The 144,179-nt window shown below is 38.3% G+C and overlaps 11 protein-coding genes across 13 annotated transcripts; 4 read left to right on the top strand and 7 right to left on the bottom strand.

Annotated features, from left to right (window-relative positions):
- Window positions 1–17,583: 17,583 nt before the first annotated feature.
- LOC138897752 (uncharacterized) lies at window positions 17,584–18,300 on the top strand. Its single transcript, XM_070183763.1, has 2 exons — window positions 17,584–17,658; window positions 17,731–18,300. The coding sequence occupies exons 1-2, from the start codon at window positions 17,584–17,586 to the stop codon at window positions 18,298–18,300; spliced, it is 645 nt and encodes a 214-aa protein (XP_070039864.1).
- A 42,867-nt stretch (window positions 18,301–61,167) lies between these two features.
- Window positions 61,168–61,767, bottom strand: LOC138897751 (uncharacterized). The gene is made up of 2 exons (XM_070183762.1): window positions 61,443–61,767; window positions 61,168–61,385 (listed from the first exon to the last, which is right to left on the bottom strand). The coding sequence occupies exons 1-2, from the start codon at window positions 61,765–61,767 to the stop codon at window positions 61,168–61,170; spliced, it is 543 nt and encodes a 180-aa protein (XP_070039863.1).
- Window positions 61,768–61,941: 174 nt separating this feature from the next.
- On the bottom strand, window positions 61,942–62,463 carry LOC138897750 (uncharacterized). The gene has a single exon (XM_070183761.1). The coding sequence runs from the start codon at window positions 62,461–62,463 to the stop codon at window positions 61,942–61,944; it is 522 nt and encodes a 173-aa protein (XP_070039862.1).
- Window positions 62,464–63,639: 1,176 nt separating this feature from the next.
- On the bottom strand, window positions 63,640–65,392 carry LOC138897749 (uncharacterized). The gene is made up of 2 exons (XM_070183760.1): window positions 64,651–65,392; window positions 63,640–64,256 (listed from the first exon to the last, which is right to left on the bottom strand). The coding sequence occupies exons 1-2, from the start codon at window positions 65,390–65,392 to the stop codon at window positions 63,640–63,642; spliced, it is 1,359 nt and encodes a 452-aa protein (XP_070039861.1).
- A 129-nt stretch (window positions 65,393–65,521) lies between these two features.
- Window positions 65,522–67,301, bottom strand: LOC138897748 (uncharacterized). Its single transcript, XM_070183759.1, has 3 exons — window positions 66,881–67,301; window positions 66,099–66,439; window positions 65,522–65,971 (listed from the first exon to the last, which is right to left on the bottom strand). The coding sequence occupies exons 1-3, from the start codon at window positions 67,299–67,301 to the stop codon at window positions 65,522–65,524; spliced, it is 1,212 nt and encodes a 403-aa protein (XP_070039860.1).
- A 9,542-nt stretch (window positions 67,302–76,843) lies between these two features.
- Window positions 76,844–77,689, bottom strand: LOC138897747 (uncharacterized). Its single transcript, XM_070183758.1, has 2 exons — window positions 77,354–77,689; window positions 76,844–77,221 (listed from the first exon to the last, which is right to left on the bottom strand). The coding sequence occupies exons 1-2, from the start codon at window positions 77,687–77,689 to the stop codon at window positions 76,844–76,846; spliced, it is 714 nt and encodes a 237-aa protein (XP_070039859.1).
- A 51-nt stretch (window positions 77,690–77,740) lies between these two features.
- Window positions 77,741–78,688, bottom strand: LOC138897746 (uncharacterized). The gene has a single exon (XM_070183757.1). The coding sequence runs from the start codon at window positions 78,686–78,688 to the stop codon at window positions 77,741–77,743; it is 948 nt and encodes a 315-aa protein (XP_070039858.1).
- Window positions 78,689–104,483: 25,795 nt separating this feature from the next.
- Window positions 104,484–110,535, top strand: LOC104108883 (uncharacterized). The gene is made up of 6 exons (XM_009618027.4): window positions 104,484–104,715; window positions 104,803–104,857; window positions 107,277–107,327; window positions 109,699–109,790; window positions 109,874–109,951; window positions 110,190–110,535. Exons 1-6 carry the CDS (start codon window positions 104,660–104,662, stop codon window positions 110,338–110,340), a joined length of 483 nt encoding a protein of 160 aa, XP_009616322.1. The 5' UTR covers window positions 104,484–104,659; the 3' UTR covers window positions 110,341–110,535.
- Window positions 110,536–112,644: 2,109 nt separating this feature from the next.
- On the top strand, window positions 112,645–114,472 carry LOC138897745 (uncharacterized). Its single transcript, XM_070183756.1, has 3 exons — window positions 112,645–112,660; window positions 112,801–113,384; window positions 113,732–114,472. The coding sequence occupies exons 1-3, from the start codon at window positions 112,645–112,647 to the stop codon at window positions 114,470–114,472; spliced, it is 1,341 nt and encodes a 446-aa protein (XP_070039857.1).
- A 12,921-nt stretch (window positions 114,473–127,393) lies between these two features.
- Window positions 127,394–133,564, top strand: LOC104108885 (probable E3 ubiquitin-protein ligase RZFP34). 3 transcript variants are annotated; one of them, XM_009618033.4, is made up of 12 exons: window positions 127,394–127,555; window positions 130,349–130,570; window positions 130,762–130,849; window positions 131,224–131,283; window positions 131,468–131,500; window positions 131,729–131,806; window positions 131,965–132,008; window positions 132,295–132,335; window positions 132,439–132,521; window positions 132,631–132,722; window positions 132,806–132,917; window positions 133,004–133,564. In XM_009618033.4, exons 2-12 carry the CDS (start codon window positions 130,383–130,385, stop codon window positions 133,115–133,117), a joined length of 933 nt encoding a protein of 310 aa, XP_009616328.1. In that variant the 5' UTR covers window positions 127,394–127,555; window positions 130,349–130,382; the 3' UTR covers window positions 133,118–133,564. The 3 variants fall into 3 exon arrangements, with proteins under 3 accessions (XP_009616328.1, XP_009616326.1, XP_009616327.1); XM_009618031.4 differs by having other exon boundaries at window positions 127,395–127,555; window positions 129,303–130,570; XM_009618032.4 differs by having other exon boundaries at window positions 127,395–129,859; window positions 129,978–130,570.
- A 1,714-nt stretch (window positions 133,565–135,278) lies between these two features.
- LOC104108884 (FCS-Like Zinc finger 10-like) lies at window positions 135,279–137,713 on the bottom strand. Its single transcript, XM_018775138.3, has 3 exons — window positions 137,581–137,713; window positions 135,909–136,968; window positions 135,279–135,824 (listed from the first exon to the last, which is right to left on the bottom strand). The coding sequence occupies exons 2-3, from the start codon at window positions 136,928–136,930 to the stop codon at window positions 135,674–135,676; spliced, it is 1,173 nt and encodes a 390-aa protein (XP_018630654.2). The 5' UTR covers window positions 136,931–136,968; window positions 137,581–137,713; the 3' UTR covers window positions 135,279–135,673.
- Window positions 137,714–144,179: the final 6,466 nt, after the last annotated feature.

The raw sequence follows: 144,179 nt of genomic DNA, 5'->3' as shown, positions 1-144,179 counted from the left end.
CTTCCAAGTTAATCATTTTCCGCAAGGTTTTATAATTGACATGACCCAAACGTACATGCCATAAATTATTTGACTCAAGTAAGTAAGAAGAAACTGAAATATTTTCCTACAAATATTTCATTCTTACTAATGACAATCTTGTTGGACACAAAAACGCACTTAAAACAGTGCTTAACAAGAAGTCTAGTAGAAATTAAATTCTTTCTCATTTCGGGAACATGAAGGACATTGTTCAAAGTCATGACCTTGCCAGAAGTCATTTTCAGAAATATCTTCCCATATCCTTCAACTTTTGCTGTTGAAGCATTTCCCATATAAACTGTCTCTCCGGGTCCAGCAGGAGCATAAGTAGCAAAAGCTTCTCTAACTGCACAAACATGGCGAGTGGCTCCTGAATCAAACCACCACAGTTTAGGATTTCCCACCAAGTTACATTCAGAAAGCATGGCACACAAGTTATCAACATCATCATGGTTTACTACCATGTTTGCTTGACCCATTTTCTTGTCTTTCTTCGGAGCACGACATTCCGTAGATTTGTGTCCGATTTTTTCACAGTTGTAGCAGTTTCCACTTAATTGCTTCTTGCTTGGGTTGTATTTCGGACCAGAAGCCTTCTTCCTCTTTTTGTTAGCTTCAACAATATTTGCTCCCATTATTGTTGAATTTTCACGGCCTCTCCTTTCAGCAGCTTTATTGTCCTCTTCGATTCTCAACCGAACAATGAGATCTTCAAAGGACATTTCCTTTCGTTTGTGTTTCAAATAATTTTTGAAGTCCTTCCACAACGGAGGCAATTTCTCAATCATTGCTGCTACTTGAAATGCTTCGTTGATGACAAGACCTTCAGCAAGTAGATCATGAATAATCACTGGCAATTCCTGGACTTGGGTAATAACAGATTTGCTATCTACCATTTTGTAGTCCAAAAATTTTGCGGCAACGAATCTCTTCATCCCGGCATCTTCAGTTTTATATTTCTTTTCAAGTGCATTCCACAATTCTTTTGACGTCTCCACGCTACTGTATACATTATACAGATTATCATCCAGTCCGCTAAGAATATAATTCTTGCATAAAAAATCAGAATGCTTATACGCTTCAATCACGAGAAAGCGTTCATTCTCTGGAGTTTTATTTGGCAGATCAGGAACATCTTTCTTGCTGAACTTCTGTAGACATAACGTAGTTAGATAGAAGAACATCTTCTGCTGCCAGCGCTTGAAATCAATCCCGGAAAATTTTCCGGGTTTTTCTGCCGGTGCCAACGCCGATGTTCGGCTTGTCGATGCGTTGGCAGTCACCATCTGAACAGCTTAGTTTTCGCTTTCAGTCATCATTTTTTCTGTAAAAGAATGACACAAACAAACGTTTAGTAAACGTTTTCAAACTGGAGTAAAATCACGTAGATTTTAATCTCCAACAAAACGCCACGAAGGCTTTACTCTCCAAAACAGGAGTACACAAAACCACAAAGGTTTTAGATTGCAGAATAATAAGAATAACACAAATACAGAAATAAATATTAAATTCCTTAGGATTGTTATTCCCGCCAATATTGCTGTATTTGTAATTAATAATTCTGCAAAATATAAGTTAACGTCATGAAACAGTAATTAATTCGAGCCCACTGAATTCACAGTGTTTCCTTAAGGAATTTAATCCCCTCCTAGTACCCAAGGTAATGGATTATTTCCTCCCAGGATAGAACAAATCACACACTGGTGTAGCGGTACTTCAAACCCCAGTGTTTCAGCAAACACAAAGTTCGGTAGCAAATCACACTTACAATTGCTTTGTTTGAAGTTAAAACAATGTAGAACGAAGGAGTAGAAACTCAGAAAATCGTATGAAAATGCTGAGAGGAAGCAGTGCAATGTATAGCCAAAGTTGAAGAAGACCAAACGTCCACCCTCCACGGTGGAGCAAGCATTAGCTTGTTTGTGGAGCAAGCACATTCATGGTGGGAAGAGCATCTGCCAAATGGTCAAATTAATATTTACTATTAACAAATAAATTTGGTCCAAAAAATTAATATGAGAACGAAGGAGTTAAAACAATGCAGAACGAAGGAGTAAAAACTCAGAAAATCGTATGGAAATGCTGAGAGAAAGTAGTGTAATGTATAGCCAAAGTTGAAGAAGACCAAACGTCCACCCTCCATGGTGGAGCAAGCATTAGCTTGTTTGGCATCTGCCGAATGTTTGTGGAGCAAGCACATTCATGGTGACGACGGCGCGAGGCTTGCTTTCTTCTTAACTCTATAAGAGCTACAAGAAGAGCAATTATATATATACCCACCAAAAATCTTTTCCTCTTCCAATATGGGACAATGTCTCATTGTCAAGAGGGGAAAACTTAAAATTTTACTCAAAATTTCATTTTCCCTCCATTTCCCATTCACCCTCTTTTTATGACTATTTCATCTTAAAAATTAAAACCTCAACAATTTTCACGCTTCAGACTTTCTGCTTACTTTCTGTGATCCTATATTCCAACAACAAGGCCATTATTTTTTACTGAAGATGAAAAATAAAAGTCTATTTCTACTCCCACACCAATTTTCAGTTAACAGAAGCCTCGCACAGCGGCACAGGGAAAACATTATATACAATAGTTTTCTGCAGGATAGTCTATACTATATATTTTATGAGAACTGAAGGTTACCAAAATAAAAAACCAAAAAGAACATTAAATTTTTGCCGACAAAGGTTTTTCCCCATACGTTACTTACAAGACAATAGTCACAGTCAATATTTGGCAGGTGGAAAATTCCATTTCCCATATCTAATACTGTATGTCCGAAAGTGATAATTATCTTGACTTGGAACTTGGGAATGCTTATATTAGTCTCATAAGTAGTTTAATTTATTATTTTGTGTTGTTCGAGTCAATTTGCTAGCACCTAAATTATTTTATCGAGTATTATTTGTTATCTCATCATCAAAAATATCATATAACTCTACTCATGTTTGACCAAAAATATAGATCTTTGTTCAACTAATTAGATTTATGCAAATAAGGACTAATCTTGGTTAATAATAATATCCTAAAGATGAAATTCTCGATATTATGATAAATAGCACGTAGATCTATTTCGAATATTACGATGGTGCACTATAATGATAATATTCAAGGACCCAAACAAAAGTAATGTAGCATTAAGTAGTGATAAATAACAATAAATGATATTTATGTAAATAAAACGAATGAGTCACCCGAGAAAGAATGAAATCAGTGGATGTTCTTTCTGACAATGATGAACGATGGATAAGCCTTTGAATATTCGAGTTATTCTCGTCGAATCCAGTGGAAAAATGTGGACAAGAATCTTAGTGAAAATATTATTTTTGTATGCCTGTAATAAGATCAAATTCTCTCTATAAAGTCAAAGTGTATTTTACAAGTGAATATCTCATGTTCCCTATCATTGTGTATATTTCTATTTATAGGGAACATAATCCTAGAAACCCTAATAGTACATGTGAAGAGAATATTCACTAAAATATTCTCTTTAATGTCCTATCTTGAAACTAGACGTTATAACTCTGTCAAGGGTATTAGACCTCGACCTCGATCCTTGATAACTCCTCGACCTCAGTCCTTGTTGACTCTTCGACCACAGCCTTCATTGTTCCTTAAACCACTTCGACACGTGGCGGCCTGGGAATGTTTCGCTAATGCCATTCTAACTTAAGTATTTTAGAGATAGATTTTGACTCATACAGTTAGTTCCTCCGCTTATTGAGGCCGACTTCGCGGGCGGGTTCGATAAGCGGATCATGTTGTTGGTGGTCGAGCTAATCAAGCGGACTACATGGGTCGTGGTTGTTGCGGCGAGCAGGCGACGTGGCCCTCTGTGGACCGCACATTTTAAATGCTTCGAATTTCCTAGGTGAATTGTTGGAGTTATGTTGTCCTCGGGTTAGGATGGCGTCATGATATCATGCGTCATTATGATGCATATTCCCGATGTGTCACTTCGTTTTGCGTACGACCTTTGATTAGACCTTCTGCTTCGGTTTCGGTGCCAATCATGATGAACCGTTTTCGGTTTTGGTGCCATGACTTTTATAAATAAAGATCCTTGAACATAATTTTGGAGTTTAAACCCTCTAACGCTTCGAAACACCATACCTTTTTCTTGCTCTCTTCTTCTCCGAATTTCTTTTCTCTGTTTCATTGACTTATATTGTTCTTCATTCCCTTTCGTTTGTCAGTCTCCTCCACTACGTTGAATCATGTCTAACGTATCTTCTAATGTTAGTGAGGGGAGTCGTGTTGCTCCCTTGGCAGTGGTGTTCCTCTCCCATGGGGAGAGCGTTTCCGCCATTGTTGAGTATGAAACCTTCCCGTCAGTGAAGAAAATAATCTTGCATAATCCCAAATCCAGGTCCGACCTTATTAAAGTACTGGACGTCGCGTCTGGTGTCTTTAAATCAATGGTGACGCCTAAGGAATTGGCGGAACTTAAGGCCAAATTCGGCCTTCCAAACCATGTTGAGCTGATCTCGGCTGAGGGGTCCCAATACAGGTCCATTGTCCAGGGTACTGCGCTCTTTATGCCTACCCTTTCCACATCGGCTATTCTCTCCTCCTTCTCCCGCTAGTGGAGGAATTTTGTCGTCATTACGATGTTTGCCCGGCTCAGCTTGCATTGTACGTCTACAAGGTGATTAAGATGCTGACCAAATTCGTCGAGCTGCCACTATGACACTTGATACATCTATTCGCCCCTGGCTTTTATAGGGGGACAATGCTGAACCTTAGCCACCGAGGAGGCAAATGTTTGGTAGTAAAGATGGACGACAAAGCCAATCGTCAGTTCTGGCTTAACTTCTTCTACGTCAGGACCGAGGACGTCATGGCCAACGTCAACGACTTTCCTGAAGCTTGGACCTACACTCGCGAGTGCCCTATTTCTTTCTGCATTCGTTTTTGGTTTCGAATTTTGATGTTTTTACTTTTCTCTTTTGCAGCCAACGGCCAACCTCCTACTCTGGTCGCTCAAATTTCTGATTGGGTTGAACGACTCCTCCCTCACATCGTAGGGATCCGTGATTGGCCAAGTTTTTTCAAGAAATTCAAGCCTGCTCTCCCTTTGACTGGTAGTTTCTTTTCTTTGATCGTGACTGATCCATTTCCTATTATGTATGGATTCGTTTCGTTAACTTGATATTGTCTTTTTCTCAGACAAGGGATCTTCTCGTAGGAGCCGGGCACCAGTGCCCTCTTTCCGAAGGACGGATGTTGCATCTTCAGCTTCTGCTCCTGTTGTAGCTACTACGTCTTCCGTATTGGTCTCAATCTCAGCTACTGTAGTTTGAGAGCCCGTTTTCGTTCCATCTGCAACATCTTCTCCCCAACTCTTATCACTAGTTTATGAGGACGACATCTCTCAGGATGACGGTGGTCTAATACCTCATAAGAGAAGAGTCGTGGATATGGGGGAAGAGGCCGGCAGCCATTGATGTGGGAGATTGTGGCTTTGTCCTTCGAGAAACAGTCATAGTGAAAATTTGAGAGAGCCCTGAGGCCCCTCACTTCGAGGTAACGAGCATGCGTCCTATGGGGGATTCAATCGAGGGTGTGGTGCATAATGACGACCCTGCACTTCCGAGGCGTGAGGAGGCCTCATCTTCCTGGGTCGCGGCAGGCGTCGCTTCTTTGACTGATGATAGAGAGAAGGCCGTCGCGGAGGAGGACGTTGGATCTAACTCCGACATGGATATGGACGAGTTGAGGATGATCGATGAGGGACTCACTCAACTCGAAGTGAGGCTGGAAGGGGTTCAAGGACTATTGCAATCCTGATGGATCGTAACTTACTTATAAACACCGAGGAAATAGTCCCTTCTCTTGGTCCTCTTTGTTTTGAAATTGAAGGTATGACCCTCGAGACGATTGATGCCAACACTTTGTCTAAAAACATTGCTGGTCTTACACTCCGAGTAAGTGAAACTGACGTCCGTTCTTTTCTTTATGTTTTGCTTTCTTTCGTAAGCTCTAATTTCTTTTCTTCATTTTGAAGACGGTTATTCTAGTGAACTGAACTCTTCATTACGATCAAGAAAATGACTTGTCGACGGCAAGGCTTAAAGAAGAGTGGCTTGATGAAAGGATTGGGGAGTTGGAGAAAGAGACCTCTGACCTTTATGATTGGGTGGATGCTCTGGAGGCCGAGAAGGCCAAACTACTTGAACGACCTTCTTCATCTGCGACTTCTGGCTTCCCTAACATTCCTTGTGAGTTGTATGAAAAGTGGATTAATGCCGAGGCCCAATTGGATGTGCTTCGTGAGTTGCATGTAGCGGGCTCCGTTCCTGCTGCAGACTTCGAGGATGCTCGTGTCAAGGCTCGCGAGGCTCGGATTGGTTGTGGCTATGATCCAACTACTCCTCGTCCTGGTGATGAAGATGAGGGCGGTGATGATGCTATAGATCGCCTCGGGGATGAGGCTTGGTAAGAGTCCATATACCCTCTGGGTGAGGATAGAGAAGGCATTGAGGGTCAGACCGATGAGGGTGTCGTGTGTCGTGATGGTAGTGATCAGCGTTAGTTCTTTTTTGCTTTTTTTGAAGTTTTTTGTGTATTTTTGCTGGCATCTTTACGATCCTTTGTAAGAAACCTTTATTTCTAATATCAGAGTTAGCTTTTACTTTTATTTGCACCTTTCTTATTTGTTGTGGTTTGTTTTTGTACTTTGTGTGTTTTTTCCTTCATGTTTTTGTCGTTGTCCTTGTATATATCAAAGTTTATCGGAATGAGGCTGAGGATTAATAGGCGTTATTCAAACTTGGTTGAATCTTTACTACTTTAAATCGCGGTCGAGGGACGATAGGTGTTGTTCGAGCGGGGTCGAACATAACATTTTATTAAATCGTGGCCGAGGGCCGATAGGTGTTGTTCGAGCGTAGTCGAACATAACCTTTTATTAACATTTTAGAAGTTGAAGTATTTGAGGTGGCTGATGTACCAATTGTTTGGTAATTTCTTTCCTCCCATTATTTCTAATTAGAATGAACCCTTGTTTGCTTTGGCTGTGATATTGTATGTCCCGTCCTAGTTTGTTCCTAGGTTGCCTTCCCATGGGGTTTTTCTCGTTTGTGTGTTGGCTTTGAGCACGTAGTCTCAGACTTTAAGAGACCAAACCTTTGCTTTCTTGATGTAATAGCGTTCTTCTTGCTATTTTTGGACGACCATTCTTATGTACGCCATATCTCTTTGTTCAATGATTTCGTCGAGTTTCTACCTTCTACTCTCATCATTATTGTACCGCTTTCGTGGGAGTACCTTAAGCTGGGTTCTCTGACTTCAACCGGTATTACTATCTCGGTCCCATAGACCAAAGAGTAAGTCATCTCTTCTGTGCTCGTTTTCGAAGTTGTTCGGTACGCCCATAATACTTCTGGTAGTATTTCCGGCCACAGTCCCTTGGCGTCTTCGAGCTTTTTCTTCATGATATTTAGTTTGGACTTGTTGGAGGACTCTTCTTATCTGTTACCAGCTGGGTAATATGGGGTTGAAAGTATCCTCTTGAATTCGGCGGTTTTCTTTCCCGTGAACTAGGGTCCGTTGTCACATCTAATCTCCTTGGGTAGGCCGAATCGGCAAATGATGTTCCTCCATATAAAGGTAACCTCTTGTTCCCGTATTTGGGCAAACACTCCTTCTTTCACCCATTTAGAGAAATAGTCAGTTAAAACCAAAAGGAATCTTATATTACCTCACCCTGCTGGTAGGAGGGCCATGATGTCCATTCCCCATTTGATGAACGACCATGGGGAGGTGACGGAGTAGAGGTTTCGCCTTCTTGGTGAATCATTGGGGCGTACTTTTGGCATTGTTCGCATTTCCTCACGAAGTCTGAGGCATCTTTTTTCATGGTGGGCCAATAGTATCCCGGTCGTATGAGGCATCTGACGAGTGCTCGATTGCAAGAGTGAGCACTGCAATGGACTTCTTCAAGGACGTGCTGGGTCTAGTTTGGGCCCAAGCATTTTGCCAAAAGGTCGTCATAAGTCCTCTTATACAGGTCATTATGGAGGAGACTGTATTTGGCTGCTTGCGTTCTTAGTTTCTTGGCTTTTTTTTGTCGTTTGGGAGTGTGCCGTCTTGTAAATAGGCAATAATATGATTACGCCAATCCCAAGTTAAGATTATAGTTCTTACCTCAATTTGGTCTAGTGATGAGTTAAGGAGGTGGACTACACTTTTATCCCCAGTCGTGATGCTTTTGGTAGTTGCGGCCAGTTTGGCGAGGCCTTTTGCTTTGGCATTCTGCGTACGTGGGATCTGGTCGAGCTGGAATTCGTCGAACTTAAGCAGTATCTTGCAAATCACGGTCTGATAATTTTTTAACCTTTGTTCCTTGATTTGGAAAGTCTATATGACTTAGTTGACTACAAGCTGGGAATCACAGTGGATTTTCAACCATTTTGCCCCATACTTGAGTGCTAGCCGCAACCCTGCAATTATGGCTTCATACTCGGCCTCGTTGCTAGTCATATTCGGGCACCTTATGGACTGGCAAATTACTTCGCCTGTAGGGACCTTGAATACGAGTCCCAGTCCGGATCCTGACGTGTTGGATTCATCATCGGTGTATAGGACCCATAGGTCTTGTGTTTGGAGGGAAGCTTGGACAACTTCCTTTTCGACTTCAGGCATTATCTTTGCACTGAAGTCTGCAACGAAGTTGGCGAGCACCTATGACTTTATCGACATTCGCAGTTGGTATGTGATATCGTGCTTGCTTAGCTCAATGGCCAACTTGTCCAGCCTCCCCGATAGCTTGAGTTTATGCAAAATGCTCCTCAAGGGAAAAGTTGTAACGACCAAGATAGGGTGGCACTGGAAATAGTGTCTAAGATTTAGTGAAGCTATGGCCAATGTCAGAGCCAGTTTTTTGAGGTGCGGGTGCCTCGTCTCGGAGTCAACGAGTGTTTTGCTAATGTAATAGATGGAACTTTTTCACAACTGGTGGCGTTTCTTCTTCTACGGACGTGGAGGCCCCTTTTCCATTGGGTTTTGTTATGCTACAATTGGGGGTGGCGATCTCTCGCGCCTAGGGGAGGTTGTGGGTGTCACGTCCTCTCCTACTGTTTCACAGCTCTCGTTGATAGCATTCATGAGGTTGCTAGGGAAATTGCCTGCTACTTTTGTCCTTTCTCCTTAGTTACCTGTCATGTAGGTTTTTGTACGTACAAAGAGAGAAGAAGATCTTGGGGTTTATGAGGTTAGTAACTTGCCTTAGCTGTAGATATAAAGGAAACTAAAAAATTAACTAAGAAATCCCCACAGACGACGCTAAATTATTTGATCAAAAATATAGATCTTGGTTCAACTAATTAGATTTATGTAAATAAAGGTTAATCTTGGTTAATAAAAATATACTAAAGATGAAATTTTCGGTATTATGATAAATAGCACGTAGATCTATTCCGAAGATTACGATGGTGCACAATAATGACAATATTCAAAGACCCAAACAGAAGTAATGTAGTATTAAGTAGTGATGAATAGCAATAAATGGCATTTATGTAAATAAAAAAAATGAGTCACCCGAGAAAGGATGAAATTAGTGGATGTTCTTTCTGACAATGATGAACGATGGATAAGCCTTCGAATATTCGAGTTATTCTCGAATCTAGTGAAAACATGTGGACAAGAATCTTAGTGAAAAAGTTATTTTTGTATGTATGTAATAAGACCAGATTCTCTTTATAAAGTCAAAGTGTATTATACAAGTGAATATCTCATGTCCCCTATCATTATGTCTCTTTTTATTTATAGGGAACATGTTGTTAGAAACCCTAATAGTACATGTGCGGAGAATATCCACTGGAATATTCTCTTTAATGTCCTATCTTGAAACTAGTTGTTATAACTCTGTCAAGAGTATTCGACCTCGGCCTCAATCCTTGATGTCTCCTCAACCTCAGTCATTGCTGACTCTTTGAACACGGCCTTCATTGTTCCTTAAACCACTTCGACATGTGGCGGGCTGAGAATGTTTCGCTAATGTCATCCTGGCTTAAGTATTTTAGAGATTGATTTTGACGCATACATCTACTGATCAAAACTTAGATAAAATGAAGTCATCTAGTATTTTGATGCCCTTGTTGAAATTTAAACTTAAAATCTTATGATTCTCCTTCTGCTACATGACCGTTAGGCCATTAGCCAAGGTGCAAATCCACGAACTACGCAAGCACCCATATGTAATTTGTATTTGTAGTCATGGTTTATGGAAAAGGTATTTTAAAGTTATTTAACAAATTATGTAAAACTAAAATTCAAATAAAAGAATAAATATGTTTTTAAAGAATTAGAGTAATAGACAGTTTGGCCAAGCTTCTTTTTGGCCAAAAGTGTTTTTCGTTTGGCCAATATATTTTTTCAAAGTTAAGGTGTTTGGCAAAACCTTTTGAGTGAAAAAATATTTTTGAATAGAAGTAGAAGCAATTTTTTATTATAAAAAAAAAAACAGCTTCTTTCCAAAAATATTTTTGAGAAAAAAATATATTTAGAAGCACTTTTTAAAAGTTTGGTCAAACACTAATTGTTGCTCAAACGTAATTTTTAAATTACAGTAAAATACATCGCCAGACCCTTAAAATTGTCCACACTTTTTAATTAGACATTCAATCTTAAGTGCATTCCATTTGAACACTCTAACTACATCTCAAATATGTCATTTAGACACAAAAAACTGACAAGGTAAGTGTTTCTAACATTTTTCAAGCGCGAGAAATGGCTTAAAAAACTAAACTCCTCACTTTCCAAAAGCTATCTACTCTCCCTAAACCCCCTCCCCCTCCCCCTAAACCCCCACCCACCCCGACCAATCTGTGTCTTCGAAAAACACAAAGCTCAGGCGATGAACATTGATGAAATTCTTCCAGAATGTTTAAATCTTATCAGTCTCTATACAAATGCATTCTCCCTCTCTCCCTCTCTCACTCTTTCTTCAAAGAATGCGAACTCTTTTGAGCTAGTTTTGATCAAAATCTAACTGATTTTAAAGCAAATTTTATGGAAGCTACTCATGATTTTAGGATTTTGCTTTGATTTTCGAATTATCATTAATGTATCTTCTCAAAAAAATTATTTTTATTTTTAATTTAGAACTGGGTTTTCACCAATGTAAATGGGAACGATTCCCGTAACTTGCCTTCAGATTTTGTAGTTGGGTTCAATTGCCTCTGCAAATTTGAGACGTCAAGGAGGGACCACTAACAAAGAAGGTAATACTATGGATAGAAATCGCAACCCGACACAAATCAGGGGCAGAAATTATGGCGGTCCAACGGGACGGGACAAAATTAACGGGATGAAACGGGACGGGACGACATTTAGCCGGGACGGGACAGGACAAACGGGATGAAACGGTAGGCCCATCCCGTCCCGCTAACAAACGGGATGGGACGGGACGGGACATGTTCGCGGGCCTTAAGTGCTGTTTTAAAAAAATAAATTATTTAAGCATTGAGTTTGGCAACGGATATTCTTTTGACAATGACTAAGCTTTTAAAGTTTACAACATCTAGTTTTTTGACTTATTTAATAAACTTAAAAATTAAACGGAAATTAGAAGACTAAGTAAAGAATTATATAATATTAAAACAAAAGACTTGTAATGAAATATTCTAGTAATTATAAATTTATAATAGAGTTATAATTTATTTAATATAATTTCAAGCTATTAAGTAATTAAGTAAGAGTGTAAGACAATTCATAAAAAAAAATCAACGCTTAGAGCCTTTTATTTTATTAATAGAACTTTCAAATCTTACATACAAATATAATTCTTTTGAAAAGCACCTAATCTACTAGGAAGGGTTCTGTCTGAACTAGACCTCTTAGTAGCCAATTACAAATTATCATACTAATATTTGTAAGCTCTTATATGGCATGCACCAAACGATATTATAACATGAAAAATATGGCAAGCACATCTAACATGAAAAATTGCCGGATTAATTGGACAAAGCCTAGTTCTTAAGCTAGTTGCTGCAGTTGTGTTAGCAGAAACATTATCTTTGTAAAGTTTCATGATCTAGTTGTTCTCCGAAATTAATATTATAACATGCGGAGGTTGGAAAAATAAAGTTTCATCAACATGAGTCATTTCATCTATATGTTTTCTAATTATAGGAGAAGGGCTAGGATTAGGATTACTACTACTTTCACCTTTCCTACTTTTTTTACTAGTTTTTTTAAATACGTCAAATACATTTTTAAGTGCCATAATTTAAATATGAAATTAAATTTAAAAAGTTAACACAAAAATTAAAAACACAAATGAAATACAAAAATAGAACACGTAAATTAAACATAAAAATTAAGCACTAAAATAATGCGCAAAAAATATATATTAAAATTAGGAGATGGAACGAGTGCACCGTGATTAAATATTGAAACTTGAAGAAATTACCCAAAATATTGCTCCAAATACTTGACGAATTAATTTGAAGCTTGAAAGTTGCTCCAAAAATTTGCCTAAATACTTGAAACTTATCATTTAATTGCGAGAAAATTGAGAGAATAATATAGATAGAATATAAGAAATTTGAGAGAGAATGATTTATTTTTGTGGGAAAAAAATGAAGAAGGATATGAGTATTTATAGTAGAAAATAGGGTCAAAGTGTAATTTAATAAACTTAGGGATTATATTAAAAGTTTGGAGATATTTTAGGGAGTGGGGGCCAAATATGACCATTTTTGGCCGTTAAGAACGGCTATTTTTACAATTATAGCCGTTGCCCAACGGTTATAATTCAAAAAAAAAAAAAAGGGACGCGGGACGGGACGAAATGGGACGGGATAAACGGGACGAAATGACCATCCCGTCCCATCCCGTATCCTGTTTAACATGGGCCCATCCCGTTTAAAATTAAGTGGGACGGGACGGGACGCGGGTTGGACAGCCTTAGCAGAAATGGTGAAGGAAACAGTAAAAGTCTGATACATCTTGATGAGGGTGCTGATTCGACTGATACACAGCCAGTAGGGAAAAACTGTTCTTGAGGTTAAACATAATGGATCAAAAGGAAATAAAATTATGAGTTCGATTGGAAAAGCGGATGATGAAGCAACAAAACTTATTGGAGCAAACTGTTTTGAGCCTATGGTTTCAATAAAGTAAGGAGAACGAGAAAAGAAATATGATGAAGAGACGAAAGAATTGAACTTGCAGGTACCATTCGATGAAAACATGTTCGACGATTCAATAGGGGGGAAGAGAGGCGAGGAGTTTGTTCTTGTTATCACATATGGGCTTTGGTGATATTATTGATGAAGAAACAATTGAAAATTACAATAAAAGGATGGAACAAAGTTTGAAATTAGCAAATTCCCCTTCAAATAAAGATGCACATCTCAAAGACAGTAAAGTGCAAGGCAGAGAAAATATACCTCCAGGTATTCTGCTAAGTTCTCCTAAAATTCATTTACAAGCTAAACAAGAATCTTTGACTTTTGATATGGTGGAAAAATCTGCTCATACAGGTGTTAAAATTGGAGAAAAAAAATAAAAAGCAATGGAAACGTTTGGCTAGGAATATGGAAATCTCTGATGGTATTAAAGAAAAAGATGGATTGGATTTATATGATAACAACCTAATTGGGGTTACAGTACTGGAGGAGATATGGGGGATAAAAGAAGATGAACTACTGTTTGGCTAATGTTATAAAAGCAAAAAAAAGAAAAACAAATGGTGTAGCAGGAGGCCAGCCCTAAGTGGCTTCCCTCCTCAATGAAGACACTGATGTGGAATTGTCGAGGCCTGGGGGATCCTTGACAGTTCCCTTTTTGAAGGAGACAATACTTCTTCACTCCACGAGCATGATATTCTTGAGTAAAACGAAGAACAAGGAAAGAATTTTATTGCGAGTTCAAAGACAACTGAATATGGAGCATGCTATTATAGTGGATCCCATAGGATTATCTAGAGGAATATGCTTGTTGTTTATCCAAAAAACGGATATAGTTGAATTTGTACGTAGTTCTAAGGGTATATAATATAACTTGACACAAATCGTAGAGTAAATAAAAATATCGAATATTGACTGTAAGGATGAAAAATAAGAAAAGTTGAAAAGAGCATGATTTATGAATTATGCAAGATGAATCAATCTTATGAAGCTATAAAAGGATAATTCTTCAATATGGGAGTGTATGATATCTGAGTTACAATGTATGGTAAAACTTGCCCCTTTACATAAATATAGCCATCTTTTATAGTGGGAATCTTACTTTAGATATATTTAAAAATACATAGTGGAAAACCCATGATAAATCAATTTTTTCCTAATTCTCATTCAGATTCTCTCCCTTAGTGCGGCTATAACGGCTCTTGTCTATGAGCCCGATCTTGATCGGACTCAGTATTGGTCGGTTTCCAGTTTTAGAGCTCGATGCGAGCTTGAACTTAATGCCGACTCAAGGTCCGGTAGTGACTTGGGCTCGGTATTGGTTGGCCTCTAGCCTTTAAATTCGATTCCATTATATCCCATCATAATTCGATTCGGACCCGAGCTCGATAATGACTTCGAGCTCGGTATTTGACCCGTCCCTGAAACTTAAAGCTCGTTTGTGCCTTCTTCGAATCCCATTCTTCGGATCTCATTTCGATATTATGAAGACTTCCTTCGGTCCGTTATGTTCCCATCTCGATTAGACGTACGAAGGACGAAATCAGTTTCGACCGTATACAGATAGTCTCCTCATTTTTCGGAAAGGATGTGGCGAGAAACGATATGATTTCCCAACGGTTCGATCAGATATAAGCTGACGTTTACATCGGGCTCGATCATGACGCATATGATAGTTGTCCCGTCGATTTAGTTTTCCAAGGCATTTAATGTATGTCAGACAATGGTCGGCCACTACTAATACTGAACCGACGCTTCTTACTCTATAAATAGCCCCTTTATTTACCATTTACCATTTTTGCGTCTCCAATCTCCAAATTTTATAAAATTCTTTCTTGCATCTTCTGAGTTTATCTGTAAATCGCTGATTTTTCACTACAAAAATCTCTCTTCAAAAACACCAAATCTTTGTTACCTCCTTCTATTTTCGATCTTTGAATCTAAAAATGGTAAAAATATCAAAAATCATTCCTCAGAAAGAAAAAAATTCTTCTTCATAGCCTGCCGCAGACAAAATACCGGTGGAGCCACGGCCTTAGGAGTGCGTTCCTGGAGTGTGTGTTCTTACCTCTGATTTTAAGGTCGACAAAGGCTCGTCGGTTCCCGGCCGATGTGAGCCAGTATCGAGGTATATGTATTCGATAACCGGGAGCACCTCGAACAGCTAAAGAAAGATTGCAGTGAGAACAAAGAAATAGCAATCCTGTCTTCTGAAGAAGATATCACCACTTACGTGAAAGGGTTTTTAAGTGTGTATACTTACCATTTCACGTTAGGTCCCCTCGACCCTGTTATTATTGATTTCTGCCGTCAATACCAAATAACTTTAGGCCAGATCCATCCTTCTTTTTGGCGGATCGTTACTTTGATCCGTTACTTCGTGAATAAAATCGAGGGGATGCCTTTCACCCTCGACCATCTCATTCGATTGTACTGCCCTCGCCTCTTTCGAGGCAGATTAATAAAACTTCACTGCCGGGATACCAAGGTTCTTTTCTCGAGCATAGATGAGGACAGGGATCGAGGGTGGATGGGCAGGTTCGTTCGAGTGAAGACTTCGGACCTAATTCCGACTGAAAAGATGCCATTTTTCGGGGAGTGGAACATGAAGCGTAAGTGTAATTCTGTTGTTATCTCCTACTATTTTGCCCCTTTATTTCTTTTCTCACTGGCATCCCCTTTCTGTGATGCAGTGGTTCATTGGATGCCCGGTGCAGTTCCCAACCTCAAGAACTGGGTACGGGATCTAGCTTCGACCTCCACATATATGGAGCGCTTATGGTGTGATTTGTCAAAGGGCCGATGGGAGGCCAAAAATTATGGTAATCCTCTTTCTCATATCTTTGGCAGTTCGAACGATGCTTTCTATATACTTAAATCAACTTTTCCGTATGTAGGTTTGGGCAAAGATGCAGTTTTGAGTCCCCCGCCCGTCGAGGAAGAGGCTTCGATCTCTGTTCCAAAATCGGTGAAGGAAAATAAGAGAAAATGAGCCTCTACTTCCGAAGATCCAAAACCGAAGATGAGGATAGCTGGTAAGCCGAGGAAGAATACCATCCCTTTAACCATGGAATCAGTTCTGCGTCTAAGGGATGAAGACGAGGAAGAAGAAGAAAACGACGGGTTCGTGCTGGTGCCCCGAATGAAGAAAACCATTGATGCCCCAAAGGCAGATGCATTGATGGTGATCTATAAAGGTCCGCCTCGGACTAAGAAGATATTAGAGGACGGTTCGGGCAGAGTCCCCAAATCGTTAGAGATCGAGGATGCTTCCCACCAAAGTCAACAAACGGTGGGTATATCAGAAGGGGCCGGTCCTGAAGCTCTCCGAACTGATGAAAGCGCCCCACGTGAGTCTCTTGGGGCAATAGTAATCGTAGACTCTCCCACTCTTCCTGCCTTTTCCGAAGGGGCGATTCGGGAAGCCCAAGCTTTGGGGGCCCTCAAAATAAACCGATCTCATGAAGGGGAGGACCCCTTCTGTGATTAGTTTACTGGCGTCGAGGATGTTGCTGGCCCTAGTGATGTGCCAGGTCTTTTCTGTGAAGTGCAACAAGCTCTAAATCAGGTAAGCTCTAACTCCCTTCATTGATACCACTTTCATGTTTGCTATTATTTTCTAACATCTTTTCTTCTTTCTTCGTAGGCCACAGCGGCTCATTGAGAATCATGTTCTCGGTATCGAGCCGAACTGCGTCGATACGAGGCTGACCTTCAACGGGTTACAGAGGAGAGCAACACCCTTAAACTCCTTTTAGGGCAAATGGGAGAGGAAATCAAGGACCTCCGAGCAGAGTTGGCCAAGGCTCACCAAGATCAGACCGATCTGACCGAGCAGGTAATGATATTATTAAAAGCCTATGGGCTCGATAGTGGAACGGTGGCTAATATTTCGGTCTCATAGCTGCAGCAAAAGCTTGAGATGATTGGGAAGCTCCGTGAGGAGGTCGATGTTATAAAGGCGGAGTCCTTGAAGTGGAAAGAAGGTATGGACCGCTTTGCTGCAGAGAAAGAGGCTGCACGAGCCCAATTATCATCGGCCGAAGGTCAACTTCAAGGTCTGAAGGAGAAAATCTCGGTTCAAGCACGAAAAATAGAGGAGCTCAAGGCTCGGTTGGCCTCTGAACTTGCCAAGGCCGAAAAAGCAAAAGCCGATGCAGATGCATTCGTGGCCGTCTATCGGGCTGATGCTGAAGCTGCTCAGGTACAAGCAAGAGAGGCAGTCGAGACCGCCAACACTCGAGCACATTGATACCACTTTCATGTTTGCTATTATTTTCTAACATCTTTTCTTCTTTCTTCGTAGGCCACAGCGGCTCATTGAGAATCATGTTCTCGGTATCGAGCCGAACTGCGTCGATACGAGGCTGACCTTCAACGGGTTACAGAGGAGAGCAACACCCTTAAACTCCTTTTAGGGCAAATGGGAGAGGAAATCAAGGACCTCCGAGCAGAGTTGGCCAAGGCTCACCAAGATCAGACCGATCTGACCGAGCAGGTAATGATATTATTAAAAGCCTATGGGCTCGATAGTGGAACGGTGGCTAATATTTCGGTCTCATAGCTGCAGCAAAAGCTTGAGATGATTGGGAAGCTCCGTGAGGAGGTCGATGTTATAAAGGCGGAGTCCTTGAAGTGGAAAGAAGGTATGGACCGCTTTGCTGCAGAGAAAGAGGCTGCACGAGCCCAATTATCATCGGCCGAAGGTCAACTTCAAGGTCTGAAGGAGAAAATCTCGGTTCAAGCACGAAAAATAGAGGAGCTCAAGGCTCGGTTGGCCTCTGAACTTGCCAAGGCCGAAAAAGCAAAAGCCGATGCAGATGCATTCGTGGCCGTCTATCGGGCTGATGCTGAAGCTGCTCAGGTACAAGCAAGAGAGGCAGTCGAGACCGCCAACACTCGAGCACATTGGGTTGCTGAATTTGCTAAGTGCCGATCTCGGAGGGAGACCCTCGAGGAGATCCGTGCTCGAAGTTTCAATCTCACCGAGGAGATAAAAAGGGCTAAAGAGCTCGAAGTCGATGTTGAAGCCTTGGATTCCGATGATGATGATGGCGATGATGGGAGCAAGAGTGGGTCCGAGAGAGGGGAGGAGCCCGATGGAAAAGAGACTGCCCCTGTAGATAACCAAGAAACTTAGCCCTTAGTTTTCATTTTGGTTTTTTGTGTAGGGTCCTGTTCGGACATTGTAAACACTCTTGTATATATATAAAAATCTTTTCTTTTCCCAACTTTCCTCTATTTTATTCTCTGCCTTGTGAAGATTTTGTTTCATTCATGCCTTATGAAGATTTTCATAAAGCTTTAGGCAATTTGATCATATTTGGATCTTGTAGCCTTTATAACCGAGTGAGTGCTTGCTCAAACGCAAAGTAATGTAGCCCGCAGGCTTTATTAGTCGAGTGAGTGATTCGAATTCGAAGTAATATATCCCATAGGCTTAATGGTCGAGTGAGTATTTGCTCGAACTCGAAATAAGATTAGCCCGTAGGCTTAGTAGCCGAGTGAGTGCTTACTTGAACTCGAAGTAATGTAGCCGGTAGGTTTAGTAGTCGAGTGAGTGCTTGCTCGAACTCGAAGTAATGTAGCCCATAGGCTTAATGGTCGAGTGAGTATTTGATCGAACTCGAAATAAGAGTAGCCCGTAGGCTTAGTAGTCGAGTGAGTGCTTGCTCTAACTCTAAGTAATGTAGCCCGAAGGCTTAATGGTCAAGTGAGTATTTGCTCGAACTCGAAATAAGAGTAGCCCGTAGGCTTAGTAGTCGAGTGAATTCTTGCTCGAACTCGAACTAATGTAGCCCGTAGGCTTAATGGTCGAGTGAGTATTTGCTCGAACTCGAAATAAGAGTAGCCCATAGGCTTAGTAATCGAGTGAGTGCTTGCTCGAACTCGAAGTAATGTAGCCCGTAGGCTTAATGGTTGAGTAAGTATTTGTTTGAACTCGAAATAAGAGTAGCCCGTAGGCTTAGTAGTCGAGTGAGCGATTGCTCGAACTTGAAGTAATGTAGCCCGTAGGCTTAATAAAATAGAGGAACAGAGGAAAGATTTTGAGACGTGAAGTATCGGCAAAGAATAAATTCCTTTTTATATCATTATACATGTGTTTATGTTTTGTACCAGGGATCGAGCAGACTACACGAGCATGGTTCGTTTTGATCATTTGGCTCTTATAATTTTTCATATCGAAACCCTGTTGTTATGACGTAACTTCCTTGCATCGAGCTTACTTGATATATTCGAGGGTAATGCCCCTCAGTATTCGAGGTTGATTATAAAGAAACCTCGGATACTGTTGAATTATTCTAAGTTAGCACGATCAATGGTTGCCTCATTAAAAACCTTGCCGAAAAAATCATTTGGGATAAAACTGGTCTAAGGGAAAAAGAGTGCAACGCGTACTTTCAGGCCTAAAGTTTTGTGTTGAATAATCCATCCTTGTTGACGATTGAACTTCTGCAGGGGTTAGTTTTGAAATATAAATGAACATGGGAGGGTCGTACCTTAGCAGTAATATCGTTTTAGGTGTGACACATTCCAATTGCTTGATAGCTGTTTGTCATTTATGATACCGAGTTTGTAGGATACTTTACCGATGTTTTCAAGTATTAGATATGGTCCTTCCCAGTTCGGACCCAGTTTTCCTTCGTTTGGATTTCGGGTGTTGAGGGTGACTTTCCTTAGCACTAAGTCCCCGATTATAAAATGGAGAAGATTGGTTCTTCGATTATAGTATCTTTAGATCCGCTGCTTTTGGGCAGCCAATTGGACGAGAGCGGCTTCTCGTTTTTCATCCAATAATTCGAGGCTAGTATTCATAGCCTTATCATTTGACTCTTCTGTTGTATATCGAAACCTGGCAATGGGTTCCCCGACTTCGACTGGAATCAAGGCTTCAGAGCCATATACTAAGAAGAATGGGGTTGCCCCCTTACTGGATTTTGATGTTGTTCGATATGCCCAAAGAACTTCTGGTAAGATTTCTCTCCATTTTCCCTTAGCGTCGTTCAACCTTTTCTTTAGGTTTTGAATGATAGTCTTGTTCGTCGATTTGTCCTGTCCATTCCCACTAGGGTGATACGGTGTTGATAATATCCTTTTTATTTTGTGGTTTTCGAGGAATTTTGTTACTTTGCTGCCGACAAATTATTTCCCATTATCACACACTATTTCGGCGGGTATCCCGAATCGACATACGATATGATCCTAGATGAAGTCTATAACCTCTTTCTCTCTTACTTTCTCGAATGCATGTGCTTCAACCCATTTAGAGAAATAGTCAGTCATAAATAAAATGAACTTAGCTTTACCTGGGGCCGATGGCAGAGGGTCGACGATATCCATTCCTCATTTCATGAATGGCCATGGGGATAGGACTGAGTGAAGTTGCTCTCTGGGATGATGGATCATCGGTACAAACCTTTGACATTTGTCACATTTTCGAATAAACTCCTTTGCATCTTTGTCCATATCGATCCAATAATATCCTGCTCTGATTATTTTTCGGACTAATGAATCGATACCGGAATAATTTCCACAAGTACCCCCGTGAATCTCACGTAGGATATAGTCGGTGTCTCCTGGTCCTAAGCATACTGCCAATGGTCCATCGAATGTCCTTTGGTATAATGTTCCATCTGCAGTCAATGTGAACCGAGCAGCTTTGGTTCGTAGGGCCCTCAAATTTTTAGGGTTCGATGGGAGCTTTCTGTTCTTCAGGTATTCAATATACTTATTCCTCCAATCCCAAGTTAAGCTTGTAGAGTTTATCTCGGCATGACCTTTCTCGATCACGGATCTCGAGAGTAGAAAGACAGTCCCCGAGCTGATCTCATCTTCCTCGACCGATGACCCCAAATTTGCAAGTGCATTGGCCTCACTGTTTCGTTCTCGAGGTACATGCTGTAAAGTCCATTCTTTGAAATGGTGCAAAGTTACCTGTAGTTTGTCCAAATACCTTTGCATTCTATCCTCTCGAACTTCGAAGGTTTTGTTTACTTGATTTACCACCAGCAAAGAGTCACACTTGGCTTCGATGACTTCTGCTCCCAAGCTTCTAGCTAGCTCGAGACCTGCAATCATGGCCTCATACTCGGCCTCGTTGTTAGTCAACCCAGCAGTTTTGATAGATTGCCTAATAGTGTTACCCGTGGGCAGCTTTAAAACGATGCCTAGCCCAGACCCCTTCACGTTTGAAGCCTTGTCCGTGAAAAGGGTCCATACCCCCGATGATGTACCTGATTTCAAAAAGAGTTCTTTTTTAACTTCGGGTATGAGGGTTGGCATGAAATCGGCCACGAAGTCTCCTAAAATTTGAGACTTAATGGTCGCCCGGGGTTGATATTCAATGTCGTATCCACTGAGTTCGACGGCCTATTTGGCCAATCGGCCTGATAGTTCAGGCTTATGTAAAATATTACGAAGTAGGTAAGTGGTTAATACGCATATGGAGTGACATTGAAAGTATGGTGTTAACTTTCTAGAGGCGCTTATTAGTGTTAGTGCCAATTTCTCTAAGTGTGAATATCTAGTCTTTGCTTCCCCTAAGGTTCGACTTACATAATAAACAGGAAATTATGTACCTTGCTCTTCTCGAACTAGGACACCACTTACCGCTATTTCTGATAACACCAAGTACAAGTAAAGTTTCTCATCTGCCTTTGGAGTGTGAAGCATCGGTGGGCTCGATAGGTATTTCTTCAATTCCTCTAATGCCTATTGGCATTCCGGGGTCCATGCGAAATCGTTCTTCTTTTTTAGTAGAGAGAAAAATCGGTGGTTTCGATCTGACGACCTCGAAATAAATCGGCCTAAGGCAGCTATCCTTCCTGTTAGAAACTGCACGGCTTTTATAATGTCTACGATGGTGATGTCTTTGATGGCCTTGATTTTGTCAGAGTTGATCTCGATCCCCCGATTTGATACTATGAAGCCAAGGAACTTGCCCGAACCGACCCCGAAAGCACATTTCTCGGGGTTGAGCTTCATGTCGTATTTCCTTAAGATTTCGAATGTTTCCTGCAAATGAGCTAAATGGTCCTCTGGGCGTGGGGACTTAACTAGCATGTCATCAATATAAACTTCCATCGATTTACCTATTTGCTCTTCAAACATTTTATTTACTAGGCGTTGGTAAGTAGCTCCTGCATTTTTTAGCCCGAAGGCCATTACATTATAACAATATGTTCCATACTTGGTGATAAATGAAGTTTTTTCTCGGTCCTCGGGGTTTATTTAGATTTGATTATACCCAGAATAGGCATCGAAAAAAGTAAGGATCTCATAGTCGAACATGGCATCGATCAAGTGAACGATGTTAGGCAGCGAAAAAGAATCTTTGGGGCATGCCTTGTTTAGATCTTTATAATCTACACACATTTTAAGTTTGTTCCCTTTTTAGGGACTACAACTACATTGGCTAACCATTCGGGGTATTTCAACTCCCGAATGGACCCTATTTTGAGAAGTTTAGTTACCTCATTCTTTATGAATGATGTGCTTTATCTCGGACTGGGTCTCCTCTTTTTCTTCACCGGTTTGAACCCGGGGTCCAGGCTCAGCCGATGTGTCGTTATCTCCGGTGGGATCCCTGTCATGTCTAAATGGGACCAAGCAAAACAATCTATGTTATCAATAAGGAATTGAATAAGCCTCTTCCTGAGTTCGGGGTTTAATCCCGTTCTCGGTATACCTTTTTCTCGGGCCGGTATTCGATCAATATAACCTGTTCCAGCTCTTCGACTGTTGATTTGGTGGTGTCGGAATCTTCAGGAGCAATAAAAGTTCGAGGGGTCAGAAAGTCCTCCTCTTCTTCTTCTATCTCCTGCTTTCCCGATTCGGTCGAGGCTGATGGCTGTGATTGCTATTTGACTTCCTCTTTTCCTTTGATGCTTGACTTCTCCGAGGTTGATAGTGTCGATATCGGTGTCACCTCGTCGACCGCAAACATTTCCTTTGCAGCGTGTTGTTCCCCGTATATTGTTTTTACACCGTCCGACATCGAAAATTTCATCACTTGGTGGAGGGTCGAAGGGACTGCCCTCATATTATGGATCCACGGTCTTCCGAGCAGGGCATTGTATCTCATGTCACCCTAAATTACATGGAATTTGGTATCTTGAATCATTCCAGCCCTGTAGAATAATTCCCCCTTTAGTTGTTTCACTGGACATATTGAAGTCGTTTAAAACCCGAGCTGCGAGTACGATTTGATTCTGTAGGCCGATCTATTCCACGACCCTCGATTAGCTGATATTTGCCGAACTACCTATATCCACTAAAACATGCTTAACTTGAATTTTACTTAATAAGATAGAAATTACCAGAGCGTCATTGTGGGGCTGAGAAATGCCTTCTGTTTCTTCGTTGTTGAATGACAAAGTGCCTTCGGGCACATAGTCTCGGGTTCGTTTTTCCTTAGAGGTTGATACCTTAGTGTGTTTGAGCATGAGTCCCTGTGGAACATCGACCCCACCGAAGATCATATGAATGACATATTGGGGTTCCTCCTGTTCACGTTTCCTGTTGGCGTCTCTTTCTCTGAAATGATTCTTGGCTCGATCGTTGAGGAACTCTCAAAGGTGGCCCTCGTTGAATAGATGGGCTACTCCCTCCCTTAATTGTCTGCAATCCTCGGTCTTATGACCATGCGTGCCATGATACTTGCACATCAAATTTGGGTTTCTTTGGAAAGGATCGGTCTGTATGGGTGTATGGGTCTGGGCCACCTAGTATTGTTGATCCTTCCGATTGCCGATACAATGCCCGATGCGTTGATGCTAAAGTTATATTCCGATAACTGAGGTGCCTATGTGGGATCGGCATACTTGTCGAAACTACTTTTGCTCATAAGTCCCCGAGAACTCTATCCTTGATTGCTTCTTCGATTGTTCCGGGTGGAATTGCTTCCTGAACCATTGTTCCTTCGATCTGTTGTATATGGTTAATATCGGTCTTTGTTCGACCTTCGTTCCCTATCGATGTCTCTATGGTTCTTAACTACCGACCTATTTGGATGTACTGAACCGTAGGGGGCTCTTAGTTGATCGTCCTCGACCCTGATCTTTGACTGATATCAATTGTGCACATTTGCCCAGGTCATGGCCGAATACTCGATCAAACTTTGTTTCAACTGACGTGATGATATCAAAATTCGCTCGTTCAACCCATGGGTGAAAGCTTGAACGGCCCAATCATATGTGACCGGTGGCAATTCCATGCGTTCTATTTGAAATCGGGACACGAACTCCCTCAGCATTTCATTATCCCTTTGTCTTACTTTAAAAAGGTCTGATTTCCTCGTTATACCTTTATGGCCCATGTTGTGCCTTTACGAAAGAATATGCTAACATGGCGAATGAGTCAATGGAATTTGGTGGCAAGTTGTGATACCAAATCATTGCTCCCTTCGAAGGGGTCTCTCCGAATTTTTTCAACAGCACAGATTCGATTTCGTCATCTTCTAAATCATTACCCTTTATGGCACACGTGTAAGAGGTGACGTGTTCGTTAGGTTTGGTCGTCCCATTATATTTAGGAATCTCAGGCATGCAAAATTTTTGGGGATCGGTTTTGGAGCTGCACTCGGGGGAAAAGGCTTTTGCACGAATTTTGTGGAATCTAACCCTTTCAACACTGGTGGTGCCCCCGGGATCTGATCGACCCTTGAGTTACATGTTTCCATTTTTTTATCGTTTGCTTTGATCCGTTTTGTGAGTTCTTCGAGTATCTTAGAAAAAAGGGATTAGTTCCTGATTCTTGCTCATTTGACCTTACTATAGCTGGCTCAGCTATGTGGGTGATTTCTCGGGGTGGACTGGACTCCGGTCTGCTTGGTACCTGGGTTTGACTCGGCAATTGAGCTATCGCTACCTGTTGAGCTTGCAACATTTCGAAAATCATACGCAAGCTGATTCCGTTTTCCTCAACGTTATGGGTATGTCGAGTTGTAGATCGAGTACCACCATGAATGCTATTTTCAGGTTTAGAACGTAGGTTTGCCTCAATGGCCACATGCGAATTAACATCTAATGGTACTTCGACTCGAGCTCCAACGGCGTCGACAAGTGGCATTCCGGCCCTAGGCATCAAGTTGTTGTTCTCACCTTGAAGGCCAGCTTCGTTGTTGTTCTCACCTTGAAGGCCAGCTTCGTTGTCGATAGGTAAGGCCATTTAATTGAGAACTCGTTATTGCTAATCCGAAATCAAAGATATTTCCGAAAATAAGCGTAAAATGGTGTGTTTTTTGCAGATTCGTATCGTATAATCACTATTATCCTTAGCCCCACGGTGGGCGCCAAACTGTTTACCCGAAAAGCGGATAGAGTTGAATTTGTACGTAGTTCTAAGGGTATGTGGTATAACTTGACACAAATCGTAGAGTAAATAAGAATATCGAATATTGACTGTAAGGATGAAAAATAATCAAAGTTGAAAAGAGGATGATTTATGGATTATGCTTATGAATCAATGTTATGAAGCTAAAAAGGATAATTCTTCAATATGAGAGTGTATGATATCTGAGTTACAATGTATGGTAAAACTTGCCCCTTTACAGAAATATAGCCATCTTTTATAGTGGGGAATCCTACTTTAGATATAATTAAAAATACATAGTGGGGAACCCATGATAAATAAGTTTTTTCCTAATTCTCGCCGAGATTCTCTTCCTTAGTGCGGCTGTAACGGCTCTTGTTTATGAGCTCGATCTTGATCGGACTCAGTATTAGTCGGTTTTCAGTTTTAGAGCTCGATGCTGGCTTGAGCTTAATGCCGACTCGGGGTCCAGTAGTGACTTGGGCTCGGTATTGGTTGGCCTCTGGCCTTTAAGCTCGATTCCATTATATCCCATCATAGTTTGATTCAGACCCGAGCTCGATAATGACTTCGAGCTCGGTATTTGACTTGTCCCTGAAACTTGAAGCTCGTTTGTACCTTCTTCGAATCCCATCTCGATATTATGAAGACTTTCTTCGGTCCGTTATGTTCTCATCTCGATCAGACGTACGAAGGCCGAAATTAGTTTCGACCGTATACACTTGTTTTGGAACAACAATGTTCAGGTATGTCAATCTAACTCATCTTCATATTATATTGAAACTTATGTACATGATACTTTATCGGATTATAAATATATTAGTGTGTATTTATATATTTAAGTATTGATAAAGCTATTCGTAAAAGTCAAATGCAAGAACTTATCAGTAAATCTAATAATTGGGGGTTCATTGTGGATAATGGCTGGATATTTTAATGATATTATTGATAATTCTGAAAAGTTGGGAGGTAGGATTTGAGAAACAAATTTTAGAGATTTTAAAGATTTTTTATGGAATGTTGGAGTTGTAGATTTAGGTCTTAATGGAAATCCATGGATTTCGTGGTGCTTTAGAGAAAATGATGATATTATTCAAGAACGACTTGATATAGTTAAAGCTTCCTCGGGATGGAGACTAGAATTTAATCTAGCATATGTTACTCACTTGGAAACGGAGGCTTTTGATCATAATGATTTATTAATGAACATGAAGCCTAGCACTATTAAAAGAAAAAAAAAAGATTTTACTTTGACAAGAGATAGAACAAGAAGGAAGTTGTGAACAATATTATAAAGAAGTCTTGAAATAGTTACTCAGGGGGTTTTAAACAATCAAAAGTTAGTTTTAAAATTAAGAAGTGTAGAGTATCATTGTTAGCTTGGCTAAAAGGGGGAAAGGAAAATTCGAAGAAGCGAATTCAAGGTATTAAAGATAGAATAACTGAACTAAAAAATGATACTGTTAATTTCAATCTTAATAAGCTGAAACTACTACGTAAGGAATTAGGACAAGCCTACAGAGATGAAGAAGCATATTGGAAACAAAAGTCTAGAGCTTTATGGCTTCACGAAGGAGATAAAAATACATTTTTTTTCATATGAAAACCATTCAAAGACGAAAATGTAATAGTATTAAAGGGTTCCAATTAGAAGATGGACATTGGGTCTCTGATCAAGTTGATATTGTAAAGGAAGTAAGAAGATATTATAAGCTATTATTTACTACTTCTAGACCAACAAACTTTGACTCCATCTTGAATTTAATTCCTCCGTTGATTGACAATTCTATAAATGATAGACTGATTAAAGATGTTACTTATAATAAGATTCGAAGAGTTTTATTTGATATGCATCCTCTAAAAGCACCAGGGGTGGATGGTATGACTCCTTTTTTCTTTCAAAAATATTGAAATATTCTTTCTGTTGACGTATGTGCAGCTATTAAAAGTTTTTTCCAGTCAGATTGTCTTCTCCCTTCATGGAATCAAACTCTAATAACTTTGATCCCTAAAGTGAAAAATCCAAGTGGTATTTAGTCAATTTAAACCTATAAGCTTGTGTTCAACTGTCTATAAAATTATTTCTAAGATTATTGTTGCTAGATTGAAAGAATATTTACCTAAGATAGTTTCTCCTAATCATTCTGCTTTTATTGGAAAAAGACAAATTCTGGACAATGTTGTTTTATCTCGTGAGTTTATAAATCTTTTAAACAATAAAAGAAAAGGTAATAAAAAATACCTGGCTTTGAAATTGAATATGGCTAAAACTTATGATCGAGTTGAATGGACTTATATCCAACAATTACTTCTGAAAATGGATTTTTATAAGACATTCACCACTTGAATTATGCTATGTATTACTATACCTACATACAGGTTTAACATAAATGGGCGAATAGATGGTGAAATGATACATATTAAGGGGTTAAGGTAAGGTGATCTTTTGTCACCATATTTGTTCTTAATATGTGCCCAAGGTCTTTCTAGACTATTAAATCAAGCGGAATGTCAAGGGGATATTCAAGGTCTAAGTTTAGTTAGAGGGAAACCTATTGTAAATCATCTTTTCTCTGAGGATCATTCTTTTTTCTTTTGTTCTGCTAATATCCAAAATGCTACTAATATCTCTAAAAATTTTAAAAGTTTATGAAGAATATTCTGGACAGACGGTGAACTTTGATAAATCGGCGATAAGTTTTAGTAAAAATACTCTTGAAATTGATAAATATGGTATTATTGCAGAGCTAGGTCAGTTACAAAGAAATAATTTAGGTTTTTATCTGGGTTTACCTGTAGTAGTTGGAAGATCTAAGAAGAAAATGTTGGAATGTCACGACCCAATTTTTCCTCCGTTGGGTATCGTGATGGTACCTAAGCCTTAGGGACTAGGTAAGCCTAACATTTACTGAATAACAACAATAATTAAATAACATCTAATAATTTTTTTTTTTGAAGTAGAAATCTCTATAAAATTTATAATTTCCAAAATCGATAGTACAAGTCATAAACCCTACAGAGTTTTGCTACAATTTACTAAATACAACTGTTTGAAAAAAAGTAAATAGTGTGAATACAATCAGAAGGTGACTCCGAAGCATGCGAACGCAGCAGCGGATTTACCTTGAGTCTCCACAGCAACAGTCCACACAGCTAGCTAATGATGAACTGACTTCGAAATACCTAGATCTGCACAAAAATATATAGAAGTATAGTATAAGTACACCACGGCAGTACCCAGCAAGTATCAAGACTAACCTCGGTGGAGTAGTGACGAGGAACAGTCAAGACACCTACTGGACTAAATAACCTGAACAAAGTATAAGTATAGAAACAACAGAGTATAATATCTACATAAAGACTATGCGATATGACTAACAATACAGTAATTGCAATAGGAAAGGACAACAACAAGTATCAGCGGAATACCATAATAATGACACAGAAGGGTGAACGTAAACACCACCTAAATCTGAAATCATAGATACAGCAAGGACAATTAATAACTCAGCAACAACGACCGCTTTCACATCAGATTTTAGGCAACAAACTCCAGGAGGTAACGAACCTCGGACAAATCACAACTCACGGGTTCCAATACTTGAACCCTAACACTTGGCATCTTGTGCCCTCATTACTCTTCATAACCGCACTGACGACTCACGTGCCAAATAGAGTCGTTCTCACATAGATGGCAAGTAAACACGGGTATTCATCTATACTCAACAATATCAAGAAAACTTCTTAACCGGTAAGAGTGCTCAACTACGTGTATACTTGTGCAAGTGTCCTAACATAGTTCATGCCAGCTAGTAAGTACAGGAAAAGAAATGGACATCACGTAGAATGTTTTCACATAACTTTCCACAAGATAAAGCTCACACAGGTAAGTGTACCACTACACAACTATCAATAACAAGAATTTCCCCAGGCCATCACAAGTCATCACAAATCAATTTCTGACACAGCCCACCTTGTCTCGCCATGTGTGCAATAGTAAAATAAATTTCTGCCTTGTCTCGCTACACGTGCATAATAATATTCCCACCTTATCTCGCCATATGCGCAACCCACATATATATATCCCGCCTTGTCATGCTGCATGTGCAAATATCAATAGTAATAATAACACGGCAGAAAATCTCGTGTAACCCCATAACAAATAAATGTCAACAAAGGGCACTCCCGAGATACCGTCTCGTAGTCCCAAAAGTAAATGCTCGACAGGGGATCTCCTGAGGTACTGCCTTATAGTCCCAAAGTAAATATACAAGACAGGGGGATCTCCCGAGGTTCCTCCTCGTAGTCCCAAAATAAATATGCAAGAACAACAAGTACAACAGCAACAATAACACTAATAAGAGGGTACGACAAATAAATCAACTCAGAAATTCCATAACTCAAAGGAATAGAGGAATTAATTCACAAGGAGTGGACACAATAGAGAATGCTAGTCATAATAAGAACAACTCAACAAGAAAGAGAATATTATGTAACTACGGTCCACAATGTACAATTCGACAACGAGAGAGCTAACACAAGGCGAATAATTCCAAATAAGGATAAGTCAACTAAAATATAGGATATCTAACTTCTTTTAAGGTTGGCAATTAAGAAAGAGATACAACAAATTCAATTAGGGATAAGCAGCAGAAAGATAATCATAGCCTCAATTAAGGATGAACAATTACAAAAGAGATAATTATAACTTCAAATAAAGATAGGCAGTTAGGGGAAAGAAAACATGGAAATAGAAGAGATATCAATTTCAGTTAAGGCAGAGATGACTCAAATAAGCATCACGGGCGGATCATAAAGCAATTAATTCTAATTAAAGCAGGTAGAGGTGAAACTAGTAATTAAGAGACGTATTCATAACATAACAACTGCATAACTATTGAATACAAGGACCTAAGAACCCTAGAAGGCCAATTTTCTACAAATAAGTCTGAGCACGTACTCGTCACCTCACGCACACGGACTACAATTAGCATAGAAGACTCAAATCCTAAGGGGTAATTCCCCCACACGAAGTTAGGCAAGATACTTACATCGAACCATGCTCAATCAATCAGTAAGAATGCCCTTTCCTCGATTATCTGACTCTGAATGACCCAAATCTAGCCAAACATAATTACATATCATGAATAAAATTACGAGAAACTAATTTAAATAATAAATCTACGACTTTAGCGAAGAATCGAAAATTCGGCCTAAAAAGTCGACCCGGGCCCACGTCTCGGAATCGGGTAAAAGTCACAAAATACGAACACCCAATCAACCACGAGTTCACTCGTACCAAAATTATCCAAATCCGATATCAAAACCCGAATCAAAACCCAAAAATCTTAGTTGAAGAACTTTTTCCCATTTTCCCAAAATTTCAATCCACATCCGAAATTAAATGATGAAATCAACCATAGATTAGTGAAAAATAACCATAAAGGAGTTAAGAATCGTTACCTAAAAGCTTTCTCTGAAAATCCCTCAAATAATCGCCCAATCTGAGCTCTCAAAGACCTAAAAATGAAAATGGGATAAAACCTTCGAACTTGGCCTTTTCTGCCCAGCGATTTCGCTTCTGCGGGCCTCCAGTCGCACCTGCGATGCCGCACCTGCGGAAATTGCATCGCAGGTGAAATGACTTAAGTCCTCTGGTCCGCTTCTGCGAGCACAAGGCCGCACCTGCGAGTGCGCGCCTGCGGATTCTTGTCTGCTTCTGCGGAATCCTCACTCGGCTCGCCTTCCGCTTCTGCGATCCCTTCTCCGCAGGAGCGGCTCTGCTTCTGTGCCCCTTTTGTCACGCCTGCGACCACTGGTTACCCAGACCATGGCCGCATCTATGAGCTCCCTTCCTCACGTGCGAGTCTGCTCCTGCGGCCACCGCACTGCAGGTGCAATTACACCAAAAGCTTGAGAGCTTCAGCAACTACACAAGTCCAAATCTCAATCCGTTAAGCATTCGAAACACACCCGAGCCCCCCGGGACCTCAACCAAAGCTATCAACTAGTCCTAAATCACCATACGGACTTAGTCGAGCCCTCAAATCACATCAAACAAAGCTAAAAATATGAATCACCCTCCAATTTAAACTTAATGAACTTGAAACTTCAAATTTTTACAACCGATGCCGAAACCTATCAAATCAACCCGGAATGACGTCAAATTTTGCAGGCAAGTCCCAAATAACATAACTGGGATGTTCCAACTCTCGGAATCACATTCCGACCCCGATATCAAAAGGTCCACTTCCGGTCAAAATCTCCGAAAATTCGACTTTCGCCATTTCAAGCCTAAATCAGCTACATACCTCAAATTCACCGTCCGGACACGCTCTTAAGTCCAAAATCACCCAACGGAGCTAACGGAACCACTAAAACTCTATTCCGGAGTTGTCTTCACACAGTTCCAACTACGATCAAAATTCTAAGACTTAATCTTTCGTTTTAGGAACTAAGTGTCCCAAATCACGCAAAATCATCCGGCATCTGAATTCAACCAGCACGCAAGTCAATACACATAATACAAAGTTGCTCATGGCCTTAAGCCGCCGAACGGGACTTAAATTCTAAAAATGGCTGACCGAATCGTTACATGAAATTTATTAAAGATAGAGTGAAGACAAAAATTCAGGGTTAGAAAAATAATTTTTTAAGTCCAACAGGAAAAAATGTGATGCTTAAATCTGCCTTATCCGCGCATCTGGCTAATGCTTTATCTTGCTTTCAATTTCTGGATAACATATTGTCACGACCCAAAATTCCACCTTAGGAATTGTGATGGCACCTAGTCCCTTGGACTAGGTAAGCCTAACACATACTGAGAATTAATGAATTTTAACCAACTTAACTGCAAAACATTAATTAATAACTGAAATAACATAGTCGAAGCAACATCAGTCATACAATCTCAAAATTGGTAGTACAAGTTATAAGTTTTTTTAAGAGTAACTAGGAATATCAAGTACATCACTGTCCCGAAATAATAACAAACATTGAAAATGAAAGATAACAGAAGGTGACTCCGGGGCCTGCAAACGTCAAGCAGGAAAACCTTGAAGTCTCCAGTTGTGCAGACACAACTCTCCAAATCAACACGATCAGAAGTACCTAGATCTGTACAAAAATATACAGAAGCGTAGCATGAGTATGCCATAGTGGTACCTAGTAAGTATCAAGACTAACCTTGGTGGAATAGTGATAAAGTAAGCTGAGACACCCACTAGACATAAAACATGTGCAAGATATTAACATAAATCTAACAATGAAAAAAAAATCAATGTGAAGCTAACATCGTAGAAATTATTAATATAAAATCAATAAAGGAATAATAGAAACACAATTGGCAACAAGAAGTAAACGGGTAGTGAAGCAGCAACAAATTAAGAACATAGATGAAATATTGTAACGACACAGATGGTCGTTTTGAGTGTTATAGCCTCGTTCTCTAATTTATTGCCTATTTTGTGTTTGTTTGTTGTTATGTAACTTGCCGGGGTGATTGGTTTGGTTACAAGGATGTTTCGAATTGAATTGGGATACTTAGTCCCAAGGTTGGAAGCCTAAGTTGAAAGAGTTGACCGTATATTGACTTATGTATAAATGGCTCTCGAATGGAGCTTTGATGGTTTCGATGGATCCATAGGGAAATTTTGGACTTATAAGTGTGTCTGGATATTGATTTGGAGGTCTGTAGGTGATTTGTCTTGAAATGGAGAAAGTTGGAAAATTAGAAGTTTGGAGAGTTGAGAAGTTTGACGACCGAGAGTTGATTTTATGGTTACCGGGTTAAGATTTTGGTTCCGGAAGTTGAAATAGGTTCGTTGTGTCATTTATGACTTGTGTGAAAAATTTGAGGTTAATCGGGGTAGGTTTGGTATGTTTCGGTATTAGTTTTGGAAGTTAGAAGTTCATAAGTTCATTAGGCTTGAATCGATGCTCGATTCGTGGTTTTAGTGTTGTTTGATGTAATTTGACGCTTTGAGCGAGTTCGTATGATATTTTAGGACTTGTTGGTATTTTTGGTTGAGGTCCAGGGGGCCTCGGGTGTGATTCAGATCATGTTCGGCACATTTTGGAACTTCGAAGAACTGCTGATTTTTGTTGCTGGTTTCCTTATACGCGATCGCGAGTAGGATATCGCAATCGCGAAGAGTTATTTGGCACCGGTGGAAGATTTTTCTATGCGATCACGAGAAGAGGTCTGCGATCATGGAGCTTTGGAATTTAATGAATCACGAACGCATATGTTGGGTAGCGTCCGCAAAGAAGAAAGGAGGAGGTTGGGAGTCCACGCGATTTGTTCTTCGCAATCGCATGAATGGTTCCGCGATCGCGTAGCTTGAGGAGACTGTGAATCACATTCACGCTTGGGATTCCGCATTCGCGGAGAGTTAATTTGACAGCATGTGAATTTGTGCTTCGCGATCGCAAAGCATTTCACGTGATCGCGAAGAAGAGCACCTGGGCAGAATATAAGTTTTCAAAATCGAGGGTTAGAGTAAAATTTTATATTTGGACTTTGGGAGCTCAGATTGAGGCGATTCTTGGTGAGATTTTCGAGGAATTTATTAAGGTAAGTGATTTTAACTCTGATTTGGTTAATATACATGAATATATCATTGTTTTTGCCATTTAATTAATGTTTTGGGTTAGAAACAATGGGGGAAATTGTAGAAACTTTATAGGCTTTAATTTGAGGATTTGAAGGTCAAGTTGTGATCGGAATTGAGTAATTTTGGTATGGTTGAGCTCGTAGTTGAATGGGTGTTTGAATTTTATTAATTTTGTCGGATTCTGATATGTGGGCCCGGGGTTGACCTTTTGAGTTGACTTTTTGACTTTTGTTCAAGAACTTAACCTTTTCATATAGAATTGATTCTTATAGATTGTGTTGATTGTATCGAGTTGTTTGTGGCTAGATTTGAGACGTTTGGAGGCCGAATCACGAGGCAAGGGCTTGTTGGAGTAGAGATTTACATGGTTTGAGGTAACACCTCTAAACTTGATTCTGAGGGTATGTACCCCCTGAAATACGTGTTATGTGATTGGTATTGAGGTGGCGCCCATGCTAGATGACAGGCATGTGTGACTTGGTCAATTCCATAAAACTGTGTAGTCACTGAATCTTGCTATTACTCATGTCTACTCTATGTTAGAGAATTTGAGTTGTGAATTATGTTAGAAATCATGTTAAAAATCATGTTTAGGCTATTTGCTGGTACTACTAGGACCCACATCGGTCGTTCTTTTGCTGTTGAGTTATTTACTTAAATTGCAGTTATGTACTCAATCACATTCATCATTGCATATCACATCTCAGTATTTGTTACCATTTATTGTCACATCATGTATCATTGTTTTGGGATGATTGGCAAGAGTGTTGTGAGCCCAAGAGACTGGAGAGATTGATGACTGAGTGAGACTGAGGCCCTGTTTATGAGTGATATTGATGGGATCGGGATGCTCGCCGCAGCGGGTACTATTCACTCATGATGGGATCAGGCTACACGCCATAACGGGTCCTATTGATTCATGATGGGATCGGGATGCACGCCGCAGCAGGATTTATTAGCGCTTGGGTAGGATCCGCCCCTCTGGAGTCTGACATACCAGCAGTGAGTACATGTACCATATAGTGCTGAGTGACTGAGTGTGATGAGCGAGAATTGAGACAGTCAGATTGAGTACTCTAAGAGTGTGAGTTCGTGAGGTTTTCATTGTGTTGCATCACATATGACATGCACATTGACATGTAGATATAGAGATGTAATATTTCTCATATCATTCATACTTGGAATATTTTATCTGTATTGAACTTAAATGTTAAACCTTGAAGCATGTCTACATTCATGTACTGTGTGCCAACAGATTAAGAGTTTCTCTGAGATATTATTGTCATATTTGTATTGTTTAAAAATCTATATTTAGATTGTATTGGTTGAGCTCGTCACTGCTTTCCACCCAAGATTAGTCTTGTTATTTATTGAGTACATTGGGTCGGTTGTACTCATACTATACTCTACACTTCGTGTACAGATCCAGGTAGTTCTGAGCACGGCGGTTTCTAGTTTTGGAGCTTTATCTATCAGAGACTTTTGAGGTAGCTGCTTTGGCGTCCGCAGACCTTGATTCTCCTTCTTTTCAGTTATTTGTACTGTTCTATCTTTCTACACAGTATTTAGCAGTCAGACTATGTTGTCAGTTAGATGCTTATGTACTCAGTGACACCCGAATTTTGGGAGATATTATATTGAGTCGCGGTATTTTCTTATCAGTATTTATGAGATTTTACTCTTGAACTCATATTACTATGTTTCCAAATTTAAAGATGCATGGTCTATTGTGATTTTCGACTTGCCTAGTATTGCGATAGGCGCCATCACGACATGTGAGATTTGGGTCGTGACAAATATGGATGAACTCAATAAAGGAAACATATGACAATTCAAAGGATCAAATTGTTCCCAACACATGATTTACAACAAAAATTACCCCGAAGCACCACATCTCGTAACCACAAATTATGAGCCACAATTCCAAATCTTACATGTATGGCACCTCGTACCTACAATACCAATCACCTTCGCACGGCAAAGTCCTTGTGCTACCATATACATTGTATCCATGTCAAAGATCAAATAAAATATTCGATAGATTCATTTAAATACAATAAGGCATAATAACAAATCTTGAATAAGGTAAGACGTCAAATGAGATAATGAGTTTATTTTAGAAATCAAATAAAGTACAGTTTATACAAAATAAAGTATCAAATGAGTTTAGTTAGTAATCAATAAGATAAAGGACAATAACGTTTTTAGATAAAGTAAAACTCCAGATAAATTAACGAATTAAATATAGAATTTATTAAAGTAAAGCGTAGTAACAATTTTAAGTAAAGTAATATCAAATGGGTAATGAGTTTGTTTTGAGAACCATTTAAAGTAGGCGTGAAAACAATCTAAATATAGTAAAGTACCAAGTGAAATAACGAGTTTTATCTTAAGACTCACATAAAGTAAAGCATGTTGATAATTTCTTTACTTAAAATAGTTATGTTATCAATAACTCCGCAGAATATGAGATGATGACTCCCCACAATAAATTCATCTTGTTAATCAATTCACCAAGTAACAACGGAGGCATAGATTGCCACATTAAAGTAACATAACAAATCACGTAGAATACATGACTCGCATGCCACATTAAAGTAACATAACAAATCACGTAGAATACATGACTCGCATGTCACGGCCCAAAAATCCAACTAGTCGAGATGACACCTAACCCAACCCGCTAGGTAAGCCAACTTTTGATTTTTCAATTTCAATAACAAATATTAAAGTAATTTAAGTGAATAATCATCTTAATCTTATACATCCCCCAAGAACTGGTAGTACAAATCATGAGATTCTAAGAATAGAGTATACAAAGCGAAAATAAAATAAATACATAGTCTGTTTGAATAATACATAAACAGAGCTTTTATAAATCTAAGGCTACCCTGAACAAAAGGCAGCTACAACAGGAACGCAGGTACATCTTCAAGTCCAGCAACCATCGAGCACAGCAACAACAACATCCAACATCTGCATGAAATATGCAGAAGTGTAGTATCAGTACAACCGACCCCATGTACTGAGTAAGTAACAAACCTAGCCGTAGGTTGAAAATAGTGACAAGCTTCCACCAATTCGGGTCCAAAACCAATAATCCAAAACAATCCATAACAATATAAAGCAAATAATACCAGAAGTAACTCAGGGATAAAATACTACAGTCAAATAATGATTTCAAAAATTATAGTTCTTCCTTTCAAATACCTCAGCGAAAACCCAAATCGTTTGTTGGAGTTGCCAAAAATATGAATAGTTTGAAAACAATAAATTTCTCCCAAAATCTTGTCAATAATAAATAAGATGTTTTATTTTTTTCCTTCCGGACAACCCGTGTAAAAACAAATGCATCACTATGCCCATATGTCAATAATGTGTGAAAAATCATGAATGATGTGATATTGTACAACATGAGGAAAAATACATCTCTATGACTGTATGTCATGTGTGCATGCCAATGCGATGCAATTCAGTGATAAAATCATAAACAGCCCCTCGGGCAGAACATCACTCATATACAGCCCCTCGGGTAAACATCACAGTCACTCGTGCCACTCGGGCATACCTCACAATCACTCTTGCCACTCGGGCATACCTCACAATCACTCTTGCCACTCGGGCATACCTCACAATATCTCATGCCTCCCAGTCACTCAGCACTCGACACTCGCACTCAGTAGGTACCTGCGCTCACTGGGGGTGGGTACAGACTCCGGAAGGGCTCCTTCAGCCCAAGCGCTATAATCTGCATGGACAACTCACGTGCTATAATAATAAAGTATGCTGCAGGCAGGCAACCCCGATCCACACTCATCCTCACAAATCAGGCCTTCAGCCTCACTCAGTTATAAACCTCTCAAGCCACTCGGGCATTTCGGTAAAACAAGGCATTCGGCCCAAAACAACATTTATATGCATCAAAATAGAGTCATAAAACTGAGTTATGTGGTAAATAAGTATAAACATGACTGAGTATAGAATTTCAATCGAAAACAGTGAGAGGATGGTAAGAAACAACCCCTAAGGGTCCAAATAGCATTGGCGTAAGGCCCAAACATGGCATTCAACCCAATTTACAGAAACTCTTTCTAAAACATATAAGTATCATATAGTTTTAACAAAGTTTGCAACTTTACAGTTGCTACAGGACGGACCAAGTCACAATTCCCAATAGTGCACGCCCACACTCCCGTCACCTAACATGTGCGTCACTAAAAATAGTAGAATGATACAAAAATTCGGGGTTTCATACCCTCGGGACTAGATTTACAATCGTTACTTACCTCGAAAAAGCCAAATCCAATGTCGAGCAAGCTAAGCAATGCTTCAGAAATTCCATTCTGCGCGTATCAACTTACAAATGGCTCGAATCTAGTCACAATTCATTTGATTCAGCTCACAAAAATTATAGGAATTAATTCCTTATCAAAATACTAATATTTTTCAAAAATCTAAAATTATGCCCCAAATATTACCCATAGGGCCCACATCTCGGAATCCGATAAAACTCAAAAAATCCGAACCCCCATTCAATCACGAGTCCAACCATACCAAAATTACTCAAATCCGACATCAACTCGACCCTCAAATCTCCAAATTAAACTAAGAGGGTTTTCACATTTTTCCAACTTAATTCACCAATTAAATGTTAAAAACAACCATGGATTTGGGTAATTTAACCAATATTGAGTTGAGAACACTTACCCCGTTGTTTTCTCTGAAAATCTCCCAAAAATCGCCTCAATCCGAGCTCCAAATCGTTAAAAATGGTTCTGAACTTAAACTTTCTGTCCAGACCTCTCTTCTTCGTGAACGCGGCAGGTCCCTCGCGTTCGCGAAGCACAAAATGTGCTTCCTAACATTTGCTCTTCGCGAACGCAAGACACTGCTCGCGAACGCGAGACACTGCTCGCGAATGCGATGCTTAACAGAGACCTTCTTCGCGAACGCGAAGGCAAAAACCCATGCCCACTATATTTCCCTTTGCGAACGTGATACCCCATACGCGAACGCGATGCACAACCCAGCTTCTCTTCGCGAACGCGAGACCCCCTCGCGAACGCGAAGAGTAAATCCTTCCTGCCACAAATTCCTCTTCGCGAATGCGAGGGCCCACTCGCAAACGTGAAAGAGAAAATCCGAAAAATGCAGCACCAGATATCAGCAATCTCACCAAGGCCAAAAATGATCCATTAACCATCCAAAACTCACCCGAGCTCCTCGGGACCTCAACCAAATATACCAACAAGTCCTAAAACATCATACGGACTTAGTCGAACCCTCAAATCACCTCAAACAACGCTAAAACCATGAATTACACCCCAATTCAAGCCTAATGAACTTTGAAATTTCTAGTTTCTACAACTTGCGCCGAAACACATCAAATCATGTCTGATTGACCTCAAATTTTGCAAACAAGTCATAAACGACATAACAGATCTATTCCAATTTTCAGACTCGGATTCCGACCTCGATATCAAAAAGTCAACCCCCCGGTCAAACTTCTCAAAAATTCAACTTTCGGCAATTTAAGCCAAATTTCACTACGGACCTCCAAATAATTTTTCGGACACACTCCTAAGTCCAAAATCACCATACGAAGCTATTGGAATCATCAAAACTCTATTCCGGGTTGTTTTCACATAAGTCGACATCCTGTCACTATTTTAACTTAAGTTTTAAACCTTGAAACTAAGTGTTCCAATTCATTCCAAAACCTCACCGGACCCAAACCAATTATCCCGGTAATTCACACAACAACTGTAAAGTAAAATTTGAGCAGTAAAGGGGGAAGCGAGGTTGTAATACTCAAAACGACCGGTCGGGTCGTTACATTCTCCCCCACTTAAACATACGTTCGTCCTCAAACGTGCCAAGAGTTGTTCTTAACCTTCAAATCTTTATTCCACCTTACCACACACATACCCGAGGGTGATATCATGTCACCCTATTCTATATAGGCCTGACCACACAACATAACTAAAAATCATTAATTTAACATTAGCCCAAAAACCTTGGAGCCAAATTTCTAATATCCAAAATTCTTTTCAAGACCTGAATCTTATATTTACACCCTGTATGGGTTTGAACCAGCTGTATCAAGCTATAACTATAACTATAATCACTTTTTGAGTCGACTCTCAATATTATACTCCTGAATATACCGAAATCAAACCTGATACTACTCATTCTCGGTCCAATGACCTTATATTACTAAACATAACTGCTCCACAGACATACCGCACAAATATAACTCGGAGCCACAACTCGTGCCATTCGTGCACTAATACGCAATAATTCAAATGTACCCAGTCATGGAAAATGACTCAAATGAGAGAACTGCCCCGCCAGATTAACAAGTACTTCCACAATGAAACGCTGAAAATTCATCATACACCGTAGAACCATCACCCGATTCTAACACGAGGTTCATATTATATACTTCAAGCCACCCTGTTCCAATTTAATAACGACGGAGAGGCAAATGACAAAAATACCACACAAAAACCTGAAAGGACATAACCATTACGCTATTGATCATGTAATACCTAATTACTCATCACACTCAAATTCTTCTATAAAGCTCAAATAGAACCGCACCATCTGTGCACATAACCAATGAGTCACAACTCCTCGTAGCATAAAGGAATAACTCACAGATCATTTGAGAACACGAATAAGTTCAACATCAACCAAATGACACATCCCTCAATAATAGCAGTATGGAGCCAACTATTCCGGCTTGGTGTAGAATACACATCTTAATTGGGCCTACCTATGTACCCCCAAATCAACTCGGGTTACCTACAAATAGATAAAAATTCTTCCAAAAATCCATAATGACTGAATCATTACACATTCTATCATATGGCTAGCTCCTGCCACAACTTCACAGTCCACAACCATGAAACAATCCGCTCCTGAGAACTCCCAATCTCCAAATCCATAGAACACGTGAATCACCATATTTGATTCCATCTCCACCGCCTGAATGCCTAATAACTCTCTCATACACGATAATCCCACGAGAAATACTTTAAAAGTTCTTCCATGCCAATTGATAAAATTTGAATATCAGCAGTCTATCAAACATGTGAGTACCGCAATACTAATTTATACCTCCATAAGTAAAAATACAATGCGCCTTCTGAAGTACGCACCCCTCTTATACACCTAATAGTAATCATATTCATCTACTCATTTGGAACCGCCCATGTTGTCTAAGAATTCATGACCATTCTGCCCAAACTTCGTTACCTTCCTTCAATACTGAACTGCCACCTTATACATGTAAATCTAACTTCCGCACAACACATAACATCTATCTTGCCATCATGTGAACAACACAAGAATCTTATTATCAACTTTGAGTCACCAATAATTTACATACCATTTTAGTTAGAAACCTTTCTCTTGCTTCATTCTAGGAGGAAATCACAATTCACCACAACACGTTCTCCACACAGGTAGAGACCATCAAGAATACCTTGGAATCTATTTGCACGTAATCAAGCCCTTAAAACTAAGTTCCTCTAACTCGACCAAGCCATGCAGGTCACCAAGTCCAGGTGTATTGCCACAAAGCACCTGTAGAAAACCCCCACATCATAAGCACTCAAAGAACCGATCATATCCATTACCATACTGCTCCAACCTACTACCAAGCTGTCCTATTTCTCCAAGTCCCTTCCGAATTTGTCTTCAGATTGATACTTCTTCTTGCTAAAATACTATGATCTTTAACCACAACTTACCCCACAAACATTAGCATAGAACCACAATGCCCTACGGCCCATAAGCAACTGTATTCTTCTTAAGCACTTTCGCAAATACCACAACTACAACACTCACTCTGAGAATACATTATGTGAATTTGAAATTGTTCTTCTTACCTTCCTTACACAAAAATGCATACACAAGTCCGGAAACATTCTCAATTGCTATATATAATTCTCAAACCCACTGGAATTTTATTTCTCGGGAGTCATCCACTTTGCTCAAATCTAATTGCACCGCCCAAATGGGGCAAAAGACACGTGCCCCATTAGCACCACAACACTCAAAGAAGTAACTCTACTTTAACACCACATACCAAATGCATACTCCATGCGCACTACATCATTCACCAATAACAACTCACTCATCCCACGATTTTTCATATACTCATCCGTGCAATATAATCCTTAACCAAGAATTCTCCTTATTCGAGTCATTTTCGAACTCCACCTCTGCAAGTCATCACTGATTCCCAAGTATACTTTAGACCCAAATAACATTTGACACATACCCATGAATTGATTTGTCTATAGCAGGCTCCCCCACTTGGCTCAAAGCCATAGATTAAAACACTCCATAATTCACAATACTAATACTCTATTACTGTCATAATGCCACAGTCAGTTCAACGAAAAATTCTTCTCAAGCTCATACAATGCCAACCATAAAAATACCTCAATTATCCGCTAAGCTCGTATTCATCCTCTTAACACATAAGTCAACTTTCTCAACCATATTCAGATTCAAATCTCCACCCATACACCCCGTCGGCAGAAAAGAAACTCTCTACTCACATCATAAGGAATACACCTATGTAGATTACTCTGCAAGGGATAACGCACCTGCTTAGCCTCAAACTGGTATTTTGTTATACCCTTTCGCAGTCACAATTACTATGTAATCACTTAGTCTATCTGAGTCCAAACTCACTAACCAGACATGAGAATTTAATTTGTCCCAAAATTTAACAATTGTGAAAGATCCTTCAAAACATTCACACTCGGGACTGTACGCCACATAGAAATGAAAAATCAAGCACCCAATGACCTTTCCTTTACATAAGAAGGAAAAACTTCTCGTTATGTTCAAATCGTCTTAACATATCCCGCGTTCACAGCATACCCATCATACCACCATTTCACCGCTCATCGAGCCACAAATTTCACTATAGGGTCATCACCGGACATATGAGTCCAATTGTACAAGTTACAACTCAAACTACCGAGCTTAAGCTGTGGTCTAACCATGGCCAAAAGTACTCCAGACTGGTTCATCACCAAAATACATAATACTCACCTCGAACATCATCCATGGAATCACAAGCCGGCAATGCACAGCTGATACCGAGTGCTCATGTGCGCATACGGATACGTGGAAAGAATTCAAAGAGTTATATTTCAAGCTGAATAAATTCTGCACGATAAAAAAGAAAGATGGAAAATTAACCTAAATGCCCTGTAGCCTCTCGAAGATAAGTATGGACGTCCTCATACCGATCCGCAAGACTCTACTAGACACTTGCTCATGACTTGTAGAACCTATGAACCTAGAGCTCTGATACCACCTTGTCACGACCCAAAAATCCAACTAGTCGTGATGGCACCTAACCCAACCCGCTAGGTAAGCCAACTTTCAATTTTCCAATTTCAATAACAATTATTAAAGTAATTTAAGTGAATAAACATCTTAATCTTATACATCCCCCAAGAACTGGTAGTACAAATCATGAGCTTCTAAGAATAGAGTATACAAAGTGAAAATAAAATAAATACATAGTCTGTTTAAATAATACATAAACAGAGCTTTTATAAATCTAAGGCTACCCTGAACAAAAGGCAGCTACAATAGGAACGCAGGTACATCTTCAAGTCCAGCAACCATCGAGCACAGCAACAACAACATCCAACATCTGCATGAAATATGCAGAAGTGTAGTATCAGTACAACCGACCCCATGTATTGAGTAAGTAACAAACCTAGCCGTAGGTTGAAAATAGTGACAAGCTTCCACCAATTCGGGTCCAAAACCAATAATCCAAAACAATCCATAACAATATAAAGCAAATAATACCAGAAGTAACTCAGGGATAAAATACTCAGCCAAATAATGATTTCAAAAATTATAGTTCTTCCTTTCAAATACCTCAGCGAAAACCCAAATCGTTTGTTGGAGTTGCCAAAAATATGAATAGTTTGAAAACAATAAATTTCTCCCAAAATCTTGTCAATAATAAATAAGATGTTTCATTTTTTCCCTTCCGGACAACTCGTGTAAAAACAAATGCATCACTATGCCCATCTGTCAACAATGTGTGAAAAATCATGAATGATGTGATGTTGTACAGTATGACGAAAAATACATCTCTATGCATGTATGTCATGTGTGCATGCCAATGCGATGCAATTCAGTGATAAAATCATAAACAGCCCCTCGGGCAGAACATCACTCATATACATCCCCTCGGGCAAACCTCACAGTCACTCTTGCCACTCGGGCATACCTCACACTCACAATCACTCTTGCCACACGGGCATACCTCACAATCACTCTTGCTACTCGGGCATACCTCACAATCACTCTTGCCACTCGGGCATACCTCACAATCACTCATGCCTCCCAGTCACTCAGCACTCGACACTCGCACTCAGTAGGTACCTGCACTCACTAGGGGTGTGTACAGACTCCGGATGGGCTCCTTCAGCCCAAGCGCTATAATCTGCACGGACAACTCACGTGCTATAATAATAAAGTATGCTGCAGACAGGCAGCCCCGATCCACACTCATCCTCACAAATCAGGCCCTCGGCCTCACTCAGTCATAAACCTCTCAAGCCACTCGGGCATTTCGGTAAAATAGGGCATTCGGCCCAAAACAACATTTATATGCATCAAAATAGAGTAATAAAACTGAGTTATGTGGTAAACAAGTATAAACATGACTGAGTATAGATTTTCAATCAAAAACAGTGAGAGGATGATATGAAACAAACCCTAAGGGTCCAAATAGCATTGGCGCAAGGCCCAAACATGGCATTCAACCCAATTTACAGAAACTCTTTCTAAAACATATAAGTATCATATAGTTTCAACAAAGTTTGCAACTTTACAGTTGCTACGGGACGGACCAAGTCACAATCCCTAATAGTGCACGCCCACACGCCCGTCACCTAGCATGTGCGTCACTAAAAATAGTAGAATGATACAAAAATCCGGGGTTTTATACCCTCAGGACTAGATTTACAATCGTTACTTACCTCGAAAAAGCCAAATCCAATGTCGAGCAAGCTAAGCAATGCTTAAGAAAGTCCATTCTGCGCGTATCAACTTCCAAATGGCTCGAATATAGTCACAATTAATTTGATTCAGCTCACAAAAATTATAGAAATTAATTCCATATCAAAATACTAATATTTTCCAAAAATCCGAAATTACGCCCCAAAAATCACCTGTGGGGCTCACATCTCGGAATCCGATAAAACTCAAAAAATCCGAACCCCCATTCAACCACGAGTCCAACCATACCAAAATTACTCAAATCCGACATCAACTCGACCCTCAAATCTCCAAATTAAACCAAGAGGGTTTTCACATTTTTCCAACTTAATTCACCAATTAAATGTTAAAAACAACCATGGATTCGGGTAATTTAACCAATATTGAGTTGAGAACACTTACCCCATTTTTTTCTCTGAAAATCTCCCAAAAATCGCCCCAATCCGAGCTCCAAATCGTTAAAAATGGAAAATGGGACGAAGTCCCATTTTCTGAACTTAAACTTTCTGTCCAGACATCTCTTCTTCGCGAACGCGACAGGTCCCTCGCGTTCGCGAAGCACAAAATGTGCCTCCCAACATTTGCTCTTCACGAACGCGAGGGCCCACTCGCGAACGCGGAAGAGAAAATCTGAAAAATGTAGCAACAGATATAAGCAATCTCACCAAGGCCAAAAATGATCCGTTAACCATCCAAAACTCACCCGAGCCCCTCGGGACCTCAACCAGATATACCAACAAGTCCTAAAATATCATACGGACATAGTCGAACCCTCAAATCACCTCAAACAATGCTAAAACCTTGAATTACACCCCAATTCAAGCCTAATGAACTTTGAAATTTCTAGTTTCTACAACTTGCGCTGAAACACATCAAATCACGTATGATTGACCTCAAATTTTGCACATAAATCATAAACGACATAATGGAGCTATTCCAATTTTCAGAATCAGATTTCGACCTCGATATCAAAAGGTCAACCCCCGGGTCAAACTTCCCAAAAATTCAACTTTCGGCAATTCAAGCCAAATTCCACTACGGACCTCCAAATAATTTTCCGGACACGCTCCTAAGTCCAACATCACCATACGGAGCTATTGGAATCATCAAAACTCCATTCCAGGGTCGTTTTCACATAAGTCGACACCCTATCACTATTTTAACTTAAGATTTAAACCTTGAAACTAAGTGTTCCAATTCATTCCAAAACCTCACCGGACCCGAACCAATTATCCCGGCAATTCACATAACAACTGTAAAGTACAATTTGAGTAGTAAAGGGGGAAATGGGGTTGTAATACTCAAAACGACCTATCGGGTCGTTATATCGCACAAGAAGTCACTATCGTTCCAATAGTAGAATAACAACGGTTGACCAAATACGATCAAAAATACAAGTGAAATTATTTAAGGAAAAAGAATAAACATTCACCCGATAAACCATTCCAACATAGAATGTACCATGAGAATTACAACCGAGGATAACTTTACTATCACAACAATTGCAACATATCAATCTATTACGGCGTGTAATTCGATCCCACCTATATCATATCATTCGTCCTTATCTCTCCATATCATATCTTTCCATATTCTGTTGCGGCATGCAACCTGATCCCAATAATATCAAATTATTAACATAAACAACTCAAATACCACATATAACCCTTGTATACACTCGTCACCTCTTGTACACGTCTTCTACGTAATTCAAATAGTACAATCAACCCAAATCCTAAGGGGTAGTTTCCCCCCACATAAAGTTAGGCAAGATACTTACCTCAATTAGGCCAAATCAATACTTAAAATAGCTTTTCCTTAATAATTCACCTCTGCTCAGTTCAAATGTCACGACCCAAACTCCCTCCGTATAACGTCGTGATGATACCTAGTCTCTACAACTAGGTAAGCCTAACAAATTACGGAAAATAACAACACGAAAGTAAAACTTGGCAACTAACAGTAGTGGATAACTAAATTACTAGTAACAATGCCGCTCGGCATGTAAAATAACCAATACTCTATAAATACACAGTCTTCCCAAAACCCTAAACATAATGAGTCACAAGCTACAGAAGAAAAAGTAGTATCTCTATACACCAGAGTCTAATAAAAGAAGTACAAAAGGTAATTGACATAGGGGAGAATAGAAAGGGACTCCGAGAACTGCGGACGCGGCAGATGTACCTTGATTTCTCTGTGTAGCAGCAAACACTCTCAGCTAATAGCGGGGCTGATAAGGGGTACCTGGATCTGCAAACAAAACATGTGCAGAAGAGTAACATGAGTACACCACAACGGTACCCAGTAAGTGCCAAGCTTAACCTCGGTCGAGTAGTGATGAGGTCAGGTCAGGACCACTGGTAAATAATAAATAAGGCAGGAGAATATATAGTATAATAAGAGACTAGAATTTAACAAAAGGAAGCACAGCAAGGCAACAGTACAACACACTGGGGTAAACAGCAGAGGATCTCCTGAGATACCGTCTCGTAGTCCCAAAATAAATATACAAGGAGAACTCCCGAGGTACCGCCTCGTAGTCTCAAAAGTAAATGTGCAGGGAGAACTCCCGAGGAATCACCTCGTAGTCTCAAAAGTAAACGTACAGGGAGAACTCCCGAGGTATCGACTTGTAGTCTCAAAAGTAAATGTGCAGGGAGAACTCCCGAGGTACTGCCTCGTAGTCTCAAAAGTAAATGTACAGGGAGAACTCCCGAGGTACCGCCTCGTAGTCTCAAAAGTAAATGTGTAGGGAGAACTCCCGAGGTACCGCCTCGTAGTCTCAAAAGTAAACACACAGCTCAACCGATAAATATAATAGTTAACAGCAAGATTTCTACAGTTATACTAATAAAGAACAAGGAAAAACAGGAATCAACTAGGCATGCTTCACAGAGTTCAAATAAGCAGTTAAAGCACGTAGACATGTGATATTAGATTAAGCAGGATAACTATACATATTGGAATAGCTCAATTAAGAGTGAAAACAGACTAATACTCATTTAAACGATATAACTCAAATGAAAGGGAAAACGGGTTGCTACTCAGTAAAATAAATCAGTTTTTACAATAAATAGCCCGTATACGTACTCGTCACCTCACGTACACGGCGCGCATATATCACAACAGTACCAAATCCTAAGGGGATTTCCCCCACACAAGGTTAGGCAAGCCACTTACATCGAACCAAGCTCAATCAATCGGTGATAATGCCTTTTCCATGAATATCCGACTCCGAATGGCCCAAATCTAACCAAAATCAATTACATACCATAAATACAACTATAAGAAATTAATCTAATTAATGAAATCAAGACTTTAACAAAAATTCCGAAATACGTCCTAAAAAGTTGACCTGGGCCCACGTCTCGAAATCGGGTAAAAGTTATAAAATATGAACATCCATTCACTCACGAGTCCAACCATACCATAATTACCAATATCCGACATCAACTCGACCCTCAAATCCTCAAATCAAATTCTCCAAATCCCTAGCCTCAAACTCCCAAATTCCACCTTAAATACACACTAACTAGGTGGAAAAATAAATGGGGAAGCAAGATTATTGATCAGAAATAAGCACAAGGGACTTACCTCAAGAAATCCCTCAAATATTCTCTCAAGAAATCGCCAAACCCGAGCTCAAAATGTTTAAAATGAGCAAAAATCGCGAACCCTTGCATTTAAGTGTTCTGTCCAGCATTTTCGCATATGCGGACCTCTAGTCGCACCTGCGACACCGCACCTGCGGAAAAACCATCGCAGGTGCAGATTCCACTTATGGCCAGGGTTTCCGCTTCTGCGGATCAGGGACCTCACCTGCGATTTCTCTTCTGCGAAGACCCTTCCGCTCCTGCAATCCCAAACCTCACAGGCCTCTCTGTTTCTGCGTTCAAGCTTCCGCAGAAGCGACTCCTCTCATGCGGCCTTCACGTTGCACCTGCGACCCCAGGCCAAACTCCTCCAGCCCACATATGCGATCCTCCTCTCGCACGTGCGAGTCCGCACCTATGGTCACCCCACCACAGGTGCGAAAACACCAGAAACCAGAAACTTCAGCAATTTGCATATGTCCAAATTCAATCCGTTAAGCATCTGAAACACACCCGGGGCCCCCGGGACTTCAATCAAACATACAAACCAGTCCTATAATACCATACGAACTTAGTCGAGCCCTTAAATCACATTAAACAATGCTAAAACACGAATTACACATCGATTCAAGCCTAATGAACTTCAAAAACTTCTATATCTGACGCCGAAACCTATCAAATCAAGTCCGATTGACCTCAAATTTTGCACACAAGTCATAATTGACATTACGGACCTATTCTAACTTCCGTAATCGGAATCCGACCCAGATATCAAAAAGTCCACCACCTGTCAAAATCTCCAAAAATTCGAATTTCGCCATTTCAAGCCTAAATGAGCTACAATCCTCCAAAACACAATTCTGACACGCCCCTAAGTCCAAAATCACCCAACGGAGCTGACGGAACCGACAAAACTCTATTCCGGAGTCGTCTTCGCATAGTTCCGACTACGGACAAAATCCTAAGACTTAAACTTCCGTTTAGGGATTAAGTGTCCCTAACTACCCCCAAAAACCAAAATAAAACCTCCCGGCAAGTTACATAAGCTGAAACAGATACGGGGAAAGCAGTAAATAGGGATCGGGGCTATAACTCTCAAAACGACCGGCCGGGTTGTTACATCAAATCTAGCCAAAAATGACTTAATAATATCAAACAATGCAAGAGAAACCAATTCCAATTAATAAAGATATGATCTTTATACAATTCCCCAAAAGTCAACAAAAGCCAACGCCCCGGGGTCAAAACCCGAGTCGAATGGTAGGTCTCGACTATCCATAGCCCCACGAGTTCATATATGTAATTTGTTTTCAATTTCGAGTCCAATTCGACTCTCAAATCTTAAATTTTTTATTGTTCAAATCATAGACAAAAATCCCTAAATTTTTCTTTCAAATCCCCTGATTTTGATGTTAAATCTCATAAATAACTATGTAATATAATTAAAAGCGAATTAAAATCACTTACCAAATAGTTTGGTATGAAAATATCTTTACAAAATCGCCGCCCACCGAGTCTAGGGTTCAAAATATGATAAAATAAAGTTAAATCCCGAAATACTCAGTTATAAACAAGCTGCAGATGTCCCATTTGCGACCTGGGGTTCGCAAATGCGAACCCAGCAATTATAGAAAAAGGATCGCAAAAGCAAACCAAGACAGATCTTCTAATATCGTATTTGCGACAATAAACTTCACAAATGCGAAGGTGTTTCCCCCAGCGGCTCGTCGCAAAAGCGACTCTAGTGCCTCAAAAGCGAGCCTCCAGTCTCCGCAATTGAGATACATTCTTCGCACATGCGAGGTCCCTTCCCCATCAGCCAGATTCATAAAAGTGAGAATGACCTCGCAAATGCGGTTGTCCATTTGCGACCCAAACAACGTAAATGTGATGGAACCAGTACCAACACACAAAATTCTAACAAAACCAATCTGAAACGACTCTAAAACTCACCCGAGCCCTTGAGGCCCCACACCAAATATTCACACAAGTTTAAAAATATCATAAGAACTCGCTCGTAAGATCAAAATACCAAAATAACATTTGGAACCACGAATCGGATACCAAAATGCATGAAAATCACAATGAATTTTAAGAACTTCTAGAATTGCAACCAAACGTCTAAATCATACCAAACCAACTCCAAATGATACTAAATTATGCAGATGAGTTCCAAATAGTAAAACAGACCTATTCCAAGTTTCAAAATTAAAATCAAAACCCGATCGCCATAAAGTCAAAACATGGTTAAACTTAGAAAAATTCTGAACCTTTAAATTGCCAACTTTCGGTATAACAAGTCAAATCAACCTAGGGACCTCCGAATTCAATTCCTAGCATACATTCAAATCAAAAATTACCGTACGAACCCTACAGAACCATCAAAATCTCCGATCCGAGATCAAAAATAGAAAAAGTCAAACTTGGTCTACTCTTCAAACTTAAAACTTCTAAAATGAGAATCATTCATCCAAATCAATCCCGAACCACTCGAAAATCAAAACCAATGATACACTCAAGTCATAATATACTATGTGAAGCTATTCGTAACCTCAAACCTCCGAACTGAATGCAAATGCTCAAAACGACCTATCAGATTATTATACATATGCAAAGAGATTACTATTATATTTTCTGATTTCTCATGGGGGCGAAATGAGGATAGGAGGAAATGCATTTTGTAAAATAGGAGATTTTTGTTTAGCAAAATCAAAAGGTGGTATTGTTTTTAGAGATTTAAAATTTTTTAACCAAGCTTTGTTAGCTAAACTTACTTAGAGAATTTTAACTCAACAATATTCATTACTCCCTTTGTTTTATATTAGATGAGGTACTTTCCTTTTTAGTCTGTTCCAAAATAAATTACACATTTTTAAATTTGGTAATCCTTTACTTTTGAGTTACCAATATTACCCTTACCATCCCTCCTTCAAAAATCTGACACGGACCCACTGAATTTTAGAGTAAACAGTTTGTGATATAACTTTATTATGTTAGATTGAAAAGTCAAATGTTTAAAAAGTGAAGCCACTACGTGTCAGATCTTTTCCATGCTTATTGGCATGTGGCTTCTTCCATTTTGGTTCTTTCATATTTTCTGCTGCAGTTATAATTATTTTTCTCAAAATTGGAATATTGCGAGCCATATGTAACTTACTTACGTGCTTCATTTTTTTTTATCCCAAATTACCAATAAAGACACATTGATTGAAGTAATAAAGCGACATTATTTGGCCAAAGTCACTAGATAATCGACCATAAATATTGCCGTGATTCAAGACCTATGGTGACGAACAACACCAATAAATTTTCAAAAATCTGCAACTGCTTATAAAATGGATTTTAGTCTAAACCATCACGATTATAGAAGTGCTATAGAAGTCCAATCTTCTCTCCAACCAAATCATTTTAGCATCTCCAGAGAAAGAAAAGTACTAAAGAAATTTTATACTCCTATTTCTTGTTAAGTCTTCAAAAACGTTGAAGGTACCAACAAGTAATTTTAATAAGGAATTCGTCATCCTTATACCATACCAAAGTGCAGGTTAACCATATTTCCAAAGTAGAGGTTACAAAGTATTTACAGAAATAGAGGTTACACAAAAACTACATGATGCCCAACGCTATAAAACAGAGACGAACTTTACAAAAATAAGTTGCAGATAACCTTGATCTATTACTCTAGCTTAAAGTAGAGCAAGAGCTTCATTAACAATACCAATGTCGCAACAAACTTGAGTAGGAAGAGTTCCCTATCGTTCTAGCATGTCTTTTTTCATATGTGGCACTTTGTAGTTGTTTCCACCTTTATCCTTCATCACTTCAACCATGCAAGATTGTAGAGTTAGAAACACGTGATTCAGCCGTTCAACTTTTATGTCATTAAATGATTTCTCGACTGCATTTACTAACTCGTCAATAGTTTTAAAAGTCATTTGATGTTGAAGAGGTTGAATAGCTCTGAAGAATCCGAGGTCCAAAACTGTAACGACCCGGCCGGTCGTTTCGAGAGTTATAGCCTCGTTTTTTCCATTTCTACTTTTTATGTTATTCAGCTATATTATGTTATATCGGGTTAGTTGGTTCGGGACCAGAGTGGTTTCGGAGTAAATTAAGACACTTAGTCTCTTAAGTAGAAACTTAAGTTGGAAAAGTCAACCGGATATTGACCTATATATAAATGATCTCAGATTTGAATTCTGATGGTTCCGTTAGCTCCGATAGGTGATTTTGGACTTAGAAGTGCGTCCGGAATATGATTTGGAGGTCTGTGGTAGAATTAGGCTTGAATTGGCGAAATTAAAAATTTGGCAATTTCGGTCGGCAGTGAAAAATTTGATATCGGGGCGGAATGGAATTCCGGAAGTTGAAGTAGGTTCGTAGTGTCATTTGTGATGTTTGTGAAAAAATTGAGGTCATTCGGACGTGGTTTGGTTGGTTTCGGCATCGGTTGCCGAATTTAAAAATTTAGAAGTTCTTAGGCTTGAATTCGAGGGTAATTTGATGATTTGATGTTGTTTTGAGTGATTCGAAGGTTCAACTAAGTTGGTATGTTGATATATGGCTTGTTTGTATTTTTTATTGAGGTCCCGAGGGCCTCGGGGTGATTTCGGGTGGTTAACGGATTTGTCGAAGTTGGAAAATGCAGTTGAAGCTGTTGCTACTGTTATTTTCGCACCTGCGGAAGAAAGAGTCGCAGGTGCGAGGCTGCTGGTGTGCGTGGGGAGTGCGCAGGTGCAGGCAATGTTGGGCTAGGTAGGTTGCACAGGTGCGAGTTGGAGGTCGGATCTGCAAGCTCGCAGGTCCGAAACCTGGGGCGCAGATGCGGAAAGGGGGATGTTGGGCAGGCTTCGCAGAAGCGGAGGAAACACGCAGGTGCGCCTTCGCAAGTGCGGGGTTTTGGTCCGCAGATGCAAAAGATGGGCTCCTAAGTGAGTTCCGCACCTGCGATGGATTTTTCCGCAGGTGCGGTGGCGCAGAAGCATAAAAGTTGTAACAGGTGCGAAAAACCTGGGCAGAAACCATAAATAGAACCCTTCGCGAATTTGGTTCGTTTCCACCATTTTAAAGTCGGTTTTTGGAGCTTTTGGAGGGACGTTAGAAGGGTTATTCAAAGGCTATCAGTGAGGTTAGTTTCTTGAGCTCTAATACTCGTATATATGGTGATTTTCTATTGTTTAATCATTGTAAATAGTAAAAATGAGGGGTTAGGGCTTGGAATATTTGGAGAGTAATTTAAGGATTTGAAGGACCAAACGATGTCGGATTTTGATGAATTTGGTATGGTTAGGTTCGTGAGTGAATGAGCTTTCTAGTTTTGTGAATTTTTTTGGATTTTGAGACGTGGGTCCGGGGACCGGGTTTGAGCCAATTTCGGGTTTTGGTCTAATTTTATAGCTTTTCTTGTGGAATTCACTTCATTAGTGCGTATTGATGGTATTGTACTGATATTGAATAGATTCGGAGCATTTGGAGGCCGATTCCAGAGGAAAGAGCATTGCGGGGTAGAGATTTGACCGGTTTGAGGTAAGTAACGATTGTAAATCTAATCCCGAGGGTATGAAACCCCGAATTTTTGGTATCATTCTACTATTTTAGTGACGCATATGCTAGGTGACGGGCGTGTGGACGTGCACTGTTGGGGATTGCGACTTTGTCCATCCCGTAGCAACTATAAAGTTACATACTTTGTTGAAACTATATGATACTTATATGTTTTAGAAAGAGTTTCTGTAAATTAGGCTGAATGCCATGTTTGGGCCTTGCGCCAGTGCTGTTTGGACCCTTAGGGTATTTTCTTACTATCCTCTCATTATTTTAGATTGAAAATTTATACTCAGTCATGTTTATTCTTGTTTACCACATAACTCAGTTTTATGACTCTATTTTGATGCATATAAATGTTTTGGGCCGAATGCCCTATTTTACTGAAATGCTCGAGTGGCTTGAGAGGTTTATGACTGAGTGAGGCTGAGGGCCTGATTTGTGAGGATATTTATGGGATCGGGCTGCACGCCGCAGCATGTTGATATCGGCCGAGGGCCTGATTATGAGGATGAGTGTGGATCGGGGCTGCCCGCCTACAGCATACTTTATTATTATAGCACGTGAGTTGTCCGTGCAGCACGTGAGTTGTCCGTGCAGCACGTGAGTTGTCCGTGCAGATTATAACGCTTGGGCTGAAGGAGCCCCTACGGAGTCTGTACACACCCCCAGTGAGTGCAGGTACCTACTGAGTGCGAGTGCCGAGTGCTGAGTGACTGGGAGGCATGAGTGATTGTGAGGCATGCCCGAGTGGCAAGAGTGATTATGAGATATGCCCGAGTGGCACGAGTGACTGTGAGGTTTGCCCAAGGGGCTGTATATGAGTGATATTTTGCCCGAGGGGCTGTTTATGTTTTCATCATTTTTGCTCACCTTTGCATTTTTTCTCTGTTTGAAAACTGTTGAAAAATATCTTTAAATAATTTTTACTGGAACTGGGTTAAACGAGATGTTTTGATTCAAACTCTGATTTTAAAAGCATGTGGTATTTTACTAGATTTCCCGATATGAATGTTATATGCCTTATTGCTCATCACTACTACTCAGTCTTTATTTATTGTTGTTACTTACTGAGTTGGCGTACTCACGTTACTCCTTGCACCTTGTGTGCAGATTCAGGTGTAGCTGGGCACGGTAGCGGTTATTGATTGTTCTGGTTGTAGATTTTCTTGGAGAGAGCAAGGTAGCTGTTTGGCGATCGCAGCCCCCTGCTCTTCTCCCTCTTATCTTCCTCTAGTTGTATTTAGCTATTTTTCAGGCTGAGTTAGCCTTGATATTGTTAGATATATTGTAGTAGATGCTAATGATTAGTGACACCCCGATGTCGGGTTTTTTCTTCCGCACTTTTATTTTGATTGGAACTCCTTTACGAAGGTTTTTATGTTAAATAATATTGGAATTATCTTTAAAATAAAAATATCGGTTTATTTTGGAAATGAGTCGGCTTGCCTAGTTCTACGACAGGTGCCATCACGACAGGGGTTAGTTTGGATCGTGACAAAAATATTTTAATATGGGTTGTTAGGAGGTTGAAAGCAAAGCCTAATATCAAATCCATCTTACCGAGCAGCTTCGGTAAATTGCAAGTCATTAACACTAAGGTGAGGTCTCGCATTATCTTGTTGGATAAAAATAGGAGAATTTGACTGCGAAAGTGGTCATTTTGATCGAATCGCTGGAAGAACTTTTTCAATTAAACAAATCCTAGTGACATCTTTAGTGACTGATAAAATAGGCTTTGTTTCCAAAGTTCCAGCTACTCTGTTTTTTCTATTCCTTTTGGCGGATTCCTTGAGCACAAAAGGAAATATTTCTACTTTTCCTGAAAATAACCCAGTTCCATCTTCAGCAAGCCTAGGGTGCGTAACAGGCAACAACAATCATAAATATAACTTTTGTTATGAAATATTTACTTTTACAAGATCTATATGGGTTTGGCTCTTGTTCTTCAGGGAGAAGATAGAACTTTTCAGATTTTTTCAACAAAAAGAACCATTTTTCATCTATATGAACATAATTAAACATATCTGAAAACATAGGATTTGAATTTAGTGTACTAGACTCAATCATTGATAGATAAAATTGAAGTCTTGCCTTCTTATTTTCTTCCGTCAAATGAGGCTTTACGACATTGGTATGTGACCTTATAGCTCCTTCTTTGATGCGTCGAAAAATAGTTGATGTTGACATATCCGTAGCACATGCCAAAGATCGATTATTTATTCGGCGACAAAGAGGAATTTCTTTTACCATATTAATGTCGACATGAATTTATTTTCTCCCAACTCTACCTACAATATGCGGAGATATATTTAATGGAGTACCGTTAGGGATACTTAATTTTGTCTGTTGCCAAATTCTTTTCATAGTACTCCTTGAAGTATTAAATAAAATCACAACTTGCTTTAAAGACCCATGTTTAACAACTCCATTTTTTCTTTCCTTCAAAAGCTATTCGGCAATAGCATGACGCTCCTCAATTTTTAGTCGTTTTTTTCTAATAGTTGAGTCTAATTGTGAGTCACTCATTTGTGTATAATTAATCTCATATGCTAGATAAAATTGGATTAACGGAAATAATCAGAATGTAAGAGAAAATTAGAAATACCAGGAGATAAAACAGGATTATGAAGAGAAATAGTGAAAGCATAAGTGAATAATCTCAAATATCGCTACATAAATAGACAAGCTTTTCACCTAATTAAAAAAGAGAATTTTTGGCGCCACAAGAATGAAAGAGACATTTTTTTTGGCGCCACAAGAATTGAAGAAATTTCACATAAACTTTGTTTAACAAACTTGAGATGCTCACAAATCTTGGTGTTTACGCACTGGACCTTTGATCTTAGAGTAGCCAGTAGACTCTGAGAATTGAAGGAAACGTTTTTTGACTTAGTTAATATGGCAGAGAAGATGGGATATGTGGGTCACATTTGACTTAGTATCTATTTTATCATGATTTTCATTAAAAAGCTAGCATGTGGGCCCTTAAGGGAAAAAATGTAGTTAAGGTGATTTGGCAATAGTCTACTCCTGTTTATTAAACTATGTGCCCAGTCAAACTACCTCATTTAATATGAAACGGAGGAAGTACTTGTTAAAATTCTCAAAAGTTAGTATTTTCAAAATAATTCTTTCCTTAAAGCTATTGTTTCATTATCTAGTTCTTGGATTTGAAAAAGTATTATTTGGGGAAGAGAGCTGCTGCAAAAAGGGATTCAATGGAGGGTAGGAACAGGTGAAAATATTAAGGTCTGGATTGATTCTTGGATTCCTAATTCTAGTGGATTTAAACCCCCAACATTATCATATGCCCTTATTGATCAATAGGCGCATACTTGTAAGTTGCATGATCTTTAGAATTTGTTTTGTATTGATGATATTCATGCAATTTTATCTATCCTCATCTCTATTACGGGCTCTTTGGATAGAATTATTTGGTGTCACTCTAAGTCAGGTAATTATGAGGTTAAATTGGGTTATCATTTAGCTAAGAAAATTACAAGATGTAGGGAGGTTACAATGCCAGATCCCAATCTAGTCATTACTCCTTTTTAAAAACTTTTCGGTAATTCTTATGGTCCCTGAACATTAAGAACAAATATAAATATTTTATTAGGAAATGTATTTTGAATGTGCTACCTGTTAATTGTACTATTTCTAAACGTTTGAATCATGTATGTGATGTATGTAAGGTATGTGGCTTAGAAAATGAAACTATTGATCATATGCTCTTTAGATGTCATAAAGCTCAGTTAGTTTGGAAATTGAGTCCTATTAATTGGCCTAACTTAGAAAATACTTTAGATTTTGCTGCATGATGGTATGATATTTTTATTAATGCTAATAAATATCCTGAATCTATTAAAATTGTTAAACTAAGTATTTCAATCATGTGGCAAATTTGGAAGGCTAGAAATTTGTTAAATTTTAATGGGGATATATGTGAACCTAATGAAATTGTAAACAAAGCACTTTTTGATTTTCACGAATATGAAAAAACTATGTGTCACACCCTTTTTTTAACCACCTTAACTACCTCTTTTAAAATAGATAAAAGTGAGTTTAAGTTCAAAAAGATTTTCAATCATGAAAGTAACAAAACATTTATTTAAAAGGGATTTTCTCGGAGTCGCCACATGGCATATAATCTCGGTGTGCCAAGTCACCATTTAAAAGTATTTTTTCCTTAAAAAACATATTTGACTCTAAACCAGTTTGTACTAGAGATTTCGAGTAAGGGGGTTCATTTAACTCGGGGAGAAGGTGTTAGGCATTCCCCGAGTCCCGTGAAAGTTACGGTTGCGTACTTGATCCAGTTGGCTTTAAAGAATACCCAAATTGAGGCAAAACAAACGAAAGAAAAATAAACACATAAGAGGCTCGAGGTCGTCCCCACCTAAATAAAAAAAATAAAATATGAGAAAAATACCAAAAGTCTATACTATGATCACTCCACGATGTCCGTCACATCCTCCAATTATATTCACTACAGGGCATACCCCGGATAAAAATATATATATAATTTACAGGGCATTTTGCCAAGTATAAACTAAAGGGAACGACCTCTCACCTCAAATAAAAAATAAAATAAAAGACCTAATATTTTCCTACCCAAGTGTGGTCGGCCTAAACATGCTACTAGCGAATAATATAATAAAATAAATAAATAAAAGGGAATTTCAAAATCATGCTCAAATTCTCTCATTCTTCAGGTGGGCTCCTGCTGTTGATTTGAATTTAACTCTGAAATGAATTCTCTCGTTCTCCACGTGGGAGCCTGCTACTGACTTGAAACATGAAATGAATTCCCTCATTCTTCAGGTGGGCGACTGCTGCTGACTTGAAACTTGAAATAACTCTGAAATAAATTCTCTCGTTCTCCAGGTAGGCGCCTGCTACTAATGCCGAAACTTAAAATAAACTCTGAAATGAATTCCCTCGTTCTCCAGGTGGGCGCCTGCTATTGACTTGAAACTTGAAATGAATTCTAAAATGAATTCCCTTGTCTTCCAGGTAGGTGGGCGCCTGCTAATAACTTGAAACTTGAAATAAATTCCCTCATTCTTCAGGTGGGTGCCTGTAATCACAATAAAACAGACAAAACAAAGAAAATTTTCTGCCCTAGTTTATACCAGGAACATTTGTGAGTGTTAGTTGAATCCCATTATCCAGGAAGGTCCTGAAAGCTTAAAACTAAATCTCATTATCCAGGAGGATCCTGAAAACTTGAAACTAAATCCCATTATCCAGGAGGGTCCTGAAAACTAAAAACTAAATCCCATTATCTATGAGGGTCCTGAAAACTTGAAAATAAAATCCCATTATCCAGGAGGATCCTGAAAACTTAAAACAAAATCGCATTATCCAGGAGGGACCAGAAAACTTAAAACTAACTCCCATTATCCAAGAGGGTCCTGAAAACTTAAAATTAAATCCCATTATCGAGGAGGGTCCTGAAAACTCAAAAAAAAAAAACTAAATCCCATTATCCAGGAGGGTCCTGAAAACTTAAAACTAAATTCCATTATCCAGAAGGGTCCTGAAAACTTAAAACTAAATTCCATTATCCAGGAGGATCCTGAAAAATTAAAAAGAAAACTAAATCCCATTATCCAAGAGGGTTCTAAAAACATAAAACTAAATCCCATTATCCAGGAGGGTTCTGAAAACTTAAAACTAAATCATATTATCCATGAGGGTCCTGAAAATTTAAAAGCTAAATCCCATTATCCAGGAGGGTCTTGAAGACTAAAATTAAATCCCATTATCCAGGAGGGTCCTGAAAACTTAAAACTAAATCTCATTATCCAGGAGGACCCTGAAAACTTAAAATCAAATCCCATTGTCATGTCTTCATACTTCAAAACTGGGCCTTCATGATCTAACTTCTCTATAAAGTCATAAACCTTTTTCGACTTGTAGTGCCCCAAAGGGTTTTTACCAACAAGCCTCTCCCATTTGTTCATCTCATAACTCACTATCACCTTACGGTGCCCGCGAGGGTTTTCACCAATAAGACTCTCTCATTTTATTCATTTTTGTTCCCATGAACAAAGTGCCACCCATGATGTAAGAAAATCATACCTCTATCTCATGCTTGACTTGGCATCCTCAAAGATTGATCGGAAGGTCTTTCTTTGGACCGTAATGTGGGCTTTTGGTCAAGGTTAGGAAGAAAGGATGGCATGAAGGCTCAAAATAATTTAAAATGAAAAGGTTTAGAATTACAACTTTTGGAATAAGATCTTTTGCCAAAACTAAAACTTTTTGCCCCAGTTTCTTTGAGTCTCGGGAATTTAAGATTTTTATTTTGATGGAACCGAACCTCAGAGTAAGGCTGCCTACATATCTTTAAAAGGAATCAGGTCAAACGTACGTATCCTTAAAAGGAATCAGGTCAAATGTAGTTCCAACCTCAATTCTTTTTTTTTCTTTCTCTTTTTTTTTTGGTTTCTTTTCTCTTTTTTATATTTTCTAACTCTATTTTCTGATTTCAAAAGTGGGGTATGAAGGAAAATAAATTAAGGCTCAAAAGGGGTAGCAAAGGATAAAAGTGTGTGGGTAGCTGAATAAAATGCCTTCGTCATACCAAACTTTAGAAATACCAAGTATAAGACATGCAATTAAAGATGAGCTAAGAAATCATACATAGTATCTTTTGACTACATCAGATTTGATAGCCATATCCATAACTTTTCCTTCTATGTCTGTGAAATACAAAGCGCCATTGGGCAGCACTCTTGTCACAGTGAACGACCCCTGCCAGTTTGGGGTGAATTTGCATTTAGTTTCAGCTTGATGTGGAAGGATGCGTTTCAATACTAGCTGGCCCACTTCAAATTTCTGGGGACGCACCTTCTTGTTGTATGCTCTTGCCATTCTCTTCTAATACAATTGACCATGACACACTGATGTCAATCTTTTCTCATCAATTAAATTCAACTGCTCCAAACAGGTTATGACCCACTCATCATCATCAATTTTAGCTTCCGCAACAATCCGAAGGGATGGAATCTCAACCTCCGCGGGTATAACTGCCTTAGTTCCATATACCAACAAATAAAGAGTTGCCCCTACTGAAGTGCGAACAGGAGTGTGATAGCCTAACAAAGCAAAATGCAACTTTTTATGCCACTGCCTAGAACCTTACACCATCTTACGAAGTATCTTTATGTTTTTGTTAGCAGCTTCAACAGCTCTGTTTGCCTTGGGGAGATATGGAGTAGAATTCCGATGCATAATCTTGAATTGTTCGGATGCCTCTTTCATCAAATAACTGTTGAGATTAGCAGCAATGTCTGTGATGATTACCTTTGGAATTCCAAACCAGCAAATGATATTTGAATGAACAAAATCTACCACTGCTTTCTTGGTCACGGACTTGAAAGTTACAGCTTCGACCCACATAGTAAAGTAATCAATGGCCACCAGAATAAACCTATGTCCATTTGACGCCACTGGCTCAATTGGTCTGATAACATCCATGCCCAAGGTGTAGACATTGTGTGCAACTCCGATGGCGGAGAATGAATCAAATCACCATGCACCTGGCATTGATGACACTTGCGAACAAAGCTGATGCAATCTCGTTCCATGATGAGCCAATAATAACCTGCTCGAAGTATATTTTTTTCCAAGACATACCCGTTCATATGAGGCCTACAAAACTCCAGAATGAACTTCATTCATGACAGTTGAAGCTTCCTTAGCATCTACGTACCTCAATAATCCTAGGTCTGGAGTCCTCTTGTACAAGATTCCTCCACTTAAGAAAAAACCACTAGTCAGACGTCGAATAGTTCTCTTTTGATCACCTGTGGCATGTACCGGATATATCCTGGGCTTGAAGTATTCCTTGATATCATGGAACCAAGGTTTACCATCAAGTTCCTCTTCAACCATATTACAATAGGCATGCTGATAACGGACTTGGATATACACGGGGTCAACATAAGTCTTATCCGGATGATGTAGCATTGAAGCTAGAGTAGCCAGGGCATCGGCAATCTCATTATGAATCCTGGGAATATGCCTAAATTCTACTGACTTGAATCGTTGACAAAGATCATGCAGACATTGTCGATATGGTATGAGCTTTAGGTCCCGAGTTTCCCTTTCTCCCCGAATCTGGTGAACTAACAAATCTGAATCTCCCAAAACCAGTATCTCCTGGACTCCCATGTCTACAGCTAACCTCAAACCTAGAATGTGTGCTCCGTACTCAGCCATGTTGTTGGTGTAACAAAATCGAAGTTAGGCGGTTACAGGGTAGTGTTGCCCTGTTTCGGAAATGAGTACAACCCCTATTCCGATACCATTCATGTTAGCAGCTCCATCAAAGAAGAGTTTCCAACTTCGATTTTCATTATGATCAACTTCGTCAACATATAGCACTTCTTCATCAGGAAAATAAGTCCTCAATGGCACATATTCTCCATCCATCAGATTTTTGGCTAAGTGGTCGGTCCACGCTTGAGCTTTCATCGCGGTCTGAGTCACATAGATAATGTCAAACTCTATGAGTAAAATCTGCCACTTTGCAAGTCTGCCTGTGGGCATAGGCTTCTGAAAGATATACTTTAGAGGATCCATGCGAGAGATGAGGTAAGTAGTGTAGGACGAAAGATAATGCTTCAACTTTTGTGCTACCTAAGTCAGGGCACAACATGTCCTTTCAAGAAGAGTATACTTAACCTCATAAGGAGTGAACTTCTTGCTGAGATAATATATTTCCTGCTCTTTCTTTCTCGTGATGTCATGTTGACCCAGTACGCAACCAAAAGAATTATCCAAGACAGTCAAATACAAGATTAAAGGTCTCACAGGCTCTGGTGGGACCAGCACGGGTGGGTTTGACAGGTACCTCTTGCTCTTATCAAATGCTTCTTGACACTCGTCAGTCCACTTAACCATGGCATTCTTCTTCAACAACTTAAAGATGGGCTCACAGGTCGTCGTGAGTTGAGCAATAAACCTGCTGATGTAATTTAACCTTCCGAGCAAGCCCATCACATCAGTTTTATTTTTGGGAGGTGGTAACTCCTCGATGGCCTTGATCTTTGACGGATCCAACTTAATACCGCGTCGACTAACCATGAATCCTAACAGTTTCCCGGATGGGACACCAAATGCACATTTTGCTGGATTGAGCTTGAGATTATACATACGTAGCCTTCGAAAACACTTCCTCAAATCCTTGACATGGTCGGACTGCTTCTTTAACTTTATGATCACATCATCTACATAAACCTCAATCTCCTTGTGTATCATGTCATGAAATATAGTAGTCATCGCCCTCATGTAAGTTGCTCCAGCATTCTTCAAACCAAATGGCATTACCCGATAGCAATATGTTCCCTATGGTGTGACGAATGTTATTTTTTCTGCATCTTCCTCATCCATTAGGATCTGGTGATATCCCGCGTAGCAATCCACAAAAGACCCAATCTCATGCTTGGCACAATAATCAATCAGAATGTGGATGTTCAGCAATGGAAAATCATCCTTTGGGTTTGCTTTGTTAAGATCACGATAATCAACACATACCCCGGTCTTACCATCCTTCTTTGGTACCGGCACAACATTAGCTAACCAAGTGGGATATTGAGTGACCCGAATGACTTTTGCATCAAGTTGATTTGTGATTTCTTCTTTGATCTTCACACTCATATCAGTCTTGAACTTTCTTAACTTTTTCTTAACAGGAGGGAGTGCAGGATCAATTGGCAATTTATGAACAACCAAGTCAGTGCTCAAGCCCGGCATATCGTCATACGACCATGCAAAGACATCTTTGTACTCAAACAGTGCTTTGATTATTTCTTCCTTGACTTGCGGTTCTAGATGCACACTTATCTTGGTTTTCTTAACATTATCCTGATCTCCTAAATTGATTGCTTCAGTTTCATTCAAATTAGGCTTTGGTTTTTCTTCAAAGTATGTTAGTTCTTTACTGATTTCCTCAAATGCTGCTTCTTCATCATATTATGTTTCATCATCATATTGTACTTTTTGGATCATTATTTTAGGATTAGCCTGGCTTTTAAGACTTGACTGAAAATTCCTCATGCATGTCATGTCATTAGAGCCAGCATAAAAAAAATTATAAAAGAAAAATAAAAATGAAACACTATTAGGAATAATGAAAAACGGGAAATTGCATTTCATTGAAAATAAAAGGATAGAAAGGTTTGAACATCAAAACAAGAGAAAAATTAAAATCTGGATTATAACCCTGGAATAACCGAGATAACAGAAAGGAAAACAAAGCAAACTACCAAAACTCCTTTCGGGTGGGGAGAGGAGTAGCTTCCTAATTGCTGAGCTTCACATTTGGCCCAACGAGCTGCACATCTGCGTTACTAGAACCTTTCCCAATTTTTACCATATTAACCTCATCAAACAGACTCTGGAACCTATTGATCAGCTCTTCATCAACATCAATTATAGCTTTCGGTATTAATGATATTAGAAGTTTTGTGGCCCCTGGATTGATAAAGGACTTGGAGATGTCTGGAACAGGCCTGGGTAGCGACCATGCCTTCTGTTTCTTATTTTTAGCCCTTTTCACGTCCCTCTCTATGGGCATAAATCCCAAACCAAATGTGCCAAGATTTTCACGTGGGCATACTGGATGCACAATACTCTGTAGAGATGAACCCAGACCTTTACCCAGCACAAAACCATTCTTCAACATTTCATTTGCTACCATGACGGACGCGGAGGATAGCTTCGGTCCTGGAATGCATTCTCCCTTGGGAATCTTCTCAACAGACACAGTTTTGAAAGTGTGGTAGACCCAAAGCCCTTTATCATCTTCAGCTTCAATAAATGGAACAGACGGGTCATTATAAGCAGATATGTCCTCATCACCGTGCACAACTATTTCCTGCCTGTCCCATTCAAATTTTACCATTTGATGTAGAGAAGACGAGACTTCCTTAGCCACATGTATCCAAGGCCTGCCCAATAACAGATTGTAGGAGACAACCACATCTAACACTTGAAATTCCATAGTGAACTTGACTGGACCTATCGACAATTCAAGTATTATATCACCTACAGAATCTTTCCCTCCCCCATCAAAGCCTCGAACACATACACTATTCATATGGATTCTTTCAGTACTAATTTTAAACTTTTGTAAAGTAGACAAAGGGCAAATATTTGCACTAGAGCCGTTATTAACCAATACCCTCGAGACAACAGACTCCTCGCACTTGACAGTGAGATAAAGAGCTCAATTGTGTTCTGTACCCTCCATAGGAAGTTCATCATCTAAAAAGGTGATCCTATTTGCTTCGAAGATCTTGTTAGAATTCTTTTCCAAGTGATTCACTATGATCTTATCAGGAACATGTGCCTCATTCAAAATCTTCATCAGGGCTTTGCAGTGGTCATCTGAATGTATTAGTAAAGACATATGAGAGATCTGAGCCAGTGTTTTCCTTAATACCTCCATAATGGAATAATCTTGCACGTTCATCTTTTTCAGGAACACTTCAACCTCTTCTTCAGTGACCGGCTTCTTTACTGGCATTTGACTATCCTTGAAATGCTTGGCCTTCCTCAATTCTTTCATGGTAAAACACCTCCCAGAATGAGTCAGTCCTCTAGTTTCATTAACTTCTTCCTCTACTTCTTTCCCTTTATATGTCACTATCACTTGTTTGTAATTCCATGGAACAACCTTTGTATCAACCACTACAACTAGGTCAGCGCTTAATAACAACGGGGGTAATAGGAGCCCCTTTCATGACTATGACAGGCTTGCTTGGGTTCCCTATCACGACCACTGTCGGCTTATCCCGACTTGCCCCAATATCGTTCGAAGGCCCTTTCACGACCAACACCGGTGGCTTCACGTTGAGCATGCTTAGTTTCACCGCCATCCCTTCAACTGTCGAGGGAATTGCTTTTGTAGAGTCTAGAACCTTAACTGAATTACCTTCACTAGAACGAATCATCATGATGGATTCGGAAAAATTCCCGGACTCCCCATCCTTACAAACTATCTCAATCATGTGTGTCTCTGTGTGGGCTGGCAAAGGATTTTGGTTGATGTTTGGCGCATCTGGGATATGTACTACAATTTGATTTGCATCAATAAGCCCTTGTATTTCTCTTTTCAAATGCCAACACTTCTCTATATCATGCCCTGGTGCATAAGAACAATATGCACACCTCAGAGAATAATCAAGATTCTTTGGCGGTGGATTTTGTATCTTTGCCTCAATCGGCCTCAACACGTCCAATTGCCTCAACCTTTGAAATAAACTAGCATAGGACTATCCCAAAGGGGTGAAGGTCTCTTTCCAATGTTGCCTTTCTCTTTTATACTCTGACCCGGGTCGAAAGTTCGGACCAGTAGGGTTTTGGTAGGGTTGTAGGTGTGGATAAGAGTTTTGTGGAGCTGGTACACGCCACTGCGGGTAAGGAAGGGGTTGAGCATATGCTTGTGTGTGGTGAACATGGTATTGGGGTGGCCTGACTGAGTATTGAGGATCTTGTGGCAGAAAATATTGTTGCGGTGTATTATATGGAGTGTGTGTGTAGGCTTGGGGTTGGGGTCGAGATTGAGTGTACTGGTGAGGCGGACCCCTTAGGCCACGCCATGGCCCAGAGACAACCATAGCAACATCATCCTTTTTCTTACTGCCTAACAAACTTCTTGTGCCATTCTGGATTGCCTGCGTGGTTGCTCTTATAGCGGAGTAGCTCATGATCTTGCTCGACTTAAGTCCCTCTTCTACCATCTCTCCTATCTTTACCACATCATTAAAAGGCTTGCCCATGGCTGAGATCAAGTGGCCAAAGTAAGTAGGCTCTTGGGCTTGAAGAAAGTACTTGACCATCTCGTCTTCTTCCATCGGAGGATTGACCCGGGCAGCTTGTTCTCTCCATCTGAGCCCATATTCCCTAAAGCTTTCATTAGGCTTATTTTCTATCTTGGTCAAGGACAGGCGATCCGGGACAATATCTATATTATACTGAAAGTGCCGGGCAAAGAACTGAGCCATATCGTCCCATGTATACCATCTGCTAGCATCTTGACGTGTGTACTATTCCAGGGCTGCCCCACTCAAACTCTGACTGAAATAGGCCATCAAAAGCTCATCCTTTCCACCAGCGCCTCTCATCTTACTGCAATAACCTCTCAAATGGGCCACGAAATCTCCATGTCCGTCATACAGATCAAACTTTGGCATCTTGAACCCGGCGGGTAGTTAGACGTCAGGGAATAAGAACAAGTCCTTGTAAGACACACTTACTTGGTTTCCTATCCCTTGCATGTTCCTTAAAGATTGTTCTAAACTCTTCACCTTCCTAAATATCTCCTCTTGCTCCACATTCTTAGCAAGCTTCTCAATTTCAATGGGAGGCTCAAAGTGAGGGGTATAACAATAGGGATCTGGGACTTTGAAAGTTGGTTCTGGAGCATAGTATTGGGCATCGGGAGCTTTGAACGTGGGTTTACTAAAAGATCGATAGATAGTAGCTTGTGAAGGGGCTACAAGAATAGGAGTGGATGTTGGAGCGGGATATGAGGTTGTTTTGGCTGGTGGAGCATGGAAAGGCTGGGAAGAGGTGGCAGGGTAGTTGTGATAAGGGGTAAAACCCGGAGCATGTTGTGGGAAAAAATCAATAGTGGTGGGAATCTGGCCTTGTGATAGTGGTGGGATGGTGGCTGGGTTTTTAGTGTAGTTAGTGGGAAATGAGGGAGGAGGATGCCCACTAATCCAAGCTTGATACATATCTGACATCTGCTATTTCAACCTTTGAACCTCTTCATTCAACTCAGATTCCGACTCCACAATCTCTTTTGATGTATCAACAACACTTGTGTCTAATTCTTTGCTAGTCATGACTGCCTTGATCTTTGACCTAGTGTTGTATGGATGACTCACCAGAATGCTACAAACCAACCACCTTCCTACTACTTAATGAAAATAACAAAGAGGAGCAAAACAAAGCCAACATGTTAGCGTTAGGGCATTTATCAGATAATAATATCACATTACATGCGATGCACTTAGCAGTAATTAACGGTTCTAGAATGACTTTGAGGGTCACAAGGTCATATGGCATCATCCCGATTTGCTGTTCCAACCTTCTTTTTTTTATTTTATTTTAGTGCTCCCTGGTTTATATCATCTTCTTTCCTATATTTTCTTTATGCTTATAAATCTTTTCTTTTCTCTCATTTCTTACATCCCAAAACTTCATCTATTTTCTCTTATTTTTTAAATGATTAGATCGAACCTGATGTAGGTTGCCTACGTATCATGTTCCACATGAATCAGACGAAGCGTAGTTCTAAAAAAAAATTGACAAAATAAACAAACTACAAAAAACCTTTTCATTTATAATTTTTTTTTTTGGTTTTCAAATACAAAATAGGAAGCACGATAACAAAGAACTCGACAAACTAGCCTAGACTACGATAGACTCTGACACTACCTAAAAGACTCAATACTACTAGGCAAGACAAGTACTAAAAGACATAAAAAATTTGGACTTAAAACATAAAAAGTCTCCTCAATCAGCTCTTGAATGCAACGGTCCTGGCTGGGATGGTCCTAAGACGTCTGTCATGCTCAAGCTCTGTAACATGCCTCGTAAAGATGCACCAATGCTGGGAACAAAGGTCCTGGCGTGTGCCCCCGCCTCCTGAAGGTCGACCCTAAACAAATATTGACCATGCTGCTCCACATTGGCTAACAAACTTGCTAATTGAGACCCTAGCAACTCAAACCTACCCCAAGGATCTGGATCCGAAGCCTCTTGGGAATCATCTGTCTGAACTGCTCGCCCCTAAGCTATGCTGGTAATGGGGTACTGACCCCAAGTGGAATAGAGTGTAACCAAATCAAATACTCATGAGTACATTCAGGCCTGCCAATGTCCTCTACTAATGTATTTTTTTCATCCTCTTTGCATTGTTCCAATATTGCACGTACTTGATCTCATTAGTCGTCTTTTTGCTAAAATTCATGATGTGCCTCCGAAGATTCAAAGTTGGTGGCTCCCCTTATCTTCTGCCCAACCGTCGTATCACCCTAATTGGCGTGTACGGCCTGACACACCTAAGTCCTATCAACATCAAGAAAGGTTGCATGCGACATCCTACCAAGATCCCATCTAAAGAAAGCCAAAGGTAGGTCCACAAAACATTCCCACTTGTCCTCAACCCAAAAAACTCAATGCAAGCCATGACACCTACTGGATATGTAAACTTAGGAGACTCCATTCAATGCTCGATGCATACCACTCGATCACGCAAAGCACGGTCAATGGGAAAAAGTAAGGAAGCAGTGTGTAAGTGCTCCATCATCCACAATTACAGCAAAAGGTTACTCCCCTCAAAAAATCTAACACCTCTTATAACCTCAATGAGGGCTCGATACAACTCTTCCAAGATTGTTGGCACAACGGTAATAGTTTTGCATTGTTTCTCATGAAATAAGGCAATTACTACTGATTGTAGCCTAGTGTTAATATGCCTCTCGTCCAAAGGAAACACCAACATACCCAACAAATCAAGGATAAAAGCTTCAAGGCGACATCTTTGCCATTTTACCTTGGTTGTGCAAAACCCATCCCAAAAGACATCAAAGCCACTGTGAGGCCCAAATCTAGCAAACAAATAATCCAAAGATATCCAAGACTGCTCGAGGCATCCCAAATGCTTGTTGTCTTAAGGCCCAAGTTGCTAAGGAATCTTGTTCTAGAGTGATCTCGGTGAAGTATCATGTTTTTGCCTGTGTAACTTAGACGAGTGAGACCAGACATTTCTGACAGGGTAGGAGTCATTTCACACTCTCTAAATCTAAAAACCATATTATGCGGGTCCCAATAGGTCAACATCGCCTCCACTAAATCCGGGCGAGGTTTGATATTAAGAAGTGAAGTGAGGGTGCCCAACTTATTCATTAGCTCGTGTTATTCTAACAGTGAAAATATTTTCCACCACCTGACCAACTTCCTCGGAATTTTCACTACCATCAACACTTTTGATCGAATTAGTGGGTCCATACCTGAATGAAGAGAATACAGTTACTGACTCAAGACACTATATGACACCACATCACTTCCTATTAGACACATGCAAGATCATATATATATATATATATATATATATATATATATATATATATATATATATATATATATTATTTATTATTTTAAATGGCCTATATGGTCAAAGGTGGCTATTAGTGCAAACTCAACAAATGTGACCTCAACGTAATGAGACACCTAGATGTGTACTCAATATTTTAAGACACGGGTCACTGAACCACTTTTGCGAAAATGACCCCATTTTGCAAAACGGGCGATGTGATCAGAATTGGCTAGACATGCAAATTCAACAAGAATGGACCTTAACCTAAGAAGACACTTTGTTGTGGATTTAGGAATCTAAGACATGAGTTAACAAGTAACTTTAGCAAAAATATTTCTATTATGCAAAGACGACCGGTGTGGCCAAATGTGGCTAAACATGCAAGATTTGGCTACGATCCCCGAAGCCAAGAACTTAAGACTCACCAGGAAGATCGGACCCTATGTGAGTTGCCTACATATCTCGCCCCGAAAGACGAGAATCAGGTATGCGTAGTTCGGGAGGATTGGATATTAGAAAAAGCCTTGAAAATGCAACTAATTGGAAAAAATTATACTATTTTTTTTTGTCTTTTTTTTTATGGAAAAATGATAAGAAAGTGTAAAATCTTTTTTTTGTAATTATTTTTTCTTTTTAGAAAATGGGGCAATAAAACTACAGGTGATAAAACCCTCAATATTCTTTCTTACTACATTTTTCACTCTTCTTTCCCAAACATCAGTCCGCCAAATGACCTTTCTACCATCAAAGATGCGACATTTAGCACATAGGATGATTGAATGTCCTTTTGAGCCAGCGGGCCCATTTGACACAATTTGGACAAACTTCCTACGAAGGAACACTGTACCTAGGACCGGGCCCTGCTACATCATAATAATATGATGCACATAATCGTGACCTAAAGGCTGACCTATGCTTGGGTTCACTAACAAGGCAATTCGGGGGAACGTATGGCCGATGGTGGCTGCTCAAGCTTTCCACCCACTTCATACGTCTGACACCCTCCCCCTCCCCCTCCCCCTCCCCCCTAAAATAAGAGTAACATAATAAAGAGTTCGTGTACACGACGCGTACTACGAGACTTGTTGCAAAAAGAATTGACCCAGGGTTATGCAAGTGATGACAGTTATAAAGCAGTTACACATAAAAGAAAAAACTGTAAACACATAAACAACTAGCAAATAATAAAACAAAATAAACAAAATGCAAATCAAACCAAGCAAATAAAGAACATGAAAACCTCTACCGAATATTTTAAAAAGCCAACAAGATTAAGTATCAGCTCGAACATGCAAATCCCCAGCAGAGTCGCTAAATCTGTCACACCCCTTTTTTACCACCTTAACTGCCTCTTTTAAAATAGATAAAAGTGAGTTTAAGCTCAAAAGGGTTTTTAATCATGAAAGTGACAATATTTGTTTAAAAAGGATTTTCTCAGAGTCGCCACTTGGCATATAATCTCGGTGTGTCAAGTCACCATTTAAAAGTAATATTTTACTTAAAAAATATATTTGACTCTAAACCAATTTGCACCAGAGATTCCGAGTAAGGGGATTCATTTAACTCAGGAAAAAGGTGTTAAGCATTCCCCGAGTCCCGTGAAAGACACGATTGCGTACTTGATCCAGTTGGCTTTAAAGAATACTCAAATTGAGGCAAAATAAACGAAAAAAAAATAAACACACAAGAACCTCGAGGTCGTCCCCACCTAAATAAAATAAAATAAAATATGAGGAAAATACCAAAAGTCTATACTATGCTCACTCCACGATGTCCGTCACATCCTCCAATTACATTCACTACAGGGTATACCCCAGATAAAAATATATACAAAATTCACGGGGCATTTTGCCAAGTATAAACTAAAGGGAACAACCTCTCACCTCAAATAAAAAATAAAATAAAAGACCTAATATTTGTCTACCCAAGTGTGGTCGGCCTAAACATGTTATTAGCGAATAATATAACAAAACAAATAAATAAAAGGGAACTTCTAAATCATGCTCAAATTCTCTTGACCTTTTATTTTTATGTATTTGACCAAGCTCAATTCCTAAGGCATGTAAACAATTTAATCACTAATGAGCTCGGCCTTACCCCAATACCCACAAATCAAGAATATTATACTTCTAAAAGATCATCACTCAATGTTACTAACAAACAAGGACTTCCAAAAATATGAACCAAAAGAAAAGACGAGAAAGAGAGGTAAAAGAATGATAGAAAAGTTTTGCACTTATAATATGAATATTAGCTTAATACTAGCAAACCTACTGAAGTCAAAATGACGTAACTAGTCCACACAGCCAGCAAAACATCAAGAAATTGACCAAACAATTTAATAAAGTTTTGAAAAATTAGGAAAAAAAAGATTTTAAACAACCTGTTATACGAACTTCCTAATCACTCATGCACAAATATGTAAGCAACATATTTCTCTAATATAAAGGACACACTAAATCTATGAGAATACCAAAATTTAGACGGTTTTACATGATTTAAGAACTTTCAATTTTTACATCATAGAATAAAACTGACACTCAATTTCTATTTTAATTTATTAAGCAGATTTTAAGATCCTAAACGCATTTCACTCGGCCATTATCATAAATTAATTTCAAGCATTAAACGAACACATGAGAAATGATGAAGATATGGAACTTAAATAGAAGATTCCTTTAAAATAACTCTGTTTGGGCGAAATGTTTTGGATGACAGAAATCAACAACCAAACAGAGCACTCACAAAATTAATTAACAAAGCAGTATCAACAAGAAATCGCACACATAAAGTTAAAGAGGGTAAACAAATAGAGAAGAGATAAAAATGGACCTCAAGTGAGCAAACTTCTTTTAATATATGAATTTGATTACATCTAATTCCGGAAACCCAAATCTGAACCGTAAAGATGAAAATGGCAATGGATTGACGGGAACTCGAACGAACCAAACTCGAACAGCGCCTCAACTCATTCGACTTCCATATTTGGAATCCATGATCGAAGGAAGGGACTGGAATTTTGTTGTCTTATTTTTTTCGAAAATTGGTATCAAAACAGAAATATTTCATATGCAATTTTTCTAGATTCAAGAGAAATATTAAGAAAACTAAACTGATTTTTTTTTTTTTTGGAATTCAAGAGGAAAATCGACAAGTAAACTGAAATTTTTTTTGTTTTGTTTTGTTTTGAAACTCCAAGAAGAGAAACCCTAAAACTTTTCCTTTTCTCTTTTCTCCGAAATTCTGTCTCTCTCCCTCTAAAAAATCTATGTGCAGGTGAATATATTCGTGCCCTTGTGCTTGAAGAGGAAGAAAGAAATCTGGTAGCAAAAACCGTGTAGGCCCCTATGAAAGAAAAACAAAATGTTAGAACCAAAATTGGTGTCCCTTTTCAATCGTGAGTGTGCACTATATGGTGGAAAATCTTTGTGGGTGGTCATGGCACTAATTGAAATGGGAAGACTACCTAAAATTTGATATACAAGAAGACAAAATTCAAAAAGTTGTTTATAAAAAAAATAAAAGTTAAAATAAATTCCCAAAAAGATCCTACATTGGATTGTTGAAGAACTCATTTCTTTCTTTCCAATATTTGTCTTTGTGTCTGTTTTGTTTTCTATTAATGATAAAATACAACTAGCTATATAAAATACTATTTATCTATAGTAACTAACATTAAAAAGAGAAATAAAATAATTATATTAGAAAACTCTAAATACAACTCGATATTTACTAAATACTTATAACTTAAAATCACACTAAATCAAGTAAAATATTTTTTGAAACTTTTCTTTTTATCTTTTTTAAAAATAAAATAAAACTAATTAGACAAAATATCAATAAGATAAAACAAAGGAAAATATTTTTGTAGTTTTTAATTTTTAACATAAAATAAAGCAAAAATGAATTAAAAGTTAAAATAGCAAATCAGACATAAAACCGACATCTAAGCACTAAAAAGGTATAAAATCTCAGGGAAGGTAAAAAATTACATGTCTACAGCTGCCCCCCTTTTATTGAAAATACGAAGTGTTTTTAGACAAAGAAAAGACAAGATGAGTTCTTGACCCGACCTTTATTTAAAAGAGAATAAAACTAAAAGAAAGAAAATTGTGACTGAGCCCTGGTATCTGAGCTGCCTACATATCCTTGGCTATAAAGGAATCAGGTCACGTGTAGTTCAGAAGTAGAAAAAAATGGAAAAGATTACCGAGGTGGAGAGTCGAGTGAAGTACCATCGAGGTTCGGGTTCGCGGTTCCTGCCATTACATCAAAAAATAAAAAATCAAATTAAATAAAAATTACAAGAAAAACTACAAAATCTTATCTACTATTTTGTCTTGAATCTTCTACAGTCTTGTTGTGCATCTCAAACTATTGACTCGCATTCTTGAGGCGAGCTTCTGCTACTTCTAACTTGAATTGACCCTATTCTTCAAGCGGGCTCCTGCTGTTGATTTGAATTTAACTCTGAAATGAATTCTCTCGTTCTCCACGTGGGAGCCTGCTACTGACTTGAAACTTGAAATGAATTCCCTCATTCTTCAGGTGGGCGCCTGCTGCTGACTTGAAACTTGAAATAACTCTGAAATGAATTCCCGCATTCTCCAGGTGGGCGCCTGCTGCTGACTTGAAACTTGAAATAACTCTGAAATGAACTCTCTCGTTCTCCAGGTGGGCGCCTGCTACTAATGCCGAAACTTAAAATAAACTCTGAAATGAATTCCCTCGTTCTCCAGGTGGGCGCCTGTTATTGACTTGAAACTTGAAATGAATTCTAAAATGAATTCCCTCATTCTCCAGGTGGGTGGGCGCCTGCTACTAACTTGAAACTTGAAATAAATTCCCTCATTCTCCAGGTGGGTGCCTGTAATCACAATAAAACAGACAAAACAAAGAAAGTTTTCTGCCCTAGTTTGTACCAGGAACATTTGTGAGTGTTAGTTGAATCCCATTATCCAGGAAGGTCCCGAAAGCTTAAAACTAAATCTCATTATCCAGGAGGATCCTGAAAACTTGAAACTAAATCCCATTATCCAGGAGGGTCCTGAAAACTAAAAACTAAATTCCATTATCTAGGAGGATCGTAAAAACTTGAAAACTAAATCCCATTATCCAGGAGGATCCTGAAAACTTAAAACAAAATCCCATTATCCAGGAGGGACCTGAAAGCTTAAAACTAAATTCCATTATCCAAGAGGGTCCTGAAAACTTAAAACTAAATCTCATTATCGAGGAGGGTCCTGAAAACTCAAAAAAAAACTAAATCCCATTATCTAGGAGGGTCATGAAAACTTAAAACTAAATCACATTATCCAGGAGGGTCCTGAAAACTTAAAACTAAATTCCATTATTCAGGAGGATCCTGAAAAATTAAAAAAAAACTAAATCCCATTATCTAGGAGGGTTCTGAAAACTTAAAACTAAATCCCATTATCCAGGAGGGTCCTGAAAACTTAAAACTAAATCCTATTATCCATGAGGGTCCTGAAAATTAAAAGCTAAATCCCATTATCCAGGAGGCTCCTGAAGACTAAAATTAAATTCCATTATCCAGGAGGGTCCTGAAAACTTAAAACTAAATCTCATTATCCAGGAGGGCCCTGAAAACTTAAAATCAAATCCCATTGTCATGTCTTCATACTTCAAAACCGGGCCTTCATGATCTAACTTCTCTCTAAAGTCATAAACCTTTTTCTACTTGTAGTGCCCCGAAGGGTTTTTACCAACAAGCATCTCCCATTTGTTCATCTCACAACTCACTATCACCTTACGGTGCCCGCGAGAGTTTTCACCAATAAGACTCTCTCATTTTATTCATTTTTGTTCCCATGAACAAAGTGCCACCCATGATGTAAGAAAATCATACCTCTATCTCATACTTGACTTGGCATCCTCAAAGATTGATCGGACGGTCTTTCTTTGGACCGTAATGTGGGCTTTTGGTCAAGGTTAGGAAGAAAGGATGGAATGAAGGCTCAAAATAATTTAAAATGAAAGGGTTTAGAATTACAACTTTTGAAATAAGATCTTTTGCCAAAACTAAAACTTTTTGCCCCAGTTTCTTTGAGTCTCGGAAATTTAAGATTTTTATTTTGATGGAACTGAACCTCAGAGTAAGGCTGCCTATATATCCTTAAAAGGAATCAGGTCAAACGTACGTATCCTTAAAAGGAATCAGGTCGAACGTAGTTCCAACCTCAATTCGTTTTTTTTTCTTTTTTTTTTCTTTCTCTTTTTTTTTAGTTTCTTTTCTCTTTTTTCTATTTTCTAACTCTATTTTCTGATTCCAAAAGATGGGTATGAAAGAAAATAAATTAAGGCTCAAAAGGAGTAGCAAAGGATAAAAGTGTGTGGGTAGCTGAATAAAATGCCTTCATCATACCAAACTTTGGAAATGTCAAGTATAAGACATGCAATTAAAGATGAGCTAAGAAATCATACACAGTATCTTTTGACTGCATCAGATTTGATAGCCATATCCACAATTTTTCCTTCCATGTCTGTTAAATACAAAGAGCCATTGGGCAGCACTCTTATCACAGTGAACGACCCCTGCCAGTTTGGGGTGAATTTGCCTTTAGCTTCAGCTTGATGTGGAAGGATGCGTTTCAATACTAGTTGGCCCACTTCAAATTTCTGGAGACGCACCTTCTTGTTGTATGCTCTTACCATTCTCTTCTGATACAATTGACCATGACACACTGATGTCAATCTTTTCTCATCAATTAAATTCAACTGCTCCAAACGGGTTTTGGCCCACTCATCATCATCAATTTTAGCTTGCGCAATAATCCGAAGGGATGGAATCCCAACCTACGCAGGTATAACTGCCTCAGTTCCATATACCAACAAATAAAGAGTTGCACCTACTGAAGTGCGAACAGTAGTGCAATAGCCCAACAAAGCAAAATGTAACTTTTCATGCCACTGCCTAGAACTTTGCACCATATTATGAAGTATCTTCTTTATGTTTTTGCTAGCAGCTTCAACAGCTCTGTTTGCCTTGGGGAGATATGGAGTAGAATTCCGATGCATAATCTTGAATTGTTGGGATGCCTCTTTCATCAAATGACTGTTGAGATTAGCAGCATTGTCTGTGATGATTACCTTGGGAATTCCAAACCGAAAAATGATATTTGAATGAACAAAATCTACCACTGCTTTCTTGGTCACAAACTTGAAAGTTACAGCTTCGACCCACGTAGTAAAGTAATCAATGGCCACCAGAATAAACCTATGTCCATTTGACGCCACCGGCTCAATTGGTCCGATAACATCCATGCCCAAGGTGCAGACATTGTATGCAACTCCGATGGCGAAGAATGAATCAAATCACCATGCACCTGGCATTGATGACACTTGCGAACAAAGCTGATGCAATCTCATTCCATGATGAGCCAATAATAACCTGCTCGAAGTATCTTTTTTGCCAAGACATACCTGTTCATATGTGGCCCACAAAACACCAGAATGTACTTCATTCATGATAGTTGAAGCTTCCTTAGCATCTATGTACCTCAGTAATCCTAGGTTTGGAGTCCTCTTGTACAAGATTCCTCCACTTAAGAAAAAACCACTAGTCAGACATCGAATAGTTCTCTTTTGATCACCTGTGGCATGTACCGGATATATCCCGGTCTTGAAGTATTCCTTGATATCATGGAACCAAGGTTTACTATCAAGTTCCTCTTCAACCATATTACAATAGGCATGCTGATCACTGACTTGGATATGTATGAGGTCAACATAAGCCTTATCCGAATGATGTAGCATTGAAGCCAGAGTAGCCAGGGCATCGGCAATCTCATTATGAATCCCGGGAATATGCCTAAATTCTACTGACTTGAATCGTTGACAAAGATCATGCAGACATTGTTGATATGATATGATCTTTAGGTCCCGAGTTTCCCATTCTCCCCGAATCTGGTGAACTAACAAATCTAAATCTCCCAAAACCAGTATCTCCTGGACTCCCATGTCTACAACTAACCTCAAACCCAGAATGCGTGCTCCGTACTCAGCCATGTTGTTGGTGTAATAAAATCGAAGTTGGGCTATTACAGGGTAGTGTTGCCCTGTTTCGGAAATGAGTACAACCCCTATTCCGACACCATTCATGTTAGCAGCTCCATCAAAGAAGAGTTTCCAACCTCGATTTTCATTATGATCAACTTCGTTAACATATAGCACTTCTTCATCAGGAAAATAAGTCCTCAATGGCACATATTCTCCATCCATCGAATTCTCGGCTAAGTGGTCGGTCAACGCTTGAGCTTTCATCGCGGTCCAAGTCACATAGATAATGTCAAACTCTATGAGTAAAATCTGCCACTTTGCAAGTCTGCCTGTGGGCATAGGCTTCTGAAAGATATACTTTAGAGGATCCATGCGAGAGATGAGGTAAGTAGTGTAGGACGAAAGATAATGCTTCAACTTTTGTGCTACCTAAGTCAGGGCACAACATGTCCTTTCAAGAAGAGTATACTTAACCTCATAAGGAGTGAACTTCTTGCTGAGATAATATATTTCCTGCTCTTTCTTTCTCGTGATGTCATGTTGACCCAGTACGCAACCAAAAGAATTATCCAAGACAGTCAAATACAAGATTAAAGGTCTCACAGGCTCTGGTGGGACCAGCACGGGTGGGTTTGACAGGTACCTCTTGCTCTTATCAAATGCTTCTTGACACTCGTCAGTCCACTTAACCATGGCATTCTTCTTCAACAACTTAAAGATGGGCTCACAGGTCGTCGTGAGTTGAGCAATAAACCTGCTGATGTAATTTAACCTTCCGAGCAAGCCCATCACATCAGTTTTATTTTTGGGAGGTGGTAACTCCTCGATGGCCTTGATCTTTGACGGATCCAACTTAATACCGCGTCGACTAACCATGAATCCTAACAGTTTCCTGGATGGGACACCAAATGCACATTTTGCTGGATTGAGCTTGAGATTATACATACGTAGCCTTCGAAAACACTTCCTCAAATCCTTGACATGGTTGGACTGCTTCTTTGACTTTATGATCATATCATCTACATAAACCTCAATCTCCTTGTGTATCATGTCATGAAATATAGTAGTCATCGCCCTCATGTAAATTGCTCCAGCATTCTTCAAACCAAATGGCATTACCCGATAGTAGGGGTGGCATGTGGGCCAGTTAGGACCGGGACCGGCCCAGGACCGCAAGCCCACATGGGCGGTGGGCCTAAATGCTCCTAACCGGATAGGACCGGGACCGTGGAGTGGTGGGCCGGGTAGTGGGCCGGACTCATAGGGGAGGCCCGCTAGACCGGGACCATTTAGGACCGGGACCGGCTGAGAAGTGGGCCGGTTCAAGCGGTCCTAAACGGTCCTAAACGGGCCCAACGGATAATTTTTATAAAAAAAAATTGACCGTTTGGTCATTTAAAAACTAGTTGTTTGGTCTGCCAAAATAGTCGTTGGCTATTTGCAAAATAGCCATTTAACCCCCCAAATTTTATTTTAACCCCAAACTTTTTATAATTATACTTTTTCCCTATTTTCAACTATAAATACCCCCTCATTCTTTTATTTTTCTCACAATCATCAATCTCTCTCAATCTCTCTCTAATATTCTTCTATAATTGCTTACTTAATTGTTACAATTTGTGCAAAATTGTGAAGTTAGTGAATTGAAGTCTTCAAGTCTTCAACGATAATTATTTTTCAACAAGTTGTTCGTCAATTCGGTAAACTCGTTCCAACTCTTAAGTTTTAATATTATAGTTTTGTTTGTTTTATTTACTTTTCTTGATTAATTAAGATGGCTTATTCCCTAAAAAAAATATTTAGTAAAAATAAGAAAAAATCCAAGAGTGGTGAATCTAGTGGCCAATCTGTTCCTCCTCCACTTCCCCCGGCTCCCTGGCCGAAACCTGTTACCCGTCCTACACCTGCTATTCTTGATAGCGATAATAGTTTATTACAATTTACCGAGAGTCAATTTTGCCATAATATTACACCCGGTGAACAATTAAACCATGAATATATGAATGCTCTTTATGGTAATCCAACTATTGATGAAAATGATGATGAAGAAATAGATTTTGATGAAACGCAGCCGGATGACGATACACCTACTAGTCCTGCTCCTGAAGTTAATCCAACTAATAATAATCCAAATGATCCCCCGTCTGACCTTCCTGTTACTGCCCCTAATTTTTCTAGACAACCTTCTAAACGGGCAGAAACATCTCTTGTTTGGCCATTTTTTACTCAACTAAGAGAAAAAAATAGGGCTAAGTGTAAAACTTGTGGCAAAGAGTTAGTTTTTAAATATGTTGGAAGTCGGGGGGGAGGGAGTTTGACTAGACACATATTGCTACACCCTCAAGATAAAGCTAGATATTTTCGTATGAAAGCTTTGGCCGAGGGGACAAGTGCACCTAGTCAGGATGACCTTAGTACCGGGTCAAATCAATTTCAACCGGGAATTAACACTATTACCGGTGATATTTTATATTATGATCCAAAAAGAGATCGGGAAGAATTGACAAAAATGATTACTGTTATGTGCTTACCCTATAGTTTTCCTTCTAACCCTCACTTTGTGCATTATATTAGAAAAGTTTATAATCCTACTTATAAAGATTTTTCTCGCACAACCATAAAGAGTGATATTTATAAATATAAACATGAATATGAACAATATTTGCGCTATTTATTTACTCATATAAATTATCGTATTGCTATTACAACTGATATTGGTAGAAGTGGTAATGACTGTGATTACCTTACTGTTATCAGTCATTGGATTGATGAGGATTGGATAATGCAAAAGCGCATTATTGCTTATAGAATAATTAATTCACGTCACATAGAGCAGTTTATTTCTAGCACGATTACGGATATTTGTAGATATTTTTGCATTAGTGATAAAATAATATCAGTTTCAATGGATAATGCTACTAGTAACATAAATATTGTAGCCTTGCTTACCACTACACTAAGTCCTGCATTTAGTAACATTTTTCATCTTAGATGTATTTGTCATATTTACCATTTAATTGTGGGTGATGGTATGCTAATTTTAAATGTTGAAATTGAAAAGGTTAAAATGGCTCTTAATTAGCTTTTTTATTCAAACCGTAGAAGTAGACTTAGAGAATATTTTAAAAGATGCGATGAATTTGGCCTAAGAGAAAGAAAGGTTCCTAAACCTTGTCCAACTAGATGGAATTACATGTATGAAAGTTTAGTTGTTGCATATGAATATAGAAACCCCATAAACTCAATGTTTAATGCTCATGTAAGTGATGATGATGAGCGCCTTACAAATGCGGATTGGGCTAATGTTAAAATGCTTGTAGATTTTTTAGAAAAATTTCATATTGCTACAAATAAATTTTTTGGGCAATATTATTCTACTATTTCTAACTGTTTAGTTTATATTGCAAAACTTGCAAATTTGTTTGATCATTTTTCAGAGGGTGGGGAAATTTATCAACTTGCTATTGATTCCATGAGAAAAAAATTTAAAAAATATTTTTTCCCTATTCCCCCTATTTATGGTGTTGCTGTATTGTTAAATCCTACTATGAAATTAGGAGGTCCTCAATTTTGGTATGAAACTGTTTATAATAGTTTAGCACTTGAAGATGAGGAGTTGTCTACACTTGCGGACGCAATAGCCTCAATTAAAATAAATGTTCAAACTATTTATAATGCTTATCAAGTTGCATTAGATCATGCTAGACCAAATGTTCCAACTCCTTCTTCTTCTAGTTCTCAATCATCTAAAAGAACTGCGGGAGTAAAAGCACTTAGTGCTTGGGCAGGGTTCAGGGATTTTCAAGGTTCTAGTACTAGTGATGACCAAGCTTCATTTCCGCCACCACCAACGGAAATTCCTCCGGACCTTGAAGGATTTATGAAATTTGTAAGAGATACCATGTAAATTAATATGTAACTTGTATTTTGGCACATCTTGATTAGTTTCTTTTTCTTCTCAATGGTGGTATTAGCACCTTGTTGTGCTCATTCCATAGGGGGAGGAAGACTAAGAAAGATATTGCCATAATTTTTTAATGCTATAATAAAAATATAACGCATTGCTTTGAATATCTCTTTACAATATTTTTGTCTTTTTATATACCTTAAGCTATACATATAGTATAATATAGTATATATTATACTATATATAGTATATATATATATATATATACACACACATAGTATATAAGCCATATTCGATAGTATACATCTTACGATATACTATATATACATCTTAATATAGTAAGATGTATATATAGTATATATATATATATATATATATATACACACACACACACACTATACTGTGTGTGTGTGTGTGTGTATACACACACACACACACACACACACACACTATCGAATATGGCTTAAGATATATATATATTTATATACTATCGAATATGGCTTAAGATATATATATATATAGAGAGAGAGAGAGAGATATATATATATATATCTTAAGCCATATTCGATAGTATATATATATATATATATATATATATATATATATATATATATATATATATATACATACATACATCTTAAGATATATATATATATATCATAAGATGTATATATAGTATATAAATCGAATATTAATGTATAAATCTTAAGATGTATATATAGTAAATCGAATATAGCTTATATATCTTAAGATGTATATATAGTATAGTATATTATATATATTATAACGCATTGCTTTGAATATCTCTTTACAATATTTTTGTCTTTAAATTTGAATTAAAACATTTAGGTGACAATTCTATAATATAATTTACTATGAATTGCCTTAGATATTTTTATTACCTTTGTTTTTCTCTAACTTGTATAAAAATAATTTAAAAAATAAAAAGTTTCCGTTGGGCCAGCTTAGGCCCGGGACCGGCCCACTTAACACGGGACCGCTAGTTCTTGGTCTCGGTCCCGGGCCGGTTCTAACGAGAAGCCCGCAAAGCCCGGGACCACTTAGGACCGGTCCGACTAGGACCGGACCACTTAGGATCGGGCCCGCGAAGCCCACTTAGGACCGGGCCCGGCCCACATGCCACCTTTACCCGATAGCAATATGTTCCCCATGATGTGATGAACGTTGTCTTTTCTGCATCGTCCTCATCCATTAGGATCTGGTGATATCCCGCGTAGCAATCTACAAAAGACCCAATCTCATGCTTGGCACAATTATCAATCAGAATGTGGATGTTCGGCAATGAAAAATCATCCTTTGGGTTTGCTTTGTTAAGATCACGATAATCAATACATACCCTGGTCTTACCATCCTTCTTTGGTACCGGCACAACATTAGCTAACCAAGTGGGATATCGAGTGACCCGAATGACTTTTGCATCAAGTTGCTTTGTGATTTCTTCTTTGATCTTCACACTCATGTCAGTCTTGAACTTTCTTAACTTTTTCTTGATAGGAGGGAGTGCAGGATCAATTGGCAATTTATGAACAACCAAGTCAGTGCTCAAGCCCAGCATATCGTCATACGACCATGCAAAGACATCTTTGTACTCAAACAGTGCTTTGATTATTTCTTTCTTGACTTGCGGTTCCAGATGCACACTTATCTTGGTTTCCTTAACATTATCCCGATCTCCTAAATTGATTGCTTCAGTTTCATTCAAATTAGGCTTTGGTTTTTCTTCAAAGTGTTTTAGTTCTTTACTGATTTCCTCAAATGCTGCTTCTTCATCATATTCTATTTCATCATCATATTCTACTTTTTGGATCATTATTTTAGGATTAGCCTGGCTTTTAAGACTTGACTGAAAATTCCTCATGCATGTCATGTCATTAGAGCCAGCATAAAAAGAATTGTATAAAAAAAATAAAAATGAAACACTATTAGGAATAATGGAAAACGGGAAATTGCATTTTATTGAAAATAAAAGGATAAAAGGGTTTGAACATCAAAACAAGTGAAAAATAAAAATCTGGATTACAACCCTGGAATAACCGAGATAACAGAAAAGAAAACAAAGCAAACTACCAAAACTCCTTCCGGGTGGGGAGAGGAGTAGCTTCCCAATTGCTGAGCTTCACATTTGGCCCAATGAGCTGCACATCTGCATTACTAGAACCTTCCCCAATTTCTACCATATTAACATCATCAAACATACTCTAGAACCTGTTGATCATATCTTCATCAACATCAACAACAACTTTCGGTATTAATGATATTGGATGTTTTGTGGCCCCTGGATTGATAAAGGACTTGGAGATGTATGGAACAGGCTTGGGTAGCGACCATGCCTTTTGTTTTTGATTTTTAGCCCTTTTCACGTCCCTATCTGTGGGCGTGAATCCCAAACCAAATGTGCCAAGATTTTCACGTGGGCATACTGGATGCACAATACCCTGTAGAGATGAACCCAGACCTTTACCCGGCACAAAACTATTCTTCAACATTTCATTTGCTACCATGACGGATGCGGAGGATAGCTTCGATCCTGGAATGCATTCTCCCTTGGGAATCTTCTCAACAGACACAGTTTTGAATGTTTGGTAGACCGAAAGCCCTTTATTATCTTCAGCTTCAATAAATGGAACATACGGGTCATTATAAGCAAATATGTCCTCATCACCGTGCACAACTATTTCCTGCCTGTCCCATTCAAATTTTACCATTTGATGTAGAGAAAACGGGACTGCCTTAGCCATATGTATCCAAGGCCTGCCCAACAACAGATTGTAGGAGACAACCACATCTAACACTTGAAATTCCATAGTGAACTTGACCGGACCTATCGACAATTCAAGTACTATATCACCGACAGAATCTTTCCCTCCCCCATCAAAGCCTCGAACACATACACTATTCATATGGATTCTTTCAGTACTGATTTTCAACTTTTGTAAACTAGACAAAGGGCAAATATTTGCACTAGAGTCGTTATTAACCAGTACCTTCGAGACAACAGGCTCCTCACACTTGACAGTGAGATAAAGAGCTCAGTTGTGTTTTGTACCCTTCATAGGAAGTTCATCATCTGAAAAGGTGATCCTATTTGCTTCGAAGATCTTGTTAGCAATCGTTTCCAAGTGATTCACTGTGATCTTATCAGGAACATGTGCCTCATTCAAAATCTTCATCAGGGCTTTGCAGTGGTCATCTGAATGTATTAGTAAAGACAAATGAGAGATCTGAGCCGGTGTTTTCCTTAATTCCTCCACAATGGAATAATCTTGCACTTTCATCTTTTTCAGGAACTCCTTAACCTCTTCTTCAGTGACCGGCTTATTTACTGGCATTTGACTATCCTTAAAATGCTTGGCCTTCCTCAATTCTTTCATGGTAAAACACCTCCCAGAACGAGTCAGTCCTCCAGTTTCATTGACTTCTTCCTCCACTTCTTTCCCTTTATATGTCAATATCACTTGTTTGTAATTCCATGGAACAACCTTTGTATCGACCACTACAATTGGGTCAGTCGCTTAATAACAACGGGTGTAATAGGAGCCCCTTTCACGACTACGACATGCTTGCTTGGGTTCCCTGGCATGACCACTTTCGGCTTATCCCGACTTGCCCCAATATCCTTCGAAGGCCCTTTCACGACCAACACAGATGGCTTCACGTTGAGCATGCTTAGTTTCTCCGCCATCCCTTCAATTGTCGAGGGAATTGCTTTTGTAGAGTCTAGAACCTTAACTGAATTACCTTCACTAAAACGAATCATCATGATGGATTCGAAAGAATTCCCGGACTCCCCATCCTTACGAACTATCTCAATCATATGTGTCTCTGCGTGGGCTGGAAAAGGATTTTGGTTGATGTTTGGCGCATCTTGGATCTGTACTACAATTTGATTTGCATCAATAAGCCCTTGTATTGCTCTTTTCAAATGCCAACACTTCTCTATATCATGCCCTGGTGCATAAGAACAATATGCACACCTCAGAGAATAATCAAGATTCTTTGGCGGTGGATTTTGTATCTTTGCCTCAATCGGCCTCAACACGTCCAATTGCCTCAACCTTTGAAATAAACTAGCATAGGATTATCCCATAGGGGTGAAGGTCTCTTTTCGTTGTTGCCTTTCTCTTTTATACTCTGACCCGGGTTGAAAGTTCGGACCAGTAGGGTTTCGGTAGGGTTATGGGTGTGGATAAGAGTTTTGTGGAGCTGGTACACGCCATTACGGGTAAGGAAGGGGTTGAGCATATGATTGTGTGTGGTGAACATGGTATTGGGGTGGCCTGACTGAGTATTGAGGATCTTGTGGTGGGAAATATTATTGCGGTGTATTATATGGAGTGTGTATGTAGGCTTGGGGTTGGGGTCGAGGTTGAGTGTACTGGTGAGGCAGACCCCTTAGGCCACGCCATGGCCCAGAGACAACCATAGCAACATCATCCTTTTTCTTCCTGCCTAACAAACTTCCTATGCCATTCTGGATTGCCTGCGTGGTTGCTCTTATAGCGGAGTAGCTCATGATCTTGCTCGACTTGAGTCTCTCTTCTACCATCTCTCCCATCTTTACCACATCATTAAAAGGCTTGCCCATGGCTGAGATCAAGTGGCCAAAGTAAGTAGGCTATTGGGCTTGAAGAAAGTACTTGACCATCTCGTCTTCTTCCATCGGAGGATTGACCCGGGTAGCTTGTTCTCTCCATTTGAGCCTATATTCCCTAAAGCTTTAATTAGGCTTCTTTTCTATCTTGGTCAAGGACAGGCGATCCGGGACATCCGGGCAAAGGACTGAGCCATATCGTCCCATGTATACCATCTGCTAGCATCTTGACGTGTGTACTATTACAGGGCTGCCCTACTCAAACTCTGACTAAAATAGGCCATCAAAAGCTCGTCCTTTCTACCAGCGCCTCTCATCTTATTGTAATAACCTGTCAAGTGGGCCACAAGATCTCCATGTCCGTCATACAGATCAAGCTTTGGCATCTTGAACCCGGCGGGTAGTTGGACGTCAGGGAATAAGAACAAGTCCTTGTAAGACACACTTACTTGGTTTCCTATCCCTTGCATGTTCCTTAAAGATTATTCTAAACTCTTCACCTTCCTAAATATCTCCTCTTTCTCCACATTCTTAGCAGGCTTCTCAATTTTAACAATAGGCTCAAAGTGAGGGGTATAACAATAGGGATCCGGGACTTTGAAAGTTGGTTCTAGAGCATAATATTGGGCATCGGGAGCTTTGAATACGGGTTCACTAGAAGATCGATGGATAGTAGCTTGTGAAGGGGCTACAAGAATAGGAGTGGATGTTGGAGCGGGATATGAGGTTGTTTTGGCTGGTGGAGCATGGAAAGGCTGGGAAGAGGTACCAGGGTAGTTGTGATAAGGGGTAAATCCCGGAGCATATTGTGGGAAAAAATCAATAGTGGTGGGAATCTGGCCTTGTGATAGTGGTGGGATGGTGGCTGGGTTTTTAGTGTAGTTAGTGGGAAATGAGGGAAGAGGATGCCCACTAATCCAAGCTTGATACATATCTGACATCTGTTGTTTCAACCTTTGAACCTCTTCATCCAACTAAGATTCCGACTCCACAATCTCTTTTGATGTATCAACAACACTTGTGTCTAATTCTTTGCTAGTCATGACTGCCTTGATCTTTAACCTAGTGTTGTATGGATGACTCGCCAGAGTGCTACAAACCAACCACCTTCCTACTGCTTAATGAAAATAACAAAGAGGAGCCAAAAAAAGCCAACATGTTAGCGTTAGGGCATTTATCAGATAATAATATCACATTACATGCGATGCATTTAGCAGCAATTAATGGTTCTAGAATGACTTTGAGGGTCACAAGGTCATATGACATCATCCCGATTTGCTGGTTCCAACCTTCCTTTTTTTATTTTATTTTAGCGCTTCCTGGCTTATATCATCTTCTTTCCTCTCTTTTTTTATGCTTATAAATCTTTTTCTTTTCTCTTATTTTTTAAATGATTAGATCGAACCTGATGTAGGTTGCCTATGTATCATGTTCCACATGAATCAGACCAAGCGTAGTTCTAAAAAACAATTGACAAAATAAACAAACTACAAAAAACCTTTTCATTTATAATTTTTTTTTTTGGTTTTCAAATACAAAATAGGAAGCACGATAACAAAGAACTCGACAAACTAGCCTAGACTACGATAGACTCTGACACTACCTAAAAGACTCAATACTACTAGGCAAGACAAGTACTAAAAGACATAAAAAATTTGGACTTAAAACATAAAAAGTCTCCTCAATCAGCTCTTGAATGCAACGGTCCTGGCTGGGATGGTCCTAAGACGTCTGTCATGCTCAAGCTCTGTAACATGCCTCGTAAAGATGCACCAATGCTGGGAACAAAGGTCCTGGCGTGTGCCCCCGCCTCCTGAAGGTCGACCCTAAACAAATATTGACCATGCTGCTCCACATTGGCTAACAAACTTGCTAATTGAGACCCTAGCAACTCAAACCTACCCCAAGGATCTGGATCCGAAGCCTCTTGGGAATCATCTGTCTGAACTGCTCGCCCCTAAGCTATGCTGGTAATGGGGTACTGACCCCAAGTGGAATAGAGTGTAACCAAATCAAATACTCATGAGTACATTCAGGCCTGCCAATGTCCTCTACTAATGTATTTTTTTCATCCTCTTTGCATTGTTCCAATATTGCACGTACTTGATCTCATTAGTCGTCTTTTTGCTAAAATTCATGATGTGCCTCCGAAGATTCAAAGTTGGTGGCTCCCCTTATCTTCTGCCCAACCGTCGTATCACCCTAATTGGCGTGTACGGCCTGACACACCTAAGTCCTATCAACATCAAGAAAGGTTGCATGCGACATCCTACCAAGATCCCATCTAAAGAAAGCCAAAGGTAGGTCCACAAAACATTCCCACTTGTCCTCAACCCAAAAAACTCAATCCAAGCCATGACACCTACTGGATATGTAAACTTAGGAGACTCCATTCAATGCTCGATGCATACCACTCAATCACGCAAAGCACGGTCAATGGGAAAAAGTAAGGAAGCAGTGTGTAAGTGCTCCATCATCCACAATTACAGCAAAATGTTACTCCCCTCAAAAAACCTAACACCTCCCCTAACCTCAATGAGGGCTCGATATAACTCTTCCAAGATCGTTGGCACAACGATAACAGTTTTGCATTGTTTCTCATGAAATAAGGCAATTACTACTGATTGTAGCCTAGTGTTAATATGCCTCTCGTCCAAAGGAAACACCAACATACCCAACAAATCAAGGATAAAAGCTTCAAGGCGACATCTTTGCCATTTTACCTTGGTTGTGCAAAACCCATCCCAAAAGACATCAAAGCCACTGTGAGGCCCAAATCTAGCAAACAAATAATCCAAAGATATCCAAGACTGCTCGAGGCATCCCAAATGCTTGTTGTCTTAAGGCCCAAGTTGCTAAGGAATCTTGTTCTAGAGTGATCTCGGGGAAGTATCATGTTTTTGCCTGTGTAACTTAGACGAGGGAGACCAGACATTTCTGACAGGGTAGGAGTCATTTCACACTCTCTAAATCTAAAAACCATATTATGCGGGTCCCAATAGGTCAACATCGCCTCCACTAAATCCGGGCGAGGTTTGATATTAAGAAGTGAAGTGAGAGTGCCCAACTTATTCATTAGCTCGTGTTGTTCTAACAGTGAAAATATTTTCCACCACCTGACCAACTTCCTCGGAATTTTCACTACCATCAACACTTTTGATCGAATTAGTGGGTCCATACCTGAATGAAGAGAACACAGTTACTGACTCAAGACACTATGTAACACCACATCACTTCCTATTAGACACATGCAAGACATAATTAGGCTTATATATATATATATATATATATATATATATATATATATTATTTTTATTTTTTTAAATGGCCTATATGGTCAAAGGTGGCTATTAGTGCAAACTCAACAAATGTGACCTCAGCGTAATGGGACACCTAGATGTGTACTCAATTTTTTAAGACACGGGTCACTGAACCACTTTTGCAAAAATGACTCCATTTTGCAAAACGGCCGATGTGACCAAAATTGGCTAGACATGCAAATTCAACAAGAATGGATCTTAACCTAAGAGGACACTTTGTTGTGGACTAGGGAATCTAAGATATGAGTTAACAAGTAACTTTAGCAAAAATATCCCTATTTTGCAAAGACGACCGGTGTGGCCAAATGTGGCTAAACATGCAAGATTTGGCTACGACCCCCGAAACCAAGAACTTAAGACTCACCAGGAAGATCGGACCCTATGTGAGTTGCCTACATATCTCGCCCCGAAAGACGAGAATCAGGTATGCGTAGTTCGGGAGGATTGGATATTAGAAAAAGCCTTGAAAATGCAACTAATTGGAAAAAATTATACTATTTTTTTTTGTCTTTTTTTTTATGGAAAAATGATAAGAAAGTGTAAAATCTTTTTTTTGTAATTATTTTTTCTTTTTAGAAAATGGGGCAATAAAACTACAGGTGATAAAACCCTCAATATTCTTTCTTACTACATTTTTCACTCTTCTTTCCCAAACATCAGTCCGCCAAATGACCTTTCTACCATCAAAGATGCGACATTTAGCACATAGGATGATTGAATGTCCTTTTGAGCCAGCGGGCCCATTTGACACAATTTGGACAAACTTCCTACGAAGGAACACTGTACCTAGGACCGGGCCCTGCTACATCATAATAATATGATGCACATAATCGTGACCTAAAGGCTGACCTATGCTTGGGTTCACTAACAAGGCAATTCGGGGGAACGTATGGCCGATGGTGGCTGCTCAAGCTTTCCACCCACTTCATACGTCTGACACCCTCCCCCTCCCCCCTCCCCTCCCCCCTAAAATAAGAGTAACATAATAAAGAGTTCGTGTACACGACGCGTACTACGAGACTTGTTGCAAAAAGAATTGACCCAGGGTTATGCAAGTGATGACAGTTATAAAGCAGTTACACATAAAAGAAAAAACTGTAAACACATAAACAACTAGCAAATAATAAAACAAAATAAACAAAATGCAAATCAAACCAAGCAAATAAAGAACATGAAAACCTCTACCGAATATTTTAAAAAGCCAACAAGATTAAGTATCAGCTCGAACATGCAAATCCCCAGCAGAGTCGCTAAATCTGTCACACCCCTTTTTTACCACCTTAACTGCCTCTTTTAAAATAGATAAAAGTGAGTTTAAGCTCAAAAGGGTTTTTAATCATGAAAGTGACAATATTTGTTTAAAAAGGATTTTCTCAGAGTCGCCACTTGGCATATAATCTCGGTGTGTCAAGTCACCATTTAAAAGTAATATTTTACTTAAAAAATATATTTGACTCTAAACCAATTTGCACCAGAGATTCCGAGTAAGGGGATTCATTTAACTCAGGAAAAAGGTGTTAAGCATTCCCCGAGTCCCGTGAAAGACACGATTGCGTACTTGATCCAGTTGGCTTTAAAGAATACTCAAATTGAGGCAAAATAAACGAAAAAAAAATAAACACACAAGAACCTCGAGGTCGTCCCCACCTAAATAAAATAAAATAAAATATGAGGAAAATACCAAAAGTCTATACTATGCTCACTCCACGATGTCCGTCACATCCTCCAATTACATTCACTACAGGGTATACCCCAGATAAAAATATATACAAAATTCACGGGGCATTTTGCCAAGTATAAACTAAAGGGAACAACCTCTCACCTCAAATAAAAAATAAAATAAAAGACCTAATATTTGTCTACCCAAGTGTGGTCGGCCTAAACATGTTATTAGCGAATAATATAACAAAACAAATAAATAAAAGGGAACTTCTAAATCATGCTCAAATTCTCTTGACCTTTTATTTTTATGTATTTGACCAAGCTCAATTCCTAAGGCATGTAAACAATTTAATCACTAATGAGCTCGGCCTTACCCCAATACCCACAAATCAAGAATATTATACTTCTAAAAGATCATCACTCAATGTTACTAACAAACAAGGACTTCCAAAAATATGAACCAAAAGAAAAGACGAGAAAGAGAGGTAAAAGAATGATAGAAAAGTTTTGCACTTATAATATGAATATTAGCTTAATACTAGCAAACCTACTGAAGTCAAAATGACGTAACTAGTCCACACAGCCAGCAAAACATCAAGAAATTGACCAAACAATTTAATAAAGTTTTGAAAAATTAGGAAAAAAAAGATTTTAAACAACCTGTTATACGAACTTCCTAATCACTCATGCACAAATATGTAAGCAACATATTTCTCTAATATAAAGGACACACTAAATCTATGAGAATACCAAAATTTAGACGGTTTTACATGATTTAAGAACTTTCAATTTTTACATCATAGAATAAAACTGACACTCAATTTCTATTTTAATTTATTAAGCAGATTTTAAGATCCTAAACGCATTTCACTCGGCCATTATCATAAATTAATTTCAAGCATTAAACGAACACATGAGAAATGATGAAGATATGGAACTTAAATAGAAGATTCCTTTAAAATAACTCTGTTTGGGCGAAATGTTTTGGATGACAGAAATCAACAACCAAACAGAGCACTCACAAAATTAATTAACAAAGCAGTATCAACAAGAAATCGCACACATAAAGTTAAAGAGGGTAAACAAATAGAGAAGAGATAAAAATGGACCTCAAGTGAGCAAACTTCTTTTAATATATGAATTTGATTACATCTAATTCCGGAAACCCAAATCTGAACCGTAAAGATGAAAATGGCAATGGATTGACGGGAACTCGAACGAACCAAACTCGAACAGCACCTCAACTCATTCGACTTCCATATTTGGAATCCATGATCAAAGGAAGGGACTGGAATTTTGTTATCTTAATTTTTTTCGAAAATTGGATTCAAAACAGAAACATTTCATATGCAATTTTTCTAGATTCAAGAGGAAAATTAAGAAAACTAAACTGATTTTTTTTCTTTTCTGGAATTCAAGAGGAAAATCGACAAGTAAACTAATTTTTTTTATTTTTTTTTGTTTTGAAACTCCAAGAAAAGAAACCCTAAAACTTTTCTTTTTCTCTTTTCTCCGAAATTCTGTCTCTCTCCCTCTAAAAAATCCGTGTGCAGGTGAATATATCCGTGCCCTTGTGCTTGAAGAGGAAGAAAGAAATCTGCTAGCAAAAACCCTGTGGGCCCCTATGAAAGAAAAAAAAATGCTAGAACCAAAATTGGTGCCCCTTTTCAATCGTGAGTGTGCACTATATGGTGGGTCGGTAGGAAATCTTTGTGGGCGGTGAGGGCGCTAATTGAAATGGGAAGATCACCTAAAATTTGGTATACAAGACACTACTAGAAATTCGCTAAAAACCGATCAAAAATACCGACCAACGTTGGTCGGTTATGGCAAATTACTGACCAAAATGCGACCATTACGGTGTGGACGGTGTTTTGATGGTCGGAATGGCTTATCGACCAAAGTTGGTCGGAAATTACCGACCAACTTTGGTCGGTATATTAAAACGACCATCTGACAAGTTTAATTACTTACCGACCAACTTTGGTCGGAAACATATTTTATTAATTTAATTTTACCGACCAAAGTTGGTCGGTTTAACTAAATTATGTTTTTTATTAATAATTACAATTAAAAAAAACCGACCAACTTTGGTCGGTAATTGAAAATATATATTTTTTAAAACTAATTAAAATTAAATATTACCGACCAACTATGGTCGGTAATCTCAATAATGCAAGCAAAATACCGACCAAAGTTGGACGGTAGTGTTGAATTCTGGGAATTCAATGTTCATTAACCGACCAACTTTGGTCGGTATTTTGGAATAATTTATTTTTTTTATTAAAAACCGACCAACTTTGGTCGGTTTTTCTGGGTTTAATTTTGGCATAAAATGCCTGTTTTGGCAGCTAAACCACCTGCCAGCATACCAATACAACAATACAATAACAACAACAACAACACAACAACAACAACAACAACAAAAACACAACAACAACAACACAACAACAACAACAACAACAACCAAAACATTCAATAAATACTTTAAAACTAACAAATTAAAGTTTAATTGAACATAAAAATCCAAAACCAAATTAAAACTAATTACAACTAGTTCAAAACTGGTTCTATTTGTCTAGTTCAAAGTATATAAAAGTCAAGGGGTGTTTTGTCCAACATCATCATCACCGTCTGATGAACTTTCATCTACAAGACCATATAGAGAACGGTCTTGTGGAGGACGGGAAGCACGATCACGGGGAGGACGGGAGGAACGATCACGAGCAGGGCGGGAGGAACGATCACGTGGAGGTCGACCCTCTGGAGATGACTCACGAGATCGGGGCAACGGAAAAGCTCCACTAGATAGGAGAGTTCTGATCTGAGCTTGCATGCCAAGGAATTGAGCATCTCTAAGCCTTTCTCTTTCCTTGGCCGCTTCTAGCTCTGATGTGAGCTTTGTCACTGTCTCCCGCATAGCGGAGAGGCTCTCCCTATTAAGTTGCTCGCCTTGCGAGGAAGTCCCTATTCCTCGCATTCCACACTTATAGCGATGGAAGTTTTTAGTAGGAAGCCCGTATACCTTCCCCTATTTTGGACCGCCAACAGACTCCAACCATATTCTTTCAGCATTCTCGTCCGAAGGTTGGGTTGGCTCACCCGATTCACCAGCTGGATGACTACAGATGAATTCCTCCACGTTACTTTGGTAGTGACCCTATATTATTTTAAATTAAATCAGTATTTCAAGTTTTTTATAAAAGTAAATTATAATACTTAAATAAAATTGAAAGCTTACATATGCAGTCGAGGCCCGGTCCTCGACCCACCTATCTTGATCCCCCTCTTTCTTCTTCTTCACAACATGTGTCTCCTTGAATAGCTCATCATGACTCATTGGACGCCCATACTTCTTTTCCTGAAAATAAATTAATTTAGTTAATAAACAGAATAGATATACTTAGAAAAGTAAAATAATTTAAACAATTACGTACCAATCTTCTTTTTATTGTCCCTAGGCTGATCGCACCTCCAGTGTGCAAGGAGCCTCCCTTCTCGGATGCGCGAGCTTTCTTTCCTTTTTCGCTCCTCTCTAAGAACTCTGCGGTAAGCCATTGCCTTTGCAAATCATTCCACAAATTCTCAAGTAACCAGCCAGGCCTCTTGTTCTTCTTTCTAGCATCCGAGAAAGCATCCGCCAATCTCTTGCGAGCTTTATGATGAAAATTTGTAGCCACTTCCGCGCTATAGCGGTCTTCCCATACACACTTGCTCTGTATTTCAAAAGTTAAATATTAGATGGAAACATCATAAATATAAATTATTAAACTGTTTAAAAGAACATTTATACCTTAAATTGATTGAAAATTTGCTCCTTCAGTGAGAATGGGCAATCAGTCCAAGTCGCATAAGGGCCATCATAAAGCTTTCTGATGGCATTGGTGATTATCCTCGTAGTCTTATTACCCGGCTTGAACCAGCAATTTAACAATAAAAACACATTAATATCTTAGTAAAAATGTTACAAATCAATAGACGCAAAAATAATGAATAACACTTACCCATCACCCTCAGGGACTATGATGATCCTGCCATATCGATCATAATGCACTACCTCGTCATCACCATCCGAAGCATGTGTATCAGAGGCATGTGAAGACGGTGTAGGCGGGTCAGAGCTAATGCCTCCCAGGCGAAGGCCTGCAATAGATGGAGTCGATGATGAAGATGGTTGCGATCCCTGTGACTGCGACATAGCTGGATGCGACCCAAGTGGATGTGATACCAATGGCTGTGACCCGAGTGGCTGTGACCCGAGTGGCTGTGACATGGGTGGATGCGATCCATGTGGCTGTGATATGTAGGGATGTGATCCATGTGGATGTGATGCAGATGGCAGTGAGGCAGCTGGACTGTATGTCGAACGTATAGTCCTGTGGCCCTGTGATGGAAGATTGGGTGTCTGAATGAAGGTGTACGGCTCGTGATGCTGTGGCAGCTCAGTATAGCCGTGTGGTGGAGGATAAGACATAGGCATCTCTGAAAAGGGTAGACAAGAGGGAGTATTATTTTCTACCCTCCTCTTTCCCTTCCTACCCTTTTCTCGACCTCGAGAACTAGTAGGGTCATTGTTACCTTGAACCTTGCCTGCCATCTGCATAATATAATACACATTTAGATTGAAACATATAAGAAACTAGCTATAAAACGAGAGTGCTTTAAAAAACCAACTTTTTAATCCTCATCGACGTATTGTTCCTCGTCCGAGAATTCTTCGTCCTCACTTGTTTGAGCTTCATCAGTTGATTCTTCGTCCTCATTTTCTATAATTGTTACTTCATTTATATCAACTTCTTCCAATATGCGTTCAGGATGTTCCAAATCATTTTCTAACTGATCGTCCACTATTTGGTGAATATTGGAGATATCGTTTTGATATGCAACATCTAACACATTCTCGACTTCCACCCTACCTACAGGCTTAGTTTTTATTACAACCCACCAATCGGACTTATTCCGCCGCAATGGATAAGGAGAATAATACACTTGCCTAACGTTATGTGCAATTATGAAAGGATCATAGCGATCATACTCCCTCGTATGATTAACCTCAATTATGTTGTATTGGTTGTGTACTCTTGTACCTCTTGTTGGATTTGGGTCAAACCACTTGCATCTAAAGAGTATCAATTTCTTATATGGCCAACCTGTATATTCTAGTTGTAATATTTCTTTGACCACACCATAATAATCAATATCTCCAACTTGGTTGCCATCACCACCTTGAACCCACACCCCGCTGTTGTTGCTATTTTTATTTTTAGAGCAATCCTCTGTATGAAACTTATAACCATTCACTACGTACTTAGACATTGTTGTGACCTGAAGCCCAGGTCCCCAAGATATATCTTTCAAAAATTGATTTACACCATTATTTGGATTATTTACCTACATAGAGTTAAAAAAAGTCATAAGTTAGCACAACTTATGAATCAATTTTTATACATTCACTACATATGTATATATATATATATATATATATACACTTACAAACTGTTTGAACCACGTATCAAATCTCGTATATACAGCATCATAGCCAAATTGACCCACGAAGTGACTGTGACATATCAAATATTTTTAGTAGTTGCATCAATATGTAGTCACAGTAAATTTTACATTTTGATAACTAATAAATCAATACTTACTTGAGAAATGGTACAACTTCGGGACAATTTAGCAACACATGAAGTGTAGCTGACTTGTACTCCATATCACTCAAACTTCTCTTTCTAACATCCTTAGAACATCGGCCTGGTTGATTGAATATGGACATTGGTGGATATAATGGATCATTCACACATTCGACCGTGTGCCTATTGGGCCTATTCCTAGAACATGGCACGTTACTCTCAAAATAATAAGAACAAAAATGTGCAGTTTCCTTTGCAAGATAGGCTTCGCATATAGATCCTTCAATCTTATTCCTCTGCTTAACAAATTGTTTGCATTTGCCAATTGTCCTACATAATCTCATGTTAGCCAAGAACATTCAAATAAAATAGAATATTACATCAAACTTATAATATTACCTCTCAAAGGGATACATCCATCTGCATTGAACAGGCCCTCCAAGTCGTGCCTCGTGTACAAGGTGTATTGGAAGGTGTTCCATCACATCAAAGAAACCACATGGGAATATTTTTTCCATCTTACTAGAAATTACACGGATGTTCTGGTCCATCCGAAGTAGGTTTTCTTCCCTTAATGTGGTAGAACACAAGTCTTTGAAAAATAAACTAATCTCTGTGATGGATTTTCAGATTCTTTCAGGCAAACCACAAAATGCAATAGGCACTAAGGTCTCCATGAAAACATGGCAGTCATGACTTTTCAAATGGCTCAACTTCCCTACCTCCATATCTACTTTTTTCCAAGATTCGACGCATAACCCTCAGGCATCTTCAATTTCGTAACCCAATCACAAATTTGTCATCTTTCCTCCAAAGTGAATGTGTAACTTGCTTTGGACTTGAACACCTTACCATTATTTGCTGTCTGCAAGTATAATTCAGGCCGCCTGCAATATTCTTGTAAGTCCATTCTAGCCTTCGGGTTATCTTTTGTCTTACCTTTAACATCCATCACTGTGTTGAACAAATTATCAAAATAATTCTTCTCAATATGCATGACATCAAGGTTGTGTCGGAGAAGATTATCCTTCCAATAAGGCAACTCCCAAAATATACTCTGTTTCGTCCAATTATGATTAACACCATATCCGGGGAATCTATAAGGTGGAGCCTCAGTAACTTTACTGAAGTTCTGGACCCTCTCCCAAATTTCCTCACCTGAAAGTATCGGAGGTGGAGAATCATATTCCACTTTATTCTTTTTGAATGCATTTTTCATCCTTCTAAACTCATGATCATCAGGCAAGAATTGACGGTGACAATCAAACCATGATTGCTTTCGGCCATGTTTCAAAGTGAACGCTTTACTATTTTTCATGCAGTAAGGACAAGCTAGCTTCCCAGCAGTCATCCACCCAGACAACATTCCATACGCAGGAAAATCATTAATAGTCCACATTAAATTAGCACGCATATTAAAATTTTGCTTGGTTGATATGTCATATGTTTCAACACCATCATACCACAATTGTTTTAGCTCATCAATCAAAGGTTGCAAATATACATCAATCAAAATTTTCGGATTACGTGGACCGGGGATAATACAATTTAAGAATATATATGGACTAGTCATACACAACTCAGGTGGTAGATTATAAGGTGTAAGAAAGACAGGCCACCATGAATATGGTATCACAGATATAGAAAAAGGCGTGAAGCCATCGGCACACAGACCTAACCGAATGTTCCTTGGTTCACTAGCAAAATCTGGATATGTCCTATCAAAGTGCTTCCAAGCTTCTCCATCTGAAGGATGACACATAACACCAGGTGGTCTTCTATTTTCAAAATGCCATCTCATATGAGGAGCAGAACTCATCGACGCATATAACCTCTTTAACCTAGGTATAAGAGGTAAATAATGCATTGCCTTGACAGCGACCATATTCCCGCTGGAAAGCCTCTTGAAACGAGGCTTTTCGCAAAATTTACAACTGTCTAAAGTTGCATCATCTTTATAATATAACATGCAACCATCTTCACAACAATCAATTCTCATTGACGAAAGTCCTAACTTAGAAACCAATCTCTTCGCCTTATAGAAATCACCAGGTAAGTTGATATTAGGGTCAACTAGTTCACTCATAAGGTCAATGAAACAGTCCATGGCTGCTTGAGAAATATTCCAATTAGATTTGATACTTAGTAATCTAACTGCAACAGACAGCTCAGAGTGCGGACTTCCTTCACGTAGTAGAGGACTAGCTTCCTCTAACTGTTCATAAAAACATTTTGCGTCATCATTAGGAGTTTGTTCAACATTTTCATTGGGCTCACCCCCAAAAGCATCCGCAACCATATCCTGAATTCTAGAATCAAGATTTGTATTCTCCACCGACCTACTACTTTCACCAACAACTATGTTATGAAATATCCCACGGCTACCATCGATCTCTCCATGATTAGTCCACATAAAGTAATTCTCTATAAACCCCTTCCTATAAAGATGAAGCTTAACTTCCTCCGATTTTTTAAACTTCATACAATCGCACCTGACACAAGGGCACCTAATTACTCCTTCACTTTGGTATGGTGGAAGTGACATTGCATGTCTAATAAAGTCATCAACCCCTTCTACAAAATCCTCCCGCAATCCCCGCCGATTAGGATAATTTCTATTGTACATCCAAGTACGATGTTCCATCTATACAAATAAAACAAGAACAAATTAATTTATTCTACAATTATAAATTAATTATATCTTTTTTAGTTAATTCAAGATAATTATTTTTTTCTAATTACACTAATTTATATCCTAAAAGTTCAATTCATATCCAAAAGGTCCAATTCATATCTTAAAAGTTCAATTCATATCCTAAAAGTTTAATTCACAAGAACAAATCCTAAAAACTAAAATTTCAATTCATATCCTACGAGTTTAAACATAAACTAACTAAACTAAAGAAATTCAGCCCATACCCTAAAAGTTCGATTCACAAGGATAAATTAATTTATTCTACAATTATAAATTAATTATATCTTTTTAGTTAATTCAAGATAATTATTTTTTTCTAATTACACCAATTTATATCCTAAAAGTTCAATTCATATTCAAAAGTTCCAATTCATATCTTAAAAGTTCAATTCATATCCTAAAAGTTCAATTCACAAGAACAAATCCTAAAAACTAAAATTTCAATTCATATCCTACGAGTTTAAACATAAACTAACTAAACTAAAGAAATTCAACCCATACCCTAAAAGTTCGATTCACAACAACAAATTAATTTATTCTACAATTATAAATTAATTATATCTTTTTAGTTAATTCAAGATAATTATTTTTTCCTAATTACACCAATTTATATCCTAAAAGTTCAATTCATATCCAAAAGGTCCAATTCATATCTTAAAAGTTCAAATCATATCCTAAAAGTTCAATTCACAAGAACAAATCCTAAAAACTAAAATTTTAATTCATATCCTACGAGTTTAAACATAAACTAACTAACTAAAGAAATTCAACCCATACCCTAAAAGTTCGATTCACAACAACAAATTAATTTATTCTATAATTATAAATTAATTATATCTTTTTTAGTTAATTCAAGATAATTATTTTTTTTTAATTACACCAATTTATATCCTAAAAGTTCAATTCATATCCAAAAGGTCCAATTCATATCTTAAAAGTTCAATTCATATCCTAAAAGTTCAATTCACAAGAACAAATCCTAAAAACTAAAATTTCAATTCATATCCTACGAGTTTAAACATAAACTAACTAAACTAAAGAAATTCAACCCATACCCTAAACTAAACTAATTCATAAATAATTGACTAATTAATAAAACTAATTAGTTAATAAAACTAATTAACAAAACTAATTAAAACAAGACCTAAACCCTAATCCTCAATAAAATGCAATATTCAAATAATTGAAACACTAATCAATTGAAACTAATTCATAACTAATTAACAAAACCTGGAAATAATAAATAAATGGGTTATAATTCAAACCTAAAATTTTTAGGAGATGGAGAAGGAGATCGAGGGGCGGTAGTGGCAGTGGCAGCGGCGACGGCGACGGCACGACGACGGCGAGGGTGAGGGCTGGACGGCGAGGGGGAGGGCTGGACGGTGAGGGGGAGGGCTGGGAGAAGGAGAGAGGGGAATGAAGAAGAGGAAAAAATTTCAGAGAAATGGGGGTTTCCCCCGTTTTTCACTTCTCTGATTTTGGAATTACCGACCAAAGTTGGTCGGTAATTTTGGTCGGTACATTAAGTGCTGACCCGTTTGACCAAAAACCGACCAACTTTGGTCGGTTTTTTTTTTAAAATTTTTTTAATTCTTTAACCGACCAACGTTGGTCGGTAATTTTAAATATAAATTCTTAAATATTATAAAATATTTTAAATAATAAAATAATTATTAAAATTTAAAAAATTGGATCCAGATTACCGACCAACGTTGGTCGGTAATCCAAAATTTTCTTGTCTGACCAGCTATTGACCAATTTACCGACCAACGTTGGTCGGTATGTTGTTTAAAAAAAATATAAATATTTTTTTTCCCCAATTTGCGTCCAACCTGGACGGTTTTTGGTCGCATTTTTTGACCGACCAACGTTGGTCGGAAATAGTTGGTCGATTTTTAGCAGATTTTTAGTAGTGAGAAGACAAAATTCAAAAAGTTGTTTATAAAAAAAATAAAAGTTAAAATAAATTCCCAAAAGGGTCCTACATTGGATTGTTGAAGAACTCATTTCTTTCTTTCCAATATTTGCCTTTGTGTTTGTTTTATTTTCTATTAATGTTAAAATACAACTAGCTATACAAAATACTATTTATCTATAGTAACTAACATTAAAAAGAGAAATAAAATAATTATATTAGAAAAATCTAAATACAACTCGATATTTACTAAATACTTATAACTTAAAATCACACTAAATCAAGTAAAATATTTTTTGAAACTTTTCTTTTTATCTTTTTGTAAAAATAAAATAAAACTACTTAGACAAAATATCAATAAGATAAAACACAGGAAAATATTTTTGTAGTTTTTAATTTTTAACATAAAATAAAGCAAAAATGAATTTAAAATTCAAATAGCAAATCAGACATAAAACCGACATCTAAGCACTAAAAAGGTATAAAATCTCAAGGAGGGTCAAAAATTACATGTCTACACTATTATTACTATCTCTTCTCCTTCCCACAAATCTGATTGTTCTGATAATAAAAATATTATTGTGGCACAAGATGGTGTTGTTATGTTTGCAGATACTGGATTACAGATGCAAAAGAAGATAGCAAGCATCGGAGTGGTGGCTATGGATAGCTGTGGTCATTTGCTTCAAGCATTTGGCATCCCAATTCAATTTGTTGGAAAAGCCATTACTGCTGAAGCACTACCAATTCGTGAAGCTTTGAAAAAGCTATAAAAAATGGATGGTCAAAGGTGCATATTCTATCATATGCAAAAAAATGTGATGCATATGATAAGAAAAAAGATGGTAGTCTCATGGGAGATAGATCTACTTGTGAAGATATCTAGAAGATGATGAATTCCTTTAAAAATATAAATATTGCATATATTCTTAGATCTTGGAATGTCTTAGCACATTATTCAGCCAAGTTTTCTATCTCGCTCTTACATAGAATTACTTGGGTTTCTACTAGTTGGATTGTAAACTATGTTGTTGCATCCTTTGACTCTTTGAGAGCTAATATAGTAAAGTTGTTTGCTGGAATAAAAAAAATATAAGAAAAGTAGTAGCATACGTTGTGGGAATTAGAGCTGCTTATCGGGTGGATTGGGCGGTTAATTACTCTTAACGGTTTGGTTTAATGGTTATCGGCTTTTAAATGTATTAATCCACTAGCCATCTGATAAGATATCGGGCGGATTGGTATCGGTTTAGCTCTTATCGGGAGGTTTATCGGCCTAATTCAATCTATATTGCGTGCATTAATTGTTTGCTGACCGCCTAGCATACAAATTTAGAATAGGAAATTACACATTGAGTCCAAACATATATGTCTGTTAACGCCTATGTAAGAATGATATAGTGTGTCATGTGTTGTAGAGTGAAAAAAGTCGTGGCACAACACTGTTATTCTTCTATTAAATATAGACAACAGGCATTAGTTTAAAAAAACAAAAGCAGAGGTGAATAATAGACAACAGCTTAAACAATCTTGTTATAGGGTGAGAGAATAAGCTAAGCTAAGCCAAGTCTGGGATCTTCTGATGCGTAGTATGTAAGGGTTCTGATTATTTAGGAATTAGGCATTAGAAATTAGAGATACAGTACTGAAAGAAGTAGAAGAGTTTTTGATATTTAATAGTGTATATATATATATGGATAAAAATAAATTTTATATATATATATATATATATTCATTCTTAACGGGTTAACGGATTATCCGTTAAGAAAATTGAATAATCCGCCCCCAAACCGATAAGTCGTTAATAAAAAAAATTTAATCCGTTCTCCGTCCGTTAAACCGTTAACCCGATACCAATAAACCATTAAGTTTTAATTTCGGTTCGATTTTCGATTTCGGTTCGGTTTTGAACACCCCTAGTGGGAATGGTAAAGAGATGAGATTATTATTATTATCGATATTTGGAAATATTTTAACGATAAACTTTAGTTATATATTTCTGAAGTTAGTATTTGGCAAGGTTAATTTCAGACATGTCTAAAGGACCTAAAAAGATAGAAAGTAGTAGATCTTTCATCTAAAACTTTAGGCAACAGTTAGGCATAAATGTCGCCAAACCAAACTCCAGTCGTGTATGCTGAAATTCTGACAAAAATATATGAAGTTCACAAAAAATATGCCAAAATTTAAATAAAATTTATAACTTCAAACACAAATTTTTGCAACTTTTGTCGCATATATTTGAAATTGATTTTGAAATAGTTAAACTTAGAGAAACTTATAAATTTCAGCTATCTGTGCACTTGCCCCTCAATAATGGACCAAAAAGGTCCGAATCCGAATTGGGCTTTCACTGATGAGCTAAAAATGGACCGGGTTTTGGATCCTCACTAAAACCTCTAAAATCAGGGTTTTAACACCATCAGTGTTCCTCTCTCCATATTTTCCCTTCTTCTCTTTCTCATTTCTCCGGTGAGCAAGAGCAAAAATGACCAAATTCAGGAAACTGAATCGTCCAACCGGACATCGTATGTCCATGCTCAGGTTCCTCTTTGTTCGCATAATTATTTTCCTATGTACTCTTTGTGTTAGTTGAAGAATTTCATATAATTGCAAATGGGTTTGTTGTAGGACAATGGTGTCGCAATTAGTAAAGCACGAGCGAATTGAAACTACCGTTGCTAAGGTAATAGAAGCTTTTTATTGTAGTGTTTTTACAGCTACCCACTTCGCGTAAAGTATAGCTTTGTCCACATTGATTTAGTATTTCTGCAAAGATCTTAGTATTTGTTATTCTTTGATTAATTGGTTAACTCAAACAAATGTCTGATAAAAAACTAATGGTGTACCATGTACATTACGCCACTCGAAAGTCCGATCATCTACCTACACAAACGGGTATTTTCCATAATTTTTAGCCCCCTCTTTTCCTTTTGCTAAACTGCCCACTTGGCCAAAGTTTCCCCTACTGCGTTAGGTAGTGCCGATTGGATGTTGAAAATTGCATATACCAACGACCAGAATTGTGATGGATAATGTGGGCTGTTAGAGGGGGAAGAGTATTACTCTATCTTAGCTACGAACAGTTCCTCCAGCAGTGGACAAATACTGAACTAATGTTTTATCATTTGAAGTAGATAATGGCCATCTCTGTTTGAAGAGTTACCCTTTTTTAATCCTTTAAACCTTCTTAGTATGTTAGAAATTGGCTCTCTGTTGAAATTTATTATGGTTGAGAGTGTCAGCCATGGATCATATGAGTAATTACAAAATCAAAAGATTTAGTTCAATGGCTGGACTCTCTATCTTGAGTTGTCTTTTCCATTCTTTCAGATTGCCTTTGTGGGGAAGTCCAGTGGCCTTTGTTGTATAACCTTTGGTATCCCACGGTGAAAGGTATCTTTTAAAGGCGTGATAGTTGAAAATGGTCTTTATTCTCTTCAGGGGTTTTTATAACTAGAGTTGTGTCATGCATTTCTACTGTTGTCTTTACTAATTGTAATTGCTTCTTCCTAAATGGGTGGTTGGGAAAATCGAGCATCTGATGCATGGTTTTCTTTGTAAAGGGAGTCATAACACATGGAGAGACCATTTATTAAGTTGGGATTTGGGATCTTGGTGTCTATAAGCCTTTTCTATTATCAAAAGCTCTTTTGTGATGTGATCAAAAGCAAGGATGGCCTTTCTTCATTATAATGGTTGGGATGCAAGATATAGGAATAGATTACTTCATTTCCCCATTATCCTTGGTGATTATGGACGTATTTGGTTTAGGGAGGATCTCATAGGCAGTATCCCTTTATCTGATATATGCCGATGCTGTGTTACCTTATTCACAGGCATTCTATTCTTATCATTTTGTAACTCAAAAAAGGACTTCTTTCACAGAACCTCAATGATGTGATGATCGAGTTGCCCCTTTCCAATTTGATTGGTAATCTTATGCAGTCTACATCTCGTACCCGTAGAGTGTCTTAAGGTTCAAGTCTTTCTTCTCTATTATTAAGTTCATGATTCCAACTGGTTTTGTCTGTTATCTTTTTCCGGAAAGTGGGGGTTCCTTTTGAAACAAAAACGATTTACCGTGATATTAGTTCATCGTAGACTTCACGCCTGTCACACTTGCTTCTATATAAGACTGGTGTATATGTGCATACAAAGCAGGAGTCCCATCCATATTTGATGTGGATTGCCCTTCTGCTAGGGCATTGGAGTGGCTATTTGTAATGATGAGAGAAGCTTGTGTCGTAGTTTGAGTTCTTTCTTTCTAACTTTTTGGGTCTGATAAAATATAGAAGGTAATGTTTGTGCATATGTTTTATGCTTGTAACTTTGTGGTGTATTTGGCTTGAATGGGTTGATAGAGTGCTCTAGGACAAAGATATGGTGCCAACTTTTGCATGTTTAGAATATGGAGTCAACTATAGGAAAAGGAACTCTACTGACTACTTAGGGCCTTATGTTTTTCGTCTACATTATTGGATTGCATATGCGCTTCTAGTAAAATGGTGAAGGCTTGCTTTTTCGTGTAACATTAAATGATCTCGAGAGGAATTGCTGTAACTCCTTGTTTAGAGCTGTCTTTTGTTCTTTATATTCTTGTTAACATCTTGTCCCAGTGTTATCAAAAACGAAAATCTGGAAAAGTGACAAGGTCTGGGGCTTAAAGCGCAAACCGTAAGTTAACATGCAAGCTTTAATGAATAAAGGCGCAAATAATAAATTGTTTAATTATAAGAATAAAGGTGCAAATAATAACTATAAGAACAAACCGTATTTATGCAGACAAAAGAATTGACATAATTACAGTTTAAAAGAATATTTAGTGTTTAGTGCTCCCCTCTTTAAGAGGGAGCTCATAGTCCATGAAACACATACCTACCTGTAATGAGCTAGCTCTGGAAATAAGGTAAGTTCTTCTAAAATGCGACACATCCTTGAAACTTGAAGTATATCTTGGTTTATTTGACAAGCATTTAAACATTACCTTTTTCTAATAAGTAACAAAACATTTTAAAGCTTTTAAAATTTCAATTTGACAAGCTACTAGATTTAATGTGTATTTGGGATGATTAATCTCGTCTGTCTTCTTTATATGAATGCAGGCAAAGGAAGTTCGAAGGTTGGCCGACAATATGGTTCAGCTTGGAAAGGAGGTAGAAATATGGATGGAAAATTGAAATTTTGAAGTTGTTTTTTCTTAGAAATGAAATTTCTTAGGTTTTGTGGTGTGTGAAAATGTTAATCTATCGTTTTAGTCTCATTCACCCTTGAAATGCATACCATGACTTTGTACTAAAAAGTAAAATATAATATACTGCAAGAAAAATATGCCAATTGGTCGCACCCAAGGGTGTGGCCTAGTGGTCAATGAAGTGGGTGAGAACCATGAGGTCTCAGGTTCAAATCCCAGCGGAGGCAAATACTAGGTGATTTTTTCCCATCTATCCAAGCCTTGGTGGATAGAGTTACCTGGTATCTGTTGCTGGTGGGAGATGGTAGGTATCCCGTGGAATTAGTCGAGGTGCGCGCAAGCTGGCCCGGACACCACGGTTATCAAAAACAAAAAAAAATAAAAAAATTTGCCAATTGGTCAGTAATGTTGTATACATGGTTTATTTGCTGAATTCTTAACCTAAAATTGCATCACGGCTATCCACTCTTACATAATTTCCATAAAGATTTCATTTGTTCTATCAAATTAATAGTCAAGCATCACAGCTAGTTTTAGAGAGAGAACATCTGCCTTCTCTCTAGATTTTGAGGCTGTTCTCTGCATAAGGTAGTGACCGTTCTTTTCCGTCAGAAACTGGGTATCCTAGGAAGTTAGATTAGAGCCGATTTACTGTGTAATTTAAGCCTAGGTTATGGCAAAACGAGTAGTAAGTTGGTTTGATTTCTTTTCGTTAATGAAGAGGTTCTTGGTGAGCTAGCAAGGTAGCCATCTCTATTCGTGGGTGCGACGATATGTGGTAGGTGATCAAAGCTTGTTTATAGTGTCAAGGGATGATGCAGAAAGAAAGCTTGCATTTTCGGACCCTTGCTTGGTCCGCCACTTCCATGAATGGGCAGCGTCAATAGATTTGATCGCAGATTGGTGGCGAGGTCTTGAAGAAGAGCCGACCTGACCGAAGGTGTCCAATTAAGGTGATGCCTTGTTGTTTTTCAGATTTCCCTTCAAGGTAGAAGCTGAACGAGTTTTAAAGGAAGAAAGGTGGTGGTTGTGAGTGTCTTTTGCTGCTTGACTGATGTTCCTTTAGCACACAGTGGGCAGGATTAAGAAAAAGAGAATAGGGTTTCTTTAATTAGCTTAATGGGAATTCCCATCGATCGTTGGTGCATGGGACTATTCAAACAGATTGGATATATATATATGTGTGTGTGTGTGTGTGTGTGTATCTGCAGAGGCTTTTTGGATGTGGACGTACTCCTACTGATCTGTTGAAAAGTCTCAGTCAAAGACGGTGGCAGTGTTTCGAGTCATTTAGGATCAGAGATGGAGAGTTCTGCTTAAAGGTTGGGATTTCCATAGAGAAAGTTCTGTTTTGTCCCCAAATGCTTCAGTGTTTCTCCAGAAGATTCAGTTTGAATCAGGACACATGACAACTTAAGTTATGGGAGATTGCTCAATGGTGTTATGATGTTGTCTTAACCAATTAATATAAGATGCATATTACCAGTGATTGCACAGGAAGCTTTTATGTGAAGAGGTGGTGTTTGTTCTCATGAAAAAGTGGGGGATAGTGTCTATTTTGGCTTTTCTTGCCATACAGTCTCGGATCTGATTCCTCGTCTCTTTCGCGTTATTGAGGAACGATAATGAGATTTTTGTCCATGTAGAGAAAATGGAAGGACAGAAGAATTAATGAGGAAGATAGGGAACTTATCCCAAAATATGAGGAAAATAGGACAATACTAGGGAGTTCGGATCCAAAATGCCACTCTGAAATGGGTTCGAGCTGAAAAGTGGCCAATCAAAGGAGATGATGTTGCTAATAAGAGCAATTTGTGTACTCAAAGAGCATAGTGGTGTTCACCTTGATTAAAAACGAGATGGCAGGAAAGTTTCTTTATTTGGGTTTGATTTAAGAGAGTGTTATCACAGGGTTGACATTTAAAGAAATGGGTGAAACATTGTTGCCTCTTTTTGAAATTTTGGTTAGTTTCTCGATTGTAGAGGTAGTGTTGGCTGTTGATGATTGGAGCTTAAGCTGGTTGACCTTGGTCTTGTTGGTTTCTTTTGCGAATTGAGTTAGAACATAAGGTGAAAATACTCCCGAGTCTAATATTACTTTTTCGCATATTTCTTGTTTCAAATCTCACTTCACTGAATAAAAAAAATGGAATGTGACCTTTGTGCGCTTCTCATCTGGAAAACCCAAAAATGAGATTTGAGATGGAATCTAAAGTTATCTCTGCAATTTTATTTTTCTGTTTTCTCTCCTTTGTTTTCTGAGTGATGGTCCTGTTTTCAGGTTTTATCTTTAACTTTGTTTGTACCTGGGCACACTTTTTGAACTATTGCAGGGAAGTCTATCTGCTGCAAGACAGGCAGCTGCCTTTGTGCGTGGGGATGATGTCATTCATAAGCTATTTACTGAATTGGCTTACAGATACAAGTGAACCTCAAACCATTAAATTTCTTCTCTATTTTTTTTAATTGAAATATGGTTCTAAATATCTTGAAACTTATATATTACAGAGATAGAGCCGGTGGATACACGAGAATGCTCCGAACTCGAATTCGAGTAGGTGATGCTGCACCAATGGCCTATATAGAGTAAGATTCTCACTTTAATAGGCGCACTACTTTTGCTAGTAGACACTGAGAAATGGCTTTCTGTTGCGGGTGGGGGTTTTTTTTTTTTGGGGGGGGGGGGGGGGAGCTCGGGGCAGTGATTTGATGATCTTGGTACTTATCCCAAAAAAGAAGATAAAAGTAGAATACTGGTTCAGATTTGTGGAGGGACGACTATATCCGTACACTGTCATTGACTATTTTTCTGTTATCTCGGCAGGTTTATTGATAGAGAAAATGAACTTAGACAATCCAAACCACCAAATCCTCAACCTCCACAAAGACCAGCCATGGATCCCTGGACAAGATCTCGGCTCAGCCGGCAGTTTGCACCACCTAAGGAGGAGAAAAGCTCTGACTCTGATATTTAATATTAGTTCTTTTTTGATAGTGCATTCAAGATGATTGCTTTTGTCTTCTCATTTCATATTGATGCAATTGTTTGGAGCCTACATGTAGCAATGTAATGATAATAATGTTTTTCATTCAACAGTTTCTGTATTTTCCAGCCTGCCTTGTACTCTAGGTGGTCAATACACCTGACTCAAGCAAATGATACTTGGCTAGTGCTGGATTGTAAACACACACCCCCCCCCCCCCCGGCGGTCGAGTCGTTTTCTCTTCAAACCATCCCCTTTTTGTCTGTACCAGGCTCCTGGGTCCTGATAACCTTCACCATGGTTAATGGAAGAGAGCAAATTTTTAATTGGGAAATGTGTGCATGAAGTTCTAATGGCCTGATTGTTTGATTGGGGCCTTGAAATCAGCTCACTACTTTTGTGACCACGTTTCTCGCTCTTTTCTCCGGAGTAATCATTATTTCAGAATAGGCTTGTGTTTACTCGAAAAATCGGATAACGTTAGATTTGTGTATGGTTCTAAGGATATGCGATACAATTTAATATAAATCGTGTAGAGAAATAGAATATGTATATTCTTGACTATGAGAATGAGAATAGTGAATAAAAGGAATGAATAAGATAAAGTAAAACAAACACAAGGGGATATCTTTCAATGTGAGAAGTGATCTTTTTTTCCCGTCCTACCTCTTGCTTACAATCCATGCCCCTCTTATAACAGAGGGATCCTACTTTATATACAATAAAAAATACGTAGTGGAGAGCCCATGATGTATTGTCTTTTCCTCGATTTCCGCCAAGATTCTCTCCCATAGTGCGGTTACAACGGCCCAAGTCTGCGAGCTCGATACTGGCTCGAGCTCGGTATTGGATCGAGCCCTCGGTCTTGGTCCGAGCTCGATTCTGACTTGGGGTCTCGGTATTCGGGGTGGGTGTTGGTCGGTCCATTCATCTTCGATAATCTCCGCTTTGCCTCGTAGTTCGATTTGGGTATGAGCTTGATAATGATATCGAGCTTGTCATTGATCGGTCTTAGAGCTCGAAGCTCGCCGCCCCTACTTCGGACCTTGACCGAGCTTGCCATGCGGATATATTTTGATTGAAACATTATCTTCTCGACCAGTCCGTACGACTGACTCAAATCGGTTTTGGCCGTACACAGATAGTCCCCTCGTTTCTCGGAAAAGGATGTGGTGAGAAACGATATGATTTCGCAACAGCTTGATCAGATATATACTGACATTTTCAGCGATCCCGACGATGACGTATGTGATAGTTGTCCCATCGGTTCGGTTTAACCGAGGCATTTTAATGTGTCAGACGGTGGTCGGCCACCTTTGATATTGAATCGCCACTGCTTCAATCTATAAATAGCCTTCCCTTCCACCATTCATCATTTTTTCGTCTTCAATCTTTCAAATTTTTTCAAGTTCCTTTTCGTCTTTTCTGAGTTTTCTGCCTGTAAGTGTGTGAGTTTTACTGCAAATTCTTCCTTAGAACACCAAATACTTCCGTTCTTTGTTTATGAAATTTTAAATGGCAAAAACGTCTAAAACTGTTCCGCAAAAAGAAAGCGCTTCTTCATCTTGACCTGCTGGTGGCGAGGACATGGAAGAGCCCCGCCCTGAGGAATTCGTTCCTGTTGGGTGTTCGACAATATGCGATTTTAAAATTGAAAAGCCTTCTCCGAGACCGGGTCGGTGTGAGCCGATGTCGAGGTACCAATGTTCAATCACCGAAAAAGTTCTCGATAAAGTCATACAAGAATGCAACTGGGATAATAAACTCGTAGTAATCCCATTGCCCGATGAATCAATTACTACCTACGTCGAAGGGTTCTTAAGTGTTTATACTTATCCTTTCACGTTGGGACCCTGTCATCGTTGCCTTTTGTAAGAGGTACGATGTGACCCTCGGCCAAATCCACCCTTCCTTTTGGAGGATAGTGATTCTTCTTCGATTTTTCTCGAGCAAGGTCGAGGGGCGCATCTTCACCCTCGATCATCTTATACGTCTTTACAGTCCCCGACCTTATCGAGGAGGGCTGATCAAGCTTGCTCGCCGAGCAACCAAAGCGCCATTCTCAAGCATAGACGAGACCCGGGATCGGGGTTGGATGGGCCGTTTTGTTCGAATTAGAACCTCAGATCTGATCCCTGCCGATGACTTGCCATTTCCCGAGAAATGGAATATGAGCCGTGGGTTAACGTTTCTCTTTGCCCGTTTTGATTTTGTGATTGCTTTCTATTTTGTTAATCCATTTTTCCTTATCACAGTCGTAGCTCGAATGCCAAAACCGATCCCGGATCTTAGACAATGGGTCGAAAGCCTGGTATTGCAGAGACCGTACTCCGAGCGTGCTTGGGTCGAATTATCAAATGGTCGATAGGAGGCCAGCAGTCATGGTAAATCTTTTTGTCGACTTGTCTCTTCATCAGTTTGTATGGTAAATCTCCCTCTTCCCTTTTGTAGGACTTGGGAAAGATGTAGTCATGAGGCCGCCATCTGGTGGCGAAGAAGTTCCTGTCCTGAATCAGGTGAAAGAAAGGAAGAGAAAAGACGTATCGGGCTCCCCGAGCTTGGAAAAGAAGAAACCGGCTAAGAGACCTCGAAAGCCGAAGGGGGGCTCTGGTGTTATGTCTTCGGAAGCGGTCCTTCATTCAAGGGACGAGCCCGACGAAGGAGAGGAGAATTTAGCCTACGTACGGGCTAATGTTGTGATTCAACAGTCTTCCAATTTGGTGGAAACAAATCAGGGAACCTTGGCCATAATCCCAGAACAAGAGGAAGCCGAGATTGTCCCTTCTCAAGCTAAGATGGTTGGAAGGGATACCGATGGTGAATCTTCTCAGGCAGTAGAAGATATTTTAAGGGATGAGTTCAGGATAGTTGACATTGGCGGATCCTCTCAAATTTCGGATGCCATGATTCGGGAGGCCGTCATGTTGGAGGATCGGTCCTATGAGGGTATTCAGGAGTCAGCCGATATCCACGGTTTTCTGGAGGGGCTCGAGTCAGGTGCCTCAGAGGAGGTTACCAGTTTTGGTGGAATATCGGTACCCAAAAAAGCGTCGCGATCGGGTTCCACCGAGCCTACATCGATTCATAAACTGGTGGACCGATTTTCGTCCCTGAGTATCAATCCTGACCGAAGGTGGAAGATAGTGCTCTCCATACCTGCGGATACCCGAATTTTTTCTTCCCCTGTGGGAATTGCCAGTTACCTTCGGTCCTTGGTGACTGAAGAAGATCAATTAGTGATGAATGCGGTGGGGCCTGCCTGTCTCTTCAACGAGGCCCAACATGCTTTGAATCGGGTACCTCTAATGGCGTTTTCGCCGCCTTTTTTTTTTTTTTACACTGAGTTGCAGGTAATTCTAATGTTTCCCCTTTTTGTTTGCAGGCTTCGGTATTGCATCACGAGGCCTTTCTTCGAATCAGGGAGGAGCATGATGCCGAGGTTCGGAGCCTCACTGAGAAGAGTGACTCGTACAAGCTTCTTAGTGAAAAACTTCGAGCAGATTGGACAAGCTTCTTAGTGAAAAACTTCGAGATAACCATTAACGATCTGATTCTGCAAGTTCGGCAGAGGATCGAGCAGATTGGACAGCTTAACTCTCAGGTAGATGCGCTACTGGCCGAGGCAGAAGAATTTAAAAGGTGTATGGATAACCGTGCCTCAAAAAAGGAAGCCGTCGAAGCTCAGTTGGAGCTGTCCGATGCCCAACTTCGATCCGCGAAAGAAAATGCTTTGGGGCTGATCGAAAAGATGAAAGAGCTTCAGCATCGGTTGGATTTGGCCACTTTAGATAAAGCAGATTTGGCCAAAGAACTCGAAGTGGCCAGATCTGAAGTGATCAAGGCAAACAAAAGAGCCGATGCCAAAGTAGCTCAGTTCAGGATCGATGTCGAGGTCAACCAAGCCAAATCTGCGAGCATGTTTGAACATGCAAAGTGGCAAGCTCGAAGAGAGGCTCTCGAGGAGGTCAGAGCTCAGGGCTTCGATGTTGGGGCCGAGATTGAACTTGCCAGGGCAGAGGAGAACGAAGCCCGGAGGTTGGCCTTTCCTGAGGAGGACTCCGATGACTCGGGGGAGTCTGAAGACGAGGATGATGCCGAGAATACGACCTCCGATGAAGATTGAGTCATTTAGGGCCTTAGGTCAATCGCTGTGTTCTTTTGATACCGCTTTCGATTTTTGTATAAAGAACTTCTTTTTGAAAGAGTAGCCGCCTCTGCACAAAAAATTTGTAAATATAAATCTTTCTTCTTTTTGAAGAGAAATGGCCTTTCAAACTAAATAGATAGTTTGAATTTAAATCTCAGTTGCCTTCGGGCCTTATGGGTAGTCCCATTTGCTTTATCAGGCTCGAACGTCCTTCAGCTTAAATAGTCAAGTGTTTGTTTTAATTCGAAGAAATGAGTAGTTTTGCTCGAAATAATGTAGCATGTGGGCGTAATAGTCGAGTGAGTGATTGCTCGAACTCGAAATAAAGGTCGAGTGAGTGATTGCTCGAACTCGAAACAAAGGTAGCTCGTAGGCTTAGCAGTCGAGTGGATGATTCAAACTCGATGCAATGTAGCCCGCAAGCGTAATAGTCAAAGTAGCCCTTAGGCTTAATGGTCGAGTGAGTGATTGCTCGAACTCGAAATAAAAGTAACTCGTAGGCTTAATAGTCGAGCGAATGATTGAACTCGATGCAATATAGCCCGTAGGCGTAATAGTCAAAGTAGCCCGTAGGCTTAATGGTCGAGTGAGTGATTGCTCAAACTCGAAATAAAGGTAGCCCGTAGGCTTGGCAGTCGAGCGAATGATTCGAACTTGATGCAATGTAGCCTGTAGGCGTAATAGTCAAAGTAGACCGTAGGCTTAATGGTCGAGTGAGTGATTGCTCGAACTCGAAATAAAGATATCCCGTAGGCTTGGCATTCGAGCGAATGATTCGAACTCGATGCAATATAGCCCGTAGGCGTAATAGTCAAAGTAGCCCGTAGGCTTAATGGTCGAGTGAGTGATTGCTCGAACTCGAAATAAAGGTAGCCTGTAGGCTTGGCAGTCGAGCGAATGATTCAAACTCGATGCAATGTAGCCCGTAGGCGTAATAGTCAAAGTAGCCTGTAGGCTTAATGGTCTAGTGAGTGATTACTCGAACTCGAAATAAAGGTAACCCGTAGGCTTAGTAGTCGAAGTAGCCCGTAGGCATAATGGTCGAGTGAGTGATTGTTCGAACTCGAAATAAAGGTAGCCCGTAGGCTTAGTAGTCGAGTGAGTGATTCGAACTCGATGCAATGTAGCCCGTAGGCGTAATGGTCGAGTGAGCGCTTGTTCGAACTCGATCCTGTTTGCATAATAAATCTTGAACATAGAATATCGGTAAAGAAGAGAGCTTTCTTTGCAAGTCATTATACATGGGTTCATGTTTTGCGTCAGGGCTCAGGCCAACTACATAAGCATGGTTCGTTTTGACCATTTGGCCCTTACAACGTTTCCCGTTGAGACACTGTTTGTCATGAAATAACGAAGTAACTTCCTTTGCACCGAACATGATAATCATCACAGATGCGTTCAATGATAAAGCCCTCCAGTGTACGAGGTTGATTTTAAAGAGGCCTCGAATACTCAGTAGTAGTATCGTTTTCGCTATATGGCTGGTATCGATCTCCGGTCGACTTTTGCTTTTTCGTAACGGACCTAGAAATCAACTGGTCATCTTCGACTCTTATTTTGGATTGATATCGATTGTGCACATCTGTCCAAGTAATAGCTGGGTACTCGATCAGATTTTGCTTCAGCTGCCGTGAAGCCATCGAGCTCCACTCATTTAGACCTTGAGTGAAAGCTTGAACAGCCCAATCGTCTGTGACTGGTGGCAGATCCATTTGTTCCATTTGAAAACGAGCTACGAACTCCCTTAGCATCTCGTTATCCTTTTGTATTACCTTGAACAGGTCTGACTTTCTGGTTTCGACCTTTATGGCTCCGGCATTTACTTTTACGAAGCAATTTGCAAGCATAGCAAAAGAATAAATGGAGTTAGATGGTAAATTATGATACCATATCATTGCCCCCTTTGACAGGGTTTCACCGAATTTTTTTAATAATACAGATTCAATCTCATCATCTTCCAAATCATTGCCCTTGATGGCACACGTGTAAGAAGTGACTTGCTCGTTGGGGTCGGTCGTTCCGTTATATTTGGATATGTCGGGCATACGGAATTTTTTGGGGATTGGTTTTGGGGCTGCACTCGAGGAAAAAGGCTTTTGAATGAATTTTTTCGAATCTAGCCCTTTTATCATTGGTGGAGCTCCCGGGATCTGGTCGACCCTGAAATTATATGTTTCTACTTTTTTATCGTTGGCTTCGACTCGTTTTGTGAGTTCCTCGAGCAATTTAGTAATTTCGGGAGTAGTCCCCGATTCTTGCTCATTTGACTTCTCTATGGCTGGTTCCGTTATGTGGGTGATTTTTCGAAGCGGATTGGGCTCCGGCCTGCTTTGTACCTGAGTTTGGCTCTGCAACTGAGCTATCGCTATTTACTGGGCTTGTAACATCTCGAAGATCATCCGTAAGCTGACTCCGATCTCCTCCACGTTATGGGTGTCTCGAGCTACTGATCGAGTACCGCCATGAATGCTTCTTTCCGGTTCGTAACGCTGATTCGCCTCTAGAGCTATTTGTGAATTGACATCCAATGGTACTTCGGCTCGAATTTCGGGTGCTTCGATTCGAGCCTCAGTGCCATCATCGGGTGGCCTTCCGGCTCCGGGTGCCAAGTTGTTGGTTTCATCTTGAAGGCCGACTTCGTGGCCGATAGGTAAAGACATTGCTGATTTTAAGTTGTAAGCTGGTGTGTATTGCAGATTTGTATCAAACAACCACTGTTATCCTTAGCCCCACGGTGGGCGCCAAACTGTTTACCCGAAAAATCGGATAACGCTAGATTTGTGTATGGTTCTAAGGATATGCGATACAATTTGATATAAATCGTGTAGAGAAATAGAATATGTATATTCTTGACTATAAGAATGAGAATAGTGAATAAAAGGAATGAATAAGATAAAGTTAAACAAGCACAAGGGGATATCTTTCAATGTGAGAAGTGATCTTTTTTCCCCGTCCTCCCTATTGCTTACAATCCATACCCCTCTTATAATAGAGGGATCCTACTTTATATACAATAAAAAATACGTAGTGAAGAGCCCATGATATATTGTCTTTTCCTCGATTTCCGTCAAGATTCTCTCCCATAGTGCGGTTGCAACGGCCCTAGTCTGCGAGCTTGATACTGGCTCTAATTTTTGGATATGAATATTTTGAAATTCGATTGATGGAAACTGCATGAGTTATGAAACTAATTATCCAAAGTAATGAATTTAAAATTGCAAGAAGTTAAGCAGGCAAACCTCCAAAAGAATATAATTCCCCTTGACTTAAAGTTTTGTTCTAAAACTTCGTTGTAAAATCTCTACAAGTTCATTATGTAATTTAACGTTGCAAGTAAATATCCATAAAAAATTGATGCAATTTGAGGCATTTCCCCCAAGGATATTTCTAGTTGGTTCTAGAAGACTAGAAGAGCCATAATACATTTTAGTATATTATCCGAACTTTACCTATGACTTAATTGATTTCTTCAAGAAGATTGTATACGGGTAAAACCGAGGGTAACATATACCCCCATTTTTGTGAGTCAAACGAAGCAGAGACATGACTGTATGGGATCAGAATTGAAGCCAGGGACTTCTCGTACCAGGGGCCGAATGGAGTGTTCGCCACTGGGCCTGGAAAGACAACACTCCCTGGAGCCAGAACGAGCTCCTAAACCTCGGGAAGCACTACGAACGGTTACACATGACTAGCAGAAAGCCGTGATATCCGCACCCAACCGGGTATCACAGCGCAAATCTCGTCCGACGGCAGTAGCATATCAGTAATTAACGAGAAATGAGAATTCTTTTTACCTTTTTTAGAGTTGTACTAGGGATGAAACTCTCCTACTATATAAAGGGGAATCTTTTTCATTCAATACACATGGAAACACGCATATCAAAGGAATATAAACTTGTTTATTTACTTTCTAGTTTCTGAGAATTTCTTATTTTAATCATAGTTCTTCATACACATTTGGCTCCGAATCGAGGGTCCGGTCAAGGGCAGAACTATTGTTAAGTTTAAATTCGAGCACGGACTTAACGTCTCAACTGGTTTGGTTATTTATTTTATCTTTAATTCGTTTATCTAACGTTCTTGATTACTTGTGTTGAATCAATTCACATATCCTTAAAACTGCGTATAAATTTAATTGTCATCCATTTAAGGGTAAATAGTTTGGCGCCCACCGTGGGGGCTAAGGATAACAATGGTGGTTTGATACAAATCTCCATAAGACACTTTATTTTACACTTGTTCTTTAAGGTCTCAATTTCAGGTTAGCTTAAAAATGTCAAATTCTCAGTCCGCTCACTTGAACGTTGAGGATGGGTCTGGCCATCATGGCGAAAACAACAATTTGGTGCCTAGCAATGAGGTGCCCCCTGCTAATCCTAATGGGGTCCCAGTCGTAGACCCAGTCGATGCTAACTCACAGGTGGCCATCGATGCAAACCTTCCTACCGACCCCGAGAACAACGTTCGCGGAGGAGCCCGACCAACGGCTCGAGGAACGCCCGAAGGCGAAGGTGACGAGGTCAGTCTGGGATTGATCTTCGAAATGTTGCAGGCTCAACAGGCAGCGATAGCGCAGTTGCAAAATCAGAGCCGAGCCCCCAGCAGGGTGGAGCTCGAACTATCCCGGAAAAATACCCGAAGAAGTGAGAAGATCACCGAAAGGCCGGGTGAAGCTGAGTCCGGTGTCAGCCCTGAAGTAATGAAAATGCTTGATGCATTAATGAAACGGGTGAAAAGAAAATTGAGGCAAACGACAAAAAGGTGAAAACATATAATTCCCAAGTCGATCAAATCCCAGGAGCGCCCCCGATATTGAAAGGCCCGGATTCTAAAAAATTTGTTCATAAGCCTTTTCCTCTGAGCGTGACATCGAAACCAATCCCGAAGAGGTTTCGTATGCCCAATATTCCAAAATATAACGGAACCACGGATCCAAATGAGCATGTGACCTCCTACACATGCGCCATCAAAGGTAACGACCTGGAAGAAGACGAAATCGAGTCAGCGTTATGTATGTTCGGGGCGTAATATTAACTATTCTAAGAAGAGCCTTACCATGTGAATGGGCCTCCCATCAGCCCTTCGAAAGCTTGTGCCACGAGCGCTCAAAATACGACATCTGCTTGCAGATGCCTTCGATCCACTCCTTGAGCTGGGGGACCACATTGGGAACCCAAGCAACACCTGCACGATCACAAATACTGACAGTGAGAAAGGGAACAAAGATAACTCGACACCTAAGTAAAGAGTACACTTATGAGATACATTCCACTTCTCGGGGAATGGCAGAAACTCGGGAGGGATTAAATCTCTGGTCTTCACCCGAACGAAGCGCCCCTGCCAGTCTTGGTCTAGAACCTCGTCAATGCTCGAAAATGGGGCCTTGCTGGCCCGACGAGTGAGCTTGATTAGTCCCCCTCAAAAAATTCGGGGACTATATAGATGGAGTAGGTGGTGGAGGGTGAACCGAGGAGACATGGTATTATTCGCAAAGTAACGGAGGAGGATCACGATCCTCCAAAGAGACAAATGGATTTGCCCAAGGCACACCTCATATCTCTTGTAGAAGTCCAAAACAACTTAGTCTACTGGGCCCAATGTGAAGGGATAAGTGTAAACACTTAAATACTCCTCCAAATGAGTGGTGATATCGTCCTCAGACCCGGAGACTACCACGTCCTTACCTCCTCAGTTATAGTTTTCTCGGACAATGGGAAGGGTATCTTCGGTGATAGAGCATATATATCTCGATGCCCCTTCACCTTGGTCTTGTTTGGATGTGGCCTTTTCAACTTTGAAGTCGTCTAAGATTGAACAGCCCCCGGGAATAAAACTTTTCATGGGGGCTCTGAGGCAGCTTCGGCGGCAACCACTTCCGGAGCAGTCGCCTCGGGAGCAGCCATCTCGAGAACAACCACTTCGGGGACGGTTGCCTCGGTGCTTGTGGCCGGGTGAGAAGATGAAAAGGCAGCCTGCTGAGATACTGATTTGAAAGTCTTGGCCATCATAAATCTGGAAGATATGTGAAGACTTGGAAAGAGTTTATGAAGATTTGAAGTTTGAGAGTGAAGATATGAGTTTCTGGGTTGAAAATCCAAGAAAATGTATGAAGACTTGAAGGTAGGATGAAGATCTGAGTAGAAACTTAAGAACAATTATGAAGATTTGAAGGTTGAAGATAAAAAGAAGAAGATTTGAAAGAGTTGGAAGCTGCTAGGAAATTCGAAGATAAGAGCTGAGATCGGAAAGTGGAAAAGGTACAAAAGGTCGAAGCTTTTATAGGAGAAAACGTAATCATTATGCGACGCTTCACATTCGGAGGCGACCAACCGATGGTTGACACGTGTCCGAAGTCAGAACGACGCGACTGATGGGACGTTTCGGCTTCTTAAAACTCCAATCGGTTTCCCATCGGTTTTAGTATATTATCCGAACTTTACCCATGACTTAATTGATTTCTTCAAGAAGATTGTATACGGGTAAAATCGAGGGTAACATATACCCCGATTTTTGTGTGAGTCAAATGAAGCAGAGACATGACTGCATGGGATCAGAATCGAAGGCAGGGACTTCTCATACCAGGGGCCGAACGGAGTGTTCGCCACCGGGCCTGGCAAGACAATACTCCCTGGACCTAGAGCAAGCTCCTAAATCTTGGGAAGCATTACGAACGGTTGCACACGACTAACAGAAAGTCGTGATATCCGCACCCAACCAGGTATCACGGCGCGAATCCCGTCCGATGTCGGTAGCATATCAGTAATTGACGAGAAATGAGGATTGTTTTACCTTTTTTAGAATTGTACTAGGGATGAAACTCTCTTACTATATAAAGGGGAAGCTTTTTCATTCAATACATATGGTAACACGCATAGCAAAACAATATAAACTCATTCTCTGCTTTTTAGTTATTGAGAATTTCTTATTTTAATCATAGTTCTTCATACACATTTAGCTTCGAATCGAGGGTCCGATCGAGGGCAAAACTATTGTTAAGTTTAAATATGAGCCCGGACTTAATGTCTCAACTGGTTTGGTTATTTATTTTATCTTTAATTCGTTTATCTAACGTTCCTGATTACTTATGTCGAATCAATTCACATATCATTAAAATCACGTACAAATTTAAGGGTAAACAAAGATAACATATTCCATTCGGTCCGAAGAGGCAACAGATTCATATGAAGTCACGTCATAAGATAATTTATAAACGTACCTGGCAAATTGAATGATCTTCCTGCACAATTACTATTAGATTTATTACTTTTAGAACAACTTAATTAAAATATTATAGCCACTATTGAAGATAAACGTAAATCAACGTTAAACTACGAGTTTCCTAACGATCAGGTTAACTAGTAAATTGAACTTTGAGACTTGAAGTTGCAGAACTTGACCGTTTGATTGTTCTAATTACCATTTAATTATCTGATTAATACTTTCCACCCTAATAATTAGGTTAACTAAAGCTCATTTTTCTGAAGAATTTTGGCCCGTTGGTGAAGATGAATGCTACATATCAAACTCATTATCCAACAAGAGTTGTGGTGAGATGAATAGGAATCAGATGTTTTAGCGTCAAGCCTTAGTAATAAAAAAAAATATTGTTAGGAAACGCTTCCCCTTAAATGGTTCTTCCATAACACGAATCCAAATTAATCACCCAATACAATTACAGGAGCAAACAAAAAAAAGGATCAAACTCATTAGAATAAAATCAGCAAAAAAAATGTATTGAGCTTTCTTGTATGTTTGTAAGTTTATTTGTAACTATGACTTCTTAAGAGATGGTTATTTGATTTGCATGTATATCACTTAAATCCAGAAAAATTACTCATTTACTCCTCCTATTTTATTTTGTATGCCATATTTTCTTTCATTTTATTCTAAAAATAATGACACGCTTTTTTATATATAAAAACAGTTAAACTTTACATTTATTTACTCTTAATATATCATACTTTTATAATAATCACAAGAATTTCACTAGTTGATTTAAAACAACAAATTTCAAAACTCTTTCTTTCTTTTTTGAATTTCTTATCCAATTAGACTCTATATGTAAATTTGACGGGAGTATGACACTTGGACAAAAATATTTACAAGTGACGAGACTAAGAGCCCGTTTGGACATAAGAATTTTTTTACTTTTTTCGAAATCAATGTTTGACCATAAAATTTTCAATTTGCACTTGAAAATGAATTTTGAAATTTTTCGAAAATTTGAAAAACTCCAAAAAGCTGTTTTTCAAAATTCACTCAGATCACTTACAAAACTTCAAAAACAACCTAAAATTATATTCATATCCAAACATAACTCTAATTTTCAAATACCATTTTCACTTGAAATTTATTTTTACTTTTTTTTAAAAAAAAATTACAATTCTTATGTCCAAACGCCCGCTAAATTATCTATTAGCAAAATTCAAGGAAAAACAGGATTACTGTTCTGATGAGATAATTCTAAGGTATGTTAATCAAGATATTTGGAGGTCAATAATTGAGATTGAACTCAATCATTATCAAAAGATAAAGACCAAATTAAGCTCACGTCAAAGACTTAAAGAAAAGATATTTTCCAATAAAAAAAGATGAATGCTAATCCATGAAGTGTGTTGATGTGAATAATATCTTATTGGGATGATGGTGACGTGTTTATTATTCATTACATTACACGTGTCAGTTACATATTTACTAGCTGAGTTGTCTCTCTCAAGTCTCAAGACTCAAATAAATGGATGATGACGCAGAAATACCTCATCCTCATCCTCATCCTCATACATCCACTTTCTCCACCGTCCATTTCCGTATTTAGAAATTGCGTAATACTTTCTCTGTTCATTTTTAATTAACATGTATATTAAAAATAAATTTTTATTTTTATTTAACACTTTACGCATATTAAGAGAAGACAATTCTTTTTTTTATTATACCCACAATATTTATTACTTATTTCAAATTATTTTCTCAAATCCAATAAAATATGCATCAATTAATATGAGTATCATGGTAAATTATGCACTTCATTTATTATTTCTTAAAGGACGTGAAAAGTCAAAACATACCGAGTAAAAGTGAACGGAGGGAGTAATATTGAAAACAAACTTAAAACTGAGTGATAAGCTGTAAGGTGTAGTTGGGTAAAATGCATTTGATAAAATAATGCATGTATTAGCTTTGTGTATTAATAATATTTTGTTTGGTACACTTTTTGAACATATGCATTAATTATGCAGGCATTGGTTATACACTCTATTTGGTATTATGTTATGCATAACTAACGCATAGAAAACCATGGTATTAGCAATGCAATGAGTTTTAATGCATGCATTAACTTAGTTAAAGACAAAATTGCCCTTCAAATTTATGCTTGATTAAAATATGTTATTAAATAATCCAAATAGTGAGAAATAAAATTATATCCCTAGTAAATAAATAAATACTTAACATATTTTCTTTTTTATAAATAAATATTCAGTTCTATACTACAATATATTTAGACAAATCAAATAATTTTTTTAAAACTTTTTCATATAAAAACATTCTTAACATATGTTTCTTTAAAAAGATCGAGTGATGGACTGGTTTTGAGGGCATTTTTATAAACAAACAATTCTTTTAGAAATTGTGCAATGCTTTAATACATCAAACCAAACAATGGATCAGAAATATGTCAGCATAACTAATGCAAGAATAACTAATACCAGCATTACTAATACACCATATTCTGCATTATTCTTATGCACCCTACCAAACGACCCCTAAGAATTCAAATACATACATGATGTTAAATATGTACTGAAAAAATTTAAACCGTCAACCCAAACAAAGTACCAAAGCAATACAACAACAATAACAACAACAACAACAACAATAACAACAACAACAATATATTTAGTGCAATCCTACATTATGGGGTTTGAGGAGGGTAAAGTATGCGTAGACCTTACCCCTACCTTGTGGAGGTAGAGAGATTATTTTCGAAAAATTCTCGGCTCAAGAAAATAAGATAAGAACAAGAGAACAATAATAAAAAGGTCATACCAGAAATACTAAAGATAAGAACATTAACAACAAGAATAAAGCATTAATATAACAATGCTACTAGACACCACGAATAGGAAAACACTAAAATGATGATACTAGTGCTGGTATATAAAACAAAATCAAACAACCAAAACAAACGTAGCAGATACAGAGTCCTGAACTTGACGGCCTACTAACCCTCAACCCTAATCTTCAACCTCTATAACTTCCTATTTAGTGTCTTGTCCTCGGTAAACTGGATGTCTGCCATGTCTTGTCTAATCACTTCTCCCCAATACTTCTTCAAGCTACATCTACCTTTTCTCATACCTACAATAGCCAACCTCTCACACTTCCTCACTGTGACATATGTGCATCTCCTCTTCACATGCCCATACCACTTCACCCTCGCTTCCTTTATCTTTTCGTTCACAGAGGCCACTCCCACCTTGTCCCAAATCACTTTGTTCCTAATAATATCTCTCCTAGTATGCCCACACATCCACCTCAGTATCCTTATCTCTGCTACTTTTATCTTTTAAGCATAAGAGTTCTTGACCGGCTAACATTCCTCCCCATGCAACATAGCTGATCTAACAATCACCCTATAAAACTTATCTTTAAGTCAAAGTACTAAAGCAATCAATAAAGTATATTTCAAAATTATTGTAGATTCTTTTAGAAATTGTTAAATAGTTGTGAGGGACTTTTGTATTCTCTAACACATAATTTTACGTGGATCTCGACTTCATAAAATAATATTTTACTTATTCCTCACATAGAGAAAAGTGGAAAAATTGTTTAATGCAAATCGAATTCTACACGACATGATTTTGAAGGGTCACAAAACGTGAAAGAATGACCTATTCAGGACTTCATCTTGATCAAAATCTTATACTGGGTTTGAGCAATATATGTGGATTCAAGGAGGAAAAAAGCTAAAAGTTAAAATAAATAATAATTGTATAAAAGAGGTCACCAACTTACTTTTCACTTACGCATAAGAAACATATGTGTCAGGTTATAAGTCACCTCACCGTTTTTTTTGTCCATTTGTCAAGTTATACTGTTGATTTGAGCACTCATTTTTTCCTCTTTTTGTTATAGTTCAGATACCGTAGAGATCCTAAAATTAATAAATATATGAATTTTTTTACGTGAAATATTTAACGTATCACTAATTACCCTTTTTAAACAATAAGCGCAAGATTACTTGCTCACTTATTTTTCAAAACTTTTAAAGGAGGTATAACCTTTGGAGAATATAAGGGCGTTCTATAGGAGAAGGTTCTTCTTAGTTCTTACTACGGTAATACTGGGGTGAGCTAATTGTGTGTATCTTGATTAGTGTATTAAAATTTAGGTAGATAAAAAAAAATTACCTAATTATTTTTTGCCTCAACTGAAATTTGAATCTGAGATATTATGATTTTCCAATTTTATTGACCACTAATCGTCCACACATATCCCTAGTGCAGTAAAAAAAAAAACTCAGCCAAAGTTATACTCTAGCAAAGAGAGGCTAGCTTTCTCTCTCTCTCTCTCTCTCTCTCTATATATATATATATATATATATATATATATATATATATATATTTGCGTAGGAGAGAGCTCTTACTATAGAACAATTAACTTCGTGAAATGATATATTCTTTTAAGTCACGAAAAGGAAAAATATTTTTTTCATTTAAAAAAAAAACAAAAAAAGAAGTGTCTATGCAATAAAAAAAATGTATTTTCTCTGATATTGTAGTTTTGTTTTTTTGGATTTTTCACCAGATGTTTAGTATCTGTATTGGAATTCGATTATATTCGAATTTGCGTCACATTCGGAAGATAGCGTTCTCTATCAAGAATTTTTTTCATACTCATAATTCGAACCCGAAATATCTGGTGCCAACTGCGAACAGATAATATATACTACTAATACTATCTTATTATTCTTAGCACCGCCCTTGCCCAGCAAGAAGATACTTTCACTTTTTTAAGTGCCAAGGAGTTGAATTCAACGCCTGTCAACATGGGCAATTTCAACACGTTGCGTGGATGTGTTTCTCATGCTAAAGCTTATGTATATTAGCCTTGATATTAAGATTTATTTTTTGCACTTCTTTTACTTTGAATGTTTTTTCCATTTTTAATGTCTTTATTATCATAAAATTTATACTTAATTAATTAAAAAGAAGCTATACACGATTTGGAACTTGAGTTCATAGGGGCAGGAAAAAGAAAATTATCTTTTGTAAATTCAAAACTAAGCAATACACACACTTTTAGTGTAGCTTATTCTAATCAGATCAGTTTTCTTTATATATTTTGGCATTTTTGAAAATTAATTTACAATTAGTTTTTTCCTTTTTCCTACCCCTATGAACTCAAGTTCCAAATCGTGTGGTTTCCCTCTCTGGCAACCAACACGATTAAAATATTTTTTTAATTAAAAAATTGACGAACTTGGGTTATTACATTCTGATTAATTTCCTTAATTCCTCATGTACGTAAAAACAAATGACATACAGTACCTTTTTTGTCCACAAAAATAAAACGATGGTTCTCTTTTTTTCGTAAAGTTTTAACCATGAAAAAAAAAAGGAAAACAAAAAAAAACAACGGTTTGTACAGTGGTGAGTAGATATTTTGACAAGATTATAAGGGTGAAATAGTAAAAATAATTAAAACCTACATGAATTGCCAGCTTTCATAATCTAAAATCTCAGTCACCACCTCATCAGCATTCAGCCAACAGATTTCATTTTTTTGGAACTCTCTGGAAAACCATTCTTCGGTACCCCTTACCCCACCACCCCACTACCCACTCGTTCTCCACCCCCACCACCCTATAAAAGCAACACACATTTAAACCCTTCTCAGAATCCTCCGGGGAAAAAAAAACCCTCCTACATACATACATATAATAAAATATATATATTTATAAACTGCGTGCATTTTTCTGCTTTGTATTTGCTGGACTTACGATTTGCAGGTCGGAGAATTGTTCGGAGCGTCTGTGATCGACGATCGGAGTTAAAAGTTCGTTATTCTAAGTGATTTTGCGTTAGATCTCTTTTATATTCACTTTATATAGTCCTCTGATTTTCCCGATTATTTTGGCTATTGTTTTGCTTGAATTTTATTTCTTTTCTAGGTATGTGATCAATCAATTCAAATTTTAATATTTTTTCTTTTAAATATTGAAAATCGCATCCCTAGAAGCAAAAGGAAAGGAAAATAATGGCGCGTTTTTATTCATTCTCTGCTATTTTCATAGTGAATTGTTGCATTAGGTGTTGTTCTGCTAAAAGCTTGTTTTTTTCTTTTGTTTTTCTCTGCACTTATTGCTGGCTTTGTTTTTCTTTGCATTTTCAGCTTCTATCGCCGAAGCTTTCAACTTTTTGTGTTTATGTCTGTGCTAGGCTTTTTGCTTTTTTTTTTTTTTTTTTTTTTTTTGCTTATATGAATTACGATGCGTATGCCTTAGTTGGAACAAAGGAGATTTTTGGTGGTATTTGTACGTATTCTGATTGTTGTGCTTCCGTCATGATTTTGTTTTCCTATGGAATTTATAGGAAATTATGATTGTTGTGTGATGAAGAAAGAAAAATATTTTTTTGTTAAGGATCGTGTTTTCCGTGCTTGAGGTCACAATCCATTTGTTTGCTTGCAGTTGTTGTGCTATGAATAGTTGCCTTGCAATTGTTTAATTGCGACTACTGCTTGGTCTATTAGGTGTCTGATTATTGTTATTTTATCCTGGTTTCTTCTATGTTAAATAAAATAATGTGTACAATGTTTAAGTACTGGTTGGATAGGGTTTGATTAATAGAATCGATGTATTTCCAGCTTTGATGGCTTTAGAACCCTACTGTCATTTCTTGATGCATTTAGTGTAATTAATCCTCTATTTCGGGCATCTATCTTTGTTCAGGAATTGTGTGAGAAATTTGCCTGAGTGGCAGCAGCGTTTGTCACCTCCCTATGCAATTTCTGTCTTAGTTTGACTTTCTTTGGACCTGAATGATAGTTTAATTTGAGGTAGCACAAGTTCAGAATATGTGTTGCCGACTTATCTCAAACTCGTACATGGTTTAGTCAAATTGATTACCTAAGAATGGCTGAATGGATGCCAAAGGTGAAAAGTGTTTCAAGTGGAATTGATGGTTAATTTTGAGAACATCTGGCAAGATAGGGATTAGGAATTCTCAAGTAGGACAGATACAGATGTGATCAGAGCATCTGGTGGTTGTTCAACAAAACTTTGCCTGGCTTGTTCTTGACTGCTATTTCAGCGTATACTGTCCATGATGTCTTTCTATAGTATGTAAGCTACAGTTCTGAATCGAAATTCCAACTAGGTATTGAATATATGGAATCATAAGACTGTCTAGAAACCTTTAGAAAGTATATATAAACAGTGGACTAGTTACAAAATCTTAAAGTAGAGATTTTGAAGATCTAATACTGTTATAAGCGAAAGTATACTAATCAAAACAATCTTTACATGGAAAAACTTGGTGCAGAGGATCGTTATTTTTTTCATCTGTTCCTTTTCTGTTGCGAAATTTTGAGGCCATAAACATTAGCATTTCTACGTATGTATGTGATCAATCTGAAGTAGCAAAATTGGGAACTTGAATCAAACGGAAGTAGCAGTCATCACAGTGCCCTTTTCTTTGGACATACATGTCCATCTCCTGTGCAGTTTGTTCGTCACTCTGTGTCTTTTTTCCTATATTTTGTTCAACTTGCCGGTAACCATAGAGGCTATTGGTATTTGCAGTTTTTGCCTTCCTTTAATTGGCAGACTTTGGATTGGGAGTTTGGAGTGCTTTCCAAGACTTGGCAGGTTATTTCCTTCTGCTATGTTTTGTCATCCAACCGATGTAATCTTAGGTTTCTGAAGGAGATCATTCGTACGTGGTTGTGGCTCTCCTCAACAGTTGGCATTGACTGCATACAGTTTACTTATTGCATGAGAAGTTGGACCCCGAAAAAAGATAGATATTAAGGCACAAGATGCTTTTTATATGCATCTCAAAACTTGTAGGCATAGTAAAATATTAGGCATGTCTTTGATGAGGTCTTGGTTAACAATAATAAACTTCTGGTTGAAAAGGAAGAAACAAGTAAAGAGTTAAAAAAATAATAAGAAGAAGAAAAAGAAAAGGCAAAAAATGAGCCAGAGAGTATGGACCAGTGGACGTTGTTACACAACTGATAACACTTTCCTTTCAGACAATGACGCTTCCAAGTAACACGCTGTTAGGACTTATAAAATTCTTCATCAGGGTAAGTTTCCCATGTTGAAGACTACATGATGCAGAATCTCAGACGGAGGTAGGGTTGTTCTCGATGGACAACAAAATAATTCATCTCTGCAGTTTCTCGCACTTTTCCCCTAATGCTTTTCTCTGTGAGGACGGGTTTGATGCTTTGTCCATTGCTTTTACCTTAGGTTGGACTACCCTTCGTCAGTATCTCTTTAAATGGAGGACTTCTCCAAGAATGAAGTTATCATGCAATCATTATTATGTACTGCTGGACGCTTTGGAGCTATGCAATGCTTCATGATAGTTCTAGTTTGGGTTCCTTGTGGACCCACTTGTGGATTCTTGTAGATCAACTTGTTTTGATGAATTCTCACGGTGGAGTTTGCTGATTGGAGCTGTTCAACCTTAGTTGGAATGTGTAGTTGCTGGTTTCAATTGGTGTTCTGCAATGTGCGAGAAAGCAACATTGTCTGAGGTGTTTTGCCCATTTGGAGGGGCAAGTAGACATGCCTTTTGTAGGTTTAGGACTTTTTCCTTAACTGTTTCCTGAATGCAGGGCTTGTAGTAGTTAAGTTCATCCATAAGGCTCGATGGGAGATGTAGTGATTGAACATTCAGGGACTCCACGTTCTGAGGCAATAAACATGCACAACATAATATTTAAGAGTGATGCTGACGTGGTTCAGAATTTCCATGAGGGTTACTTGCCTGAGGATGGAACACGTGACGAAAAATCCTCTTCTACAGAAGCCCTTGACATAGGATACTTGGAATATGGGTATGTTCTCTGTCTCATTCATGATGGTAAACTTATTTCTATTTTGTCCAATCACTCTTGCTTTGACATTCGATCATTAATTCTATGATATTCTTGAAGGTATAGATACAAATCCTCTCTATGTTAGCCTATACCTCATGCATAGTGGACATATGATTGTCAACTATTCACTAATATGTTTTCGTTTCCAGCTGTTCTCACTATCGGCGTAGATGTCGCATTAGAGCCCCTTGCTGCAATGAAATATTTGACTGCAGGCATTGTCATAACGAAGCTAAGGTAAGTCCTTATGAACGACGGAATCATAATTTGGACAATAGACATGGTAATTGGAGATGAAATTGAGTACACGCTTACAAATAGTGATATTTCTGTCATCATAATTGTGACTGAAAACGTGCACAATATGCTACAGTAAAATTCCAAATAATAAAGCACCTGCATCCAGCGACACGTGCATAATCATTTGAAGGCACACTTTTTTCCTTTTCCTTTTTGGTTGCGGAGACACCTTGATTTACCCTTCACGACATTCCTCGCCGCTATGTGTCATGATAAAATTTTACCTTGTCAGCAAATTTTGTGTTCTCTAGATTATCCATTTTCCTTGTTTGGTTGGTCAAGACTGTACTAATATATTTGCTTGTGTACAGAACAATATCAACATTGACCAGAAACTTCGACATGAGATTCCTCGTCACAAGGTGGAAAGGGTAATGCTCCAACTTGACTTTTACTATCTTCTATGCCAATAATTCTTCGTTTTCCTATTTATGATTCTCTTCCTTTTATCTCCTTCTTCGTCAACTAGCTTCACCTTCTCTTCATTTGATCTGTATGAAATCTGAATATGAAATGTAAGAAAAAAATGTACTCATTCCTTGGGGTATTTTGCAGGTTATATGCTCGCTTTGTGATACTGAGCAAGAGGTGAGTGGTCTTTATGCTATTGCTCCTGTTTTACCCTCTTTTCAGTGGTTACTGCTTGCAATTGAGCGGCGCTGTCCTTTTAACCGGAGATATATTGATTTTGATGCTTGAGTGTGTTACAGTTTATTGAGTAAGAACTCAAAGAGAACCGAGTTATATTGGTTTCTACTTGCTATTCTTGCTAAGCAGCTTGCATTCTAACCAGTTATAACTGCTGTCTGTTACCAGGTTCGGCAAGTTTGCATCAATTGTAGCGTGTGCATGGGGAAATATTTCTGTGAAACCTGTAAGCTATTTGATGATGATGTAAGTCGAAACTCTCCTCACTTTAGTATTCAGAGTAAAATGCTTAATAAATACTTTTGAGTTCAAGGAGTGGATACCAACAGGAAATGCTGATGTGTAACCAAAATGTTTCTAATATGTAATGTGCTGACAACCTCTTCTCATTTTTTGTGTTGCAGATATACAAGAGACAGTATCACTGCAATGATTGTGGCATTTGCAGGTACGGTTACTCTGTTAAATTCTCCTGCCTTGCCCATTTTCCATATCCTTCTTCCTTCTTCCTTCCTCATCTCTGTTGAAACTCTGGTTGAGGGAAAGGGAGAAACTAAGAAAATAACACTAATGCACCTGTCATCCACATGTAGTAGTAATGAACAAACTCACTTTGCAATTACAGTACCAATACATCTGGATTCTTATGGTTCATACTTTCCTGTACATTTTGTGTCTTAGCTCTGCGTCAGTTATGACGATGATGTTTTATTTTCATTATTTTCTTGTATCAGGATTGGTGGGATGGAGAACTTCTTCCACTGTTCCAAATGCAGTAAGTCTCAGTCATTCCTTTGTTTATCATATGCTCCTACGCATGCAAACCATATTATCTCTGAACTTTGTTTCTCTTACCATGTGATGGTTGTATGGTCCAGGATGCTGCTATTCAGTTCTGTTGAAGAACAGCCACCCCTGTGTAGAGGGGGCAATGCATCATGACTGTCCCGTTTGTTTTGAGGTATTGATTGAAATAAAAATTCTCCGTAGTTGCCTTTCCCTTGTTTAAACCTTTTTTTTGTGATCGGCATTTTATTGCAAACAAATGAAATGAGAATGGTTATATGCAGTATCTCTTTGAGTCGGTAAACGATGTAACAGTCATGCCCTGTGGACACACTATTCACAAGAACTGCTTAAATGAGATGCAGAAACACTACCAGTAAGTTATTGTTTTTTTTGTCTTCTTTTTATTCAAACATGTGTGTCGTCGACAAAATTGAACTGACCTTAACTCTTTAACAGGTATGCTTGTCCTCTCTGCTCTAAGTCGGTATGTGATATGTCAAAGGTGTGGGAGAAATTTGACATGGAGATTGCCGCAGCACCAATGCCTGAATCTTATCAAGACAAGAAGGTGAGTGTATTTTCTAAATGGTTTTAATTGCTGCATTAATGTGCCATACGAGCTTAAGAAAGTGACCGTGTTGGGTGATATTGCAGGTTTGGATCCTCTGTAATGATTGTGGAATCACCTCAGAAGTGCAATTTCATTTTGTGGCCCAGAAATGTCCATGTTGCAAATCTTACAACACCCGCCAAACAAGAGGCAGATAGGAGGACCAAATATCAATAGTCTGGCCGTGATGTGAAAATGATTGCCGCCCAATGTGGTTAGAATGTGATATTCTGAGTGGGAAGTGATTGGGCTTTTCAAAACTAGCTCTTGCAGAAGAAACGAAGGAGAGGGGGTTACAACATGATCCTGCTTGTAGCACTTCTGGGGTTCTCGTACTTTTGCATTTCCTCAAAAAAGAATTCTGTTGTTCCTTGTAGTAGGTGTGGCATTACAATTCTAAGCATCCAGTGTATATCAGAAGACACTGACTAATTGTTCAGTGTTACCAAACTAGTGTTGGCAGCATATGTTTACCTTTCGCTTTATTGAATCATTTCTACCACAGTCCACAGCGAGTAAAATGTGGTCATGTGGCTGAGCCTGATGCATTGTGAAACTACAGATCAAGATGAATGCATTAGTTCGAAGTATCATTCTTTGCAGAAGGTACTTAAGGCTTCTCTTCTTTCTTTTTTAATTTTACCACGTCAAATCTAGTCAGATTAGAGTGTTGTTGGGTATGGGCTTATACTGGACTTGCTTGAGTTCGCGGTTCGTCGTATTCATTTTACTGGATTTGGGAATTCTTTACATACATTAAGCAAATTAACGTCGTTTTGGCTAGAAAGGTTCCGTATGGCAACCACAATGCCCAATTGCAGATAAAACGTAATGCAGGCACTGAACAAGTTCTTTTACTCCAGTTGCTTGGTATAGGGAGAAGGAAAGTAAATGCAGCATACTTCAACCTTTCCGTTAATTTCGTAATGATAAAAAACTACTGCAACACCTTTCAATTCTACTAGTTCATTTACAATCTTTACTCTCTCTGGTGGTTTTTACCTGGCTTGTAAGGTTTTGGTTTACCAATTAAAAGATCATTTGATAGTATGATAATGAGTACCTAACAAAATCTCCCTTCTCTTCCTTAAATGAGTAATTAATGACTATAAGCTTTCTTAGAGAAACAAGGACGAAAACAATTAATGCCTTTTTTACTTTTTTGGAGTGACATTATTTCCTTTTCTTTTTCCTCAAATGAAAGATGAGAAGGACCAGAGGAGTACTCTTTCTTACTAAGATAGGCGAGCTACAATTACTGCCCGTCCAATTTTCACCAAACCCAAGTTACTTAAATTAATAACCTCACAAAATAACAGAAAGACAAATAGAAAACATAAATAAATACAGAAAGTAACCAGGAATAGTGATAGTACTTTAGCAAAGGCAATCCATAGTTCAGTAGTGCCTTCAGACTTCAAATATGGCAGCAACATGGCCCAATATTCTCTCAATCTCCCAACAGTGTTCTCAGGGAAACCAATCAATCCATTAATAACAGTGGAAGAAACTTCCTTTCCAATTGCAGTTGAAGCACAAAATTAAAGCCAAAGGGGCTTCTTAAAGATGAGGATGTCTCAAGTAGTTAGAATAAACAAACATGTCTGTGCTAATCTAAAAGCTGGAGAAAAAGACAGCTGCTCATGTAACACAACAGAACATATCATGTCCTAAACTGAAGCATAATTGATGTAGCTAAATCTGAAGAAATAGAATGGAGCTACAACGTATTGGTACAACAACTACTACGCCTCGACCCCAAGCAAGTTAGATTGGCAACATGATACCTCACTAACCATGTCTGCTCCATTTAAGCTCATCTCAGACCAATATTGTACAAAATAGAAATAAAAGGCATTAGAAGTTCTCGATATTTTCTATGGACACGTAAATCTGGCAGGACGAAGAAACTCCTAGAAAACATAGGACCTAAACTTACTAACATGACTAAAACATATTCCCAACATGTCTACCAAGTGCATTCAAAAAAAAAGATAATAAGTTGAGGATCAAAGTAGAGCTAGAATTCAGGGAGCAATTGGTTTTGAGGGGTATTTGAAGAACAATAAAAACAGAAACCACAAGAGCCTATGCTATCTTCACCTGAGTAGAAGGCCAAATCAAAATTTACTAGCATAGGCGACCATCACACAATCACTTAAGTCTGAATCACAATCAAGAAACCATCTCACAAGTCAAAAACACTTTGACATAACCAGACAGTCGAATTCGATTAGCAGTAAACAATGAGGACAACTATATATATGGCCTAGTGTGTTAGAAGTAATACTGGTATGAGTCAGTGATACACTACTAGAGTAACATTTAGAAGCAATATATGTAGTCATGAAACATTTATATTCATCAGACTTTGCCAAAGTATTTAGCAGGTGAGAAATCAAAAATTGGGGAGCCACAAGGATGAGCTACAACCCTTGTAATTAAGATTCTTTTTCTGAGATTATACTCCACTATTACATATCAGATTCAGAACTATGTAAAGCAAAACTTGCTGTTTGCGATTGTTTAACCACTAAGACCATGAGAAAGGAAAGACAGTTCACACAAATAGCAATACATTCTCTGATCATCCATGGCTGCACACAGATGCACAAAAAAAACAGCTCTTAGGAAACAAATGATCAGGGTTTCTACTTGTTAAAACAGTGTGGCCATTTCGTCAATCATGGGCTTAGTAGCGCAATTGCAGCATCCTATGTAGCAATGAACAAGCCGGTCTCAAAAACTTCATCCCGGCTATTTGGCTTAATTGTGTTTTCAGAATCATTATTGAGTTTCTCCATCTCCTCATCAATCAAAATCGCCTCGGAACGGCAGTTCAAGCTGCAAAAAGCTTTCTCACCTCTGCAAAGACATCATACATATTTTCCATTGTCAAAATCATTGAGTCACTAAAACCATTTTAAAATGCACCTAAAATCAACAGACCTGTACATGTAAATATCTTCTCCATCCAGCTTCTTCTTGCAAGAGTAACAGAAGCGCAAAAAATCGCTTGAAGGATATGAAGTGAGAACCTCCGAGCTGTCAACCACCTCAGGCAATGTGGTTTTCTCGTTAGCATTCTTACAAAAATTGGTCAACTCATTGTTGTGACATTCTAAAATGCAGTCACCAAAAATATGAGTTACTTTGGCATTAGGTCCACGGGTTCTCACACAGGTATAGTCCTCAGAAAGTTCAATGTCACTCGCCGAAATAGCACCAGCTAAGCTAGTGCTAGAGCCAACCGATGTTGGCTTAGGACCCAACTTTGAGCAACCTCTAACACATTGAGTATGTGACACCACAGGATTGGTTCCATTTTCATAACCAAAATTCGCCGAGCTTGCAAAATGTGCAATAAACCTACCAGAGTCTAGAGAACAAGAACGAAAATTTCTCGACAACTCATGCTCTAATGGGGCTTCTCCAATTCCAAACACAACATCAGAATTGCCCTTTTCAAGATTGGAGCTTTTGGACAAGGTATGAGGAAAAATCGAGATATTTTTAGGGAGTGACTTAGGTTCCTCAACACAGGTCTGAAAATTCTGTGTCTTGATCCTCATTTGTGTGCCAAAAAGAATGTTTTTACTATCCGATGATCGGAGAACTTTCCCCGATTTCTTCATCTCATCATCATTATCAAGAGAATCTACAATGCCAAGGCCTACTTTAGTGCAACAACCCCAGGTAGCCTTATTCCTAAAGGGGTTACCTAAATTTGAAAAGACCCTAAAATCAAGTGGAGAAGTAGGACTTCTCACTGAATCAGATTCTGAGCTAACCTTAGTAGGATTATTGAGCCCAACAAACACACTAGCAGGAACAGGAACATTGAAAAAGTTGTTATTTTTATTATGTTTCCTATTAGCCAACAACACATCAGATTGAGAATAGGAATCTGAGATCAAATGTTGTCCCATTTGTTGAACTTTGTGGTGTGATCTGCTCCTCTTCCTCAGCATTCTCCCTAAAGCCGTCTGCCCTAAAACTCCACCAACACCTGCACCAACATCAAGATTTTTTTCCTTAATACCTAAAATATAAAACAAATGAGAAATTTAAAAGAAAAAAGATCATACATCTAAAGAATAGCTACATTAAACAGATATTTCAAGAAACCAATACCCAGATAAATTGACAGAAGGGGGATTTTTGTTTCGAGAAAAATAAAATATAGTCAGAAAATAAGAAAAAATGAGTCAAAATCGAAGAGTACCAGGAGTCAACAAGAGAAAGACCTGAAAATGTAGATTATATAAATATTTGAACTATGATGAATACTCAAAAGCTAATGAAAATAAAAATATCAACATTGACATATCTAATCAACAAACCACATAAACCCCATTTCTCAAGAAACCAACTTTGAGTGGTGCATCGCACAATAATCTTTAACAATCAAAAGCTGATTTTTTATTTTATTTTTTTCCTTGACGGTTTTCACTTTTTTTTCTTTCTTTTTTTTAAATTTCTTTGAAGGGGAGAGATGAACATAGAAGGAAAAGCAAACCACCTAAAGTAGATTTATTTCCAGAAGCTTCAAAGATGGAGTATTAGTATTAGTTTTTTCCTGAGAGAAGAAAGAAAAACTGAATGCAAGAAAAAAATGCACCAGTGATAGTGAAGGGCTCTTTCCCCTTTCTCTTTCTCTCTTTATCTCTCACAGTTTCTTGTGTGTGTGTGTGTGTGTGTGTGTGTGTGTGTTGTGTGTGTGGCTTCTTCAGTACTCTCTCTCTCTCTCTCTCTCTCTCTCTCTCTCTCTCTTACATTGCATCAAAATCAGTAACAGTGAGAGCTTCTCATATACTCATTTCATTTTCTCTCTCTGTATGTATAAAATGTTATGGAAATACGGAGTATAATACAAAGAATATACCTCTATAAATATGTGTAGAAATATATTATTCTATACTTTCTCCATTTCAATTTAGACAATGTTGTTTGACTCGTTACGAAATTTAATGAAAAAAAAAACTTTTGAAACTTGTGGTCATAAAAATATTTGTTTGGTTATAAAAGTTTTTCATTAATGATAAAATGGGTCAAATAAAGAATTTAAAATTGAATTATTTCTAAATTTAAAAATATGTCATTTATTTTGTAACAAATTAAAAAGAAAAGTATATCATCTAATTTGAAACGGAGGAAATACTAATTTTTACACTATCAACAAATAAATGCAAGTAATTCTATAAAAAAAATCATACTAGTGAACTAAAAATTAATATTAATTCAAATGTATTGATGGAGTAAAAATTCTTTATACCATCGATGAATATTAAGTACTTTTTTAGCATATATATATATATATATACATATATATATATATATATATATGTGTGTGCGCGCGCGCGCCAATGTATCTACCACAGTTTCTCTACCAAATTCACTACAACATGTCAATTAATTGGATTTTGGTTAATTTTCTTTTTTGTTATAGTTTTTGGTCAATACTAAAACATTAAATATGCACATTCTTTTATTCATTTTGGGATAAAGTAGGAACGACATAGAAAATAAGAAAAGAAATCTCTACGTTTAGATCTTACACTTTAAATATTTAAGATAAAGAGTTATTTTAAACTGGGACCTAAATATTTTGTATTAGAAAAAGTTCAAAAAAGAAATAAAGAAAGATCAAGTCATGCTTTACCTTCCAGTTAATTCTCATTGCTTCTTATTATCTGGTATAATAATTGTGGATAAGGATGGATTAATATGATCTGACAAGTATTAAAGATATTTTATGACTAGCTGAACTACATACTAAATATACGTAAACGTTTTTTTTACAATAAACGGATCTGAAAATGATGATGCATTTATTATCCTTGCTCGAGTATACCCCAATTTTTTTACCACAGCATAATGTCATTTATTAATTGTTTATTTTATATTTCGGTATTTTCAATGAAACATTAATGTACCAAGTTGACAAGAGACATAAGAATATTTTTTTTAATAAATTGATGGGAGCATAAAAAAGGATTATGAATAGATTATTTGTTATAAATCATTCTTTAATCACATCATTTTTTATAACTGACATATTTATTGAGCTTGATATATCTCATAGATGATGCATTATTTGGATAATTAAGTAAGTACGTAAACAATGGTAATATGGCCAAATTTATCTTCTTTTTCGGCTATGGCCGAAATAGTTAAAGTCGGATAGGAAATAATTCACATTCGTCCTTGTATTATCCAAAATTGTTAAACTTTTTTTGTTAGATTTTTAATTTATTTATACCCTTATTATTAGCAAATAATCATATATATATGCCCTTGCAATTAACTGTGTTTCTTTCATGAAATGGATGGTTGTTATGTGACCAAAATTTTTGAGAGAAACATCCAAAATTATCCTCACCTTTTGACTATTGTATAAAATTAATTGGAGTTTAAAAATTTATCCTAACAACGTAGGTAATAGAAGATCAAAAGTTTAACGAAACTTAAGTTGCTCCGTTACAGACAATATATGGAAAAATTTGACCATTTTCCCAAGGTTTAATATTAAAGGCCGATACAGTCTTTTCAACACTATAAATTATATTTGGGGAAAGTTTAATAAAGATGTGGTACTCACCAATATGTACCGCAAATATACTTGTAAGGTCGTTTGGTTGCCGCCTTGTCGATTAGATTTATGCAGGTATAAGTTATACATGTATTAGTTATGCATTATTAGTAATGCAGAGATTAGTTATGTTAGTAGTAGTTATATATAGATTAGTTACGAATGGATTAATTTTTTGAATGTTTGGTTTGTTGTATTAGAAATTGATATACATTATATAAATTTTGAAGTAAAATACTTGTTTACAACTATACCCTTGGCCTTCATTGGCATTGTTTTTTTTCTTTTTGCATTTAATTAGTCAACAATTTAGTTAGGAACTTTGGGTGTTACATTCACTTCTTCATCATACTACTAAACTATGTGAGGTTGTAGGCATATTTGATTTTCGCTCCTTACCGTTTGATATTCCTATTGTTTAGTGACTTCTTCGGTTCATTTTGTTCTTTAAATATAAGGCAAGGCAAGGTATATAGTTGGCAAGTAAATGCAATGCAATTAAAGCCGTAAAATATAATTTAGACTATCAAAAGCCTATGATGCAACATTTTAGACAAGATTAATACTCTAATATTTACATTCGCAACTTACACATTCTATATTGTTAAATTAATGAAACTGGGCACATAGTAGAGTGACAAAACCAAAGTGAACCAACTCAAACTGATATTATATTTGACTAATGCATTATGTTTGAATAATACATGTGAAATTCAAAAAAAATGGTCATGTTAAGTATCATGTATATAATTCTTTCTTGATTTTTGGTTGAGTTTTTTGCTACATTGTTACACACCTTATTTAGTAATTCAAAAACATCATAGTACGAGCTTTTGTTGGAGAAACGAAAGTGAAAAGTTTGCTAAAGAAAATGGCAATGATTTTTATTTCAAAAACTAGTTATCCAGTAGCATTTTTTTCAAAAAAAGGTTCTATATTTCAGCAGCATTCTCCTTCCAACAACAGTTAAACAACTCTAACTCACAGCAAATACAACACCAAATTTTAAATTTCAGCACAAGCACCAACAGATTAACCAGCTGAAAATAATACCAAAATAGTGTTGGCTACTTCACAAAAACACTAGCGTCAAAATATTAGCAAATTTCCACGTGCAGTTGTTATACAAAAACAACCAACTTTAAGGCCAGAACATCAACAAATATTTACATTTGTGGATATTCACGGGTTAGCAAAATACAACATCCATATTTCATAATGTAGGTACATAAAAATAACTGAAAGCTTTAAAGTTTGTCATTAATAATCATCCACGCTATAGTCTGACGATCAAGTTCCATTCTCTTTAGGGGTAAATTCGTTATTTTATTATTTTATTCATGTATTATTAATATATGTATTAGTTATTCCATCTTTTATCCTGCATAAAATAATACACAGATTAATTTATAACTTATACATATATTATTTATGTAGAATTGTAAAATGACAACCAAATACGATATTAATTATGCTGAATTTTGTACAAAATAAAGCTACCAAACGACCTCGTAGTACATGGTGGGTCGTACTTTATTCAATTGCATGTGAATTTTTGGAATTTGGTGCTTGTATTAAAAACAAAAATCATTATTCATTAGAAAAAGATGAAAAAAGAAAATAAAAATAAAAGAAAAAAGGTGGGAAGGTAGGGTATAGATTTTGAAAAGGACATCCTTTTTCAGAGTTTCAGTTACCTTTTTTTTTTTTGGTGATGATGATTCATCACTAGACGACAAACTTAAACACCTTGTAGGGTCCTCGCAATTTCTTTTTCTTTTTCTAATTATTCTTTTCCCCTTTATTTAGTTAATATATTAATTCTTTTTTTGTTCCCACCCGTCCAGATATTCGATATCTGCTTTGGATCGAATTGCGTGGCATAAGGTTTATTAAAAAGGAAGTGCCCTACTAAAAAACTTAAATTGAAGATTTAAACTTAAATCTGTATTAAGAATAAAAGAATCTTAAAAAGTATAGGGAAGATGTAATTAGTTATTATATGAGTTTACTGAATATATGACCCTCAAAAGTAGGGGCGGCTGAAGCCTAAAGAAGCTAAAGTAAGTGTTTGACCCCAAAATTTTCATATTAATATAGTATATTTTTTTATAAAAATTATTATAATTTAAATTGGTATTATGCGACATGATTAATTCTTGTACAAAAGCTATATAAATTTTTGAAATAGTACAACGTATATATCCACTATTTTTCTTCTTCTAATAAGCGATGAAATATTTTACAAGATAGCGTATTTAGCCTAACTTTTAAATCATTATTTCAAACATGTCGGAAATTCGTATCAAAAGTGTTAAAGCATAAATTTCAAACACTACAAATATGTGATATTTTATTGAAATTAGTAAAAGCTTGTTACAATCCAAAAATAAAAAATGAAGCTATTTGTTCAACGTATGAGCTTGAAATTTTGAGTTTTTATTGGGCATGACTATTTAGTATAATATACTGATTGCGGCTAGTACAGTTAGCAAAAGTTTTCATCAAAATATATGTATATTGACGTTGCCAATAGCCCGTTAATAGGTCTGGTTTCTTTTTTTTCCTAAAAATATAGAGAAAAATAATTTGCAACTTTGAATGTGCATATTGAGGTCCGTAGATTAGGTGAAAAAAATATTGAGTTTAACGTTGATTCTTTTCTAAAGGCATATATTGCTTATAGAATAATTTTAACAATTCATGTAATGGTTTAATTTCCTCAGCGAAAAGAAGAAAATTAAAATTGATAAAATCTTACCTAAGATAAAAAATGATTCAAGAGAGATTAAATAAATTAATTGTATTATTAATGAAAAATAAATTATTAATAACTTTGCATCTACAAAAGTTAGAATGATAATTTTAAAAAAAAATTAGTTTAAGGCCTCTCATTATAGTTTGGTTTTAGGCCCCCATTCTTTTTGAGTCGCCCCTGCTCAAAAGGAGGTTATAGAGGTCGAAGATTAGGATAGAAGGCTAGTAGTTAGTAAAGTGTATTTCCCTTACATATCGATAGCGTTAGTATTACTCTAGTTGTGGCTTGTTCTTGGATTCATATTATTCCCTAATATTGCTTTTATTTCAGTTTAATTTGTTAATATCCTGTTATTGTTTATATTTTCTTTCCATGACTTGTTTATTTTTATATTGCATTTCTTTACTGTCGATATTATGCTTATCTGAGTTGAGAATCTATCGAAAATAATCTCTCTACCTACATAAGGTAAGAGTAAAATATGGGTACACACCATCTCCCGATCCCACTTATATATACTAGGTATATTATTATTGTAATATCGTTCATGGTGCTCAATGATCCTTTTTTTATTATTATATTTGTGAGTAAATAAACGAAAGAAATCTTTCACCTTTCGGTGGCTCCCTGGACAAGGTACAAGAGCTCTTTCTATTGACCGTTGCTTGGAGCTGCTGGTGGCAATTTGAAAATGTAATAGTTGGAAAAATTATATAATGAATTTATTATTTTATTGACGTCAACACGTGAGCAAACAATTCCACTCATAGAATCCTATAACTTCTTTGTTCAATATAAATGTGTTTAACCGAAAAACGGATGGAGTGAAATTTGTACGTAGTTATAAGGATATATGACGCAACTTAATACAAATTGTAAGGATAAATAGAAATATAAATATGGATTGCAAAGAATGCAAAATAGATAAGGTTGTAAAGAAGATGAATCTTAGGACTCAACAAGTGGAATCAATTTAAGAAGCGTGAAAGAACGATTCTTTACTATGGGAGAATATAGTATTTTTATTACAATGTAAGCCTAAAAAACTTGCCTTTACAGAAATGATAACCATGTCCTTTATAGTAGATGGATCTTGCTCTAAACATAATTAAAAAAATACTTAGTGGGATACCCACGATAAATTAGCTTTTACACAATTTCTCCCAAGATTCTCTCTAGTGGGATTGCAATGGATTTTGTCTGCGAGCTCGATCTTGACTCGAGCTCTCGATCTTGGTTTGAGCTCGATTCGGACTCGAGCTCTCGATCTTGGCTCGAGCTCGATTCTGACTCGAGCTCTCGAATTTATTCGGGGTCAATGTTGGTCAGTCTCTTGATCATAAGCTTGATAACTTTACTTTGCATCATAGTTCGATTTAGATCCGAGCTTGACAATGATATCGAACTCGACATTGATCAGCCCCACGGATTCGAAGCTTATTTGTACCATCTTCGGAACCCATCTCGAGGTCTCACTTCGATCGATTATCTTTCGAACTCGATCAGACGTACGAAGGCCGAAATCTATTTCGACCATATACAGATAGTCCCCTCGTTTCTCAGGAAGAATATGGTGAGAAACGATATTTATTTTTCAACGGCTCGATCGGATTATAAGCTGACATCTTCATTGGGCTCGATCATGACGCACGTGATATATGTCCCATCGATTTAGTCTTTCAAGACATTTAATGCATGTCAGAGGGTGGTCGGCCACCGTTGATACTGAACTGCCATTGTTTAAACATATAAATAATTCTTTCTTTTATCATTTACCACTTTTACCTCTTCAATCTTCCAAATTTCTCAAGTCCCTTTTTCGTATTCTCTGGCTTACCCGCAAATCTGTGATTTCTCTTTGCAAAAAGCC

Source organism: Nicotiana tomentosiformis, chromosome 8 (assembly GCF_000390325.3).
Source record: "Nicotiana tomentosiformis chromosome 8, ASM39032v3, whole genome shotgun sequence".
Classification (NCBI taxonomy): domain Eukaryota; kingdom Viridiplantae; phylum Streptophyta; class Magnoliopsida; order Solanales; family Solanaceae; genus Nicotiana; species Nicotiana tomentosiformis.
This window is presented reverse-complemented; position numbering and strand designations above follow the sequence as displayed.

What these genes read in the sequence shown, in the direction of transcription:
- LOC138897748 (XM_070183759.1), bottom strand. Translation starts at nt 67,301, where the DNA reads ATGGCTCAGTTCTTTGCCCGGCACTTTCAGTATAATATAGATATTGTC. An exon ending in GCCATGGCGTGGCCTAAGGG is followed by an intron (nt 66,440 to 66,880) that starts GTCCGCCTCACC and finishes CTTATGCACCAG; the next exon opens with GGCATGATATAGAGAAGTGT. An exon ending in GGCCTTCGAACGATATTGGG is followed by an intron (nt 65,972 to 66,098) that starts GCAAGTCGGGAT and finishes GTTGATACAAAG; the next exon opens with GTTGTTCCATGGAATTACAA.
- LOC138897746 (XM_070183757.1), bottom strand. Translation starts at nt 78,688, where the DNA reads ATGAAAGCTCAAGCGTTGACCGACCACTTAGCCGAGAATTCGATGGAT.
- LOC138897747 (XM_070183758.1), bottom strand. Translation starts at nt 77,689, where the DNA reads ATGGATGTTATCGGACCAATTGAGCCGGTGGCGTCAAATGGACATAGG. An exon ending in AGAAGATACTTCATAATATG is followed by an intron (nt 77,222 to 77,353) that starts GTGCAAAGTTCT and finishes ATACCTGCGTAG; the next exon opens with GTTGGGATTCCATCCCTTCG.
- LOC104108885 (XM_009618033.4), top strand. Translation starts at nt 130,383, where the DNA reads ATGGGAGATGTAGTGATTGAACATTCAGGGACTCCACGTTCTGAGGCA. An exon ending in GTAAGCTATTTGATGATGAT is followed by an intron (nt 131,807 to 131,964) that starts GTAAGTCGAAAC and finishes TTTGTGTTGCAG; the next exon opens with ATATACAAGAGACAGTATCA. An exon ending in AATCTTATCAAGACAAGAAG is followed by an intron (nt 132,918 to 133,003) that starts GTGAGTGTATTT and finishes GTGATATTGCAG; the next exon opens with GTTTGGATCCTCTGTAATGA.
- LOC138897745 (XM_070183756.1), top strand. An exon ending in CCAGTTTTGGTGGAATATCG is followed by an intron (nt 113,385 to 113,731) that starts GTACCCAAAAAA and finishes TTTTGTTTGCAG; the next exon opens with GCTTCGGTATTGCATCACGA.
- LOC138897749 (XM_070183760.1), bottom strand. Translation starts at nt 65,392, where the DNA reads ATGAATAGTGTATGTGTTCGAGGCTTTGATGGGGGAGGGAAAGATTCT. An exon ending in TATGGTAAAAATTGGGAAAG is followed by an intron (nt 64,257 to 64,650) that starts GTTCTAGTAACG and finishes AATATGATGAAG; the next exon opens with AAGCAGCATTTGAGGAAATC.
- LOC138897751 (XM_070183762.1), bottom strand. Translation starts at nt 61,767, where the DNA reads ATGGATGTTATCAGACCAATTGAGCCAGTGGCGTCAAATGGACATAGG. An exon ending in CAAAAACATAAAGATACTTC is followed by an intron (nt 61,386 to 61,442) that starts GTAAGATGGTGT and finishes TTGCTTTGTTAG; the next exon opens with GCTATCACACTCCTGTTCGC.
- LOC104108884 (XM_018775138.3), bottom strand. Translation starts at nt 136,930, where the DNA reads ATGCTGAGGAAGAGGAGCAGATCACACCACAAAGTTCAACAAATGGGA. An exon ending in GAAGATATTTACATGTACAG is followed by an intron (nt 135,825 to 135,908) that starts GTCTGTTGATTT and finishes ATGTCTTTGCAG; the next exon opens with AGGTGAGAAAGCTTTTTGCA.
- LOC138897752 (XM_070183763.1), top strand. Translation starts at nt 17,584, where the DNA reads ATGGGAGAGGAAATCAAGGACCTCCGAGCAGAGTTGGCCAAGGCTCAC. An exon ending in AGACCGATCTGACCGAGCAG is followed by an intron (nt 17,659 to 17,730) that starts GTAATGATATTA and finishes TCATAGCTGCAG; the next exon opens with CAAAAGCTTGAGATGATTGG.
- LOC138897750 (XM_070183761.1), bottom strand. Translation starts at nt 62,463, where the DNA reads ATGGGAGTCCAGGAGATACTGGTTTTGGGAGATTCAGATTTGTTAGTT.
- LOC104108883 (XM_009618027.4), top strand. Translation starts at nt 104,660, where the DNA reads ATGACCAAATTCAGGAAACTGAATCGTCCAACCGGACATCGTATGTCC. An exon ending in CATCGTATGTCCATGCTCAG is followed by an intron (nt 104,716 to 104,802) that starts GTTCCTCTTTGT and finishes GGTTTGTTGTAG; the next exon opens with GACAATGGTGTCGCAATTAG. An exon ending in TGGTTCAGCTTGGAAAGGAG is followed by an intron (nt 107,328 to 109,698) that starts GTAGAAATATGG and finishes GAACTATTGCAG; the next exon opens with GGAAGTCTATCTGCTGCAAG.